The following is a 104773-nucleotide window of genomic DNA, read 5'->3' as shown; positions in this document are numbered from 1 at the left end:
AAGGGTGTGTGTTCATGTACGAACATCACACTTGATGCATTGACGCCTAGTTGGCCTCTTGCAGCGATGTTCACGCCTTCACTTCAGTTCTTATTTAGTGGCTTATTCTGTATAATTCATGTTCCTTGAGGCAGATTCACCAGAACAACAACTCCAAGAAAATGTAATATTTAAGACATATATAAAGGCACACACGTTCTGCTCCTTTCCTCCTTTCCTGCTGATTAAAAACAAAAACAAACATATAATTTAGTTTCCAAAAACTCTTAAACCATTCAACAAACATCACATGACACTCTAAACCTTTAGCTGCATCATAACCAAACAAGGGATTGTAACCTAATCATGTTTGTCTATCATGTGGGATCTTTAACCTTTGCAGCCATTTACGCACTTTATCTCTCAGGTGATACGCAGCCGTTGTGCAATGTCATGTTGGGTTTATCCAGAGCATTGATATTTGAATTGAATTCCACCCAGCTTACAATTTTATGTGAGCTTATCATTAACCTTCATGGCGAGGACAGTTTTTTATTTGTGCGCTAACATTTCCTCTTTCAGTTTTATCAGATAAATATGTGAGCTAAAGAGAAATAACTCATGTGGCGTTAATTTACTTATGATAGCAGGTTTGATTTAAGTTTCATGTAGCCTGCACTTAAGCTAAACATGCTGCACACTTTTAGTTTTTACATACCATAAAACAGACATGATATCTACAATATTATCTTGCGTTTGGGATTCACTCAGTTCTGAGGGAGGAGGACTGCTTGTTAGTTTTTCAAAGCTCATACTGATTGTGCCAGGTTTGTAAATTCATTGTCTCATTGTGACAATTCAAATGAATGACTCTACTATGCAATAACTTTATATTTCTCTATAATTTTCATATCATTTATGACCACAGCCGTCTTTTGCGCCTCTAGCGGCAGAGTGAGGTATTGCCTGTGAGCCGTGGCCACTCCTCCTCCTAGTGCAGGCTGGTCTTTCTGCACTGTGTGCCCGCCGTGTGTGTGAGTGTGTGTGCAGCAGAGCAGCAGAGAGAGGGCTGGATCATTGGGGCTGGACCTGCACCCTTTACCAAACACCCCCCCGCCACAGATTTAACAGATTCACGCAATTATCAACACGCGATTTATTTTGAAAGAGTTCCCTTTCAAGCGGTGGTGAGTGCAGTCGCTCTGCTCGTTTTCTTTGAATGAATCCTTTCACGTAGGCAGCTTTGAGGTTAACGGTTTTGATTGCAGTGCTGCGGGCCACAGTGTTTGGATTTATTATACTGCAAGCAGTGGCTTTAATAATACAGGTTACGGCTGTCAGACTCACGCTCATTGGCTCGAATCAGCTGTTACATTCAGAGCAGGATGAGTGTGATCTGAAATCTTTGAAGCAGACTGCAGGCCGGTGCGCTTGAGAACAGGCCTACTTGTACTTTTAGAGCAGGTGCTGTAAACAGTCTGAGCCATGCCAGACGGACTCTGAATGTAACAGGCCTGTGAATTCACAGAGGAGTTTGCACTGCTGTGTGTGTGTGTGCTGCGTTACTTTCCAGAGCAGAGAAGACATTTGACAAAGAAGATTTTTAGGAGGATTGTTGAGGTTGAAGTCCTGTGTTATGACCTCATCATCCCAGTACTGCATGGATCAGCTTTTCGCCGTCTATTGGGGCAAAATAGAGGTATCTCTTTTGTCTCCTCTATTTGACAGAGCAGAGGGACATTCCTGCAGACTATGAGGGGCCTCAGAGTCGGGGGGGGACCGACCCTAAACACCAACACAATCCCTCATCCAAGTTTTCCCCCTCCTGCTTTTAGGGCCTGCTCTGTTTACCAATCTGGCTTCATGAGGATTCCTTTCCAGTGGACAAAAGAGGCGTCACAGTTTTTCTAGCAGGGATTCAGAAAGGGACAACTTAAGAGTCTTGTTCTGGATATAGTAGGTTGTTTTTAACTGGAAGAAAGTGCATATAAACGAGTGGATTGCAGCTAACATGACCGCGTGAGACTCTAAGTGGTTCGAAACCACTTTATCTTTGCCAAACGATGCAAACGCATCAATAAGTGACCCTTTTCTCTCTCTTTATTTTTCTCTCATTCTCCCTCTCAGCCAGCCCATACAGACAAGGTATCCTATTTCTAACCCTTCTTTTGTTGTTCCCAGGTTTGTTGTGTTCATCGTGGTGATGATTCTCGTCTCGCATTACTCCATAATCACTTTTCTTTACATTCGTTCTGTCTGTTTTTTTTTTTTCTGCTGGGCTTGTTTTTACTTCTGTTAAAGTAATACACTACAAAAAAAAAAAAATCAAAGTAAAACTAATAGTATTTATAGTATTGTTGTGGCCTAAAATATTAATATTTGCAGGATTGTCTTTTTGCTGTACCCCGGACTGTGAAAATACTGAGGTCAGGATCCCTTCACTACTAAAAAAAAATCAAAAAATCTGTGAATTGTTTAATAATTTATTCTTTATTTAACACTGTTATCTGTTTGAGATTGGAGGAAAAATGCTGAACCCTTTATTTAGTAATTATTTTGTTGGCCTGAATGCAAATTTAAATATATTAAGTATGTAAATATGAAATGCAGTGATTTAATGCAAACTTTTAAAAAGAAATGAGCAATCAGAATAGAATAGAAAGGACTTGACCTCAGTTATTCAGTGTTTTGGCTTTGCACTACTTTCAGTCTAACTGCGTAATACAGACTCCCTGTCTTGTCAAACACGGGGTTACCAGTTAATCGTTGTTTTTTTTTTCTAAACGCACTCCCACCCCTGATTGCTGAGCTGTTAGACTCTTAGACAACGCTGTGCCACTGATTAGCGTGCCGTTATTTATAGATGGCACCGTGCATACCCACCCACCGGCTCCATATTTTTATCTTGCACCAGTATGTATCCAGCTGAAGGGATATCTGCGAGTATATACGCCAACAGGCTCCGGGCAGAAGGCATGGGCTCCAACGACCACGCTGTGCCCTTCGCCAGCCAGGACTACGAGGCCCTGAAGCAACAGTGTGTGGAGTCCGGGTGCCTGTTCGAGGACCCCTGCTTCCCCGCGGAGCCTCCATCTCTGGGCTTCAAGGAACTCGCCCCCTACTCCTCTAAAACTCGGGATGTGGAGTGGAAGAGGCCGACGGTGAGAGACGCAGAAAAGATAATGATGTGCTTGATGTTAGTAGTTACTGCACACAGCCAGAGCTAAAGATAGAAATAGATTCATGACTGTTTTGAATGCTTCTTAAGAAATATTTTACAGCTGGTATGTTGTTTTGACTGTTCCTGATGATGTCTGGAACTCATCATATAAACAAAAATATCAGTGACACAGTTCACGTCTGCAAACTCAAGACAGCTCGGGCAGAACTGGACAAGTAGAGGCAGGAAACTCCTCAGACCACTGCAGCTGTTGGCGTCTCATGGCATTTTCTGACCACTCCCCTCGCTGTGACATTTGTTTACTCATCAAAACGCATGAAGTCAACGTACGCACGCAAGAGGAGCAACTGTTTGACAGACGTGACACCTCAAAGCGGATTGTGAAATATCTCAAATTGTCTGAATTCTGAAAAGATCACGCTTCTCCACAGGAGCTGACAGATGACCCTCAGTTCATTGTGGGTGGTGCAACCAGGACAGACATCTGTCAGGGAGCGCTGGGTGAGTCCTTAATTTTAATCCTAAAAGGAAAAACAGTAGGCAAACAAACATGGACTCAGGTTCTTAACTGCTTCCTCTCTCTTGCAGGCGACTGCTGGCTCTTAGCAGCCATCGGCTCTCTCACCCTGAACGAGAGGCTTCTTCATCGGGTCGTGCCGCACGGCCAGTCCTTCCAAGACGACTACGCTGGAATCTTCCACTTTCAGGTTCTGCAAGATCGTGACCTGCTCTTTTCCCCTTCTGCGCAGTCTAAATAGACTGAGGTTCTTGATTATTGCCTCTGTGTTGCAGTTCTGGCAGTTTGGCGAGTGGGTGGACGTTGTGATTGACGACCGGTTGCCTGTCAAAGACGGGGAGGTCATGTTTGTCCATTCAGCGGAGGGCAATGAATTCTGGAGTGCACTCTTGGAGAAAGCTTACGCTAAGTATGTGCCTGTTCAGATTCTACATTATTCAGTGTTCATAGTCACTCACACTTGCTGCTGTAAGTGCTGCTGTTCATGGCCATCAATCTGAAGTGTGTGTGGTTAATGCACCATCAGGCTGAATGGCTCCTACGAGGCTCTGTCCGGAGGAAGCACCACCGAAGGGTTCGAGGACTTCACGGGGGGAGTGTCTGAGATGTATGAGCTCCGCAGCGCCCCTAGAGATCTGTACAGGATCATCGGAAAGGCCCTGGATAGAGGCTCCCTGCTGGGCTGCTCGATCGATGTGAGCGCTGAACACACCGGCACTCAGATCAATACTGCAAGATCTTCAGAGGGCTAGTTATATTAAAAGCACTTCTATTTATTTCAATTCGATTTATACTCCGATGAAGTAATCATGGTTTTACACGAATACAGATCACCGGTGCCTTCGACATGGAGGCGGTTACGTTCAAGAAGCTGGTGAAGGGCCACGCCTACTCCGTGACTGGTCTGAAGGAGGTCAGTTTCTGTGTGACTCAGTCGTCTGTCTTCAGTTATGATTATGCTGTAATACGACAGATGTGGTTTTACATTTCCTGTCAATACGCCGGTACGTAGGTGGATTATCGCGGCAGCATGGTGCGCCTAATCCGAGTACGTAACCCTTGGGGCCAGGTGGAGTGGACTGGTGCCTGGAGTGACAAGTGAGTGTGCACAGGCATAAATGTACCTAACGCTTCCTTTTTGTCTACTGTCTACTGTTTCATTACCGTATATTTTTTGTCTTGGCGTTTTTAGTTCCTCTGAATGGGACGAGATTGACCCGTCTGAACGAGAAGACTTACATCTGCAGATGGAAGACGGGGAGTTTTGGTGAGATGTCCCAGCTCATATGGGGGGACTCGTGAGCTGGAGGCCAGTCGGGTCGAGACAGAAAAAGAGAGAGGAGAGGAGGAGAAGAGAGCTTTAGGAGGAACGAGATAAACATACATCTGTCATACATACATACATCTGACTAAAGCATACATGTACACCGATCAGTCACAACATTATGTATAAATAACATTGACCATCTTGTGACAATACAATGTTCTGCTGGAAAACTTTTGGACCTGGGATTCATGTGGATGTTAGTTAAACTCTTCACTCAAAATGACCTGGCCTCCAACCTACATCCCAAACTGATCAAGTATCTGTGGGATGATCCACAGAGGCTCCTCTCCTCAACCCATAGGATCGAAAGACCCCCACTAACAACATCCTGTTGCCAGACACCACAGGACACCCTCAGAAGGCAAATGTCCATTCCCTGATGAGTCACACCTGTTTTGGAGGTGCAAGAGAGACGTACACATTATTAGGAAGGTGGTCATAATGTTATGCCTGATCGGTGTAGTCTTACTGGGTTATTAATAGTATTGCTGTGGCTAATCTAATCACGATGCAAGTACAAGTAGATGTAGCTGATGCATGTTACATAAGAGATTGAAAATTAATATAAACAAGAGCACAGAGGCATAAAACTGTTAGAGACAATAGTTCTATTACATGTGAGTTATCTGGTATGATGTATGAATATAAGAGGTATCATAGACATGTTGGAGAATTGTTCATTTAGGTAGGAGTTAATGACTGCCAGCCATGAAGACTGGGCTGGTTGATGAGACCTCAAATGAGTTCAACATGGCATATAATTACTCCTTATTTATCAATGTTTAACCCAACATGTTGTTCTTACACTTACAGGTTAAGCAACAAGATACAACATGTTGTAATCTATCTCCTCTTGACTCCATGTAATAATTACCAGAGGAGTTATATTATAGTACAACTGTAGAGGTCACTGAAACATCACTTTCAACAAAGTTGTGTTCACCTCTTCCAGGATGTCCTTCAGTGAGTTCTCAAGGCAGTTTTCCCGACTGGAGATCTGTAACTTGACTCCAGACGCTCTGAGCGACGACAGCATGAGCCACTGGAACACCATGAAGTTCTACGGCACGTGGAGGAGAGGCAGCACCGCTGGGGGCTGCAGGAACCATCCCAGTGAGTCCCAGCTTGATAGCTCACAATAAAACCAAAGCGTACAGTTTTCCCGTTAGAGCAAATCACAGCGAGGCTATGAAACGGGCTAACGCAAGTGCACCATGTGTGTGCAGACACGTTTTGGATCAACCCTCAGTACAAGATCACGTTGCTGGAGGAGGACGACGACCCGGAGGACGACGAGGTGGCGTGCAGTTTTTTAGTGGCCCTCATGCAGAAGGACCGCCGCAAGTATCGCCGCCAGGGTCAGGACATGCATACCATTGGTTTTGCTCTCTACGAGGTGAGAAAACCTGAATTTGATTTGTTTATTCAATGCAAGTATGTTTTTTTTTTAAAAAAAAAATTAACCTGAGCTAATTTATTTATTTATATATTTTCCTTTGCAGATTCCAGAAGAAGTAAGTGGAGCACCACTTTCTATCACTGTGTATTTAACCCAAAATACTTTTATTGTATGTATGGCCCATAGGTCACCCATAGAATAATAATATATAATTTATAAATCATATATATTTTACAATTCTACCAATTATGTTAGACTTTTTAAAAGCCTTTTAACTTGTTTCCAGCTAGCCCTCGTTTCTGCACATTTAGATTTTAACATTTATTGTATGAAAGTTGGCAAACTTAGCACTACTGATGTTCTTGTAAAACTAATCCATTCACTTACCTTCATTATCCAAAAAGGATATTGTGACTCTGCAAGTTTATTCCCATCCCATTTTAATGTTTTGTAAATTGGTTGGCAGCGATGTGAGGTACAAAAGTGCGCGAATGCATCTAAACCCATTTACTCTGCCTCCTTTAGTTCAAAGGCTGCCAGAATGTACATTTGAAGAAAGATTTCTTCTTGAAGCATTCATCGTGCGCTCGCTCCGAGACTTTCATTAACTTGCGGGAGGTGAGCACGCGTCTGCGTCTCCCCCCCGGAGAGTACCTCATCGTCCCCTCCACCTTCGAGCCCAGCAAAGAGGCCGACTTCGTCCTCAGGGTCTTCACTGAAAAGCAGTCAGAAACAGAGTACGTGACACGTTATTTTGATTTTAATCTTACTTTATATGTTGTGTCTTCACCAATTGTAAGTCGCAAAAAAGCAAATCTCACCTTAGGATGTCTTTGTCTGCTGCAGAGAACTGGATGATGAGGTCTCTGCTGATTTCGGAGACAATGTACGTATCTGTGACGCTGTTTTTAATCTACAGTACGCGTTGAATTAAATATCTGTTCTGATATTCACACTATTCTTGTTTTCATGCAGGAGGAAATAACTGAAGATAACATTGATGACTCCTTTAAGGCCATGTTTGCCCAGCTAGCAGGAGAGGTATGTTTGTCTTACTCATTTGTATGTTTGTTTTCACTCACTAAAATGCTAATATAATATTTTACATAATAGTGTTGGTAGTGCCATTTGCAGTGTAATGGTTTAAACAACAGATGGAATGACAGCGACCTTGTTATAGGACGAAGGCAAGTGAAAAAAAGTTCTTATTTCCAGTAGAAACTTTTAATCTCTGTCCTTTTTCAGGACATGGAGATTTCCATTCGCGAGCTGAAGACCATTCTCAATAGAGTCATCTCCCGCCGTGAGTTTTCTGTGTATTTTTAGTACAATTGAAAGCTGCTGGAAAGTTTGCATATGACTTGTACATCTCTCATTACTGTATTAGATTCCACTGCAGAGTGTTCCCTGTCTGTTCTATTCTGTTAAGTCAGAACACACTGGGTTGATTCAGCATCTGTTAATTACTTCACAGCACCAAGCAATGCTCATGTCTTTAACTGTAACTGTATCGTGGTTAGCCAGTGTTTCACATGAGTGCTTTTACTGTTTCAGACCAAGATCTGAAGACTGACGGCTTCAGTACAGAGTCATGCAGGACCATGGTCAACCTAATGGATGTATCCTCCTGTGCTCAAGAACCTTGTTAAGCCCATTGTTTAGAAAACAAAAAACATGCATTTAAGAGTGACTGTACGTAGTTTGATACCTTGACACAGTGTTTACCAGAAAGACGGCAGTGCCCGTTTAGGTCTGGTGGAGTTTCAGATCCTGTGGAACAAGATCCGAAAGTGGCTGGTGAGTAAAATCATGACAGTGCCAAAGTGACGTTACACACCTGAGACGTTCTGCATTTACGTCTCTGTCTTTGTCTCTCAGGTCATTTTCCGGCAGTTTGACCTCGATAAGTCAGGGGCCATGAGCTCGTATGAGATGCGACTTGCCGTAGAGGCAGCAGGTATGATTTTCTTAAAGTTGATATATACGCTGATCAGGCATAACATTATGACCACCTTCCTGATATTGTGTAGGCATCCAAAACAGTTGTGACTCAGCAGAGAATGAGCATGGGCCTTCTGAGGGTGTCCTGTGATGTCTGGCAACAGAATATTGTTAGTGGGTGGCTCTGTGGATCAGGCTTGTTCCAGTGCATCCCACAGATACTTGATCAATTGGGGCAGCTGCCATCAAAGAGTGTCATTGCTATGGGGTGGGGGTGCCTGGTCTGGTCTAGTAACATACACATGAATGCCAGGTTCAAAAGTTTCCCAGCAGAACATAGTATTGTTACAAGATGGTCAATGTTATTTACTTCTCCTGTCAGTGGTCTTAATGTTGTGGTGGATCAGTATATATATATATAAATTGTACTCACACTCACAAATGAGAACTACAGCCTTAAACAAAATTACTTTTATCCCTTTGTAGGTTTTAAACTGAACAACCGACTGAACCAGATTCTGGTAGCCCGGTATGCAGAGAATGAGATGATTGACTTTGACAACTTCATCTGCTGCCTGGTCAAACTTGAAGCCATGTTTAGTGAGTACACATTGCTCTGTGTGTTTATAAATTTATAATGTACGTTCACTCATCACAGTTAACGAATTGTAAAAACTTTGCTTTTAACAGGGTCTTTCCAGCAGTTCGACAGTGAGGGTTCAGGAGTGGCTGAGATGAACCTCACGGAGGTGAGTTCTGTTGTAAAACATACCTCTTTTTTGCGTTTTTGTCGCCCTTTCTTCTATTCCTCTGACTTCCTTTCTCACGTTACTAGTGGCTCTATATGACAATGTGCGGTTGAAGAGGACCATCTTTCTTGGAGGAGGGTAGAGAGTAAAGGTGTAGTGCCTGCAGACAGCTGTGAACCCAGTGCTCAGAGGACCCCTCAGCCTTAGCCACCCGCTGAACATTTTAACACATCACACCTCAACTTAAATAATACAGTAGTATCGAAGGAGCTGTATTACAGGAAACCAAAGTCCAACAAAGCCAAGTGTGTCCTGGTCATATTTTAGACACTATGCAAACCTACAGCATGAAGCAGTCACTGTGCAACATAAACACGTCATCACTGTAAGAATAGCATGAGCCTGTGCATGTTGAGAATCACTCGTTATAATGTGCGTTGCATAATGATTTCACATTAGTTTGCTGTCTGTATGAACGTCAACCGATTCATTATAATATGTAATAGTGACAATTTTACTGTTATTTTAAAATCTCACTGAAGCTGTCTGAGGGTGTTAGAAATGTTACTGCGGTGTTTTAAGTCTTTTAGTTTTCTCCTTTTTTTAAATCTGATTTTTAAACAGTGAACAGTGTTGAGTTTGTAGTTTAATTCGTGCACCTCTAGGTGGCAGTACAAACCCATTTTGATGTAGATGTCAAACTACTTGGCCATTTTGTACTGAACTTTAACCTGTTCCATAATGTATTAACATTTTTATTGAGTTTACGTGAAACAGGCGAGCTGTATTCAGTTTAATTTTTTATTATAATTATTATTTTGCACTGGGATTTTAGTTTAAGAAAGCTGCTAGTGAAGTTGCCTCACATGAATAACAAATACTGTATTTCAGTTCGCTCACATGACACTTACAGGAATCACAGAGCTGAATGCCTTATACACAATACCATGATGTTATCGACAGCTTTTTAAAAAAAATGTGCCAGTCATGTGTTTTGTGTTGTGAATGTATATTGTGCCTTCAATAAATATTCCCCTTAGGGATCAGGCTTTTTCTTTGTTCATTGTGTTCACAACAATTTAAAGTAACACTTGACTTAACACTAGATTTCTGCCTAACGACATTAGCGGATTTTCACATAGGTCCTGACAGTAGACCATGAGAACCTAATCAAATGAAACAAAAATATTATATTTGTTTTTATGTTTTCAGGAAAAATGAGCCAATATTACATATCTGTGAGTTACAAAAGTAAGTGCACCACAAGCTAATTTCAAAACCAAAACTGGGCCAGGGATAGCTTTCCATCACTGATGAATTCTGAATTATACCAGCAAATTTAATTTAATAAAAGAAAACATCAGGACATCTGTACGTGAGCTGAATCTTTAGAGAAACTGGGTCATGTAGCAAGACAGCGATCCCAAGCACACATATCATTCAACAATAGAATAGTTCAGGAACAAAATTAATGTTTTGGAAATGCACAAGTATAATATTTCAATTTAATTTGTTTGACTGGTGTCTCTTTGTCTACTTTCCCGACTCCAGGCAGATTTTTGAGTAATTTTCATGTAGAAATGTAAACTTGACCTACATTTGTCTCTTCAAACTGTGCCAGGAACTCTTATGCATTCAATGTAAAGGTTATATTTATTGTAAGCATAAAGAGGCCTCAGTGAAATGCCAAGCATGTTGACAAAAACTTGATTCCATCCCTATATACATACACTACCAGTCAGAAGTTTGGTCACACCCTCTCATTTAATGTTTTTTCTTTATTTTTTTTTAATTTACATTGAAGGCATCAAAACTATGAATGAACACATATGGAATTAGTAAACAAAAAAGTGTGAAATAACTCTACATATGATTCATATTTCCTCAAAATAGCCACTCTTTGCTTTGTTGACCACGCTGCAAACCCTTGGACTTCACTCAGTGAGCTTCATGATGTAGTCACCTGAAATAGTTTTCACTTCACAGGTGTGCCTTGTCAAGTTTTATTTATGGAATTTCTTGCCTTTTTATTGGGGTTAGGATCATCATTTGTGTTGTGCAGATGTCAGGTTGATACACAGCTGACGGCCCTATTTGACAACTGTTAGAATTCAGCTTATGTCAAGAACCAATCAGCTAAGTAAAGAGAAACGACAGCCCATCATTACTTTAAGAACTGAAGGTCAGCCAGTCTGGAAAATTGAGAAAACCATCAAGCGCTACGACGAAACTGGCTCACGTGAGGACCGCCCCAAGAAAAGAAGACCAAGAGTCACCACTGCTGCTGAGGAAGTTCATCTGAGTCACCAGCCTGAGAAATCACAAGTTAACAGCACCTCAGATTAGAGGCCAGATCAATGCCACACAGAGTTCTAGTAGCAGACCCATCTCTACATCAACTGTTTAGAGGAGACTGCGCCAATCAGGCCCTTATGGTCAAATAGCTGCTGAAATTGAAAATTGGGCCAGCAAGTGCAGAGCATCTCTGGGAACTCCTTCAAGACCTATGGAAAACCATTTGAGGTGACTACCTCATGAAGCTCATTGAGAGAATGCCAAGAGCGTGCAAAGCAGTGATCAAAGCACAGGGTGGCAACTTTGAAGAATCTAAAATATGAATCATATTTAGAGTTATTTCACACTTTTCTGTTTACTACATAATTCCATATGTGTTAATTCATAGTTTTGATGCCTTCAGTGAGAATCTACGATGTAAATAGTCATGAAAATAACTAAATGAGAAGGTGTGTCCAAACTTTTGACTGGTAGTGTATGTTAAGAAACAACAAAATAAATAAAGAGGCAATAACTGCAACGGGGTCCTTTAAAGTTTATTGAAAACAATATTAACAAGCATAACACAGATGAACGAAGTCACTAGACAAATGAACTGGCAACTGCCAAAACTTTAGAGTAATCTCCCTCCATCTTACGAAGATGTGTGGGTATAGGGACCTTAATCCTGGTTCCTGTGGGGTTCCCGTTGTCCTCTATCAGAACAACATTGTTCGAGTCAAAGCGTGGAGTCATGCGTTCTCCGGGCATTTTGTGTCCAACGATGAGAGCTTTTTTCTTCTGGCCTTTGATGGCAAGCAGCACTTTGTCGCCAACTTTTCCAACGCCATTCTTGGTGTAGACGTGGATCACTCTCGGTGGACGGTGATATGGTGTGTTTCCAAGAGTGCTGTTGTCTACTACACGCACCCTCGTCATTTTTTGAATGGCCGCCGCAGCAGCAGAGACACTGTGACAGGACAAAAAAAGAAATAAGTTATCTTCAACTTAAAGAGGAATCCTATTGGCAAACTCATTAGAAATATTCCAGATTAGAACTGTAATTAACTTCGATGTTTGGGCAAAATTTTAAATTGACATTATAACTACCAATTTGCTAATTAAGCTGAATAATAGAGACTGTAGTGTTTAGATCGGATCTGGAGCAAAATACTCAAGCTGTTCCATAGTCAGTGGTGTAATTTAAGGCAATGCAAACTGAATAATATGGTAATATGACTCAATCAGGAAATTCAATTATATAACGTTAGTGGAGAGAAAGTCCACTGTTGATGATAATCGAATTAAATGCATAATGTAAATGAAATAATTTGTCTTCGATACAATTTAATATCCAACATGAAATATTTTTACATCCTTGCCCCAAGACCAGAGCTGACATAACTCGATTTAATTCATTCTCAACCGCTTGCCTAATTACTGAAACTTCTTATATGTCAAGTCGTCAATCTATACAAATCTCTTACCTAAAAGTCCTCCTGCAGATTACGGACGACGTCTCAACGAGGAGCCCAGTGAGGGTTCTTGAAAGCTGAGGAAGAGCCATAACTGCAGCAAATATTATGTCAGCTGGAGAGAGAAATAGTACATGGTTAGCAGCTAGCAAGCTAAGTGGTTTGCTAACGATATCGCTAGCATTAGATAATATTCACATGCTGGGCAGACAAGCGCTAACCTAACAACAGAGTAGAGTTATTCTTGTTTTTCTAGTATTTTCCTCAAATAGTACCTCAAATTAAAGATAAGTCATATTAGAAAGCTGCAAAGTTTAATATATATACATATTTATCTGTCTGAAGTTACCCTTCTGTCATGCTCCATGCCAATGTCAAAAGTATGTCGTCATCTTCACGCGACTAACTACCCTTAGCCGAGCTAGCTGATAAACATAACAGGAATTATTGTATAATAAGCAAATATTCCTCACCGTATTAAGAGGATGTGTTTTATGTGATATTTAATGCTGGATGTCAATCACGTATGCTTGTACAAACTAAACTACTCAAAATAAACAGCAGTACACTGTACCGCCCTGAGTGTGTTTGTTACTTTGCTTCACGTCATAAAGACGCGCTGGAGGTAAACGTAGATCTACAAGAACATAGAAGCTACACACCCGAAGACTCTATGGAGACTCGGCAGTCATGGCGCGTAAGGATGTGTCGTCTCTATATGACGTACTTCTGCCGACGTCACGCTCTAAACCTGAGTGACTTCGCCTCCCGTTGGACTGGTTAGGTTAGCGAGAGTTGTCCAACCGGCTGACAGTTAACACAGCCGCTCAGAGTTGCGTATCTGTACTAACAGCTAGCTGGGCAGTTTGACTAACTCGATCCACCCCACTAAGTTCACTGTTGTTAACAGACAGTCGTTTGGTTTAGTTTAGCCGACAGTCATTCGATAGCCTCCACCTGTTATTTGCTACATCGAGGGGCTAAGTTAGCTAACGTTACAGTTGACTGCTAGCTCACATTAGCAACTTGTTACAGTTTCTGCCCTGCTGCGCACCATAGCAAGGTAAGTTGTTGCTTTTTTTTTTTTTTTTTTTAAGTCCGTTAATTGTGTATTTATGTGTATTTCACGCCCAAACGGTTCACGCTGTTCTCCGCGGCGGTGCCAGCTTACCGTTAGCTGCGTCGCTGCTGGTAAACTTTGTGGATGCTGTCAGAACAATAAAGGAGTAAACACGTCCCGTTAACGTTAGCGTTAGGCTAGCTGATGCAGCCACGTCGAGCTAAACTCCAATGTAAACAAGTTGCTTACTTCATTGACGGAAGTTAGTGGGATCAAACTCGTGTGTTTATAGTGAGGATTGTAGTTTTGTTTAAAAAATAAGTGCGACACTGATGATTCTCCTCATACCACAGTTCGACTGCTGCTTGGCTCTTGGGTATTTGCTTTGCTGTTATTAAGGATGATCTCATATTTATGGCCAATGGCAGAATATTTATTTGTTTTTTGTTTTTTTTGGAGATACAAATGGTGGTGGTTTTGTATCTCCTTGTAGCAAGGCTCATCGGGGTTAGCTAGTGCATGGATACAAGGAAAGATCTTAGACAATGCAGCTATAGATTAAAGTCTGCCTGTGTAGCTGAGGGCGGTATTTTGACATGCCTGTAGATAACCAGCTGAAGATAAGCAATTCGTGCCATGATAACTACCGAATGTAACTTCTTCATGGCAGTAACAGGTTAAAATGGGCTTGACTTGCAGGCATGAGCTTCAACGTGGACTGATGACTAACCACAGGTTGCCTGTGACACTTAATGCTCTAAGTGATTTCCTCTGCATAGCCTATGAAGGGATAAACACAATTTGGATGTTAGCAGTCCATTTTGTTCCTGAGCTGTACCATGGAACAGTGAAATGAATAAATAATGACTGAAAACCTTCTAGAAAAAAACAAACAAACTACTTCCTCTGATTCCGGTTTCATGCAAGCCGAAAAGCAAAGCTCGACTCCTTATTGAATTACTTAATAAATACTTTATCTGATGAAATTAAGAATGCTTTTTTGCACTGGACCACGGCGGACACCAGCGTTCACTGTTTTAGCGTGTTATATTTTTGTCAATTAGTCATTGCATCTTCAAAAAACCTGCGATAAAACAGCACGGCCAGAGCAGAATGCAAATGGATGCCTTCAAATTTAAAAACTCCCAACTAGCTCCCCAGTCTTGAATTAATAATGACACTGAAACCGATAACCTTCACCTTACGTTCATGAGACTGTCACTGCACAACCACACACTTTAGAAATCCCTAACACAGCTGAATAGATACAACTGCTTGTTGTGTTATAGATTTTATAATTCAGCACGGGCTCACTTTGCAGTAAAAGATGTGACGGTAAACCTTACTTTTAAAGAAATGTTGCTATAGCCTTTTATCCCATAGACTCAACTGCATTTGTTTGTCCAATGAATATTTTATGCTACAATCTTATCTCTATTGACACATGTACAGACAACATTCATTCAGAAGGGGAAGATATTTGATTTGAAATCAAACATTTAACTTTTCTAGTGTGTAGTTTTAATATTACGTAATGCTTTGACTCCATTATGAAACCACGCGCTGTCTGACATCATCAGAATCTGTGATAATCAAAGCTCAGGCACCGAGCCGTTGTTAATGATTTACATGCTAATACCAACAAAGCTAATGTGTACAAATCTGCATTATCAGCCAGAACCACTGTTGGGGATTGACATAATTTTGAATCAGATTGCCTGTGCTTTAATATACAAAGCGGGTTTTTATTTTTAAAAAGGTAAAACGGTATTAATACTGTCATGCGAGCGTGGTTTCTGTTGAACAATAACATGTGGATGTGTGTGTTCGCTACATACTTCAGGCCTTGTGTCTTTGGCAGTTTCCTTATGGGGCGTGCACGAAGTCTTTGTTTCTTGTTTTGACATTGCTGATAAGTTTATCACCAAGCCCTTAAAAGGCAACGATGGAAACTTGATCAGGATGACATGTATGGCAGACACATTATGTCCTGTACAGTAGATGTCCTTGTCATGTGTGTGTAGTGAATTATTTTATTTATTTCTTTTTAAATTGTGAATGAGCTTTGACGCAACACTATTTGATTTGTTTTTGTTTCCGGAGAAATACCTGAACACCTCAGCACTGTTAGAGGAAGAGGAACCTAAAAGGAAAAAAGACCAAACGTAAAAGCTACTTGACTTATCCAGCCGCATAATAAAAGTATAAAAGAGTTTAACTAAACCAGTTCAGCTTCACTTTTGGCAGCTACTGGGTGCCCCTCCTTTGTTACATTCGGTTTTATATAGTTGAGAAAGTAAGTCGGTGTTGCTTCACAGTATTCTTATTCATAGCCCACTGTTTTAAGCATTGAGCAAAGCCTTTTCAGACATGTAAATGGGACCTATTGTGCTCATTTGTAGTTCTGTATGTAAATTCAGGGACTCTGCTAGAGAAACTTTGCATGATTAACAGTTTTAAAAAAAGTCATCCTTATTTTTTTTTTGTACTGACTCTTTACGCAGTTAGTTCCTCCGCTGTGTGAAGCAGGCACAGGTTTTAGCTCATGACTCGCTTAAGGACCCTCCTTCATAAAAGACCACTTTCTTTTGACTGGTAGGCTTTGTGGAAACCTTTGCTTTTTGACCAGTAGTCACCATTTAACGTCCATAACAGTGTTGGTGTGTGGAAGACTCGGACAGAATTGGAAACTCCTAAAATGCATCTGTACATGTTCGTGCCTGAATCCGATGTGGAATATAAAAAGTGGACTGACAAGTTCATTTGCAGCAACACAAATACGGCAGGACATCTCAGTTTGATAAATATTATGCTTAATATACCTGCCTCTTTGGCGTACAATGTGAACAATTGTAACATTAATATTGTAAGGATATATATATATATGATAGAAAAGGGACGTTTTACTATGTTCGGTTTAACATAGAAGGATTAATGTCTTACATGGTGATTAAAACACATTTAAATGCTCTTTAATAGCATGAATACGTGAGCAAATCTAGAAGGTAGGCATTAGCTTGCATCAAGATGGGAGGTACACTTAATAAAAAGGTCTGCGTCTGTATTATCAGCAACTAATGAGCACGCAGGTGCATGGAATCGAATGAGGTGCTCTATTGTATTGACTTTTTTTTTTTATTTATTTCATTTGTCCTGGCAGACGCGGATGTTGTTTGTCTAGCTAAACAGATATATATATATATACATATATATATATATATATATGTTGGTCCCAGGCAATTAAGACAAATCCCATTGTTGTGCTCGAAGCAAACTCACTCTGGGCCGAGTTTCAAATGGACAAGCTTGGGGATTTTCTTTCCCACCGCCTTCATCCCCTTGATGTTTATTTGTATTTTGAGAATGTGTGCCAGACTGACGGTGCCATAGCAACCAGCATCAGGTGGAAAGGTTGCTCAGTATTTCGGTGCTGCTGACTCATGCTACATCACGCCGTGCCACTGCCGTTTAAAGTCTTTTTGAGGCGTTTATATGACAAAGAATAAGATCAACATTAGTCTTTGCCTGCAGTGTCTTGTCTGCTTACCTAGTTTAACAGAAAAAAATCGTTTTTAATGATATAATTTAAATTGGTAAAGAAAGGATTTGCGCTGTTTAAAAAGAATACCAAACATTTGGTTCATATTTTATGTTGCTTAAAGTTCATATTTACATGTAGTAATTCAGAGTTATGGTACTGGTGTGCAGATGCTTTTTATAGATCCCATCACAGTTGAGTTTAGATTAGATTAGGGGAACAGCGGATGTTGAGATGAGATTTGGAAGACAAACAGCAAACGCAAAACTCTCCTATGACGGGAAGTTTTATTTGCGACAGGATGGTTTTAGAAATAAGTGTTGCAGACAGCTTTTGACGCAAATAACTCTTTACTTTTAGGCGTTAGGCTGGAAATATTCTGCTTTGGTGTTATGGAGGTTACAGGAAGATTGGATTCCACCAAACATCAGCAAATTCTATGTAACGCAGCAGCGCACCAAGGAACTGAAACTGAAACGTCTGGCGTCTTGAGCAGGTCAATGACCCTTAAAATGCTGCTAACACAGGTTGGAGCTTTTACTGTCCCGTGATTTGAACGTGGTTCCAGTATCTGTGGACGTGACTTAAATAAAGGAAACCAGACGTATAATCGTATATTTAAAGTAACAACAGGGCGCACACTCAGACAAACGGCCAAGAACGTAGATTTAAGGCAAATATTAAGACACAAGAATTAACACACAATATCAATAAAGCTCACTATGGCTAGCCAAATGTTTGCGTGAGTGTTACGCATTATCATTCTTCATTCATGACTGTAGAAACATGCTGCATACAATTTAAAGGATGGCTGCGTCTCTGAAGAGATATGTCACGGTATTTGACCTGTTTTGCATCCCCGTGACTTCTGGAACATTTTGTGTTTTTAGGTGTTAGATGAAGCTGTTTTTGAAGTCCCTTTCAAGATGTTGGTGCTGAATGTTAAGCAGCCTCGACTGTTGCAACGGGCCTACGATGTGCAGCAGTGTTGTTGAAGGCACAGGGGGGTATGTTGTGTCCTCCTTGGGTTGAGACCGGTCCATTTGAACCCAGTGGTCTCTATCGGCTTATTGTTCAGCACTGGCTGCGTCCCTCTCCACTGATGTCACAGCATTCCAGGGAGCGGATAAATGAGTTAGTGTTAGGGCAGATGAGCAGCATTGTGGACAGCGCTGATAATAGTGGGTAGAAGGGCACAAGCATTGCAGTGCAAGTGTGAAAAAGCGCTCGCCAGAACACCTACGTGTATTCAAGCCATTTGCTCAGTGTGTGTGTAATAATCAACCCTTTTTAAATGTGATCAGCCATTTTTTTATAGGATGGAGATGTTTTAACCTCCCTCATGCTTTTTGCATCCTTTCTATTTGCAGTTAAGTCAATAGGGGCCCTTTTATGTTTTGTTTTTTTTCCAACTTCATGGCTACTGTATAAGAGGTGTCATATGATGACTACTGATGTTGACTGGATGGCTAGTGTTTTATGTAGGCTACGCTTTTGCCCCTGTCCCTCATATTTGCTATTCCTGACTAAGAGCATCCCTCTCTGGGTCAGTGAATGTTGATCTTTGTTCACGGCCCTACTGGCATAAACCGGGGGACGTACAATCTTAAGTGTTAGGAAGTTTGGAAGAAGCTTTAGAGATATAGAGAACAAAAGAGAAGATGGTATCTCTTAAAAAACCATTACAGTGCTCCTAAACTAGGATTAAGAGTCAATGAGGTGACGTCCAAGTTGGTTTTGTGGTCTAAGTTACATAAGGTATTCCCGTTAACAAATCACAAACTATCCCTGTGGTCTCTCTTGAGGGAAGTTGACAACTCATACAGTAAATATCTGGGTATTTTGCTTGGTAACTCCCCCCCACCGTTAAGCCACACGTCCCGTACATTGTAAAGGTTAAAGCTGGTACTCTATTTACAAGCTTTTTGCCGCCGCCGCCGCTTTCTTTCATCTGCGTTGGACTGTGGTGACCTTATTATACCTGTGACACAGGTTGCCATGTTTCTCAGAGGTGCATGACAAATTGTAAGGCTTTGACTCACCGCTGTGAGTCATGCACTCAGCAGGATGGCATGCGCCGGCCACCCATGGGAACTGGTGTTTGTACACGTTTGGCACAAGGCAGTTCAGTACGATACTATCAGCATTCTCAGGAATCTGATGCGCTTGCTCGAATGCTCACGTGGAAATTCAAATGCACTGAAGAAGGACTTGAAAGTTCACAACACAAATGAAAGCATCAAGGGATGATATTTATATACTATGTTCACTGCATACCTGTTTAACAGGACTGATTCCCTTAAATTCCCCTCTTGAAATGTTAAGTTCCTGTATTTTAGGTATTTTAACTTTGTTTTGTGTTCATTACACACACCTAGTCGCTCAGAGTATGTATTTTCCCTGACAGCTTTTCCTTGAATTCAGTATAAAGTTGACTAAATGAGATTAACATACGTATTGCAACCATAAAAAAGGAATAGAAAGCTTATTATGGTTTTAAAAAAAGCATGTTTCAGTTGCTGCGTACTGTATGTGGTCAAAAAACTGCAACAAAACATGTGACAAGACAGAAATGTCACATGCCAAATTCTCTTCATGTCTGCAAATACACTGGGTAAAATTCTGGGTGTCTCTGGTCTAGAAGGTGTGTATAATGCACATAAACCCAGTGGATGTTTGTCTGTAATAATAATAATCTAGCACAGTGCTGTAAAATATGTATCTCTTTCTTTACAGGTTGTCAACATGCTGCAGTGAGTGATGCACCGAGTGTTGATATTTATGATGGCCATCCTGGGGGCGCAAGGATGCCCCGACTCGGAGAGCTGCACAACACCTCCGCCCAACACAACCTCCAAGGATTACTGTTACTCGGCTAGAATTCGCAGTACAGTACTCCAGGGTTTGCCTTTTGGCGGGGTGCCTACTGTCCTTGCCCTGGACTTTATGTGCTTCTTGGTGAGTACGTCTACAGCTTATGGGTAGTTTTTTTTTGCTCATTTCAACAGCACTTTGTTATCATGAAGCCCTTACATTTTCTTCATGACTGGGGGAGAGTACTTTCAGGAATACCTTGAATCAGTTTCACAACTTTCATTGAGTACATCTGTGTATTGTAAACAAAGGGCGTAGGGGTTTTGACAGGCTCTGTTTATTTTGTTCTTCCAGGCGCTGCTGTTTGTGTTCTCCATCTTGAGAAAAGTAGCATGGGACTATGGGCGCCTCGCTCTGGTGACTGATGCTGAAAGGTAACTAGAGCACGCAGGTCTTACAGACTGGGCAGTCCGCTGCCGAGGCTTTCTGACAAACTTGTTAGGAATCATGGAAAGCAATAGCGTTATGTGATGTGCCAACTATTTATTTTTTAAAATGTGTTTTGCTGACATCATTTTTGTTTCTGTAACAAGTTCTGAATCGCTCAAATGGTTAATGTTTGCGAATCACAATTGTTTAGAGTTTGACACGAACTCCAAAGGGTTCCCAAATTAACATCCAAATATATTTTTACCATCTGAAATAATTAATGATACAGTTTTCCTAGAAATGTTCCCTCATGTATTAGTTGGCAAATTGTATAGTGCAAAAGAATTAGTGTTGCAAGAGACTCGTAACACAGTGTTTTTAAATCTTGATCGTACATATGTTGTTTGGGTAGTTGCATACTGTTGCAGGAGCGATGAGAGGGTTTTGGCAGTAGTTTTTATAGAGCAGGTTTAGCAGGCAGCAAGTCAGAAACCTGATGGATGCAAAGGCGTTGGGCACTGAATGTCTTAAAATATTCGATAGTCAACAGGAACTACAGGCTGATATCACAGCCTGCTTAAGTGGCTGTTTCTCTTTCAGAATATATTATCCACTGTGGCTGGATGGTATATAGCATAGGTATAGAGCTCAAAGGTACACACAGTTTGGTTTGTGAATAGCACTGACTAATTTAAAATCCAAGGAATATATTCTATTTAAAACTGAAGCTGTTATGGTTTTAAATTATTGATTTAACGATAATCTGATATGTAAAATACAAGACTCAGTAATGAGCTTGAAAGCGCAGCTGCTGGGGTGTTGGAACTAGCGTTATTTCAAGAGGCTTGTTTTGTAGCTTGGTTTTGAGACTTTGTCTTTCTGAATACACGGTGAGATGATAACGGGGTTGCTACCTTTCGAAATGGTGGGAAAGGTATGTCGTACTCGTGGGCACAGATAGATAGCTGGGTCTGTTTTGCAACTGATTCACTCTGCAATTTATCCGACTTTAGAAATCTGGCCAATTTCCAAATCACTGATGCCGTTTGACCTCTGTCACAGTTTCTTCATTTTGTGGGGACATCAGACTGTGCTCGTGATTACTCCTTGTTACTTTACAAACTTGCCTGTATGTCCATTTTTTTTTCGTTTTGGAAAACTATTTGTCTTTTATCTCCCAGCCCTACTGGTACATTTATTGTTCTATCTTCCAAGAACAAATGTTATTTGTATTTGACAACTGCTGACAATTCATACTGTATGTTAGCTTAAGATAAACTGGCTGGTTTAGTGTTTTTTTTTTTTTGTTTTTTGTGTCAGAAGCAGACATCACAAGGATGGTACTCCAGACAGGAAGTCAGCAGTTTTCCTTGTAATGGCAACAATGCACTCTGGCAACTTTGTCACTTGATATGTGGTTTGTTGATGATGGAATAGGCCTGAAATGGAAGTAGAAAAATGATTTGGAGCCATTATAAATTAAAATTCCTCTTGGATCCTTTTCGTACACCACTTTAAAGCCGCTGTCTGAATTTAAACCCGGTGGCCCATAGTTCCCCGTCATTATATTGTCTGATATATTGGAATAGAATGATACGGATGTCGGCACGCTGACTTAATAATGAGAGAAGTTGTGGAAGCAGCCACAGAGACGCTCGTCAGCAAGGGCTGATCGAGTCGGTGAGCGGCAGAGATCTGACACCGCTGCAGACTTCCTTGACTGTGAAGCCTCAAAAGCACAAGACGCAGTTGTCCAGTACCTACATCCTCCTACTGTGTTTGTGTGATGTTACAGCTACATTATTTTTTCAGCTGCATGTGAGCAGAGAATGGGGTTGAAGCTTGGTGGGAGGGTGGGAGGGGGTGGCAGCATGGGACAGTGTTGTAACAGACAGGAAATGTAGTTTGCTGTCTCATGACACCGTGCTGACTAGAGATCGTTGTCTTTTAAATGTCTATAACTTCTGTGAAGTGGATGGAGCCCTGCTACGACAATCAAAACAGACATACGTTTTTTTTTTTTTTGTTTTGTAACAGCTCAAGCAGCCATGACACTTATTTAACATAAATTAAATAGAAATGCATTCATATAAGTGGGTAATGTATACCAGGATGAATAGAACCTTTCTTTCATTGGTACACTTGATGTGAATTATGCTTCTCCAGAATTTCTTTGAACCAATACCCTTAATAACCAACCAGTCCATTTTATTTCAACTAGGCTGAATAGCATTGTTTTGCTTTTTTGTTTTGCATTGTTTTGCAGCAGGATGGATCAGCGGTACACTCGCCTGGATGATCGGGAATAGTATGTTATCTCTCCATATCACCGGCTCACTACTTTTTCCTTCTTTCCGTTTACCTCTCTGTAGTTAACCTGACTCATAACACTGTCCGTTCTGACCAGGCTGCCGTGGGTTTTTGAGGCTCTTCCATTCTCGATGGTTTTGTTTTTTTCCTCCTTCAGGCATCCAAGTGCCAGGCTCCTAATTATTCTCCCTCTCCTTGTCTATCTTGTACTGCTGCTGTTGGCTGTCTCTGTCCTCTCTCACCGTCCTAATCAGATCTGTGTTCTAATCTGTGTGTTGACCTCTTTATGAAGCGTGGACTTCTTCTGTGTGAGCGAAACGCATGAGCCACACAGAGGGGATGCTCACGGGGAGAGGTAATACTTCTATGATGTCTGGTTGTTCATAGACAGGCCCTAACATGGCACACCTACAGTATATCCTGTCTACTAAAGTTGAGATGAGCCATTCCTACTTCTCTAAGGAATGTGGGAGACAGCCTCAGGCTTTCTCCTTATTCCATTAGGGATCTCTTAAAGCCCTGGGTGACGTCATCCTTTTATGTAGTAATAAACATCGAATCAGTCTTGGAATTCCAGCAGAGCCAGGGTCCTCATCATATTTTACAGATATGTATAAGGTTAACTCTTATAACCTCCCAGGGGAGTGCAGTCGAATATGTACACAGTAAATAATAAGCTCCTAATGCCGGGTTATATTCAAGAGGACCTGCAGCTCTGCTGGACAAACTCCATAAATCTGCATTTCGATCATCTCTGTGTTTCCATTTTCCCTGTGAATGCTCTTTTCGGTAGAGATTTACCTCCTAATGTTTTATTGCAACCTTTCCTGACAGCGGTGGTGGTGTACCTGTTTATAATAGGCTCCTAACTCCCTAACGCTGCCTGAAATGTGGCTGTAGAGATTTTTCCCGTGGTTGACTTGTTTGTGTGTGGCCTGCAGGGGTGAATCTCTCCAGCTCATTTCAGGGCGAGTGTTTAGTGTCTGTGTGTGTCTTTACCTTTCCCATGCTGAAGGTAAACCCGCTGTCCTGAGACACAGAGAACTAACATCCTCCTATGGTATGTGGTGATGTTGGGTAGTTGTGTAATGGCATGCAAATGCTCTGTGTTCTCTTCTCACACAGTGTGGCAGAGTCACGTGAACGCTATGAGCGCCTCACCTCGGTGTCCAGCTCTGTCGACTTTGAACAGAGAGACAATGTAAGTATGCAGTTTGTTGTAGTCGGATGAAATATGATTGTCTTCAGACAATACATACTGTATGTACATGTGAAAGTCTGTACAGATTCACTTCTATGCTCTCTTGTTTTGTAGGGTTTCTGCTCCTGGCTAACTGCTATCTTCCGCATCAAGTGAGTCAACCTACTAGCACCCGGTTGCAAATAAGGACTTTTTCTAAGTTCTAAGCTCATAAAATCATGTTACATTACTCACTGCAATGTTTCAAACTCATCATTAAGTGCTAAGCTCACCTGACAACACGCTTTGCATTTCTTATAAATACTTCATATTAAAAATCAATGCCAGTGAAATGGTATTAATGTGAAACTGCAGCAGTAGGAAATGTTCAGGTTGCATCAGCAGCAACAAACACACTGGATAACGTCTGAAGTTGTCATTTTGCATTAGCTATAGGCTCATTCTCCATTGTCTTAACTCACTTCGCAGTAGTTACCTTTATTTAAATACACGTTTGAAATCGCCACTTCGAGTAGCTGACTTTACCGCTGTGTTCCTTCTGAAGGGATGAAGAGATAAGGGAGAAGTGTGGCGAGGATGCGGTGCATTACTTGTCCTTTCAACGTCACATCATTGGCCTGCTGGTGGTGGTGGGAGTGCTCTCCGTGGGCATCATCTTGCCTGTTAACTTCTCTGGAGACCTTCTAGGTGAGCTTTTCTTTACCTTTTTTTACCTTTTTTTTTGTTTTTATTAGTTGTTTTTGGTTGGGAATGGGTTCGTCACATTTCCGTGAACCAGAACGGCCAGTAACGCAAGAGCTCTGAGAAAATCATGACAGAATTTACCTGTAATGTTTAATCCAGTTTTATATTTTGCTGCAGGTTTACCGAACATGTCAAAGTATTGTTATTAATTTATGTAAGGGATACTTCCATTGTGTGTAGTTAATGGGAAATTACTTTACCAGATGATCCTATTACTGTCACAACCATGTTCCAGATTCCAAGCTGCATTGTGTTCAGTCCAGTACAGGGACAGCCTTTCATACTAGTGATTGTTCTGCTTCTTTTAATTATTTATTTATTGTTTCTACAGAAAACAATGCCTATAGTTTTGGGCGCACCACTATAGCAAATCTTAATGCAGAGTGAGTATTCATTATACAACTCCTTAATTTATTCTTTCATTTTGAAGAATTACAGTATGTTGGCTTTTTATTTTTTTCTATGCTATAACTAGATCCTTTTAAATTTTATTTCCCAAGTAATACACTACTATGGCTGCACACCACCTTCGCATTTCTCTACTTGTTACTGACGGTGTACAGCATGAGACGGCACACGTCCAAGATGCGCTACAAGGAGGATGAATTGGTGGGTGGCGTGTTTTCTAAAAATATGTCTTTTCAAATGCCTATTGCTAAGCTGGTAGCGCTGTATGTTTATGTGGGCTTGTCATTTCATTTCCATGCAGGTGAAACGCACACTATTTGTGAATGGAATCTCCAAATACGCAGAGGAGTCTGAGATAAAGCAACACTTTGAGTAAGCCTCTCATCTCTTGGCTCCGCCGTCAACGTCGCACAGTTCCTAAATTTGTCTGCTTATTAAAATGGTACACTGGCCCGTCGACGTGGCCGTAAGCCGCGCATTAACTGTATTAAGGTGTATGAGAGCCATGCCTTTTCTTGTTAAAACAGCTGGCCCGTCCTGGTCCTTACGATTGGGATCAGACAATGGCAGGCCTATATGTGTAATTGTCCTTAATAGAAACCAGATGAGCAGAATTAAGCAAGTCATGTGTCGAGCTGCTCGAAGACTGAAGAAGGGCATATTTGGCCCAAATCCTACATTTCGTCCTGTGCTGCAGGAAGGCATCTGCAGTCTAAAAATAAAAAATATGTACTCTAAATACACTTAGCTATTGTTTATGAAATTATATATGTACTTTTTTTTATAATGTTTTCCTTTCTCCTCTCCTTCTCTTCTTCGATAGGACTGCATATGACAACTGTGTTGTACTGGAAGCTCGCATCTGTTACAACGTGGCCAGACTCATGAATCTCGGCTCAGAAAGGTAACGGTGTTTTAAACGTGCCAAGTGTCTTCTCTGTTTTTGTTGTAATTTGAAGTGCACTTGGAGAGTGTCAGATTTTTTTCCATCTAACACAGTGGATGTTTTGTATACAGGAAGAAGGCAGAGCGCAACAAGAAATTCTTTCTCGACCTGCAGAACAAGGAGCATGTTGCCACCATGATCAACCCGAAGCCCTGTGGACACCTCTGCTGCTGCGTCATTAAAGGCTGCGAGCAGGTCAGAGTGACAGACCTTTAACGTTATCTCACAGCAACACTCTTCTCGTACTTGTTTTCAAGCAGATACATGTAGCTTTTCAAGGGGAAGATAAGGAATGATTGCGCTGGATTTCAAGCTGAAGCTGAAGCAGGGAAAGCATAAGCAATGTAATGCCTGTACAACACATTGATTATGATTAAACTACATATAAACATAAATGCTAGTCACATTGTTCCTCGTATTGACTGTGTCATATGGCTGTGACGCTAAAACTGCATTTATTTTTCTTTTACTGAACATTAACAATGGCAACCATTTAGTTTATATTTAATAGTAAGCCCATGTGACATGGTAAATGGTTGAATGAGGAAAACAGATTAGCGTGGCTATGGTTTATGGTACATAAATGGAGACATTTTTGCATTTTGTTTTGATGAATCCAGTTTGGTTGTGTTTTTAGAGCTTATAGTTATTGTTCTTAATTTGATTAGATTAAATTTTTATGGTATGCAGTCCCTCAAAAATGTCTCAGACTGACTAATGCTTTGTCCTACACAGGAAGAGGCAGTGAGCTACTACACCAAACTGGAGTCACAATTAAAAGAAGAGTACAGGAAGGAGCGAGACAAGGTCAATGGGAAACCTTTAGGAATGGCCTTTGTTACCTTCCAGAATGAGTCCATGACTGCCATGTACGTATAGTACCTTTGCACAGGGTAAAATCGATGAACATAACCAATTTGTGAATTGTGTTTCTCTTCAGCCACTGTAAAATATGTTATTTGATTTGTTTGGATGGATGTCTGTCCTCAGAATTTTAAAGGACTTCAATGCTTGCAAGTGTCAGGGCTGTCACTGCCGCCGTGAGCCCAAAGTGTCTCAGTTCAGCAGCAAGCTGCACACACACAACTGGACGGTCAGCTACGCTCCTGATCCACAAAATGTCTACTGGTAAGAACGCATTCGACACTTACTGAAAACTTTGGTTACGTTTTGCCAGAATAAGAATACTGCAAGCAAACTGGTTTGTTATTTGTGGTGCTCTAAATGTAACATGTAGAAATAAGTAGACTTCAGTCAACGTCGAAGAGGTTTACTCTCTCCAGACGGTATATTGGTATTTGAGCTGCAGTGTCAGTTTACTGGCCAGCTGTGTCCATAACTGCAGGTCATCGCAGATTGTATGTCTAACCGCTACATAACCTTTATCCCACAGGGAGCATCTGTCAGTGGGTGGAATCTCCTGGTGGCTCCGCTGCTTGGTTATCAACATTATCCTCTTCCTCCTCCTCTTCTTCCTCACCACCCCGGCCATCATCATCTCCACCATGGACAAGTTCAACGTTACCAAGCCAGTGGAGTACCTAAACGTGAGTGATCACACTTTTAAAGATGCGATTCTTCTTGTAGCATTTATTTGTGATCCCTTTTTTTGTGTTATTACTTGTTCTGTGGGATCTTTGCAAGAGAAACAAAAGGAGAAAGATTAAGCTTCCTAGAATAAGTCCAGGCCATCACATCACTCGAAGCATGGGAATTAACCGGTTTCTTGACGCAAGCTTGTCTCTGATCTTTTATCCAGAATCCCATTATCACCCAGTTCTTCCCCACCCTCCTTCTGTGGTCATTCTCCGCCTTACTTCCTACCATTGTCTACTACTCTGCCTTCTTCGAAGCCCACTGGACCCGGTATGGTTTACATCTTCTTCAGTCAATTGAGATATTTTCTTCATTCCCATTGGATGTTTATGTGGTTTTAGTGTCCTGCATTAGTTTATAATAATACGTGTAAATATTTAATTTGATCATACAGGTCAGGAGAGAACAGGACCACAATGCATAAATGCTACACTTTCTTGATCTTTATGGTCCTGTTGCTGCCCTCCCTGGGACTCACCAGGTATAACACAGTTTTTATTTGTACCTGGAAATACAATGAAATGTAAAGCTAAACAGCAGTCAGTCCTTTTTTTCACCCCTTAATTGTCTTTTGTTTTTTTGCAGTTTGGATGTTTTCTTCCGGTGGCTTTTTGACAAAAGATTCTTGGCAGACGCTGCAGTGAGATTTGAGTAAGTAGTGTTTACTTTTATGGATGTTTTAATACAACTCAGTAGCACTGGGAATTGGGTGGATGTTTAGATTGTAAATGTACAGCAGTTTATTTGGCACGTGACTTCATTTTACTTGTCTTTACTTGTCTTTACTTGGCTTCATACATCTTATTTGCAGCTAATCCGACTTTTGTCTTCTGTCTTCTGTTATACTGACTTTCTTTTCTTTGCTCTTCAGGTGTGTTTTCCTACCTGACAATGGAGCCTTCTTTGTCAACTACGTCATTGCATCTGCATTCATTGGTAATGCCAACGACCTGCTGAGGATCCCCGGTTTACTCATGTACATGATCCGTCTCTGCCTGGCTCGCTCTGCAGCTGAGCGCAGGAACGTCAAAAGGGTTAGTGGGACCTCTGCTTCAGTCAGTGCCAAGTATGGAAGTAGTTTATAGTCGGCGGTTTGCCAGTGTCGGGCCATCTGTCTGTGTCTGTGACCCTAATTTTTGCAGTGTGTCTTGCACCGTTGACGTGCGTCAAACCGCTGCCTGCAGTTTTTCAGCCGATTCAGTGTGACGCTCTTTGAGAGACACCAGCTTATCGAACCATTGCACAATTGAAGAGACACTGAAATGACAAAACAAAACAGCAAATTTCTCTTGTTTTACATCTTCATCAACGTAGACCAACTGCTCTAACTCCTATGATTCAGGACAGGCCGGCTTTGTATGACACTTTATAGTAGCTTCTCTGGTTTCGGACTACTGCCACTTGCTGATAAGAAGTAATTTGCTTTTGGATAGGTGCAGAATATACTGTATGTGCCAGCTGGCCTTTGGCTGTAGTCTTTGCAGTGTGTTCAAGTGCAACTTTATGGTCCACACAAGGGCAGTGGGAGGCGGAGTCACAGTCGGCTCTTGGTGCCGGTAGTTCTTTGATATCAGTTAACTGTGTCCATACCTTTAAACGTCACTTTGGGCCCCGGTAGCAGTATTTATTACATTTGTTAAGTAAACTGCCAATTACAAGAAATAATATGTTGCTTATCAGTAATGAAAAATGTTGTGTCGCTTCTCTATAGCACCAAGCCTATGAGTTCCAGTTCGGGGCTGCCTATGCCTGGATGATGTGTGTCTTCACTGTGGTTATGACCTACAGCATCACCTGCCCAATCATTGTCCCTTTTGGTGAGTTCTGCTGTTAATAACCCTGCTAGGTCACAAAGATAGAGTGCTGATTAAATGGCCGCAGGAGGAACATGCACAGGGCAGGCAGCATGCAGTGGCTCTGTTCTTCATACAGAAGCTTATCAGCAGACCTAATTGGATTAGCTTCACTGATTGTTTTGCCTCTCTTCTCTGTGCAGGGCTGATGTACATGTTGCTGAAACACTTAGCAGACAGATACAACATGTACTATGCCTACCTGCCATCCAAACTGGACAAGAAGATCCACTCTGGGGCTGTGAACCAAGTGGTGGCCGCTCCCATCCTCTGCCTTTTCTGGCTTCTTTTCTTCTCCACTGTTCGCTCGGGTAAGAAGAGGACTCCATCTACAGGCCACAAATGTCCTAACACGCAGCCGTGTGAATTTATAGTGTCTCTTTATACATTAAGCAAATATCTCCCTCCCTTTCTTTCCCACAGGATTTACAGCTGCAACATCCATGTTTACATTTGTGGTTTTGATCATCACAATCATCATTTGCCTCTCTCACGTCTGCTTTGGACATTTTAAATATCTCAGTGCGCACAACTACAAGGTACAAAGATCACCAGCCTTTTTCTGCTCTGCTGGTTTCTATTTTCCATGCCACCAGTATTTCACACCACCATTTTATTTACATATGTGTTCATTAAATATGTGCTTTTTGTTCAAGATTGACCCCCCGAAGGTTGATGTATTGCAGGATGGATCGGTGGATGGACCTCCACCGGGCCCTCCTGCTGCTGCCAAGGCAACTGTACGTATTCAGCGATTTTTATTTTGTATCACTCTGGGCCTCAGCGTCAAAATGGACACGGTCAACATTTACAAACTTTGAGAATACATCCTTATTATGACCGTTAAACATAGAAGGAACTGTGGTGAACCCTGGTCAGGAAGACTTACCATATTTACATATGCACACAAGAAAATAAAACTGTTTCTATTAAGTTGAGAAAATGTAAATAAAGGCGTAGGAAGCTACAGAAAGAGATGAAGATTGCTCTAGTTTTACTATGAGAAAATATAATCTAAGGAGGATTTATTCATATTTTTAACAGGCATCAATTTATGCAGATATTTGAGCAAAGTGGGTTAAATGTATTTATCTCAACTGTAGGACATTTTTGCAAATTTTCAGTGGCATTAAATGTGTGTTCTGTGTGTAGGCCAACAGTGATAATAGTAAATAGTCCTGGAACTCTTTAAAGCACGCTTTGGGGCTGTGGCCTCCAAGACGAGAACTTATTCTGAACTTTAACATTCTGCTTTGTTTCTTATTCTTCCCTACAGCAAATGTACATCGCTCAGATACTTCAAGATCCGAATTCAGAGGAGGCAGGTTCAGGCAGTGGCGAGGACGATGGCCAGGGGTCCTCGCAGGACGAGGATATAATCAATGTCGAAAATGGCCTGAATGAAGACTTCCAGTCTGGTGAGGACAGCCTCATTGACAATGAAGTGCGGCACTGATGCTGCCTGAAGCTTAACTTGAGGAGTGCACTGAATATGTGAATTACACAAGGAACTGAACCAACAGTTCTCCAAAGCATCTCAACCTCCATCGAGGGACTTAACACTAACTTAAAGCACACTGTCTACTAAGGATTAAATGGATTGTCGCAAAACGGACTCTTGCATTAACTTCATTGGGTCTCACCAAACTACATCTTCTGTATAAATGCAGAGGGAGTCTACACTGACGATGCGAGGGCAGCAACATCCCTCATCCCGACATAGCTGAGGCACATCCCAAATTATTGCACATGGACCAATGAAAGAGGACACTAATGCGCATATGAAGAATTGTAAGCCTTGTCTCGTGAAGGGATTGCTTTTCTGTCTGTATTTCCTTAACATTATTGCACTTGAACAAGAGGACCCGTAAGCTCAAGTTTCACTAAGGTACTGCAGTGTGGCATGCAAATTCAAAGGGTGGAGGGATTTTCCCATAATCCTTTGCCAGTGTCTCTAATTGTCTGCACTAGATGCTTCCCCCCCCTGAATAAGCAGCTTATGAGAGAGATGAGCAAGAGGGTAGTTTCTATGCCAACGGATAGCCTAGTCTGTGCAGGTGTGCAGATGTGACGATCTCTAATTGTTCTTCCAAATCCATAGAAGCCTTTAAAAATAAAAAATAAAAAAAGGAAAATTTTTGCTACTAACACTCCTGGAAGCTTTGACACTACACACCTACAATCCTCTGGATTTGTAAAATAGCATTTTTTTTTTTTTTTTTTTTTTGGACATGGTATTTATTTGTAGGCATTTAATTTGAAATGCTATCCAGCTTGAAATACCCCTAAACTGTGGAAGAAGATAATTAATATCTTGGCACACTACATTTAAAATGATTTCATTAAAGTTCAGTCTCTGAGCCTGTGTTGGGACTGCTGTTGGACTGCTGCTACTGATGCTGCCCCCAGAAGGGGAAAATCTTTGCACAGCTGCTTGCAGGAGGCCTGTGGAAATTGTGTGCGTGGTTCAGAGGAAGGAAAGATAGGCCTTTATTTTTATTTTTTTGTTTTTTTTTAGGTGTCCCTGGGTCAAATAACACCCACTGTGACTGGTTCTTTATCTGTTGTTTTCATTTGTATCTTTTTGTTAATATGTTTACGTCTTTATGTAGAGATTTTGAAATTAGCGTTGAGTTTAGGTCGCTGCGGTAAAGTTTCACGGATGCCGTCTCTCTGTCAGGCCCTCTTTAGAGTATGGTAGACATCATGCAGGTATATTGAGCATTGTTACAGTTTCGCATATCTCGGGTACGGCTGCACAAGAGGGTTTACCAGTTACAGTGGATGAGGTCTGGCTCTATTTTTTTTTTTCATACTCATCTTCAGCAGTAAAAGAAAATGCATCCATTACGCCGCTTCTAGTGTTGCTATGAAGTAGTCAAGTTCAAGCCCACAGTTGTACATTCCAGGTGTAGATCCAGCTTTGCAAGGCCTCCACCGTAACAACACTCGCATACTAAAAACACGCAGATTTAAATGTTCCTAGCATATCCCTGACCCGCCTCAGCCATACGACAAATATATGTACTTAAAATAACACTAAAGTAAAAGTGAAATGCAGTGATCTTACTCAGGATTTATCTTGCAAAGTACCACTACTGTCATTATTCAACCATAACATGATGAAACGTATTATCTGGCTGCTTAGAGAACCATTGTGGGAAATGTGCACTAATCCTCCTTTCACTTATATGACTGACAGGGAAGGGCACGCTCCCCATGGGTGTGATGACGACAATGGTGAACCTAAACTGTCTCCGTTGGTATATTAGCAACACTTATGGGTATATTATCATGGTACTAACAAGAGAATTGTTTGACACCATTGAGTCTGGGGCTCTTCTAGTCATGATAAGGTGATTTTATTTTTTTATACCTCTTCATTTTTATACCTCTGAGACGTCTTGAAATCTCTGAATGTGTCCTGTCCAAATAACATACACTGTCCAACCGTGAGGGAGATGCTTAAAGTCTCTGCTTGTCTAACTCCATTTTTTTTAAGCTCTGAATGTAGATTAATTCCTGACCTTTAGGTAAAGCGAAAATGGCCTAAGTTGTAGAGTGACTGCTGTATCTAAACAAGCACGGTTCAGTTGCTAACCAGACATTGAATGGTTTTATACTGTAAAAAAAAACAACAACTTACTGATGTCCCGTCTAATGTCACGGCATTTCATTTGAGTATAGATTTGTCAGTCTGATGGCTGCAATGATTTCTAGTCGTCTTTTTGCTAATTCCATGTGTCCGTGATGATTTGTTTTATTCTAGATTATCTTTATAAGATCTGTATAAACAGCCAGACTCACTGGAAATAAATGGATTGTTTTTGTAAACAGCCAAGCTCTAATAGAAGTTCTCAGCTTGTTCCTACCATGTATTCCGAATGGGTAGTAAACTGTCTCTGCGCCTCAAAACTGTGCACAACTAGAATGTGTTTTTGTGTGCTTTGCCTATTTTTTTTCTTATTTTTTTTTTTAGGTTTAGCTTTTTTCTAGATAAGGAGAGTAACTTTAGCAGACCTTTTTTTTTTTTTTTTTGCGAAGGGCTGTGTGTACAGCAGGTATATAGTGTGTATATCTGTACTTCCCTCAAGCTCTTTCAACAATAAATACGTATTTAATCAAGCTGGTTGACTGTAAGAGTTTCTGTTTAACAGTAATGCAATATACACCGATCAGCCACAATATTAAAACCACTGAAAGGAAACCTTTGGACCTGGCATTCATGTGGATGTGACATGTACCACCCACCTTGACCAGACCTTCACTCCCACCCCATAGCAATGACACTCCTTGATGGCAGCAGACATCCCCAGCAGGATGCAGCCTGACACAGAGACAAAAACGGTTTAGGAACAACTCAAAAAATAAGAACAGCACAAGGTGTTGACTTGGCCTCCAAATACCCGAGATCCCAAACTGATCAAGTATCTGTGGGGATGCACTGGAACAAGCCTGATCCACAGAGGCCCTTCTCCTCAACCTATAGGACCCAAAGGCCCCCACTGACAATATTCTTTTGCTAAACAACCTCAGAAGGTCCATGTCCATTCTCTGATGAGTCACAACTGTTTTGGAGGCACAAGGGAGACCTACACAATATTAGGAAGGTGGTCATAATGTTACGCCTGATCTGTGTATGTAGTAAATAGGAATCAACGCATTTTTTGTACCACTGTCCAATATAGCCTTCAATCTAGTATGACCAGTAGCTTTGGCTGGGCAATGTTAATATTTATTAGATGTCGCTGTGGACATTATAGAGTCGGAATGCTGATTTAATACTTATTCTAAACCCACACTCATAAATAATTCCTAACACTATATAAAATATATACAAATATATAGGCTACAGTATAAAGCAGCCCATCCCTGCAGACAAGGGACGTGCTGGAATTGTTCCCTGAAGTGCGCTGCAGTGTTCCCAAAGGTAATTCAGGAACGTTCCAAAACTGTTTGCAGGGATAGTTTACTATATAGATGGTATGCAAAAATAGAAAAAGACTATAATTCATTATTTTGCTGCAACAGCATCATTTACTATGCTCAGTAGCATAGGATGGCTAGTGCTAGCAGTGCTACCACAGTAGATGTATAACAGGCATTTCTGAGTCTGTATGTTGACATAACTAATACTTGTGCCATATTGACACAGTGTTGTAGTATTTGCATTTATAGTGTAATTGTGGTCACAGTGAGCATTGACAGAGTGACAACACTAACAACAGAGAGCAAGTAATGTTCCAGGTTAACCGTTAGCCAGGTTAGCAAACTGGTGCTGCAGGTATTGAAACGCTAAGATGCATGACACTCTGCTACTTAGTTGGAGTAATGTGTATGGATTGGTGTGACACTTTAGACCCTCCCTATACTTCAACAAATGAGGGTATGTTGTTGGAATGTTGCGCAAATGTTCCCTAAAGTCTGCTGCAATGTTCAGGGAACATTCCCTGGAACTTTCCTGAAGGAGACCGTTTCCTGGGCTAGCCTTCTATGTTAGCGATACTCCAAACAAACAGTGTTTTTAACATATCAATAAATAAATAATGTCGGATATGTTTTAATCTGCTACTCTAAATGAACATTACTAAGCTGTGAGCAGCTGCTCTTTGATGATTTTGTGCACAGCACTGTGAAGGAATGTGTCTAAGCCCACTGACCATATTTAGTCTGGCTGGAATATACTTTTTTTTTACCTACATTTATTTATTTTTAACTGTGAACGCGCTTCATAGTCAAAAAATTGTCATCCCTCATTACTGTGTATATATATTTTTTTCAAGGCCTGAAGAGGTATAGCAGTTTGCTAGTTTTTTAAACAACTTGTGCAGGAAAAATTTAAATTTTAGTTGTATGGCCACGTGAAATATTTTAATTAGAAATTGCATTTTTTTTATATACACATGTATTTAAGCTGGTGTGTAGTTTACTCATTTTGGACGTTGTCAGGGGCGGAGGGTGCAGTTCCCGGTGTCTGCCACTAGGTGCTGCTCGGGAGGGAAGTTCTGCTGCGGTGCAAAGGAGGAGGGAGACCGAGGTGCGACGTGGAAAGGCAGAGTGCCACTCGTGTCTCTTTTATAATAAACAAATGACACACAGCCGCACAATGAGCACAGCCTATCCGCTTTCAGAAGGAACTAACGCGGAGATGCAGCACATCGGCAAACTGGAAATCCACTTGTGTTAGGAGGAAGAAGTCGCAGTCGCCATGGAGGGGGGGTTGACTATTACTTTTATATCTGTGGCGATGTTTGTAGGTTCCTTTTTACTTGGATTCTTCCCACTGTTGTTCAGACTCTCACAGGTAAGTCTTTTTAAACTTAATTTTCCCAAAGACTTTACAGATCCTTTCAGTCAGTAGTGTTTATCTTTATGTGCACACGGAGATAATGTGCGCCTTAGCAGCGTTACTGTCTTGGAATTTGGTCTGGATATACGCTGCCTTGCGCGGGGGAGAATCCCACTCATCAGCTGATATCACATGTTCGTCCGCAGAAAAGCCTGCAGTTTGTCTCCATCCTGGGGGCCGGTCTGCTGTGTGGGACAGCACTTGCCATCACCATCCCTGAGGGGGTGGGCTTACTGGAAGAGTCGTGGAGAGGTGAGCACAGTTCAGACCCTCGCAACGAGGAGGAGAATGACCAGAGAGTCGTGACCTTCCAGACCTCTTTCACTGGTCGCCTTGACAACACATCAGATGCAGTCCACCTAAGTAGCACCTGAGTGTTTGTGTTTGTGCCCCTCTCCACATGATTAATGAGGCTCATGCTGATGAAAAGCAGGCTGAATGATGTAAATATATGCTGCCTGGCCTTTTGTGTGGACTTGATCAAAAGCTCTCCCTGTGCTTCATCTCCCCCTCTCCAGCGTCCTCCTCCTCCTCTGATGTGCCACCTGGGGTGAATGCCAGCAAAAAAAACTCCACAGAGACGGGCAACCCACCCAGGTTCTTCATTGGCGTGGCATTGACGTTCGGCTTCACCTTCATGTTTATCGTCGACCAGATCGGGAGTTACTTTTCCACGAGGGGCAAGTTTCCAGAACTCTCACACCAGCTCCAGCTCTAGTTTTTATTTAGATGTCTTTCCATTAATCACCTCGCCATGTGCAACGTCTCATTTCAGACCGAACGAGTCGCTCGTACAACAGCGTCCACATCACCGCCACGTTGGGCCTGGTTATTCACGCGGCAGGTACACGCCACGCCACGCTGACACATCTGCACATTACTGTAGGCTTGTGTTTGCTTGAGTTACACATAGAAAAGAGTCGGAGGTGTTCCTGCCCTCATGTGACTCAGCATGTGATATTTTTCCCCTTGCTTGAGCCCTTCATGTTTCAAAAGGCTTTATTTGCGTGGGTGTATCACAGCTTTTTGCCCACTGAATTAATATGTTTAAGACTAATCGCCTAAACATTTGCACACAGAAGAAGCACGTTGTTGTGATGGTTAATGAGACTTTTGACTGCACACAGCTGATGGATTTGCCCTGGGTGCTGCCGTGGCCACGGGTCAAGTGACGGTACAAGTCGTCGTGTTTCTCGCTGTGATTTTGCACAAGGTAAGAAAACCTTTCAGTGAAATCTCAAACAACTCGTAATGGAGCGGATAGTAACCTCTCTCTTTTCTCCTGTAGGCGCCTGCAGCTTTTGGTTTGGTCTCCTTTCTGATGCACTCGGGCCTCGAAAAGAAGCACATTCAGGGACATTTGCTGGCCTTCTCAGCTGCAGCACCTATAGTTGCTATCACCACTTACTTCATATTACACGCAGTAAGAAAGCTACCTTGTATCCGTCTAAAAGGAGTTACACTATATATCCTCCTAATTATATAGAGTCCTGTATTATTTGACTTGATGTGCGTCTTGTCCACAGTCTGGCGGTTCATCTCAGAACCAGCTCAGTGCCACGGGAGTCGGAATGCTCTTCTCAGGTGGGACGTTCCTCTATGTGGCCACGGTTCACGTTCTCCCTGAGATCAGCAGCAACAGGTCAGGTCATAACCCCGCCGACCTGGAGCAGTACACTGGACCCGAGGGGCACCAGCACGGACACCTGGGGCTCCTGGAGAGCCTCACTCTCATCCTCGGCGTGGGGTTTCCAATGCTTTTGGCTCTCGGGCTGCACGACGACTAAAAAGGAAACGTCTGGGCAGTTAGTTAAATTTAGTGCAAAGATTATGGAGCCGGAAAAATCCTGAGCACTTGTCTGATGCTACGCTACACTGGGTTGTATGACACTTAGAAGCTTAGAAGAAAAAAATGTGCCTTGGAAGAGCATTTTGTTTTTTCTTAGAGTGATCTGATTTCAGTGAAACTCGTCTGTTTAGTACAACTATTGTTTGTGTATGAGAAGAGCTTTCCAGTAGGTATAAAGAATCACGTAGCTAATGTATCGTCCTCAGGAGCTTTCAGTCCAAGAAACTGAAAAGGGTGTCATTAGCTTTCAAGGCCCTTTGTGTTCAAGGTGAAAACTGGATAGAGTTACAGGAACAACCAAAAAATAAAAAATAAAAAAAACTCTCTTTCCTAGATAATGAGAGATCTAGATTGTACACTTTACATAGTTGTGTTTGTTTAGTCAGAAGTCCAAAAGCAGGCTCAGATTTCTGTTTGCTCTTGTGCCATACTGGAAATTACCAAGAGACGGGAAGTGAAACACGTGTTATATATTTTTTGAAGGTGAGACGTTTTATCAGTGTAGCCGACAAAGAATTATTGAACTTTGCCAGTTCATTAGGCACGCTAGTTAAAACAAATATAACAGTCCAGCACTAAATATTTGCTTCATGAAGGTTAAGATATTCAGCACTTGTTTAAAATATATATATATATAGAGAGAGAGAGAGAACGAGCTGTCTATTCAACTCTGCTTTCATTTTGGAGGCTATTGTTTGTAGTACTGTTCTTTGTATTGTTTTGTACCGACACATGTTTCTATTATTTTGACAACCCTGTTTTAGTCAGTGGGCTAGGCTAAAAACAGGAACCCTTCAGTGTTTAATACAATACAGCTTAACAGCACCAACAGCACAGATGTAACATGAACTGAACATTATAACAGTCACTGAGGGAGAGTTAGTGCAGGACTGTTATATTAGAATGTATCAGTCTTCACAGGTGTACCTAATAAACTGGCCAGTACGTGTACAGTAAGAACAAATCCAGCTCATGTTTCAAGTGCCAGACAGTAGGTACTGTACATCATCATGTGGTCCTCATTATTCTGGTCAACGATAGATCACTGGTTTTATACCTGTGACACTTAATGAACTAAGGTTATGTGATGTTGAATGACTTCCCGCCGTTTCTCCTTCAGTCCCTTCTTTTTGAAAATATAAAATACATTAAATAAAAACATGTCTTAATCTTTTACTTTTTTTCTCCACATGACCACAGCATTAAACCGTCTGATGCTGATTCATTTTTAGTGGTCCGAGTGTTGCGTATCTCCTGCCTTTTATCAGCTACTCATAAGATCTGGACATCGTGGTGCCAAGGAGACCACTTCCAGTGTGTTAATTACAGATATGGAAAGCAAAGACTCATTTCACTCTTAAAGTAAGATTTATTAATTCGTTTGTGGGAAGGCAAGAAAATACACTAAACACGATCTGAATCACATAACGAACTGTTACAAGTAAATTCAACACATTACAAGGGTCTTGAAATATGGCTCTGTTTTAGTTTCACATCTCATTTACTTTGGCCTGGTCATATGTTAAAAGATAATGACTAGTCAGGTGACAAGAAAAAAAAAAACAGCACGTTGGTCAGCTAAACATTAACCAGTATTGTGGCCTGTTATGCCGATACAGCTCATTCAGAGTCTTGCAGTTTGGCCTCTCACTGGAACTTCCTGCTAGCGGCTGTGATGTCAGCGTTCAAGCATCTGATGGTTTTTAACCCCACGCTCTCTGGTCTGCTGCCTTCACCTGCACCGCACAGCTTTCTGCAGGCTTAAAACTCCACTTTCAGGGTCTAACATCTAACTCAAAGCGTGCAGTTCTGCATTGTGTAGTCTTGGATCAAGCAGTTCAAGTGGACTAATGCGATGCCTGTGCTCAAACAAACAAACAAACTGTAAATTTTGGTTATACCACACAGCAGCGGTTGCTGGCTCAGAGGTCAGCACTCCTCAAGAGTTCAGAAATAAAGATGTATTACCAGGATGTGAGTTCTTGAACGCTGTTTACAACATGCATCCTGACGGAGGACAGAAAAGGGAAGCATATTTTGTAGGGTCACAATCCAAAAAAAGCTTTGTTTTACTATGGTACTACGCAAAACATAGGGCACATTCACATTGAATCTATGCCATTATAACAAATGAGACTGACCGTATAAGTCATTAAACTCTTTGTCACCTCACATCTTGACTAATTGAATAGTTCTGACTTATATGATCCCAACATTAAACGTGGGCTTCTCCTTTTAGCTGCAAACATTCACATACTTTTATGGACAGTGCAGATAGTAGGAGTGTTTTTCTATACTGCTTTAAGAGCCTTAGCAGCTCTTGAGTGTGTCAGTAAAGCCTGAATTGTATTTAACACAGTGGGAGGAGGTGAGAATGTTGAGAGTCTTTCAGAAGGCAGAACTGGGGTTAATCATTTCTCTCATAGTTTCATGCGGCCTATGGAGGCAGTCAGCTGAGCCTCCAGAGCCATCTGATCAAAGGTTCGGTTGTGTGTCTGCTGCCTCACTCGCTCCCTCATGTGAAAGGAGGCCCTTGCCAGCCTCTGTGCCTCCTCTTGTATCTGCTCTCGCTGCCTCCGCAGCCTCTCTCTCTTCCACTCCTTCATGGAGGTGGAGCTCTCCCTGACCCTCCTCATGGCCTCCTCTTCTTTCTGTATCTTCTCCCTGAGCCTCTGGTGACAGATCTGCCTGTGTTGGTTGTGCTGCTGTGTCTGCTGAGCCCTGCTCCTGTGCTGGGCTGAGGCGTGCAGGGCGGCCCTTTCCATGCGACGCTGGCTCAGCTGGACCAGGATCTGTTTGTGTGTGAGCCACTGGGTGCTTTGCTGTTTGGCCCTCTGCTGCGCTCTTTGAATCTGCTCCTCCTCCAGGGCCGCCCGCTCCTGCAGCTCCCTCAGCCGTGCCTCAACGCCCTGGGCCCGTTTCTCACAGGAGTGATGCAACTTCTTTTCAAGTGTGCTCCTCATCTGTTTCTCCTCTTCCTCCACCTGTTGTTCCACCTGATGTTTCAGAAGGACGTGTCGTAGCAGCTCCCTGCGGTTTTCCTCCTGCAGCCTCTTCCGCTCCCTCTTCTCCTGCAACACTTTGCTCCTCCAGGCCTTCTCCTCCCTCTCCACTGCTACCCGTCTCTCCTTCTCTCGCCCCCATTTATCCGCCTCCTCTTTCTCTCTCAGCAGCTTCTCTTGGTAGTGTTTGCGCTCCTCTGCCTCTTTCTGTGCACGCTCTATCTTTTCTCGGCGTTGTACCTCAACCTCCTCTTTCAACCTCCTCCAGCGGTCTTCTTGCAGCAACACCTCCTGCTCGAGCTGCTCTGCTTTCTCTTTCTCCTGACACTCCCTCAGCCTCCTGCGGGCCTCCAGCTCCTTGTGCCAGCGTTTCAAACTCTGCTTTAGCTTCCTCCGTCTCTGCTTTTCTGCTTCAGCTTGCCGGGCCTCCTGTCGCCTGAGGTTCTCCTGTCTTTTTTGTTCCTCCTGCTGGCAGAGGTTGAGGCGATCCTGCTCCTCCTGATGCTTCACAAGCATGAGGGCAGCTATCTTGCAGTCTCTCTCTGACACAGTGACACACAACTCCTTGTTAATGTTCTTGGTTAGCCTCTGCAGTTCCATCTCAGTAGCTGGGGAGTGTCTGAGGTCACCCAGATTGAAGCTGCACACTGTGCTCCTGTCTGGGTCTCTTTTACCACCAGCAAGAGAGTTGGAGGACTTGCTAACAGATTTCCTTTTAAAACATAGATCTGCATAGGGGACGGGCCCTGTTGTCAGGCTGTGATCCTTCATTCTGGCGTCTGGCAACACTTCCAAGCCTGAGGCTTTATTAGTACTACCTGACCGCCTGTCCCCTGCCGCCTGGATAATCCTCTCTCGCTCCTCTCGGCACATTTGCAAAAGCTTCATTCTTTCCTTTTCATACGAGTCGTGCATGACCCTCATCGCCTCGAAAGGCACAACATCCTGTTCAGCGATCAACTCGTTTAGCGATTTGATTAAAAGTTGGACCGGTTTTATTCCGAGACGAGCGCAGGACTCCAGTGAGCGGGGGCTGGTTAAAACATGCCGACTCCTCTCTGCTCCAGGCGACTCATAGTTGTCCAGGTCCAAACAGAGCACCGGGGAACTTGACTTTCGCTCCCCCATGATGATAAAAAAATAAAAAAAATTAAATTACCTGGATGCTATGTGCAGGTGCACAGAAGAGCGTCTTGCACATTCTTCCGGCTCTCCAGCTTGGGCAGGTCAGGAGGGGATTAGCTGCGTCCTTCCAGGCAATCGACGATTAATTGCATTTCTACTTCAGCTGCCTGTAAGACCCGATAGACAGAAGAAAAAAATAAATTAATAAATAAAATAATAATAATAGTGAAATGTGGCATTGCTATTGCACTGCTAAAGACAAAATACACTGACAGCCTCATTTTAAACTTTCCTCGGGGAAAGACCAATGTCAGTCCTCAATTTAGCTCATAAAAAAAACGTTTTGGTTGAAATAAATAAATCGTAATAAGAAGAAGAAAAAGAAAACAAACCTATTTTTTCCAGACATGCGCAGTTGTGAAGAGCTAATTGAAAATAAGGTAAACAGCTGTTCTGGTCAGACGCCTCCTGTCACCATGACAACACCACAGCCAGTTTAAAAACACAGTGCAGCCTTCACAGGTGGGACACTTTTATTTGGGCGTCCTCTACCGGCGAGTCACTCAAATGTGTATAATAATGCGTATTTTGTAATACATAATGAGTTTTCATAATAGCATATGAATATAAATAGTATATAAATACAAATAGAATAGCCCCGCAGGCTAAAACGCCGTAATGGGGGCAAAAGGGAAAAAAGGTGAGTGAAGAGATTTGTTCCAGGCCCTTAGCCTGTTATGAAAGAGGTGATATATGGCCAACTCAAACAAGAATTTCTTATCTTGAAGTACTGGCCCACGCTGTACTGGGTAAATACTTACAGAGATAATTATTTATTCCTGACAGTTTACTGGAGTTGCACTCCACAGCACTAGGAGGCGCTAATGGCTTCTACAACGGACGCTTAAATCAAAAGAAGAACTTTTTTCAAACTTCGTAACGCTGCGTTTTGTGTCTTTACCTCGCAGGTTTGTGGAATTAATATATATATATAAAAGAATATATATATATATCTTGATATAGTAATGTGTTTCCCTTTTAATTTGATGCTCGCTTTGGCAGAAGAGTCAAATGTTGTTTACAGTTCAGCTATGCTAAGTTGCTAACATAGCCGCCCTTACAAGCTAACGCCGGCTAATGCTAGCCCAGACCACAACAGATGAATTAAACTGCTCAGAAATTCAACGTTTTAGTTTAGCCTGCTCGGTCGGAGTTTGTTTTTTTGTTTTTTTTTAGTTTGAATGGTTAATATTTGTGTTTACGTGTCCGTTGTTTTGTTGAGATCCAGTTTAAGTGAACGTAGAAGGCGAGCATCAAGTAGCAACCGTTTCCAATAGCAACGTTAGCTATCCCGAGTTTATTTACATACAGTAAAACATATAATAGCTGTTTATATTCACTAAAACAGACACAAATACAAATCCAGCGTCGGCCAGTTTTGCATCAACTCATTTCCTTCTTCACAGCTCATACACTTGGTGAATCAAGATGAAGAGAGGCAGAGGTGTCGGTGACGAGGAAGCTCCCCGGCAGAATGGCAACGCTGGCCGAAGGAGAGACAGGCATCAAAACGATGGGGACGAAGCCGGGGGTGATGTGGGCCCAGCGGACCTACAAGACGACGACAACGACCCGGGGCTCAGGAGAGAAATCCGGAGCAAGTACAGAGACCTCATCAGCTCAGTACAACGTGAGTTGTTGCAGACAGACAGACAGACAGACAGGAGGATGTGGCAGCTGAAGAAGCAGCAGCACTTGCTGTTGTTTATTTCCATGCAGATCTTTGACGTGCATGCTCCTTGTGTGTTTGTTTTTCAGAGAATAGGGAAGACATGCTGAGTCTCAACAACAACAAACTGACAGAAGTTTTAGAGGAAGCAAACAAACTTTTTAAAGATGGTAAGTCTGGCACAACCGCAGGATTTCCTGAATTTACGCTGGCGGTAAAAGTGAAAATATGTAAATATGTAATATGGTCTCTGAGGACATTTTCAGTCCCTCAGATCACGGGTAATCTATAAACAGTTCCGAAATAATGCTATTGGAACGAGTAGAGAGTGTCTTCAAGAAAAATCACCAAGTCCTGCCTTCGTTTTAGATTTTTCAAACATTTTCAATATTCAATCATCCTATGCCCGCCTTGTTTAACCTCATTTCTCTAGTTTCATCTAACTGTCAAAAGACATCTAAATTGCACAGTTAATTACTCACTATTGTTGTATTCTTCTTTATCAGTTCGGCAGGCGAGAGAAGCAGCGCTGGACGCCCAGCTCCTTGTTGTGGCGACAGACCTGGGAAAAGAGAAAGCCAGCCAGATGTTTTCTGAAGGGACCGCCTTCGATCACACTGTTTTTACAGAGCATCTTGTGAGTATTTTTAATAGTGTATTATGTCCGTGTGTATGCAGTGGCGAATATTTCTTTATTTCATTTTAAATGTTACCTAAAACACCATCAGATTTTGGCGCAAGTCCAAAAAGTAGAAAGATAGAACCCAGTTAAACACCTACAGACAGATTGTTGTACAGATACTAAATAAGTCTAGTAGCTGTTGATCAGTCCTTGACTTTGGTACTTTCTACTATGGGATGTTGATGGTTTTCCTCACATGGCTTGCTTGTTTCAGGTCCTTCCACAATGTTTCTGTTGGATTTATGTCATTACATGGGTCATTTCAAAGCAGAAATTACTTGTGTGCTTAGCGATGTTATTTTGTTGCTCAACTCACTCTATCCTGAGACACTGGTTTGAATCGTGTGTAGATGCTACCTCTAATCACCCATTTAATGTTTGTATGGAGATGATGACTCACTTAATCCTTGTATACAGACAATTTTTAAAACCTTTGCTTTCAATGCAGTGGTCATGTTGGGTTTCCCCTTCTCTTACAGTTGTCCTTCATGGGCCTTAACCGGCTAGAAGACGGGGAGGATGAGCAGCACAATGGAGGCACCGTTGACGGTTACCTGCCCCACGATGCCTGGCACAGACTCGCCAGGAGAGCAGAGTTCTGCTTCAAAACGGCACCTTCTTTCCACTACATGTGAGTGAAGTCTTCTGTGTGCCAGCGGTGACTTAAATGCCGTCGCTTTTTCTTCCCCGTTCACATGAGGGGAAACATATTTGAACTCCTGAAACAGTGCCTACAGATTAAGGTGATCTACTCAAACAAATGACACGTTTAATTGACATTTGGCAGTGATTTACATGATTTAAATAAAAATAGATCTGTCACGTGGAATATTTAAGTATACCCTGACTGGTGGACTCACAGTCTTATTTAACATCTACAGCAGATGTGTTTGATGTCATCATACCAAAAAAGACCTTCAGAAAAATAGGTTATGGATGTCTGAGTCTTGGAAGAAAGATCTGAATAAATAGCTCCACAGTTTGGAAAGTCATCCATGTAATTCAGTCCAAGAGCAGAGCATTTGTTAGAAAAAGAAGTCTCCAAAAACACTAAATCTGCAGGCAACTCCTGAAACCTTGCATGCATCTACAGCCAGAAAGAGCTTGTACAAATTTGACTTGCATGTGATAAAAAAAACTCCTGCTGTTTAAGAAAAGAGCAAAACTACAGTTTACCAGTGAATATAAAGGCAGAGACCAGGTAATTTGGAACAAAACAAAATCAAATATGGCGCTGAAAGATGACATGATGCTCTCTCTCTCTCTGTAAACAAGATGATCATCCTATGCACACTAATAAATCCACCAAGGAATGACGCACATAGAAGAAACAGAGGGTTATGGAGTTACCCAGTCAAAGCTCAGATTTAAATACCACTGAAATGTTGTGGGGAGATTTGAAACAAGCAGCACAGACATTTAAATATCTTGCATGGAAGAGTGGTCAAAAATTTCAACAAGCTAATGTCAAGGACGGGAAGACAATAGATTCTGAAGCCGCCGTTTTATATTTATTGATATATCTTTGTTGAATGAGTGACTACATTTCTCTCCAGAGTTGTTGAAGTACGACAACTTTCCAAAGGAGATCATGTGTTTATTTGCCCACATCTTTTACTTACAGGTGTTCATTTGTACTGTTGTGTTTATTATTGTAATTGGATTACTTACAATCCCCCAAAGTATCTTATGTCTCATGAGTTTTCCGTTCTTTGGATTTTTTTTGCTTTAGGATGGGGTCTTTTCATGCAGAGCCACCTCCTCCAAAGCAAAGGATAGAACGGCAAAGGAAGGCACCGAGCAAGGAAGCCAAAAGGATAATGCCTACTCAGGTTATACTCCAGTTATCTAATTGCATGTGTTTGTGACTTTGCAGGCAATTACAAGTAGGGCAAGCATCTAAAACACCCCTGTTGTTTTACTTTACTTTTAGTACTTGTATCTGAGTGTGTATTTTATGAAACAAACTTTTAGTTATTTAAAATACAGAGAATACTGGTTTATTTCCACAGTCAGAGAGACAGTTTAAATATGTTTTGTGTTCAGTGGATTTTGATGTCCCACATACTCACTGGATCATGTCAATGTTATTCATCAGCTGAAGAAAATGGAAGAGTCTCATCAAGAGGCAACAGAGAAAGAGGTGGAAAGGATCCTTGGGTGTCTGAAAAGTTATTACCAAGATGATCGTAAGTTTAAAGTCGACCATGCACACATTTCATCATCGTTGTCTAAATTATCAGCTGCTCATGTGCGTCTGTCTCCGCCACAGCAACATCGCCGATCTCGTATTATGAGTTTGTCATTGACCCCGACTCGTTTTCGCGGACGGTGGAGAACATTTTCCACACGTCTTTTCTGATCAGGGTGAGGGGCCATTGCTGTTGTTCGTTTTATTTTATTATTTTCAAGTTGAGCTTGTGTGCCCTCTGGTGACTGTAAGCAGGCGTGACAACGTTGTTTGTGTTACAGGACGGTTTGGCGCGGATGTATCTGGATGATGACAGATTGCCTTGTATAGGTAAGAAGATGCAGCGGTTTACTCTTTTCTTTTATTCTCTCTGGAGCTTGACAAAGAATGATTATTTTACTGGCGTCGTGTGTTTCTGTGCCTCAGCGCCTGTAGAAGAAGGGGAGGTGGAAGCTGGAGGCACATGCAGTCGTAAACAGTGCATCGTCTCCATCAGCCCAAAGACGTGGAAGGTTTGGACATTTTGGTCTGAAAGTAGAGGAATGAATCTATCAAAAATACCAGAGCTGCTATAAACAACCTTTGTTTCTGTGATCATGATTTTATATTTTATTTCTTTCCCAGGAGCTCATAGATGTCTTTGAGATCAAAGAAAGAATGATCCCCTCTCTACACACTGAATGATGGACCGACGCTGTCTTGATGTCTGTAAAACTGTTCAGTGAAATTTTTTTTAGCGTTTTCTATAAAGTTTGCCAGTTTTGATTTATTGATTGTTCTCATTGCAAATATTGAATTTTATTCTGTAAAAAGTCTCAATATGCCATATTTCTGATACGGACCTTTGATATATTAAATATTTAAAAGTTATCTGAACTGCATGCGTGTGCATTTTATGTCTATGAAAATAAGCACTACAGTAGGTAGCTCTGAAATATCACATGAAATGTTCCAAATGGTGTCAAATTACAATAACTACTTTTAATTATTTTCATATTCTCTCTAACTAAAAACAAACGGGTTACTTTAACTTCTTTATGCCTGATGACAGATCAGATCTTCTTCTTGGGCATGGATGATGCCAATCTTGTGCTAATCTGAAGAGAGACACTTCGCACAGTTACTTTCATCAGCTGTTTTCTCAAAGGCTTTTGTTGCTCTAAGCTGAACTTTAAATTTCTCGGAAGGTATTCTGCAGCACGGCGTAGTCATCGCTTTCTTCTCCTTCAGTAAACCCTTATGTAATGGCTGCAGTTATTTGGGATACTTGTCTGGTTGGAAAATGTCTGTTGATCTTTTTGAGTCTAGGAATCATGTTTTTATCCAAAACCTGAAAACAAATTCACATTGATGATGGCGTCTATTAATGCTATGTTAGACAGAATGGGTGTCGCTGCCTATTTACAGTATTGTATATGGTCATCCTGACCAGATCCACGGCAAACAGGCTTTTTATGCAATTTCATCAGACCAAAGAATGTGTTGCCAGTATTAACCAGGCTTCATGCAGGTTTCTGAGAAATGTATTCATTTTAAGTTACTTCCCTTGAAATGTCCTCTGCACTGTCGTATACACGGTGACTCAAACACAATTTTAGTAAAATTTGCTCAGGGCAGAGTTAGTAGGGCCTAAATCATCGCTCGTTGTTTGACCCAGACCTCTTAAGCCACAGTAATACACAGTTAGTGATCGGTCACAGTTAGAGAATGCTTCATTTTTTGGCGTTGACAAACTACAAAGGCTGCAATTTAAACCACAATGTTGAGGGCCGTTGTGAATTAGCTTGTGGGCAGCACAGTGGTGAGGTGGTTAGCACTGATGCCTCACAGCAAGAAGATCCCTGGTTCGAATACATGGGCCAACTGGGCCTTTCTGTGTGGAGTTTGCATGTTCTCCCTGTGTCTGTGTGGTGTTATGTGTGTATTCAGAAGCTCTGGAGCTTTAATCCAGCTCCTGCATACAGTGCGTCACTTATTCTTTCTAGGTTTCTCTGAAGTGCGGGAAATTAGTCATCAGTTTAATCATTTGTGCTTTTAATTGATGGTACTGTACATTGGGTACAAATATGTAATTGCCATCGCTCTCCTTGCTGTAGTTTTTCCTTTTGCTCTGTTTGAGATGAATGATATATGAATAACTATGATCAGATTATGCGGCTGAACACACTGGTATCGCCTGTGCGTCTTCATCATAGTGCTGTACCACCATCATCCTCACCGTCTCCCGGGTCCTTTAAAGGGACAGGCACGCTTTACGCTGCCTCCCATCTCTTCCCCCTCTTCCTCTCTGAGCATTTCTTCCCTCCAAAGCAGAGCCTCACTCTGCAGTGATGTAAAGCTAAGCAGCACAGAGGCTGGAAGCAGTTGCTCCCCTTTTTTCCCCCCCTCACTCGTGTGATTGGCTTGGATTCCTTATGTAATGTAGGTTTTTGTATCACTTGAAAATACATGTCAGAGGACGCACCATGGGGAAAGCAGTGCAGAGCAGTTATTAGTCACTCAGGCACACACTCATACGGACACAGAGGCGTGCACACATACACACACTCCCACTCTGTAGCTTCATGCAGAGATTTGCCTGCTCTGGCAATGCTGAGTCTGACTGATAACGATGCAGTTCTGCAGAAAGGTGCTCTGCCAGCCGTGTAGTGCCAGGGTCACTTCACCAGAGGAGGACATGGAATACAAGATGGGGAGCTGCATCGGAATCTCACACAGCCAGGTAAACAGAGGGGAGATGGCATGCTGAACAGAGAGGATGTCTGAGGCGCAGCGTCAACGCCTGATTCACCGAGCAGGGGAGAGTGCTCCAAGAGGAGGAGAAGGAGTAGGTTTTTACTGCTCAGCGGCTGCTCAGTCTTTTATTCAGGGAAAGGCAGGGAGAGAGAAGGTGTTTCTCACGTTGGAGGAGGGGCGAATTCAGCAGTGAAGAGGAGCAGTGGAGACGGAGAGCAGGCGGTGAGGAAGGGAGGAGTATAAAAGTGAGAGATGCTGAATTGAATTGGAGGAAAACTGGACAAATCCCAAAGAGAATAGATTGTGTGTGCGTGTGTGTGTGTGCAGTAGATTCGTTTAGTCGAAAAGACGAAAGGCAAGCGAGACAGGAGAAGCCTGCGAGGCGGTATCAGATTTGATCTGCGTGTTATGAGTGTGCTGTGGTGTCAGGGCTGATCAGATCACTGTTATTTATAGGTGTGATTATAAGTCAGCTGTCTCCTCGGGCTGAGCGCTCAACTGGAAATGGTCTTCAAAGATGGCAGACAATAAAGGATCCAAAACACAACACTCAGATGTCAGAATCTGTAACTCTGGCTGCTGAAGACACAATTTGTTGTGTGTTGTCCTCTAGAGTAGAAGATGGGGAGAGGGACAGAAGCAGCACTATGCTGAATATGCGACGATGAATAAATGTAAAGGTTGCAGCAACGCTACAGGTGGTTAGGTGAACGCTGTAACGTGACCTGTCAGAAGGGGAGCTGTGAGGTCGCACACCTCCCGTCCTCCCGTCCGTCCCGCGTGCTCGTTTGTTTACAGTCCACCCGCCTGCCCAATAAGCAGGCATGGCCTCCCCCGGCTCCATTTCGGTCTCCTCCCCTCCCTCGCTCACTCCCCTTGATCCCGTCCCCACCTCTGTCCCAGTCCTGCGTCCAGGGCAAAAAATAGCAACAGAGAAACCGGGGGCTCCTCAGAAGACGGGACAAAAAACACTGGCCCTCAGTCCGACAGTAAACACAGATCGGAAGCTGAGGCCAGACACTGTGTGCTGGGAAAACTCTTTTATTTGCGCCGGTGAGTAGTTTGTTGTGGGTGGGTTGCAGCTGTGGTACAGATTTATATTTGTTTACAGAAATCCTTCAGATGGTTTCAGAATATGTGAAAATGGTGGCTCTTAAATTCTTCTTTTGCTTTTCCTTCACCTCGATTGGCCAGCTTTGTGAACACGATTTTAATCACAGCCTCAAAGCTTGTAGAATTATCTGTATATTACCCAAGAAAGACTGCGTTAACTTTTATTAAATCATATTAGAAATCCAACAATCGGCTCGATTTGTTTTCCCGCTTGCGTTTCCGTGTCGCTGCAGGGGTCAGATACAGGTCAGGAAACCGTAAACTCATCCTGTAGGCGTCCGAGCGAGGACATATGGTGCTCATCCAGAACCCGAGCGCTTCAAAGAGTGATGGACAGGCCGTGACGAAGTGAGAAGAAACCTGGCAGCCGCCTAATCATATGATTTCCCCTCTGTGCCTTCCGTGCTGCCAAAAAAAACCTGAAACACTGACGCCCGTTGAAGTGCACACGAGTCGGTGTGGGGGCTGAAATTACACCCCGTTCACGCAAATAGCAAGCAAGCGTGGCAGATGAGCTGCACGTAAGTGACAATTAACGTGCGGGAAGATATACATTTTCCCGTGGGATAATTATAGGAAATATGCAGGATAAAATAAGTATTTATTGTCAAAAATTGAAAAATAGCAAAAAAAACAACAACACTAGAATATAAAGCCTCTACACTGGCTTTGGAAATTAACTGTGACTGACATCTTGTGAATAAGACCGGAATAAAGTCTAACAGCAGTGAACGAGGGGGCTGATATCTATTTATAAAGTCTTGCCTATTCAGGTCAGTGCTTTCTGACTAAACACTGAGCTACCATACAGTCCCTGCAGTCATACGAGGCATGCACAAACAACCTTTCGGTGGCACGTGTTTATGACTCAGCTGCAGCACATCCAACAAAGAAATGTTCTTGTTAGAGAAGGTCGCGCAGAGAATATATATTTAATATATTCATGTATCTTTCGTTTGCATTTTTCTACGTCCGTATAGTCCTAACTTAAAATATCGTATACTGGATCAGACACGCTCCTGAAAACTTTGAATAGCTGCTGGGGGTCGAGAGACGCCACGATCTGTTATTTACCACGTGAGGATTATCTTACAGGCTTGTCCAGTTTCAGTCACTGTGTCAGTATGCTTCAGTCACATCAAACGCACAAGTGACAGACTCCATATTCTTCCTCTTGGAGTCAGTGCTGTTCAATTGTAATAATTAGGATCTGATTTTAGTTCCCTACTCTGCATCAGGAGATGAATTTGACATATGGAATAATATTTAATAATTACACGACAGTCAGGATTTTAGGTCTGCATAAGCAGAGGCAAAGCTTTGCACTTTGGTTGTGGAGGTAGGCATGCATCAGAGGTCGCTAATCTCTAAAACAACACACACACTTACAATTCTCTCTCACCCCGTGCAAGTACAACCTCATACCAAAGACCTCTAATCCCGTGGAGCATGAGTCCGAGACTATAGAGGGACAGAGCAGACCCCTCCGTTCACTCTGTCTCTCTTCTGTCAAGCACCACTGCAGTAGTCCTGCGCTTACGGCCTTTCTGCTGCCGGTGTCTTTCAGCCAGCTGATGTGACAGGCTGCTGGTCTGGGCGGTTGTGGCCCTGCAGCTGGCCGAGCCATGGGAAACGAGAACAGCACCACTGAGGCGTTGGTAAGGGCAAAGCTCGCTGACACTGAATGGCTGGGAACGCTACTTGCCACCCTCCCCCTGCGCTTTTATGCCTCTTTCAAGGACTAACAAAACTAACACTTGGATGCATGATTACTAACTGGTGGCTGCAGTAATACACATGGGATGTCTGCGGAGGAGGAGACTTTGCTTAAGCGAGGCTTGTCTAATGAGCTTTCAGATAAGATAACACGACTTGTTCTGTTTTTCCCAGCTGTAAATCAGATAAATGTGCAACACGATAGACGTGTAATGCTGCGATTTATATTTGCTGCAACATATCATGACTCCTCCAGGCTTGTTGTCCCGCTGCTTATGAAATCCATCACTCCTATGGTTGCAGTTTACATGTAGACGTATTTTGCAATGTTGTGACTGTCTAGTTATGTAGAAAAACAGTCATTTCCACATGTGACTGGGGAACCTCAACAGTGGAATTCAGGATTATCCTAATAGGATTAACATAAACATGTGTCTCATGAGCTATAGGCTTAAACCAAGCACACTAAACTCCATTTCTGCATTGCAGTGATGACATTTATATATATATATATATATATATATATGTGTGTGTGTACTGGTCATGTGCACGGCTTCTTCATACTGTGCAGTTAAGTGTTTTCATTGAAAATCTCTTGTTGAATTATTTCATTCCCCATTACAGCCAGAAGAGGGCGCTCCAGAAAATATTGTTCTGTTTCCACCTCAGGAAAAAGAAAATGACTCCTTACAGGTACAAGTCTTGTTTGTGCACAGTGTTGCCTGTGCACATCTTAGATATTATCTGCTTTATATGAGCTGTTGGGTGAGATATTATATGAGTCCTTTTACAGTAATTACGAAACCGATGTTTTTATTGCTTATAGACCTGCCCATAAAGTGTTTAAAGTACTTAGCTGTGCAACATTCTTCATTACAAATTTTAAAGCTGCACCTGACTTTTAAAGCTGCCTTTCCTTTTGTTACCATAGTTAAATGTGGACAACTTGTGATTAAAACATTCCTCATTCCTGTAAATCAAAGTTCCCCCAGAAATATTGAGTTTACTGATGCGCATAGAGTGAAGCTATGTGAAAATGTGCGGTGATGGAAGTGGTGAGGATGTTGCACCTTAGCGTCTCTGAGGGGTCACAGCTGAACGAGGAGGGAGCTTTCATAAAGCATCGCCGCCTCTCTCTGTGTGTATGTGTAACCCCGTGTAACCGAAGCTTCTTGGTCTGCAACCTGATCCTCTCCCAGGGGGTCACTGCAGGCCCGACCCTTGGCCTAATTCCCAGCATTCACCTGCAGAGGCACTGTCAGTCAGTGCATGCAGCATGAAGACACAGCAGCAAGAGAAGAAGGTGGGAGGGGGGCAAAACAGAGCTGGATAGGGAAGAAAGGAGTGGATAGAAAGAGAGCTGAGTGGAGGGAGTTTACAGTACAGGGGGAGGAGAATGCTCGGCACTTCTCTGTGGGCCAGCCCAGTCAAGTCAGTCAGTCAGTCAGTCTCAGCACCAAGCGGCACTCTGTTTGTCAGTGCATGACAGTGTAGTGTTTCTGGAGCGCACACGCACACTGCAAGAAACACAGGAAGCTCATGGAAATTTAACAGGGGAGCGGCAGCAGCTGATTAGAGGACATCAGGACTGTGGAGTGGAGGAGGAGGAGGAGGAGGAGGTTAGCTGAGTCAGTACAGGAGAAGGGAGGGAGCGTCAGCAGCATGTGTTGCAGCATGTTTGTGTCGTCGTCTGCCCCTATCAAAACACAGAGCCCTGCAGAGGCAGCCTGCTCAGTGGGCATGGTACAAGGGTAGCAGAGGAGCTGCACTGCACTGTAGAGTCACCTTCAGGCAGCACGGTGGAGCACGCCGCTGGGTAAGTGCAACACAGACTTTAAATGGGATGAAACTTGTAATCAGAGGAGATAGGTGTAGTGTGTTTTTTTTCTACTCGGGACAGCGGATCTGCTTCTCGTCTGTGTGACTGGGAGAGGGCCTGGTTAAGCTTTAGCTCTCTCCTGTTTACAGCAGTCATGTGTTAGGTATTAAAGTTCTGTCAGCACATGGGCACTGACACACTGAATTAACAGTAAGTGTGACTTGCTGGCTGTCGGACAAGCAGCAGTCTCCAGGCAACCTCTGCTTGCTTTCTGTTGTGTTGCTGCGGGTTAATTAATAACAGGCAGTGCTCTGTGCGTGGGGGTCAGGCCAACTGAAACGACGGGTGAGATTTTCCGCCTCACTGAGCTTCCACACGGTCGCACGATGACCCCTGTTAATGGCCATTTAAAGAGCCAATAAGATGCTGAACGAGGGCTGTAGTAAACGTGGACGTGCTCTGCCAACTGGTGCTCTTCCCTTGGAGTTTATATCAATGGAGTGGTTGAGTGTCATCATACCTTCACAGTTTCCACTCTGACATTTGCTGGTCTTGGTAACAAAGGTTAGAGATTTCAGACAGGAAACAGGAAACCCAAGACACGTCAACATCACGTATGTATAACCGTGGCTTCATAAGTTAAAGTGTGGACAAAAGTTCAGTATTGAGATCACAGGCTTTCAGAGTTACACCCATGCATGCTGCACTTCTTTTTCTGGGTTCAGTTTATTTTTCTCTGCGGTTCTCTAACGTTTTATGTTCGCAACATAGCGTGAGTAATCTAAATTAGGGCATTTAAAAATAGCCTAATGTGGCACGACGCCATTCTTGTGAAATGCGTTTGAAAAAGGCCCGTTACGCTCAAGACTTTAACGCTTTATGTTTGTGCAAATAAGAGAGAAAGGAGATTGTCCATCTGGGCTGAATGTGACGCACAAAGGAGGGTCTTTGTAGTGGTGACACAGGTGAGGCCAGTGACTCAGACTCCTGTATCATGGAAACTAGGGCAAGAGGTGGTCTTTTGTAGTCTTGGAAGGGTAAAACATTTTAATTTTATCATTATATGCTAGATTAATGTAGCAGTGAATACCAGGTAAAACTAAATGTGCAGAAGGTGTTTTTTAAGAATTGAGTTCCCCCTCATGTTCTCCTTGTCATCATAGTCACCTCTGCTTGTGTGCAGGCACGCTGTCTACTACTGGTCCATAAATAATGAATGAAGTTCTTCAATTCTGAATCTCAGCACATCCTCAGAGGACACCGCGGTATAACGTAATCTCGCTACAGTATACTCACACAACAAATCAAGAATTGTATTCCGGACGCGCGAAACGTTTGCATGAATAATTTGCATGCGTCCGTGCAAGTGCACGTTTGACTGCACCTGCACACCTCGGTTTATATGTCAGCGGGTGGAATAAACGAACACGTTCCGTCAACTGAGCAGTCCATGCGGGAGAAACTGCTGAAGTGTCGTGGTGCGTGGCCTGTGGTTGGATCGGATTGAAAAAAAGAGGGAGGAAGACAGATGAGAAGATTGTTGTTCAGGGAAGCGATTGGCTGACATCGAGAGACGCCTTAATTGTTTTCTGAGGATGAACCACATGTGTTATGACGCCAATCGTCATCCAGCAAAACTGGTTTTTCATTTTGTCTGTTTACACTTATTTGTATTTGACACCCTGAGAAGAAAAAAAACACAAAACACCGTACATTAATGATTTTACACTACACTTAGCATGTATACAAAGTCGGAGAGACTACACCCATGTCGTGAACAGTGCAAGAAAACATTAGGAGGTGACAAGAGAATTAGACTTCCTTTGCACATAATACATTTTTCAATTAAAGGCCCAACCTAGATTTCGAAATTTAAAACATTTCAGGACAACTTAGTCCTGCTAAAAATGTGGTCACACCTGTAGTCATAGCATCCGCTAGTCATTGCTAAACTTGTTTTGCATTGTTTGTTTCTTTGCTTTTTGCTGGCTGTTACTTTAATGGTTGGTATACGGGCTACACCTTAATAGATGCAAGGAGATTTATTTGTCGACAGGACGTTAAGGGAAATGGATGGAAGGATGAAAGGGTTGAAGGGAAGAGAGGTGAGGAATGCATAGATGGATCATGGTATGTAGATGTAGAGGAAGCAACGGAGTGAGACTTAAGGCTGTTACATGCGCTGCAAGAAGCGAGAAATTTGTTCTTGCTCCTAGGGAGAACAAAATGAGGTCACTTTGTTCTCGCGGGTCTTGTTTGGGAATTTGGGAGTTCTCTCAGCTTGTTCTTGACACATCGACCGGGCAGAGCTTTTTTCTTGTGTGGTTACTGTTCTATGATTGGTCAGAAAATGGAAGTGAGCACGGTTGATGCTGAAATGCTAGCGGCTAGCAGCTAGCTAGCTCCGGAATGCTAATCTCTCCTTGGTATAGATAGACAGACTGAGTGTGGGTGTGTATACTGAGTGAACACTGGGATCCGACGGACACGGTCTTCAACAAAAGTGCCTCTCGTCATCCCACAATGACGTATGCTGCAGTGGGAGGGCCCCGTGAGGACTTTCCCAGAGTTCAGCACTAGAGTATAAATTACCTGGCCAAAACGAACTTTTTTTATTGTTCTCGCAGCCGTGGGAAGGAGAACAAATTTCTTGCTTCTTGCAGAGTAAGTAACAAGCTTTCGGAAGCGTCTCAGAAAGCTTTCTTGTCCTCCTGGTTCCTGTAATGAAAGATGGAAGAGGAAGAAAAGAAAAGAGAGGGATGGGGACGGTGTTCCTGAACTTAACTTATAATAACTTTTCAAGTGTCTAGTGTTGGAGATTAGCTTTGGTTACACACATGCGTTCTGCTTTTTGTGTTCTGAATGCTTTGATCATTTTTAAAAAAAATCAAGCTGAGAGGCAAAGATCTCTTTCTGAGGGTGGGACTGGGGATGGGGACGAGGGCACTGTGGCCTTTACCTTATACAAATAACAATTTGCTTAATAGTTTAACACATGGGTGGAGCTGTTTGTTTGTGTGATGGCTTTGAGCATTAATCTGTGGGTGTTGCTGTGTTTACCTGCAGCTTGCTCACTCTTGTTTAAATACACGCTGGAGTACACAGGCAAACAGACAGCTACTGACCGTGCCTCACTGCCCCACAGACTGGAGCCCGCTCTGAGACCCAGAGAGACGACACAACGCTGCTGACGGAAGTGTCCACCGGCCTGTCTCAGCCCCTGCTCCCGGACGTCCCGGTCATCACCGGAGTGGAGGAGAGCGTAGGTGCAGCAGCAGAAACAGACCAGGAGGACAAGGAGGAGCTGGAGTTTCCTCACGACCTGCTGCCCAGTTTAGATTTCGGCAGCGAGTTCAACATCTGGGAGTCCTCGTTCGGGTGAGTTGAGGGGACACACACACACACATGCGGTTGCGTTTCCATCCCATTACACTGACTACTTGCCTAAGTTGAAAACCAAAAAACGTAATAATTTACATTAATGTGACCTTAGAAGGGAGTTGAATTCCCACTTTGTGATATTGTGCAACTGATTTCTCCACAGAGAGTGTATTTTTCTTTCACCACAGACATTTTTGTGTTGGTTAAGACTCATTTTTTCACAATCTGCCAATTTAAATGTAATCTCTCTACGTCAACAACTCTGATTTATTATTCTTAATCTGATGGTGACGGTCAGCTGTTATAGAAGGAATCCAAAGTCTAGTTTTCCTCTGAAAACATGTAGAAAATATGTGAACAACGGGACTTCACTTTAGGCTGAGAAATGTCAGTTGTTTGCTTTGCTGATAAAAGTACAGTGTGTGTGTCTCTTTGCATTAGATGCATATATTAATAAAATCATATATTACCACAGAAATATTAGGTGGAAGATTCAGGCTTAGTAAAATGTCACATTATGACGCACTGGATATGGATATTTTCTTCATTTATGACCGTGAGTTCATTCCGTCAAGGTGAAAGCTAATTTGATATTGATTTGCTCGACGTGTGAATGTGTGTTTGCGTTTCTTTGTGTGCGTGCCTGGGTCTGTGTTGGCAGAACTCAGACTAGCTCAGGTGAGGGGAAATGTGAGCAGGTGAACCCCCTGCTGGCGGGCCTGCAGCATCACATGGAAGTCAGTCGGCCACTGGTGGTTCTAGACACAAGGTACCACGTAGACTCAGCATGATGGGGGGGAGGGGGGCAGTGGTGGTCGATGCGGAGTAAAATCAGGGAGCATGGAGTGTAACAAGAAGAAGACAGGATGATGTAACGCTCTTAACTTGTGCGTGGAGTGTGATGGATACGACTGCTGTGGTGTTGCCCGTCGGAGCAGGCCTGGTTTTGACGTGTGGTGATTTGCTTTCTCGTCCGTGGATGAATTATCTGTTGTGCCTCAAGTGTCGCCTGGCAGCCTGCTTTGCCTTTGTCTGGGCTCTGGAGTTAATTGCACTAATTTGTGTTCTGAAGGCTTCATACTCACTGCGGCGGTGTAATTATTTTTGTTTGACGTGAAACTATAAATTAAAATAAGTACTGTGCAAACGTTCACTTTCACAGTAGTCAAAGTGCTGGACAAATAAAAAAAAAAAAAAGGTAAAGCTCCAGCCTTTTAAAGCTGCAGAGTAACAGGACTAGACACAAAACAGTCAGTTCCACTTCAGGTAACAGTAGCTAGAGGCAGGCAACGGCTTGTTGCATAACAAGCTAAACAAAACTTGTCAGCTGTGAAAGGTTTAGTCTGTTTTTCTTTTTCGGTTTATGCGGGCGGAGGCTGTGTTTACAAGGAATTTGCAAAACATTTGTTAACTTTTCACTTTATTTGTGCACGAATTTTTTGGAAAAATGGATTATGACATATGACGTTTTTTAGGGCACGATACCAGAGGATGTTATGAGAATGACTGTAGGTTATTGGATACAAATAGAGCGGATGGATCTTTATAACTAGATAATGATGGTGGATCTATACACTCAGACGGACTGAAGCTCAAGATGATATCACAGCATCTTCCTGTAAAGCCAGGTAATGGCTAAGAAGTGACTCAGCATATATACAGCTGAATGACCAAGTGCAAGCCAGACTGCTCAGTCCTGTTAGTTCTGCGCTTTAAGGAGTGTTTTTTCAGGGTGGGGTCACATTTGGTTTCACGGGAGCATCTGCATTTGTTTTGTTTTGATTACTAAATATAATATGATCTACACTGATCAGCCATAACATTATGACAGGACAAGTTAATAACACTGACTATCTTGTGACAATACAATGTTCTGCTGGGAAACTTTTGGACCAGGCATCCGTGTGCATGTTTCTTAGACATGTAGCACCAACCTAGACCAGACCAGCCACCCCCACCCCATAGCAATGACACTCCTTGATGTCAGCAGCCATCCCCAGCAGGATGCAGCCTGACAAAGGCACACACACAAAAACACCTTAGGAACAACTAAAAAACATGAAAAACAGCACAAGGTGTTGACCTGGCCTCCAAATTGACTAGATCCCAAACTGATCAAGTATCTGTGGGATGATCCACAGAGGTCCCTCCCCTCAACCCACTGGACCCAAAGGCCCCCACTGACAACAATCTGTTGCCAGACACCACAGGACACCCTCAGAAGGCTCATGTCCATTCTCTGATGAGTCACAACTGTTTTGGAGGCCTACACAATATTAGGAAGGTGGTCATAATGTTATGCCTGATTGGTGTATGTAGCATTTGGTCATAATAGTCACTATGCTTGACAAAAAACTGTTTTGTAAGATAAGCAATTATTGAGAGATATGAAAGCAATTGTTCATAATTTCAATATATCAAAGCAAATTTAAATCTTTGAATTAAACTACTGTTGGACAGTCACGCCAAATATAATGAAACCTTATCATATTTTAAGGCTTAAAAGGTTAGCAAAAAATGGGGAAATGTGCACAAATGCTGCTTAGTGTAATGCCCACATAAACAGTGTGTGTGTGTGTTTTGGTGTGCACGAACAGATTTGCACAAACAGCTGATAATTCTTCTGAGGGAGCCTGTGTGTGGTTGTGCCTTTGTACATTTTTGAGTGCTGTGCCTGTGCATGGGCTTCCACTCTGCCAACGGCAGCGCTCTGTGGCATCGTGGAATGAGCAGCTGTCCGCCTGCCGAGTCCTAACTCTGTCACCCCACCCTTGCCCCAGGCCTCATGGCTGCGACCCAGTTATCACAGATGTCCAGCCATCACCTCGGCCTGCTGCCACACCTTACACGGGCGGCCGACCCCTGACCCCTTCCTCGTCCGTTGTCTTAGACTGGGAGCTCCAAGAAGCCTTCAAGGAATGTGAAGAGCAAATGGCATCCCTGGGCATGCTCACTCCCACAGAGCGCCGCAGCCCGACTGTGCCTGAGACAGTTAACGATGTAGGGAAGATGACTGGAGAAGGGACGGTTAATAAGTCTAGTGAGTCATCGTCGCTGCCTCCAATCACGGTCCAGCCGGGGCATAGCAACGGGGGCCATGGAAACGAGAGTACACATGGAAACTGTGAGGCAGCAAACAGTCAGCACGATACAGTTGTGTTTAGTTTCAGGAATTACATACTGGGCACTGAGGATAGCGCAGGGACAGAAGAGACAGACGGGGAGACAAAAGTAACTCAGAGTCTGGATGAATGTGGAGAGATTGAGCCAAAGAAAGAAACCGAGACAGATGAACCGAAGGAAACGCCCCCGTGCATACGATTAGAAATAGGAACAGATTCATTTAAAGAACATGCTGTGTTCAATGAACAGAAAAAGGATCCAAGTGAAGGACATTTTGATCCAGCTACTGAGGAGAGTAATACAGTGGATAGGAAAAAATCCTTGGTGGCAATAACAGAGACTGCAAACACAACAAAGGAAAACCAAAGTGATGAGATAAACATTTGTACAGTTGAAACTAATACCGATAATTCAGTTATAGATTCATCAGAGTGTAGCGCTCAGTTAACGGGTAAAGGTACGTTATTAGAGCTGAGGGCAGAGGCACAGACCCTAACGGACGATCACACGGGGGAGAATAAGTCAGGAGCTGCAAAACAGACGGGTTCTGCAAGCGACAAACCAACTGAGCAGAACAAAGAGGCAAAGAAAAAGAAACACAGGAAAAAGAAAAAGACGGAGAAGAGCGCCGCAAAGACAGTTGCACAGTCTGAAAATGAAGAGCAGGCTGCGTCGCTCTTAAATACAGGAAATCACACAGATCCTCTAGCGAATGTTGAATCAGTGTCAGAAGAACAGGATGTGATTTGCGGGGAACAGCTTGATAATAGCATTGATTACGAGCAGCAGCTGAGTCCAGAGGGAAAACCCATCTCCAGCCCCCCACTATCATCCCCTCACAGCAGGCCGGATCATCTTACTGCCTCAGCCTCTTCACCTGTGTCCAACGAGACTCTTTCACAGAGGCCTCATCAGTCACATAACCAGGATGCACCAAGTTCCATGGATCGCATGGGGCCACAAGTAACCGGAGGTGAAACTGACAACCAAAAGACACCCACGACATTCGTCCAAACTGCTGCTATCGACCCAGCTGCTCCCAGTGATCAGATATCAGATGCACAAACAGAGGAGGCTGTAGTTACCACAGGAGCAAAAATACTCACGCAGGAGGATCAGAGCCCACTCTCTGACAGCACAACTTGTGTGGGAGAGAGTAGCGTGGAAAGTGCCCTTGAACAGGCTTTAATGGTGGTTGCTGCGTTGCCACTGACAACACCCACACTGCCAGAAGTGATAGAAAGCAAGAGAGAGGGAGAAAGCGTGAGGCGTGATTCACTGGAGAGGGAGGCTAGTGGAGCGATTGCAGAGAGTGAGAAAGGAGTAGGAGAAAAAGAATTCATAGGAATAGAAAAGTGCCTCTGCGCTGCCGATGGAGAGGGAGACAAACTCCTGGGCAGCTCTCCTCAGCTCCCGTTAATCGGTTCACAGGGAAAATGCTCACTTGCATTCTCAGCCAAAGAGGGACAGGCTGCCTGTGAGAAAAGCTGCAGCAGCAAAATGCCACACAACTCGGCAGAGACTGAAATTAAGGGACCGACGGAGACGACGGTGCGCATTTCAGACACGGAGATCTCGCCAGCCGAGGAGGGAGAAGCAGAGAAGGAGCCACTCCGGTCGGAGGCATATATCAATACTTCTCCCCTTGGGCTACTCACTGGTCCTGATTGTCAGGATCACAGAGCTGCTGGATCGGAGAAAGCAGGAGAGGGAGGAGGAGGAGGAGGAGGAGAGGAGGTGGGAGAGAAAGGAGGGCTGGCTAGAGTGCACAGTTCATTCAGCCAGCCACAAAGCTCTGCTACTGGGGTGTCATCAGACAAGACTGAAACGTGTCCGCCCACTGATGTTGCCGAGTCACAGCTGAAGTCACAGAGTGAGCCGACGGCAACCGTCACTGAGAGCATCTGCGCCGAACAGGACCGTCTCCTTCACCCCTGCCAGGAGCAGAGTAGCGCTGCACCTCTCCCTACTCCAACTGCACAGAGCTCCAGCAGCGCGAATGGAGGAATAAGGGCTGATCTCAAACTAAACTTGATTTCAGAGCAAGCGTCGTCTCTGGGACGCACTCGTGAGGAGTCATCCGTCACGGAAACAAACTACAGCCAAGTGTTCCTGCCTTCAATCTCACCTCAGCCTTTGACTACTTCACAGCAAATCCCAGTAAAGCAACAAGCAAGCAACAATCAACAAGTTCAACCCGGTAGCACAACAGAAGTAAGGAGCGCCGACAGTGCAGCTGAGTTCCAAGTCGAAGCTCATATCCAGAGCAACAGCGGCAGCCCTGCTATGTCTGGAGTGGGTGTGTATTTATGTGACAGCGCTAGAGGTAACAACAGAGTTCACTTTGCAGACAATGTGAAGGGAAAGGGCAGCTCTTCTGTGGATGTCAGGAACATGCCAGGGACGGCTTTAGACTGCGCCTCTTTGCCGCCGCTGACTGTTCACGAGAACCTGCGGTATCCCGTTGTTGAGGCTAGCTACACCTTTCCAGACTTTCTCAGCTTGAAGAAGCCAGAAGTCCTCACTAAGGATGATGCAGCAATACGGAGCTCGGCTGACTCTCCAAAGCCACAGGCCGGTGTACAGTTGGATAAAGGGGATATGGGGAATAAAGACACCAAGGAGAGCTCTGCTGTAGATCACTCAGGTCATGACAACTTGGAGACAAACACTGTAGATGTACAGCCGGTGACTGAGGCCAGCTCAAAACAACTTCCATGTCCTGTTGAGAACAATCAGACTGGTAATAAAGCGTCTTTTGACCTTTTACAAACACCAGGAAGTGTCATTTCTGATACTGAGCATCTAAAAGTTGAAGAGGCGACAGCAAAGGTGACAGAGCAAGAAGAGACGGAAACAGGTGCTGTATATGAGCGTTTACCTAAGGATAAGGATATTAATATGTTAACCACTGAATCTAAAGACGAAGTTAAGAGTGAACAGCCTCGTGAGTCACCTTTAATAAGTGATAGTTCAGTCAATCTGGAAGAAAAAGAAGGGACCCAGCGTGATCTCTCGTCTAGTTTTGTGCTTCCGGTTGACGATGTTTCCTGTCAGCCTTTAACTGATGTCAAATCAAAACTTGAATCTGTGACCTTGACCTGTGCAACCCACTCTGCTCCCAGTCATCCGCCTCCCACCCAGTTAGATGAGACACCTCCTAGTGGACTAGTCAGCACAGATCCCAGTGACCAGCTTGAGTCAACAATTGACTCTACTGATCTGACAAAGAAAGAATCATTGACTTCAGACGTGACAGCCACTGACCAATCAAGTTCTGCCAGTAATCCTGCTTTTGTGCTGCAGCCTCCTGGCCCGATGTTGAGTCATTTGGAGTTCATTAATGACAGTGATGTATCCCTTCCTGAGCAGACAGATAACAACAGTACCGACGGTGACAGCACCAACGTCTCCGGAGAGGTGGAAGGCAGGGATTTGGCACGAGTGTGTTTAGCAAAGGATCTGGAACGCAGCGATGTTAAAGCAAATGAGATTTGTCCAAACGTGGAGGAAAGAAATGATGTTAAGGAGTCTCTAGCTGGGAATTCTGTTACCAATAATCTTGTAACTCCCTTTTCACAAGTGGAAAATCTGCCCCCTGGTGCAGATGATGTTCAGGCAAAGGGTGAATCTGATAATGCAATTTCTCTAACTCATGCTGAGCCAGACTCTATTGGCATTAAACCTGTTATTTGTGAAGCATCCATTAGGGATGACCTCATAAATGCCAGCTGCCCACTCAGCTCTGACTTGCCCACCGATGAGGCTTATAGTAAAATTACACAAGAAAATGTGAAAGAAAAACACAAAGTGGGCGACGAGACCTCGGTGCTGCTTGACGAGAAAAAGGAACAAGCTGGTGAGGAAACAATGGATAATCAAAAGGAAGCAGCAGAGAGCAGCACGCTGCACACAGGAAAGACAGGCACAACACCACAAGAGAGTAATGGAACAGATAAAGAAGCTGTGAAGGAAATTGGAGCCCTGCAGCCACCACTTAAACATAAAGTACAAAAGACTGAGTCGCCATTAAGGGAAACGTCTTCCTTATCTACCAGCACACCTGCATCTGAAGACGTGCTGCGTGCTGACTCAAGCACTGAACCTCAGACTGTTTATGACCAGAATTTGCACCAAACTCTGGCAGCGACACTGGAATGCAGCTCTGACTCTGCACCAGATTCGAGCGTAGCTCCTGGCCAATCGCAGTCCGCACCCGAACCCGACTGTTTTGCTCAGCAACAGGAGCAACGGCAGCAGCAGCCGCCACAGCGTCTGGGGTCCAGACATCCCACAGAGGAATTGTCAGGTGGCTGTCTGGAGGGGGGAGAAAAGACAGACAGTGAGACCCAAGCACTGGTTCAGGGAGTGGAAGGGGCGGCAGAGGAAGGAGATGTGTCTGTTGGGAGTTTGAGTCAGGCGGGAAGCAAAGAGGAGCCGATGGGTGACGACAAAATTGGTAGTGAAGGAGTGATGGGTGCAGATAAAAGTGAGGGAGCTTTACCAGGGGTTGATGGGGTGCCATCTCACCTTGATTTAAATGAGACGGGTATGATGGCTGAGAGAAATGCCTCAGGTGACATAGAGATAGTAACAGCTTGCTCTCATGTAGGTGAGACAACACAGGAGATAGACGTAAAGGAAAGCCCCGGGTTAGGGGGAGGTAGGGGTGCAGATTTAACGCCTGACGACGAGTTTGTGAGTGATCTGGATGGTAAAGGTCAGCAAAAAAGTCACATATCATCTGCCTGTCAAGACCAATATGGTGAACCTGGCACGTCAAAGAACATTGCTGTATCTGTTCAGTCTGCTTCACAGCAGCATGAGAGCTCTCCTCCCCAAGTCTCAGCTTCATCAAAGCCCAGCGCAGATAGCCAGGACACTGATACACCCGTAATGCCAAGTGCAGAGCAGGCTGAAGAAATTCATACAAAGGTATTCAGCGCTCTGCCAGATCCTACTGGGCAACCAGGAAGTGGGGAAAAGGCTTTCAGCGCTGCCACGGCCGCGAAAAGCAGCAGCAGCATTAGTGAAAGTGGGGAGTGTGAAATTCAGGATACAGTGTGCGTGCCTCTTGAGCAACAGAGCTCCAATGAAACTTTAGCCACACAAAGAAGCCCAGTGGTACAAGCGCCCATAAAAGGCTCTGACGTTGAGGTGAACACAAAAGAAGATAAAGCAGCGTTGGACGGAGAGAAAGTTAGCAGCCGGGGAGGGGAACAAAGTGAGATTAAAGTAAGGGACAGTGAAGGAATAGAAAAGCAGGGGGCTGTAAATTTAACCGGGAATGCTAAAGAAGACAGTGGCTCGGGGTCAGTCAAAGCTGCAGGCCTCATTCAAAGCGAGGCGTCGAGCAGCTCGGAGACGTCTGTTTGTCCCTCTGAGGGGAGCGTTGTTGGTAACAAGGCAGCAGAAATAGACAACTATCAAACTGATTTAAAGTCTGATTTATTGTCAAAGTGCCAGGAAGACTTTTCATCAACCTCCACTGTGGCCCCAATACCGGATGATCAGGTGTTACTTTCAGAGCCCCGGCATGATATTGTGACAACCCCCATTGTTGCTGCTTCTCAGCATGAAGCAAAATCCCCCGAAAAAGCTCCTGCCTGCAGTCCTCCTGTTGAACAAGTGTCCGTGAACATAGAGGCTGCTGATGTGTCAGAGTGTCCCGCTCCTGGACTAACAGCCCAGGAACCAGATACAAGCTGGATAAGGGCGCTAAAAGAAGCCGCGTCCCACTCTCAGAGTGAACAAGTGAACACAGTGGAGACCTCAAGGTAAACAACAAGAGCATGTGTGCGTTTGAAATTTTTTACACGAGCGAAATATCTTAAGGGTGATTAAAAAAGATGTAAAACGTCAGAGGAGGTCATTATGGCGACGGCTTAATGCGTACACAGAGTAGCACGTTAGCAAGCACGTTAGCACGCTGTCACACATGATCTGCTCAAGTTCGTGACAAAGATAAAGGATAGAGAGGAAGGAAGAAGAGAGAAAAGGATTATGAATCGGCCTCAGACAGATATCTTAGCATTCTGGTAACGCCATGTTCATTTGGAGTGTTATTTCGAGGAGCAGTGTGACAATGAATATGAATGAGGAGGTAAACACAGAGCTGCACTTTGTATCAACCGGAGCTCGGGTCAGATGACTGCGTCTGCTGAACTCTGGTGGATGTAATGCAGCCCTTTATATTCAAAGGGGTGACATCAGCTGTGACATCGTGCCTGGTCTCCAGGGCAAGAATGAGACGCTTTCTCCCACAAAACACACTGCAGCACAACACAACAACAACACAAGCATACCTACAGTACTTCTGCACACACACACATACGCGCATATACTCCCGTCTTGTAGTGACGCATGCCCCGGTAAACACACACATTTGTGATTTGTCAGTCATTCCTTGAGCATGTGCTGTAAACTAACCAACAAATCCACCAACCCCCCTCTTCTTATTGTTTTTTTTCCAGACCCCTCCCATCTCTGGAGTCTCCACAGCTAGAGTTTCTCACTCCCACTGAGGAGTGTGCTCCTCCGAGACAAGAGGAGATCCCACCAGAGGTTCAAGCAGCTGAGGAGACAACAGAAATCCCATCTTTAAATCTTCTGAAGAAGCCAGTAGACCTTCCTGTGCCTTTGAAAAAGGCAGCAGATCTCCCAGAACCAACACGACAAGCAGCAGAGCTTTACAAACCAGAACAAAGCACAAAAGTAAAGCTCCCAGAAGAAGAGATAAAAGACGAGCTTTCAGGGGCAAAAAAGAAAGAAGAAGAGCCTCCAGAAGAGTTTAGGAAGCCAGTAAGTTCTACAGAAGCATCAGAGGAGCAGGCTGAGGTCTTAGAACCAACGAAAAGGACAGAAGAGATCCCAGAACCAACCGAACCAAATGAGATTGAATCCATAGAACCAACAAAGGATGAAGAACCAGAAGCAGAGCCCCCGCAACCAGAGAAGGAGCTGGTCAGTGAGCTGCCAGAGGAGCTAGTGGAAAAACCAGCAGAGATCCCACCTGTGGAGCCATTTCAAGTCCCAGCTGAGAAAACTGCAGCGACAGAAACAGTTGAGAATCCTACTGCAGAGCTACAGGAGAGTTGGTGAGTCATCTTTGTAAAAACAAGTCATTTAAAATGTTATTTTCACGGGGAAGATAATCATTTCCATTTATTGTCCTGATACTTGTTGTATGGTGTAAATGACCAGTTTGAGTAAACCATAAAGTTTCTCTAGAAGGCAGCTACCAACTTTTACAGCTCATATATGAGGTCTGCACTTAGGAAATCGTGTCCTTGTAATCCCTAACTGACTGAAATCTAAGTTTTTTTTGTGGTTAAGTGACTTTCCAACAGGAAACCACATCAGAATGATTTGCAATCCACGCTTTAGACCTGATCCCTTCTCTAAAATATATCACAACATTTCCTTTTCAGTGACGCATCAGAGACAATTTTCACTGCAGCAAACGTTATTTTGGAAAATCTCAGGGGGGACATGTGGTTTACAGCTCACACACACACACACACACACTGTCCTGCCCTGTCCGTCACACATTTAAAATGGATTTCCATGCGCTTGGAGAGAGTTCCCCTCGGTGGCTTTGTTTGGCTTTCAGACACTTGGAGGTCGTCTGGCGGGTTGTTTCTGTCTGCAGCGGTTTAACGGTGTCTGATTGGACGAATGAGCCGGGGTCCCGCGGATTTGTAGTGGTTGATGTAATGGCAGTGAACCCTTTATGTTGTTAAAATTTCTGGCTGAGTTAAATACACATAATAAACTTGCGTGTCGTCTGGTTCCACCTCCAGGCGGGTATTTATGTTAGTATTTCAAGAGCTCTTGCTCGACTAACTTCTCATATATTTCGTTCTTTTACTGACGAAAACATGCACACTGAAGCATTTAATCTCCTATTATTTCCATTCCTTTCCTTATCCCTGATATCTCCCATATTTGTCACTCTCTCCTGCCGCATGCCGAGGAGCCATCCCACATGCCAGAGCAGCACTTGCTGCCTGTCAGTCTCAACACTTGTCCCGTCACTGCTGTTGGAGACATGCAGCTTGGTTCAGAGTAGGAAAGAGGAACAACAACAGTGGTGTTTCCACCTGGTTTCCGTGAAATGATATAGTAACCCTTCCATACATGTGGCAGAGGCAGGAATGGGACGGCCGAAGATATCTGTGTGTACATGTGTTTTTTTTTTTGCCTCCGCCCCTAGAGGCTGTCCTAGCTGTCAGTCCTGCTCAGTCTGTGCGGCTTTGTGAACTGAAGCTTGTAGTGGGAGGAATTTGGGCAGGCACTCAGCCCCTCTGAAGTCATTTGCGCAGACCAGACAGAGTGGAACAAAAGCCAGGGTTCAGGGAAACACTTGAGCATGTGCTGTGGTGTGAGTGTGCATGACAGAGTCGGCCGGAGCCGCAGTCAGAGGAGAGAAGGACCGGGACTGTTTCGGAGTACAGTAAACTCTCAGAAGATTCAGACGTTGATTGTAGTTCCCTCTGAAGTCGCGTGATGGATTCATCCACTGGCTGAAGTCTGGGTGAGTTGTCAGAAAGTAGCAGCCCTGTTTTTTCTCAGCATGTGTGCGTCTACAGTAAATGTTTGTGTGCAGTAAGTCCTTCCAGGTGCTCGCAGCAGATGGTCCGTAGGTAACTCGCGCTAATTACGCCCTGCCTCTGCTGACCTCACCAGATGGGTGGAGGGACGTAGAAAGACGGAAGGACAGGAGCCTTTTCCTGAACAAAGTTGCGAAATAAACGGTGTTCCTCCTTCCATTGAAAAAAAATGATACAGGTTGGAGCATGTTGTGCTTCCTTCTCTGGAGCTAATGATTGTGAATTTTCCAAAACATCCAGTATGACTGGCAGACTTTTAAAAATTAACACGGGTTAATAAATGATTTTGGCGCTTCCACGAAACTTAAAGGCCCACTTGCTGTCTTGCTGTATTATATATGACTTTAAATAATATTCTAACAGCTATTTTTTTAATCAAACATTTTTTCATTTCACCTCTCAAACTTCAGAGCAGCTGTGACTATTTAGCGTCTTACGCTATAAGGATATTCCCCATCCATGTTTCTTAAATAAATATGGAGTAGGATGTGCTATAGCCCACACTGTACTGTAAATAGACCTGTTGCCATGGCGATAGTAGGTTCGTTTGCCTTTTTTTCTCCGGCACGAGTGAAGAGGCTGACGTCATCTATTCTAGCACGCTTCTCGATAATAGTTTAATCGGTGCCAAAGCAATGGCAGAAGAGAACTGGTTAATTTATAAAGTATGCTTTTATAGTATTTACAGGGTTTCTGTTGTGTGTGTGTGTGAAGACAGTGAGCTAGCGGGTTTGGCTGCGGGACAAAAATGGTCCTCCCATCATTGCAGCACTTTCCTTCAGCTGGTTTTATTTACAGCTCTGGACTGGCATTAAACCTCGCTGCCTGGACGTTTGAGTCCAGCTGTTTCCCGTAGATTACATAAAATTTGTACGTGTGTGTGGCGTGAATACGGCGCAGTAAAAAAAACGGAGGTTTGATGTTACTATACTTACGACCTACTACCAAATCTTGCCTTGACCTGCCTGTGAGGTGTCCTTGAGTAATGCCTTGCACACAGCTGAATTACTAATAGTACAAAACTGTGTAAGACAGCATCCAGGTGTTAATGCCTGCAGTAAAGGAAAACTGAAATGAATGGCTGTGTGATGTGTTGCCGTAATTACATTCTCATCGTGTCCAGAAGCAGCACCGAGCTGAAAATGCCTCCATATAAAAGGTAGCGGATCAGTTTATACCGTACACTTCACCGGTGTCCTGGAGCGTAATCTTATTTCCCAACAATCGCGTCGCCTCCCTCAGCTTGATTACTTTTTTGCTTCGAAACTGTCATTTCCCCTTTATGGAGGCAGGAGCCAGTCTTATAACAGTTTGCTGAAAGTATATTGTGACTGGGTTGTTTCTATTTCCAGGCTGCATGTGCCAAGTTGGCCTCAGATGCTGACACATGTATAGCGTTGGCCTGCTGGTGTAAGTTTCTGACCAAATAAAAATTCCTGTACGGCGCTGCATGCGCCCGCCCCGCATCAATTAGAAAGAATTCAGCGCTTTTTGTAATGGAATGATGGGAACCACACCAGAGTTGAGATGTAAACCGTAGCTCGCTGCGCCCTTAAGAACAGCACACACGCCCTCATTAAACGTTATTAAGTTCTGACTTTACTGGGTAGAGATGGAGAATAACAGGGCTCTGTTTCAGAAGCTCTGAAAGGAGCTGGAAAGGAGCTCAGCAGACGGTTTACTTGAACGCTGTACACGTCCTTTAGTAGATGGAGGTATTGTGAAGCTCTATTTTGTGGAAGAGCCTACTGGGATATTTTTAGAGTTAAAACAGGAGGCATGCCCCAAGTGGGGAACAGCTGCATGGGCGTCCATCGCATTGCCTGTCAGATTAGAGAGCCTACCACTCCTGATAAGACGGGCCTGGATCAAGTCCAAATCCACTCCACCAGGTGGCCACTGATGACAGAGACTCTCCTCGAAGAGGCCACTTCTCTACAGACGGCAAGTAGAGCAAGCATGGACTGTCGTGCCACGGGACGGTTGAGAGGAGTTGAGAAAGCGTTCTTAGGATGGTTGGAGTGAGCTTTTTATTTTTCAAGTCACTTCTAGGTTTAGATGACTGCGCAGAGCAGAGCGCTCTGTCCGCTTTGAGGTAAGTTCGGGCGTCGTCTGTGCCGAAACGTGACGGAAAATGAAGTGCGAGCGCTCCAAAAATGTCACATTGATGTTATTTACGTGATGTTTTGTGCTACCTCCCCTGCAGGCCCTCCCTCGCTGAGCAGGCCGAGAGGGATCTCCCCGCCCCTGTCTCCCCCTCACCTCCCATCTCCGAGCACCACCTTCTGTCTGCCCACCCAGAGTTCCCAACTCTCACTGCAACACCCCAGGAAAGTCACACCCTTGAAGCTCCACCAACCCCGCCTGCATCCCCCTGCCTTCCTCCCCCAGCCCCTGCCTCCCCTCCTGCACCTTCTGATTGTGAGGACCATCACCCTGCCTCTGCACCCTGCCCTGTCCCTTTAAGGTATGAACATGTCACCGTTTCTCTGTCTTCTATATACAGCACTCGCATTTAGCTCTTTTCGAATGTGACATGTGACTTCCTTTAGACATCACGGTAGATTTGACCAGCGCTGACACTAGTCTCTTTAGCCTGCTTCACGAAAAGTAGCTATACCCTTATCCCTACAAATCAGGTCAAATTACAGCATTAAACTGACGCCTGGCACACTGAACTACCTTTAAGATCCTGATTCTCACAGCTACTCAAAATACTCTTACCCATTCTGTGTCCTTATTTTTACTGAAAGGAATGGGTTGTGTGGGAAGATTGATACCGTTCACACATCTACTCTGTAAATACGAACGCACTCGAGGACGACACATTACCATCTGCAGAAATAGTTCTTGTTATTATAGCTCATTGCTGCTGCTTGGGCTCTTTCTAAAATGCGGTAATAAATTATTGCTTGCTTATGTCAACACAATGCAACAGCAGAAACAATAACAAAGTTAATGTTTGGATCTGATTTTGCTCCCTTTTTTTTTTTTTTTCGCGCTTTTTTGGAAGAGACATCCTGGGAAAGCGTAAATCTGAGCTGAAGTGAGCTCGTTCTCTTCCCGATTTTTTCTGTGTGAAAAACGCTTTGGTGTCAGAATGTTTTATAGAGGCTTGTGAAAAATGGTTCACATTTTTTAGGGTGGGGGGAGTACGAGGCAAGAGAACTTCTTTCACTTCAGTGAACAGACCCAGGTCCTTACACTAGTCTCCTAAAGGGACGGGGGGCAGTGGTGAAACCCACGCGACACAAATACAGGAAATGAATCTTAAGTGCGCCGTCTTGTTTCTCTCCTAAATGTCTCTGCCTCAGCCTGTAGACTCGAAACAGGTGTAGCTCTCCAAAGATTACAAGCCCACGCCTGCGTTTGCTGGATGGTTTCTTTGCTGGTCACGCTAATTTCCTGCAGTGTTTTGCTTGCTGAGAACTTGCCTGTTCTCAGCCAAGAAACAGTTTTTACATGTTGTTTTTGATTCGATTTAAACAATCAAATTATAATGCTTTAAAGGGGAGCTACTGTTTTTTACAACCTGGACCTTATTTCTGGCATAAAATACGGCCGTTTACTCACCCATATAACTTTTGTGTCATTTGTAGTCAGCCGGGAGATATTTAGATCTGCGTATATCCATATAATGGGAGTGACTGGGGCACTGAGACGCAGCCTCTAAATAACGCATTATCTGCCGTGAAACTTGTTCATTTCACCAATATTTGGTTATTATGCGCTAGTGCTATTCCCCATTGAGTCCAGAGTTACCTGTTATCATCATCCGGAGTCTGTAGATTGACCTACAGACCCAGGATGATGTCTTCTGACCTGGATGATGTCATCTCTGAGCGTCGCATGCACCCGCGACGGTCGGCTTGTTTACCTGTAATTTGCTACTGCTTATTTTTTGCAACATGGCTGATTTTTCCGATTTTTAAGTTTGTGGATGAACCATACAGACTCAATGGGGAATAGCACTAGCGTACGATAACAAAATATTGGTGAAATGAACGGGAATGTGTTATTTGGAGGCTGCGTTTTGGTGCCCCAGTCACTCCCACTAAATGGATATACTCAGATCTAAATATATCGCGAACTACTACAAGTGACACAGAAGTTATATGGGTGAGTAAATGATTGTATTTTATTCCAGAAATAAGGTCCAGGTCGTAAAAAACAGTAGTTCCCCTTTAAATCGCGGTGATTGTAGGTGGACTTTAATACCTTTGTTCAAGAGCCAAGCTGTTTCTTCCTGCTTCCTTATGTTAAGCTTAACAGACAGTGACTCATGCTTCTTCCTGATGAAATCAACTCATCTGACACTGAGCAAGAAGGCAAAGAAGTGTATTTCCTCCATGTCAAACAATCCCTAGTAGAAACTGTGACACAGAACTCTTGACAGTCCTGAGATCCACATTTAGAAAGATTACACATTTGATCGTTGCTATTTTCAAAGGGAAATCCTGAGCAAATTTTGTCTGCTAAGTCAACAACTGATCTTATTACCCCACTCACTAAATTACAGTATGGCATCGCTATGCACGCCTACCACATGAATTCAAAGGAAGCAGGATTTGCTAATGTGAACTTAGTGGTCATGGAAACTCGAATGCCTACTGTATAATTGTGGCTTGTTACCGGTGGATATAGAAAAAGCACAGGGGCCAAATGTATACATGGATATTTTAAACACACCAGAACCCCTCAGTGCATCACGGCCGATTCCTCGTTCAGCACCGGAGTGATCACTCAGAGCTGCAGCTTCAAGACTTTAATTTTCAAGCTGATTGCATTTGAGCGATGATCGTTTTTTTCTCACTACGAGCACAGTTTCCCCGTCGGTAGCTCTAAACATTCCTCGGCTGCTCTTCTTGGCTTTGCCATTTATTTCACAGACTTTATTTTATTAGGAGGAATGACTCAGCCACTTTCAAAGTGCAGCCTCATTTACAACCAGCAGAGGGTGTTTTCCTTTAGCAGAGTCCAGTCTTCATGTTGTGCTAAAAGCCAGTGTCTGCACTCTGCTGTCTGAGTGCTGCAGTCACCTGGTGGTGCATCCAAGACTGAACACAGGGAGACGCCAGCTCTCAGTTGAAGAGGGGGCTGAAATGTATTTTGTTTGTGGGCCTAAACGTTTATTTGCTCGCGGCTGATGTGAGCTGTATCATTTAGCTTTATAGGCACAACCCGTCTTAGAATTTTGAGATGCCAGGCTAGCGTAGTGCGTTGTTAGATTATTTATGATATCTGAGAGGCCTGTGAGATGTCGCTGGAGACTTTGTGGAGTACTAACACAGGAGCGTGGATTGGATAGTCTGACAGGATGCAACAGATTGTCCTTTTTGCCTGCAGACACACACCATCTGTGCCAATGTGTCTAGGTATAAACTACACTTATTCTAACAGTCCCTGCAGCGACTGAACAACCCTATCAGAGCTGCAAGACATTTATTATCATTCTCGAAGACACGCCAGCTGGACAAATGCAGCTTTAAACCCTTCTCTTCCGGCTGGAAACCGTCTTCTTTCATGATGAGATAATGAAAATGGGGCGTTTTCCTGAATGATTCATTAAGCTGGATGAGTAATATTTAAATCATCCTCACACCTTTCTCGTTTTTTTCTGCTATTAAGACAAAGTGAGGGATGTCCGGCTGTTTTTTTCTTTTTTCTTTTTTTTAAATTTCCCTTAAATCAATCAGCTCCATTCATTCATTCATCTTCTGTAACCGCTTGTTCCTGTTAAGGGCCGTGGGGTCTGTTGGAGCCTATCCCAGCTGTCATCAGGCGAGAGGCGGTGTACACCCTGGACAGGTCGCCAGTCCATCGCAGGGCTCCAGTCAGCTCCTCCCACGCTATTAGAATAATTTGGCAATAATTTGAGATTATAATAACAGCTTTTGAGATTATAGTAATAGCTTTTTCTCCATCTGTGTGAGACTGCAGAAAAAGCCAGATATAAAGCACTGCATTTTAGAGGTTGGAGGTTTTAAACAGCTGTGGTTCCTCACCCTTATCTTGTGCGACCACAACACATGTCTGCCATTAAAGTAATGGCTTGATGGATATCTAAACCTTCTTTTTCTTCTTTCTAAGGTTCCCCGATAAATCCCCTGCTTTTGTCATTTACTTTTGTGACACCCAGACAGGTAATGCCACCGAATCCCTACATATGCTGTAGGAAGATAAACTGTCTGTGCTCGGAAGTCCATCCCACAAGCGACGTGTTCGTGACAGCGTTTCAGCTTTTCATGGCAAGTGAAACACAAAACTCCAGGCTCTAACCCTGCCTGGCCTGCGGTTCTTTAGAAAAAGGATAACATCAGCGATCGATATCATCGCTCACATCGCTCTGTCAGAAGACTCCTCTGTTTTGTTTGACAGCATGCCAAAACGAATTTGAGCATTTGAGCCGTTTTCTACACGCCGGCAACGATCTATCTGTCCTCCAAATTTGGAGTTAGTGTCCCACTTTGTCATAAGTGTGTCATCAGTGATGTATATTTGCTATTTATATGAAAAGAGACGCACTTCCAGTTAAATGTCTGCAGATAAACAGTCTGTTATTAGATGATGCAGACATTGGAAACTCTCCATATTTGTACTTAATGCTTTCATGAATCACAGTGTATTTTTTATTTGTTATCATCCACTGAGTCAGCGCTTGTAATTCACAGAGGAAAGGCCAAAATTAAGGCCTTTGACGCCACGAGTAAAGTGCAAACTTTAAAAAGTCAGCTTTATTTGCCATTTATGGTACATAGATGGCAAACCCATCTGAGTGGACACAGTTGGACCAGTGGGGAGCCGTGCAAGGTGTCTGTGGAGCAGCCTCGGACAAACTGGTGATCGAACCAGCCACAATCACCTCTTACCACCAGGTCACAGCTCCCAATTTGAATTTACAATCAGTGCATACAGTTTTATTTGCTTTTAATGACAGGTTGCAAACATCTCGTGTTTGAAAAATGAATCTGCTCTCTCATCGATTTATATTTAATTTCAACTGATCTGTTTTGGATTTTTAATGCAACTAAAACTGAGCGGTACAAAGATGTTATTTTAGTTTGTCTCTGTGTCTTTAACTAATAAAACTATATTTTAACTCATTCCTCCTAAAACACAAATTGTCCCGCACCAGCGTAGTCTGCTTAGCAACAGCCTTTAAAACCCTCGAGCAGACTAGACGTGTGTGGATCGCAATGACCCTGATTCTTTCTGGATGCCTTTATAAATCTTTCAGAAAAAAACTGCCACAACCACATCTCCCAGTGCCTGAGTTTGTTAAATTATTTATTTTCTGCAGTTGAAGTTGAACTACGAGGCCAGACTCTTAAAGCGGCAACAAAAAAGAGGATGTTTACGTCCGTCGTTCCCTTGAATATAGGCTTGTATTTCACACATTTGTTCATGCTTTCTGCTCCAGATACATCTTTGTAACTTGTATCTGGAATGGCGGTCGCAATCAATACTTTTTGCTTTAGCAGGGGTCTGTGTTGGGAGTTGTGAGTGGGGCCAGGGTCTGTGTTGGGAGCTGTGAGTGGGGCCAGTGATTTTACACGTCCCCCTCGGGCCGTGAAACATCGACCACCGGGCTCATATAGGATTGCATCAATAAATTCAGTGAGCATCAGTTAATGGACTTCATGTTTATATGCAAACGCTCCCCTTTTAAAATGCGCGTTTGGACACGAACGCCTGCTTTTGTGTTACGTGTTGCGCCCCAGAACTGGAGATTTCTCATTCGGTGTTTCTCACGCTCGCAGGCAAAAGGACGACACCTGAAACCTCAATACGGCCACTCTCTCCGGGTCCTGCAGGCTCAGGCTATTGTAGTGAGCCCTCAATTCCTCACCCTTTCCCATGAGTGCACAATAGATTTATTCATCTCGCATTTCCACTGCCTGTCTTTCCCACTGCGCCTTGACAGTCAGTGGGAAACTTCGGTTTGTGCTCATATTTCCGTCCCACGGGACACATTTTTGGGGACTGTCATACAGAGATGGACAACACATGATGCAGTTTAATGTTTGGTGAGAGTGTCAGTAAATTAGATCATCAGCCCAGTCTGCTGCCCAGGGATTCACCACAGAGGCAGTGTTGTAACAAATTTTGATGATCATATTTCAGGAAGCACATGTCTTTGTCTCTTTAGGAAATAATCTTGTTTTCCTACACATTTTACATTTAAAAAAAATGCTACGTCAGATACTGGTGGAAAGGCTTGAAGAGCAGAGAGTATAATAGGGTCAGAGTTGAATAACACACACATGCAGTTTCTCAGAGCCCATTGTTTACGTCTGGGTTCCCTCTGGTTGGCTGAGCCGAGTGTTGGAAGCTTCCATTGTGTGAAAAGGAGGCACAAAAAAAAAGACACTTTTTGCTTTGCAATGCACTGGGTGAGAAAAAAGGGGGATCCCGGCAGGAGGAAGACAAATTCGTGAGGTACGCTTCACTGTGGGTGGGAGGAAGGAGGGGACATAGTGATGGAGAAAGCGCCTGCTAAACACAGAGGTTTGGGGGTCTCTCTATTGTTTGGCTCTCCTGCACAGTCGCAGGAGCAGACAAGGGGAAAAAAACGCCGCTTGTCTTTTTAAAGGCACAGGAGTCTGCTGTCAGGGGAGAGAGTGGATGAAAGAGGGGGGAGGAGGAGGCAGCGAGAGCAGGAGCACAGCTCAGCGATATCAGCAGCCAAACAGAGAGCAGGCACCTCAGATGCTCATGCAAGAAAGCAAGAAAGCAGGATTATTATTTTGCCCTTTTTGTTTTGGATTATTCTCTCCTTTACGTTCTGCTCTTGGACATTTCATCCCCCCCCCGGTGTTGCATCATTTTTCCACCAAATGAGAGGCAGGAAGATTCCACATCAACAGAGGCGCAGAGAGTCAGGGATGCTGGGCATGAAGTGAGGAGCCCTTAATCATCCACCGCTTTGCTCCTGATGCGAGCAGAACTCGCTCATCCTCTGCACTGCAGCACAGAAGCTCAGCCAACGCTCGCCTCCTCCGACACAGGCTCTCAGGCTCTGGATCAGCATCGCAGCCGAGAAGGAGAAGGGGGTTCCGGGTCTAGCAGGTGGATGTGGAGGGTGGCTGGGGATCAGGAGCAGCCAGGGGGGGCAGGGGTGGCAGATCTAGCTGAGGATGGGAGCCAACGAGTCCATGGAGCAAGGACAGACCCGCTGTCCCTCTCAGGAACACATGTGAGTTTGAGTTAATCTGCATCCGTGCTCGGTGAGAGCAAAATGAAGAGAGATGTAATTAATTCAAAAGCTGGAGTACTGCCGTGTGATGGTTTTTATTTATTCATGGCTTTGCATTGGTCTTCCATGCATCATAATTGCTCAGTATGGGTGCTGGCTGATTTTATTAATCACCTGTGAGTGACTCCATTGGTGCTTCAACCATTTATGTCACATTTGTGTTGTTTATGTTGAGAGATGAAGGCTGAAGAAAATCCCCACGAGCCTTTGTTTTGTTTCCTTTCTCTCTCATTGTTTTCGAGGTATTTTAGCGTTCTCTTCTTCTTTTTGTTTTGTTGTTGTGCCATCAGATGTATGTCACACACTATAACACGGCAACGCAACCAACCAAGCGTGCGTACAGTGTCCCTTTTGTGATGTAAATATGGATGAGAAAATCAGAGCACGTGCACAGGCACATGTGCCTCGGTGTGCTCGGGCTACAGCATGTACAGTATGGGCGAAACACGATAGTTCTTCCAGGGGAGCCTATGGAAACCAGGATACAGTAGAGCAGGAGCCGCTGGGAGGCCGGTGAGGTGATGTTTTGTCCTGTGGGAAGGAGGACGCGACTGCCGCTCTGTGGAGCAGGAGCTGGTGACCGTGCCGAAATAGAGCACACTGCGCGGGGATGGATGGATGATGAGAGAGTTAGAGAGGGAGAAGAGACGGAGCAAAGAGTGCTCCACTTTGCTTTGTTTTATTTATATCTCAGACGCGCCACTGCACAGGGGAAGGAGGACCTGGGGAGGAACGGAGAGAGAGAGAGAGAGGGGGATACGGGAAAATGAACTTGTGTGTACGTGCTGCGTGTAATGAATGATTTATGGCATAATATAGTCATTTGTCATCTCAAAGCTCTTCAAAAGTTTAGATCTAAGAGGACTGAATACTTAGAAGATGTTTGCGAGTGTCTGCCTTTTACGCAAGACTGTTGAGTTTAGCAGCTGTTGCAGGTGCTCTAAACCAAAACACAAGAAAGTGTTTCCTGGTACAAGAATTAACACGCCAAACAACCGCATGGTGGGAGTTTTTAGAAATCTAAAATGAGAGTCCAAGATGTGTTGTTTTCTTCCTTGCCAGCATTAGTCTGAAAGAACCTAACATCTAAAAATCTCAAAGCCAAAACAGGGAGATATTTTAACCCCTTCCCCCCGCCCATGTATTTCTACGCTGCCGCTCTCACCGTGTCTTGTTGTCTCTTAATGTGCCATCTGCTTTCCATGAGTGACTCAGATTAGGCTAGGAAAGGTATTACTCTTAGAGATTATCTTAGTCTGACACTCTTTTGTCTTAACCGGCCTCTTTGTTTTGAGATGGAGTGCACCCCGCGGGCAAAAGGAAGCCAGACTCCAGAGGAGAGGTCTTTAACAGAGGACATCTGCTCTTTGCGGGGAAAAAAAAAGAAAAGAATATGTTTGCAACAGGTTCTGTTTATGTGACCTGCAGAGGGTGCAGAGGGATTATCTATAAGATTTAATTTCCTGATGTTGACAAATCACTTGCAGAAGACATATGGCGTATTCTGCGTGCACGTGTCAGACTGTAAAGCCTCTACATGTTGCCGCCTGCTGTGTAGAGGCTCCAGTTATATGAAAATGGGTTGTTGTAGTTTTTCACGTGGTGTGCAGCGACTATGATGTAATACTTTATTTCCAGCGGCTCATTCATCAGAGGGTTTGAAGCACAGGAGCTCCCTCTGTTGGTCTCTGTGTTTCTTCCTCAAGGGATTGGCAACACAAAGCGTATTTTTTACTATCATACACTTTTCCTCTTTAGGTCCATAAAACACAACATTTAACCTTATCATGCAGTTAAAATATATGTGTGATGGCACGGTTTATTCATTCATCATTGTTCGCGACAGACGTGTGTTTATGCAAATCATGCAACCGATTTATAGTGTGCTGAAGTGCCGCTTTATGCTGACTGTGCTGGTGTTTTTCCCTGCTGGTCTGAGAGACAGGAAGTAAATCTGACAAAAACAAATGGGTGAAACTGAAAAAATAGGGAGGAGCATGAAGGTAAGCGACAGAATATAAGGTGTAGAAAAGGTGGAACGAAGGTGGTCGGTGTCCAGACAGAGAATTTTTAGACAGACCATGACAGTCGAGAGAGGATGGAGGGTGGCTGCTGATCACACAGCTGCTTGGAGACCAGCATCCCTCTCTTCTTCTTTCTTTTTCCATCACGTTTAAACTAATCACAGATACCTTTTAATTTCAGTCTGCCCAAATTTAGCTAATTTCTTGTCTACATGCCGGTGTATCCAATGTCCCCATGGCCGTTGTATAGAGTCTGCTGTTCAGACAGACTGAGGTGGGTTTGGCTGGAAGCACAGACACGTCTGGCTGTCTGAAACGCACTGTCTCCCTGCCTCACTCTGCAGAGTTTCTGTCTCCAGGCAGTAATCTCAGCCTGTGAGAGGCTGCTGGTAACTGCTGCTCTCTTTGTTTCTATCTACCGCCTCCATCCATCCTTTTTTGCCACTAAAAGCTACTGTAGATGCGATTGCATTACTGCAGAAGAGATTCCCAGACGATGTTTATTCACCTAATATTTGATTCATAACCACATTTCATTACAGCTCTTCCTTCAGCGCCTGGTTCAGGGTTTATTAGATTTCACTTGTTTAAATGCGAGTAAAGGTGATCTATAATAGTCAGTCTTGCAGCGATAGCAGTTGTGAAATGTCTTTTCTTTTGCTTTTCGTTCAAACCAATTCACTGGCCGTGAGCAAAATGGTGCTGATGCAGCAACTGCCTGCCTCGTGTATCTACAGTGTGCCTTGATTTTCCTTCTGTATCCTATAAAACACTTCTCTGAACCGTGCTGGATAGTCAAGTTGTGTTGTGTGTGTGTGTGTGTGTGTGTGTGTGTGTATCCAGCCACCTTGTTGTCCCCCCCCCCCCCAATCCTCTCTACTGGAACATATGGCGGGAACAACCTCCAGTTGCCATAGAAACGCAGTGTTTGCAGTGGCATGAAAAATGTTCTCTGCAAGGACATAAACAGAGCAGTGAAATGAATCCCCAATTACCTTATTTCTCCCTTTTTGTCTTGTTTCCATTCATTCTCAAAGGAGACAGCTAAATATCTCTTCATAGCCGAGTACAGTTTTATTTCCACATATCCAACTTGGTTTATGCTCGTTTGATCTTTGCGTATTACTCTCTGTCGGATCCCTGCCGTCTGAGGTGTCTGTGCCGCTGCCTGTCTGACCATATGACAATATGATCCTGGTTCCCAGCGATTGATGCAGATGGATTTCTAGGCAGACCAGTCTTGTCCTGCTGGGACACACCGGGCCCGCACGGAGATTAGGGCTCTGGCTCCCGTCTCGGGCCATGTGCTGTCTCATCTGGCATCGCGAATGCTGTAGCTCGATTAATAAGTATTGAGCAGGTACCACTTATCATTTTACACACTGTCGGGGCTTTAACATGCTGTCTAGTGCAGCATGAGGAATTGTTTAGATTTGTCAGCGGCGCACGTTGCGGCGCAAGTAAAATGTGCCAATCTTGCGACCCTGGAGATGCTGACAATGATGGCAAATTACATTTATAGCTTTCTCTATGCACACAGCTGTGAATGTTGTTTTGTTTCTTGCAAAGTTTAAGACCCCCTTCATCTGTAATGGCACTGGCTTTTATTTAATCCAAGTCTTTGACATAGGACCCTGACAAAATGCCGACTAGCAATGCCTTGAAGCAAATCTCCATGGAGATTAGGTTTCCCAAAGTGTGCCTTTTCCCTGAGAGAAGCAATGTTGAATTTTGTCATAATTCAGACAGAGATTGACACTATAAATAGAATAGTAAACATGAGAGATGCAGTGGTGTTTAAAATAATGAGAGGAGAATTGGAAGTGCTTTGGCTGCTGGCCAGTATAGACCCTTTCTTTGTGAATTCACTTGTAGGAGAAAGAAAGGTACATGCAGGGAGGGAGAGAGGGAGAGAAAATAGAGTATCGCAGGAGGTGGGCTTCGGCAGGCGGTCTCATTTAGATTTAGAGACATCATTTCCTACTGGGGAGGAGTGGAGACGGACTGATACTGCCACAGATGACAAAGAGGAGCAACGCAAAAGGACTGCAGAAACAAAGAGATCTGGGTATTTGATCATAGAGAAAAGGGAGAGAAGAAAGAAAAGGAAAGGTTGGATCCGGAGGTCTGAGCTCATCCTATTAGGTGGAAGCTGTGGTCGCCTACCTGAGAGTCAGGCAGCAGCGTTGTGGTGAGGAGAGGTGCAGCCCACCGGCAGCCATGGCAGTGAGTGCGTGGCAGGCTCTGTCTCCACTGCAGTGGGCTCGCTGGGGCTGGGACACGCTGCTGGGTGGGGCGGGAGATGCCGACAGCCCAGACTCAGATCCGGCTCTGGGGCTCCTCCGGCGCCTCTCCTGGAGCTCGCGTCATGACAGCATGATCGGGGCTGCCAGGGAACCGGTCAGACAGAGGTGAGACAGGACGGGGAGGCTGGGAGACACATACCGTCAGATTAATGCATCGATCGACAGAGCGTGGAGCTGGGTTTCCAGGATGTCTGCAAAGCTTTGTGTTAAATGTGTAAGATAATGAGAGAGGTCTATACGTTTAGAATGATAGTGTATTGATTTTATTTGCAGCCTATTGTCATACTGTTGTTTCTCTCATCCCCCCCCACCCCCACCATGTCTGCTTTACGACTGTGATATCTTTAGGTCTCTAGGTAGTCTGGTGTGTGTATGTGTGTTGGTGATGGGGTTATACTGTGTCTCAAGCGTGTCGTTATCTGTCACCTCTCTGCAGATTCAGCGTTTTCATTTAAAGACATTGAAGTCCACTATAAATGAAAACACGTAGCAGCCTGGGGCTAATTTGTTTTAAGCAATACACATTTCAGGGAATAGAAAATTGCTGCTTCTCCTATGTGATGAACTGCTTGTTCTTTGCAAAATGCTGCTCTAAGAATCAGTATTATAAGAGGTTTATGTTTTAGATTTCCCTTTACTTTAATTTTTCCTTTTGTCTTTTGTTATAGGAGCTCGGACTCCGATGGAGCTTTTGAGACCCCTGAATCTACGACTCCAGTGAAGGCTGTTTCTCCAGCTGAACCCCAGAGAGATCAACTTCAAGACAAAGGTACAGGAGGAGGATTATTCTACAGTGTGTGGTTAACCCTTATTATACAGGTTCAGGCTCTGTTACACTGGTCTACGTACTTTTATTGAAAGTATTATTACACCACCTAGTGGATTAAGGCTGTACTTCACCTCTAGGAGTCCATTCGGTCTTTCATGACTCCAGCTGAGAGATCTTTGAATTATTTATAGCACATTCATCTCTGGGACTGGATGTGTCAAACAAACGCCTTTTTCATGTCTTCGTCTTTTGCAGTCGCAGACACCTTGGCCGGTGTTCCTGCCTCTGAGTTGACTACAGCCGATCCGCCCTGCCTTTCCTCGTCCAATGCTTTCGATGAGGACAAGCCCATTGCTGCCAGCGGTGCATATAATATCGAAGTTTTCGCTACAGAGGGAACAAGTCAGACTCTGACCCGTTCTCTCAGCCTCCAAGGAGGAGAGCTTGATAGTTCTAGTCTACTGGATGGATCACTGTCGGGGGGTTACCGTCCACATTCAGAATCCTTCAGCGTAGGCACCGAGAGTGCCCCGGGGACACTCCGCAGGCCCAAGAAAGTCCGCCCTGGATCTTTAAAGAAGAAGCCTCTCCTCAGACAGAACTCCAACCCGGAGAGTCCCAGGCCAGCCTCATCCAGCAGCACGCCGGAAACCAAGAAACGGGCAAAGCCTCTAACTGCCAGCCCTCTCCCAGCTCAGGAGGAGACAGAAGGAGGCTCTGCGACGCCGAGCCCTGGAGGAACTCTCCGAAAAACCAGGAAAAGCCGTGTGGAGACCCCTCCTCCTCTGCCCGAGGAGACCAGTCAGACCAGTCAAGAGGAGCGCTGTGTCGTTCCGGCCTTACCCTTGTGCCAGGAGGAGGTCCCTCTCCCTGATAGTCTAACGGGCAAAGACGAATCCCCAATCCCTGCTAGTGCGTCCTATCAATGGGATCCAGAGAACTTTGAGAACATCGACCCTTTCAAAACTGGAGGAAGTAAAATTGCCAATTCCCCTGATCTTGGTCGTAAAGGTCCCGTGTGTGGCACCGTTCCCACCCCTCCAGAGAGTCCTCCTGTTCCTGCTGTGCAACCCTGTCTCCCCCGCCCCACTGCTCCCCCCGAAGAGCCAGTCGCCAACCCTGAAGAGCAGCCCATTGTAACCAAGCGCCAGCCAGTAAGACTGGAGTTTGACTACTCCGAGGAGGGCTCTGAGGCGTCACATCAAGCCTCTCCTCCGCTCAAGAAACTGGGAAAGAAGCCCAGCGGCAAGATGCCTCTGAGGAAACCAAAGCTGGGGCTGAAGAAGGCAGCTCCGCCACCGACGGAGCCGCTAGACAACAACCCTCCAGCAACACACAATGGCAATGAGGATGACATCCCCGTTCCTAAAGCAGCTTACAACTTTGAACCTGACAAATGGGACGATCCAAACTTCAATCCATTTAACCCGAAGAAAGGTATCGCCAACTCTCCAAAACTATCCCGGCCATCTTATGACTTTGACCCCAATAACTTTGACGACTCCATAGACCCTTTCAAATCCTCCAACAATATAAGTAACTCCCCGCCGAAGGCATCGGCGTCCTTTGAGCAGTCGTCCAATGACTACGATAATGAAAATGACAATGACAACATCGGGGAACTGGGGGACCAAAACCAGAACAAACCGGCCAAGAAGAAGAAAACTCCTATCAAATCGTAAGTTTGCGTAGTTTTACCAGAGGATAGTGAAGCGTGCGCACTCCCTTTCGGAACATGTGTAGGAATATTTAGCTTTAGTCTGTGTTTGTATGTGGTTCATGAGTCTGTTGTGCCAGTGTCCTCTGTCTGTCTCTCTGTCACCTGTGTCTGTGTATTCTCATATGTCACAGGAAGTCCAGGGGTGTGTCTTCTCTATGTTGTCTGTTGTAAGTACAGGGACAAGAGTTCACCCTTTCTGACCCTTGATTCCACGAGCCTCTCCTTTTATAGCAGCATGTCGTCCCTCCTCCTATTAACAGAAACATCGCAATCCCTTGTACACACATCCATTAAAACTTTTTTTTTTTAATCCTGCTCTTTTTAACTGGAGAATACCAGTTTACATGCCCAGCTCTGTGCCAGCAGTAGGTATAATTCATAAGTAACTGCTGAAATGAATATAAAATACATTTTAAAAAGCTCTTTAACCTCACCAATAGAAGTCAGTTGAACAATGAGGTGACTTATGAATGAATGTTTGTGTTTGACAGGTAGTTTAGCACACCAAAACAAAAAAATACGGTAACAAATCAGATTAGATATTAAATGCATCCTTCTCTTTTTTTTTTAACTGAAGCTGACAACAAACTATCTTTCTTCCTCTTTGTCCATCCATTGTTTAACAGGAGGTGTGACTGCTCCCTCTTGTGTTCATCGTTGGCCATTGCCATTACATTATACACTGATCAGCCACAACATTAAAACCGCTGACAGGAGAAGTAAATAACATTGACCATCCTGTGACAATACATTGTTCTGCTGGGAAACTTTTGGACCTGGCATTCATTTGTGTGGATGTTACTTAGAAAATGTACCACCAACCTAGACCAGACCAGGCACCCCCACCCCATAGCAATGACACTACTTGATGGCAGCAGCCATCCCCAGCAGGATGCAGCCTGACACAGGCACACACACAAACCCTGACCTAACAGCATAATTTGTTGACCTGGCCTCCAAATTCACTAGATCCCAAACTGATCAAGTATCTGTGGGATGCACTGGAACAAGCCTCATCCACAGACGCCCCCCAACCCACAGGAGCCAAAGGCCCCGACTAACAATATTCTGTTGCCAGACACCACAGGACGCCCTCAGAAGGCCCATGTCCATTCTCTGATGAGTCATAACTGTTTTGGAGGCACAAGCGAAACTTACATAATGTCATAATGTTGTGTCTGATCGGTGTATGGCCTAACAATTATTGTGTTCTTATAAAGTTAAGTATTGCTCAGTGCCAGTTTATATTAATTACCAATTAATTTAGTCATCATTTATTTTCATCTGCATGCAGAAATGCTCCAGACTGAGTGAAGCATTAACTCAGATCAGTATTTTGCATTAAATTCAGCGGCTTAAAAGGGATGATTTAATCAGAAGGTGCTGCACTTTTCTTACAATTCAATACAATCAGTTTAAAAACACCTGTATTACGTGTTCTTCAGAAGGAAGTCTGGGAAGATTGAAATAAATAAAAGTGGGACCTGTCAACTAACAGTTTAATCTGCATCAACATCCCAACCACTCAACTACATTATCAAATACGTTCCTGTCTCAGATCTGTAGTAAAAGTAAAGTATTCGTAACTCAATATTAATCCGTCATTACTCTTCAGTGTGCCGTTACTAACTATAGATTCAGCCCTCGTCACAAACATTTCACTGTTCTGTTCATTTCCGCCACGTACAGTAAGTAGCACTGTTGCACATATAGCTCTATGCAAACTGTGTTACCATTTCATGCAAAAAAAGCAGATGCACACTAGTAGTTAGACAGGAAATGTTAGCTCTAATGAAGAGCTGAGTGGCTTGGGTGACTCTGGATGTTGACGAGTTTTCTTTTCTTTCACAGTAATACTTTCAGAGTGAAGAGGTCGCCAAAGAAATCTCCGCTGTCTGACATATCCCAGGTGCGTACGCTCCACATTTGTGCGCCGTCACTCGGCTCCATCAGTCTCCTGCACATGTGATTCCGCCTCTCTCGTCGGATTTTGTCTCACCTCTCTCTGCTCTGTGTTGCAGGACCCTGCGGATGAGTTTCACTCGCAGGAAGACCACGCCACAGACGAGGAGAAGCTGGCCTCCTCCACCAGTCATAAGTGGGCAGCCCTCCACGACATGGACTCAGATTTGAACTCTGACCAGCAAGACTTCCCTCAGCCGTGTGACCTTACTTCATTTGTCAACGAGAACAGTCTTCCTCAGGAGACTCCAGGTGAGGCATAACTGTTCGACCCCTTTGCAGCCGCCTGGGTCCCAAAAACTGCTCATACACATTTAGAGCATACCACAGAGAGCAATCAGACACTTTATTCATACAGCCGTGTCATTGATTCATTTTTTGTGGCAGTGAAAAAAAAAAAACCTGTTGGCCCAGTTCTCTACTACCCTCTGACCTCCAGAGGAGCAACCTCTTCCCAGAGGCTGTCTGGCTCAACCCATCTGGGTCAGAGATGAAACAGAGAACAGACAGCCCTGCCTCAGCCTCTGATCCCGCAACACTCGCTCATATGTCTCTCCATATTGTGTTTTGTATTTAAATGGTTTGTTTTTCCTCTTTCTCTCCCAGTGCAAGACTATGAAATTGAGTACATGGAGAAGATTGGCTCCGCTTCACCGGTGAGTATTTGATGCTCTTCAGCGAACTTGCCTGACTTTGTTATTTTATGGTGAATGATATTTTGTACAAATAACGTTCGAATTGAGAAGGTTTTTATCTTTATTTTTGTCTTGCGTGTTTTGTAGCCACTGTCTGCGAAGAAGCCGTCTTTGTACTTAAAGTTGGACTCGGTATCTGACAGCTTAACCAAAAATACATCCGCACATGGATCTGAACCCAGCTCCCCCTGCACAGGGTAAGACACACTTTACTTGCTACACTCTCATGCTTTCTATATATTTTGTTGTATGTGCTGTATTACATGAATAATTGCATGAATGGATTTAGTTATGCAACGTCCAACCCCCTTTTTTTTTTTGCCTTATGCTAAAAGTAAACGCAGCTGCTTCAGCAATGTTTTCACTAACGCTCTCATCCATCATATACGCTACGTTACGTGCCATTGCTTTCTTTCTCCCATTCTGTGCAGGAGCTTCGAGGAGATGGAGGCCCAGATAACAGCCGGCATGAAGACACCGGTGCTGAGCTCCCGGCCTGGTCCCGAGGGCTCTGCCGGGGACAAGGGCAAGAAGAGAGAGATCGAGGCGCTCAGCCGAACACAGAGCACAGAGAGGGAAGAGCAGGTGAGCCTTCATGAAAATTTGAACTCAGTCTGTAGTTATCACATATGTTGTAAAACAAATAAATAATAAAAAGTATGTGTGTAGTCACCGTCATGTAAGAAAAATCAGTCATTTTTTATTTTGGTACATTTACACCATGTTAAGTCACAAGGGGGAGACAGAGTACCACACTGCAGGTGGTTTATCACAGGCTCTGACTCCAACATCAGTCTGAGCGGATCTCATTATAGCCTTGTCACTGATAAGAAATAGCCGGTCCACCACATTAGGTTCCCAGCTTGAATTCAGTGAATCAGCTCCCAGTGCTGCCACTCAAACACTCAGCGCTTGCTTTGCCATGCTGTCCCCTGCCTCCCCCCCCTGCCCTCTGCCTACTCCTCCCGGTGCCCTTGTAGCCCCCTAGCCAGGGCCCTGTGGAGGCCCCTGCTCCAGCCATGGCCATGCCCCTGTTAGACAGGCTGTCTGAGTGTGATGACCCCCTGCAGTACCTGGAGCCTGACCTGGCTGAGACCAACCCCACCGCATTCGCCCAAAAACTACAGGTGTGTTGACAGACCACACGTGACCCTACTTGATAAACCTTGCAGGTTTTGGTTCTGGTAGTCCATTTGTGTGTATTTCTGTACAAACATTATTCCCATTGTGTCACCTTATTACATCCTGCCTTTTCATTATCCCATTTCTTCCTCCTCTTCCCTGAGTTGCTGTTTTTAGCTTGCTGCGTGCAGTAGATTATTGGTGCGTAAAATGTAGACAGCAGGGAGGTGTGTGCGCTCTACTCAAATCTCTATATGTTTTCCCCTTTGCTCTCTCATCCTTGGGCGGCAACCCTCCTCCCTTACCCATGAAATTCGGCCCCCATGTGTGCGGCCAAGGAGGAGCTGGTTCTTGCTGCCCTGAGGATAGAGGCTCTGCAGGTAGCCAAAAACATCTCTCAGTGCCCTTCCCTCTCCACTGTAACCCCCCAGGTACTGCGCTGAGTCAGCCTGCACCTGCTGTACGCCAGTGTGTGTGTGTGTGTGTGTGTGTGTAGGGGTGAGTGTGTGGGAGTTTGAGAAAAGATGCATCTTGAATGAGTGATTAGGGAGAAGCAGGTGTGCGTGACTGTAGTGTGGTGCATGAGTGTGCCTCGGCCTGCCGATCCTTCCCCTCACACACACCGTTTTGTGTGTGACTGTGAACCCATGGCCGTATCAACATGGTGGCTGTACATCCATGGTCCTGCCACCTCCTGCGTCCCCACATATGAAATCTCTAACATGGCTTATTGTGTCCAGCTCCCACCCCGACTAGCAGCGAGCTCCTCCAGGTTGAATCCTCTGGACCAGAGTGCCTTTCTTAGCTCCTTGCCTTCGTTATGCATGTTGGGCAACATGCATGTTGCCTGTCCATGAGAGGCTTACATCAGCATGAATGTGACTGGGAATGTCTCACACAAGATGTATTATCAGCAGCTGAGGAGTACGTAAGGCTCCTAAATGTAATTGTTGATGTTTTTGCTACCATTGCCCCCCCCGCCCAAATCCCAGTCACATTCTTGTTTTGTGATTTGGTCCTTTTCCCCAGACTAACAGCACTAACAAACACTTCCATCAGGTAGGTGTCAGTGTTCATCGAGGCAGGAGTTTAGGTTGAACCTGGGAATATTCAGTTCGCGGTTACTCTGCTAAGACTCGTAGCAGGGCAGGCGTGTCCCGGTCCTCTTCCCTTCCCATGTCTCATGCTACTGTCCCGCACGTTTTACAGTCTCGACTCAAGAAAGCCAGCACCCGTCGGTGGAATATCAACGGTTCACCCGTATTGAAAGTAAGAGTAACCCCTGAGATTTGTCCTCGTCTTAATCCACCTTAGTGCAGTCTAAATATTTGGTCACTTTTTCAGTTTTAACAGCCTTGAAAATGACAATGACCTTAAAGTGCTGACTTTTAGCTTTAAACACGGCACTTTAATACGTAGTAGTCTTTGGACGGGCTGAAAATATCTACACTGTTGACCCCATTTGGATGTACTGTAAATGTCGTTCAATTAAAGCTGAGGTTCAGCATTTTACCTTCCTAATTCTGGACTACAGTGCCACAATCATTGTCCAAATACTTACAGACTGCAATAGTTAGCTCCAGTAGACCCCAGAAGTCCAAGATCCAGAGAGTCAAATACAATTTTTAAGGTTTCCCTGTACTTGCAGCGGTGTATCTAGCATCTCTCTTGTAGTTTTTCCTGTGTTTCACATAGCGATTGTCTTGTAGTTTCAGCTTGTGTCTTCAGTTTTCCCCCATTCGCTCACAAACCTACTGTGTACTCCTTATAGAGTTTTCTTGTGAGAAATTATATTTACAATCAGCATTACTTCTATTCTTTGAGGTTTAATAAATATGAAGAATGCACTTCTTTCCTCGTAAAAAACACTTCATTGTTCTTCTTAAAAGTTTGAATTGTGCATTCAGACTAGGGTTAGTAGGGTTGATGCATAAGACAACGTAGTAACAGCTGCAGAAAGACTGTTCTATAGCACATCTACAGGTTAAAGACTGCAGGGCACTGGGAGTCATAAGAGGTTTCGATTTGTTTTCTTGAAATTTCTTAAAAGATCCGTCGCTACCTCAACTTGACCGGCCTTTACATCCAGCTGAATAATGGAATTAGAGCTCCAGCCAGCCTCTTTTCCGCGTATTATTAGATCTCCGTGTCTTTGTCCCCCGTGAGCCCCCACCATTTCATCAAATCCCCCCTCGTAATCCAGCTCTACCAAGGATGACTAAATCCCTCTCGGAGCAGAGTTTAAGGGGACCAAAAGTGGTGCTAGAGCGAGGATTGCTTTTGCATTTTGATATGATGTTTTTGCGTGAGAGCATCTCACATCACGGTCTTTGTAACAGAACAAAGGTTGGGTAAACGTTACAGTGAACAGTGTGATTCTAGCCACATCGGGTAAGACGTCCTCACTGTGTTGTAACATTCTTTGACACGACACTAACATTTATTTCCCTTGCTGCCCAGTCCGCTCCCCTATCCTCCCTCTCCTGTTTATGATCAGCTGCTGCCCTCCTTCCCCTGTCTTTCTTGCCTGGACCCAATCACATTCAAGCTACTGCAATGAGCAGGTGACCATGGCCGCTCAGCTGGGGCCGGCATCAGCGAATAACATGGCTAATACTGCGGCAATGAAGACTGTTTCATCCAATCATGTGGCGGCTGACCACCAAGTCTTCGGGAACATCACCAGCTTGCCTCATTTACATATTGGTTTTGCTGTGTGGTACATTTTGATATAGTTTGATGCTGCCTTGCGGTTTGGTTCAGGATTCCCGTAGAGAGAATGTGTGTGTGAGCCCGAAGGTGTGTCCCATCTGGGAGCTGTTTTTGCATCCGGTCATGTTTCCATTCATTTCCCTCCTCTCCTTTGCTTCCTGGAAGCAGCACAGAGACGTGTCGTCTTCAGCAGAAAGTGCTGTGTCCATGAACTCGCTCTACGCCAGGAACACCGCCCCCAGCTACATTGAAGGGGAGAGTCCCCACCTGCCCAGGGAACTGGACCACTCGCTGGGGATTGCACGAGAGGAGGTGCCTCCATCATGTTTTTTTTCCATTCTTTTAGTCACAAATGTTAATTAAGTTCGGACACTGTGTTTACCAAAGCTTTATTCGTCCTCCTCAGATTGTGACAAAGGAGAAAGAAGTGCTAGAGTGGCAGAGGAAGTACGAAGGCAGTCGACAGGAGGTGGTGGAGATGAGGTAAGAAGAGACACCTTGGGTTGTTATCACTTATACCCACCAGCATCCGTCAGTGTTGCTGTTACATGGCAGCGTGTCATGATGCCTGGAGCTTTCAGACTCCACCCATTCTCACCATTTAACCAGTCAATGGGTTTATCTCACTTAAACTGTCAAACAAAGCTAAGGTTAACTGCAGAGCGGAGAGCCAGTTAAAGACGTCGATCTGAGTCTTAGCCCCACTGCAAGTGTTGGAAAACAGAGGAATAGATGAGGGCTGATTTGATATGTTTAAGTTTACAGTTAGATAAATTAAATAATTACAACTTGATTGCATTTGAATTATATAAAACTCTGACAACAGCGCAGAACTGTCATTAACTATACTCGTCTACAGATGATCAAACTTTGTTCCACAAATGACTCCTAACCATGGAGACAGAGATATTCAGTCCTTATTCTTTGTCAGCAGGGGGTGGGTACGAGTCCAGCTGGTCGCTGCTCAGTTAACGTGGATAAGACAAGAGCTTACTCCATTTGACTGATTGGTCGGACTGGATAAGGAGTGGCTAAGAAGCTAAGGGTTAGCCATAGCTAATCAATCCTCTTACATCTGCCAACCTGCTCGTACTAACACATCGTCGTCCTGTGGGGCTTTTAGAGACCACAAGACTGAGGACGATGTAGAAAAAAGAAAACACTCAGCGTTCTGGGCACTTAGATCATATTCATAATTAATCATTCTCAAAAGTTGTAGGCTTGATAAATCTTGTTTGTTTGTCGGTACTCTTCCCATATATCCAAATATAGCGGTTACCCATTCGACTCGGACTCCGACGGTCCAAGTTGTGACCAAAATTAGAAACAGTTGGCAGCGTTTCCAGATCCGCAGCTTTTTCACTGATATTTTTAGTTTTTAATTAAGCCTTCTAAGTACAAACAGGCAAACTGATGCTAACCTCTTTTTCCACTGGCTGAGACAAGTAAATAAACGGCATACAATCACTTTAGAAACGTGTACACCTAAAAGCAGTTTGGGGACATACACTACACCTAAAATTACTTGTAACACGTTGCAATCTCCTCTCATCCACAGGAGAATTGTTGCCGAGTATGAGAAGACAATTGCCCAGATGATCGGTGAGTTCAACGTTGAATGTAATTTCTCAGTTTCTTACAAGACCCAAGCTTCGATTTCACGTTAATATTATTTAAAAGCAAAAAAGTTTTGTTCCTCAATCTCTGTCTCTACCTTTTGCACATGTTTATTTGCAACTTTAAAAAAAAAAAAAAAAAAGAATAATCTGCAAAGCATTTGTGACCCCTTATCCATTGCCACTGATATGAGACAGTATTTTTATCCTCAGCAAGCACGAGGTGTTAATGCTGCACATGACAAATAAACCTGAATCTGATCTGAATCCTGATGTCAATGGAAGGGGAGCTACTCACCTTTGCCAGATCGTGTCCAGCTTCTCTGGCCTCATTAAATCTCACCGCAAGCTCACTTTCTTGCATTATTCCTGCTCTCACCTACATTGTCTTTGCCACCTCTGGACATTCCTGAAGATTTGATTTCTTTTTTTTTTTTTTCCTGCTGCGGTCTAAATTTCATTTCTTACCCTCATTAAGGCACTGTCACGAAAAGGAACAATCTGTCTCTGCTCGTGTCTAACACTCGGCTCTCTCACGTGTCTTGCCCTCCCAGCTTGACTTAACACGGTCCCTTCTTTTCTGTTCTGCTTCCCATCTTTGCCCACTTACTGTTTGATAACCCTGACAGGCATGCCAGGTGAGTAACGAGGAACCGTCCTTCACTTGTTTGTGTCGGCCCACGCCCCTCCATCCCGTACGTCAAGAGAGGGGAGCGCATGTGCTCACTTTCTTCATCTCATCCAGTGGCATTCGTTTCGTTGCATTCCATCCTGTTGGCTGGGACATTTTTTATTTTTAGTTTAATTGTTAACGGGTACTATTCGGAGTATATTTTGACTTTTGGCAAACCCTTTATTTAATCCCACAGTTTCTCATTTTAATACTATATGAATTCGATCAGTTCATATACGCTGGAGGCCATGTGAAAATTTGGCCACAACCTAAGATGGTTGCAAAAGTCATTCATACAGCTTTAGAGAGGAAAGCGGGTTGCTCATCTAAGCTCGTGACAGGAAAGGAAAAGGGGAAGGGGGAGGGGGCCGGCGTGCTGGGGGATACTTTGTCATTTCATCATGAAGGTTATAAAGATCTCTCAAAGCAAACCAGCTACCAGTTCTGTCTCTATACAAGTCTCTTTTTGATGTTTTCCATTGTCCGGTGTTTTTGTTTGCATGCTAAACTGGTTTAAAAGCAACACTCATACAGTAGAGAGTATAGTAAATCATACTAATCCACAAATCCATCTTGATATATTGTCAAAAACTGTTTTGTGTGTCGATCTTTAAACACGTTTCCAGTAAGGCAGACTCTTCAGTGGATGGATTAACAATCTTTTGTGTCTTTGTGTGTGTGTGTGTCAACCAGAGGATGACCAGAAGGAGAAATCTCTCTCCCACCACACCATCCAGCAGCTGATCCTGGAGAAGGACCAGGCCTTGGCCGACCTCAACTCTGTGGAAAAGTCCCTGGCCGACCTTTTCCGTCGGTATGAGAAGATGAAAGATGTGCTGGAGGGTTTCCGCAAGGTAACACGCAAATTATTCAACACTAATGAGTTTTTTTTTTTTTCTTTCTCTCTTTTTTAAATTTTGATTATTTTTTTCCAGCGTGACTGGCCTTGTAAGTCATCTCAAATTTAGCTGAACACCCTCACGGCAAGTAATTAAAATATTTCTCGTTCCGCTCAGAATGAAGAGGTGTTGAAGAAATGCGCTCAGGAGTATCTGTCCAGGGTCCGCAAGGAGGAACAGAGATATCAAGCTCTGAAGATTCACGCGGAGGAGAAATTAGACAGGTGAGTCCGTGCACATTCTCATTCTGTCACGTTTATTCTGCTGTGACTGCGTTACTTACCCCAAAGGGAGGACACCACAATGCACTGAGTACACAATAACTCAAAGCCCAGCGGAAATTTGTTTGGATATAGGCCAATGTAATTAAGTGTTTCTATAGATTAGTTATATTCCATCTGTAGGAAATTTCTAAAGATTAATCCTCGCTTTGCTGAATCGAGGTTTTGCATTCATACGAGTTTGTAGGCTTATAGGGGATATGCAGAGGTGACTTGATTCTTATTGAATCCCTCGCGTGTTATCAGGGCCAACGCTGAGATAGCTCAGGTGCGGGCCAAGGCCAAGCAGGAGCAAGCCGCCCACCAGGCCAGTCTGAGGAAGGAGCAGATGAAGGTGGACTCTCTGGAGCGCACTCTGGAGCAAAAGGTCAGCGGTGGGATGTGAAAAGATCCGGAAATCAATACATTATCTCTGCACAGCCCGAGTGTGTGAACGTCAATTTTTATTTCGCAGAACAAAGAGATCGAGGAGCTGACGAAGATCTGCGACGAACTGATCGCCAAGATGGGGAAAAGTTAGCAGCCGCACTACGACGACGACGAGGGCGAGAAGGAAGCGGGTGACGCTTCCCGAGAACTGATGAGACGCCTAAAGCCCAAAGTGGTCTTTTATTTCCTACTGACTTTGTGTATACAGGATCCACAGGAATGGCTTCCTCTTAATTAATCTGTACATTTTTGATGTGTATCAGTGTATCGTACTGTATCAGGGGTCTGGTTTAAAGTTTTAGCAAATCTATCATATCACTTATGAGTGCGTTTGTGGGTGTGTGCGAGAGAGAGCGTATGATAATGAGAAAGTGCAAGCATTGTTTGTGGGTTAAATGATCTATTATGATGTTGCCATGACAGCCACAGAGGGAGAAGACTGTTTTACCCACTCCTGTAATCGTCTCCTCTTAGTACAAGAGAAAGATAGATTTTGGAAAAAAAAAAAGAAGAAGAAGAGTTGCTTAGATTTATTCATGAAATGTTAATAAACCACTTACTAAGAGAACACACGCAATCACACTAGCTACTTGCATGTGAGAGGCAAAGAATGAAAAATAAATAAATCTTGTAATGTTTAATGTTTGTATATACTGCAGTAAAGTGCGAAAAAGACTCATCTGCATTTTTGATAGTCACGCCGTCATCCACAGCCCGCCGCCCCTCATGTAACCTTGTAGATATTTGTCATACTTGTCATAGCTTTTTTTCGATAAAATGGTGGAACTTTATTTTTTGGGATTTTATTTTGATATAAAGCAAACTAATCGTGACTGTATTCAGTTGTGACCCGGAGTAATTTAATTTTTGGATGGATATGTTTCTGGTCCTGCGATGGTCGTACGTCACACTGAGGAATAACTTCTCTGCACAGCTACTGTACAGCATCTGCTTACAAAGTGCAATAAAAGATGGCAATACAGCATCCTGGGCTTATCTGGTTTTAACTGTAGTTTAGGTGCATATTGTTTGGAAATTTTGTGAAGGTGAGTTGGCATGAATTTGACAATATCCTGTTGTCCTCAATATCCTCATTATCCGTTTCCAGGCGGTATTTGAGGCAATGAGATTCTCAAGGACAGGTGCGCTTCCTTGTGTGTGAGGTTTAGAGCTACAAATATATTCACAGTGAGAGAAGCAACTAAGAATATTAGGTAGAAAATAAACAAATCAACCAAGACTTGAAATGATCTTCTGTCATTAAAGTTGGCAGCAGTATGGAGACTTATTTCCAGAACAAGTCCCGTATCTTACATTAAAAAACAATCTTTAGTAATCTTTGATAAACAAAAGAGAAAGAAAAAAAAAACCATTAGGAACTAGAGCTCTAGATGATTGCAGTGTTTAATAGAGTTTTTGACAAATGCAACAATATTGGGCCTTGGCAGCAGCTACAGATGTAGTATAATAATGTATATTTAGAAAAGCACTGTGTGTCATTGAGACAGATGGCAGCCTACTTGAAATGATTTACTGCGCGTTATAGAACTGTAATATACAATCTCTGATTCAGCTGCTAGTTCATCTTTGCGAAATGTGTACCTGAAGCAGCAGCAGCAGCGTTTATATCAAGCTGTCCCCAGTGGAACAATAGTAAATACACTGTTAATGTATTTATGTCACACAGACAAAGATACATCACAGGACAACATTGTTCCTGAGCCAAATGAACCTGGTGCTGATGTAACAGTCATTTTCATAACACAGAGAAAATATTACTTAGACCACCTACCTAGACTAGACCCGGCACCCCCACCCTATAGCATCACCAGCAGGATACAGCCTGACACAGGTACACACAGAAAAATGCTTTAGGAACAACTCAAAAAAAACATGAAGAACAGCACGAGGTGTTGACCTGGCCTCCAAATTCACTAGATCCCAAACTGATCAAGTATCTGTGGGATGATCCACAGAGGCCCCTCCCCTCAACCCATAGGACCCAAAGGCCCCCCACTAATAACATTCAGTTGGCAGACACCACAGGACACTCTCAGAAGGCCCATGTCCATTCTCTGATGAATCACAACTGTTTTGGAGGCACAAGGAAGACCTAGACAATAAAGGTCATAATGTTGTGGCTGATCAGGGTATGGCCTACCAATTATAGTTACATTTATGACCATTAATTGGGTGGATGAATCAAAATTTCAGTTTTTATTAGTCAGACTGCCCGCTGTGACTAGAATGACAGCTGCTAAATTTGCTCAGACTAGTGCTACAGTAAGTATATTAGAGTTAGTATATGAAATAAAGAATATTGGAGTCATTATTAGACTATGCAATTACTGTATTTTAAAGTCAAACATAAATATATAGTGTGGAAGGTGTCAACTGAGACAACGGACATTGCATTAGAATATACAAATGAAAGTGGCACTTCTGTTGGGAAACTAGAGCAGCTCCATTTAATTCAATTTCCAAGCAACGGCATAACACTGGAGGAAAGTGTCGCACCACTTATCTACAGAAGAAGCACCTATTGGCGGTGACCACAGAGCTTTGGGCCTGAGTGGAGGGCCTGGTAATCTCCCAGTCAGTGCAGGGACGCTACATTAGCTCCTCTGATAGCCCGGATTAAGCTCAGGGGGTTTTAGGAGCAAACAACCTGCTTTTCAGTGTGCGATCGGGACGGACGAGGACAACCAGCGCCATGAGAGCTGTTCAGTTTTGTCTGCTGCTCCTGCTTTCCCTGGTCCTGCTGTCAACCAACAGTAAGAACTTTATTTTTTATTTTTTTCTATACCTCTTGATCCTTTTCCCTTATTAGATCACTTCTCATGTAATGTGAACTTTTCTGGAGTCTCTCCTCAGCTACAATTCTTCATTGCCTTTGACTTTCCTTTGTTATTCCTCCATTTTTGTGCCCCTCCTGAGAGGTTAGGTACCCGCTGAATGGATAACTATTATCCAAAGTGGCTCCATGTTGTGACACAATGTTGCACAGTTATTTTTATTTCTCAGCAAATGCCCAGTGTCTTTTAAAACTCCATTAAGGCAATTAGACATTAGAACAACCCCTCATTTATGCCATGTTTGCTGTTTGTTTAATTTTTTTCTGCTCGTTCTCATGAGTTTTGCTTCCCGTAGTCAGTCCACCAACAGTAACTAGCGGGCAATCCCGGCAGCTAATCTCTTAATAGGCCTGGAGGCTAATGCTTATTGCATGTGTGTCGTTGGGGATAGATTGGGGTCAACTACAAACAGCAGGGGGCATTTGTGCACCATGTCAACAAGTTGTAGTTGTATTGTCAGATTTGCGATTGTAGTCTGATTGATGTGATATGCTTCATTTACTTGTCTGTCTTATTAAGTTGCTGGTCTACACTTCCAGGGCAACAAGTGTGTCTGAGGAACTTTTTTTTATATATATATCCTCTTCTTATCGAAATTGAATGATGACAGACACATCCGGGGCTGGAGGAGATTATTTTCCAAGGCCGACACGGGAGACGCGCTGCCGCGAAGAATGTTTGAAGCTCGCGGTGACTCCAGCTCTGATCCTCTTAGGAAGCAGCATTAAAGGCTGTTTGTGCAGGGCCGGTGCAGAATTTAGGAGAGGGATGGAGGGTTTCAAAAGGAAGCATTTAAGGAATATTTCAAAAAGGTCAGTTAGTTCTCAAACAACTGCTCCTTCCTCGGGAGAGCTTTAGAGAGACATTTAAGTGTTTTATCTGCTGCAGTGGGCTCCCGAGGCATTAGCGGAAGTTTCTGAAGATGTGTTTTTAAATATTAGGGCCCGGATGTAACTCTTTAGTTGATTTGGGGAGGTCTGTGTGAATTAAGTGATTAATTAGTGCTCTCTCTCTCTCGACTCTGGCTTCACTGTGCCGACGGAACAGCGGCACACAATCCTGCATGTGCATGCTCATCAAACCCACACGCGCAATTTTAATAAAGGATGAAAATACCCAGAGTTGAGGCCCTTGTAGACACTCGCTCACTCACCCATCTGCTCGTGCTCCACGGCCGGTACTCATTTCCTGCGGGCTGTACAGGTTCTGGGCCAGGCCCTTGTAGATATTGCATGAGCTTAACTAATAATGGCACTGAGATTATGAGAAAAAGAGACCGGGTTAGCTTGAGCACACCACACTGCAGACTTTGACATGGCAGCTTAAGTAAGAATATTGTCTGAATATGGATTTATAAAGCACATTATCCAGATATTTGTTGGAAAAATCATATATTACCATTATAAACAGTTCCCATCAACTCAAACAATAGCATCGGGACAGTCTATAGCTCTGGTATTTGAGAAAAGTAGTATTGTATTTCCCTTGTAATATACTCCAGTAGCAAGTCTGTAGCAAGCATCCTTTTCAATCTTTGATTCTACATATCTTTAAACTACATACAACCAGGATGTGTTTGTGAATTTTCTCAGTCAGCCAGCTCATGTGCATATCTAAAACAGAGCTAAAACAAAGGCAGCTGGACATTTCACCGTCAACCAAGTGGCTTCTTCACTTCCTAATGATTGTGGGGAGTTTAGGTTTTTATTTGAAACATATATGAGTGAGCTGGCGCCAATAAAAAGAGGTCAGTCATATTCACCTGGGTTGCTACTTCTTTTCACGGTTAAGGGTGGAACAACCCATTTCTGGTCGTCAGTGGCTCAGTGGGGGAGATGCAGTCAAAATACAGTACAACTGTTCTATTTCACTAATCTCAAGTGCCTTTGTGTTTCATTTAGGTGAGGGCTTGCAGTGTTACACCTGCATGGGCTCCAACAATGACGACTGCAACCGGCAAGGCTCCAAATCTTGTCCCAACTACTCTGATGCCTGCGCCATAGTGGTGGGCCATGACAGTGAGTCCAACACTGACAGTGTAGTAGCCTTTTCTTTTTACCGGTTTACTTGTTTTTGTTCTACCAACAATACAATAAGCTATTTATATTTGTGCGTGTGTGTTTAATAGAGAACAGGCTGCTGTCTCGAGACACATCTCAGTCAGTAGGGGGTTGAGGCTTTTAAGGGAATGAAGAGCTTTGCTACTCCTACTCAATGAATATCCTTAATTAGGACACCATGTGTTCATGGCACAGAGACAGATTTACAAAGCCAATAGTTCATTTTGTAGTTTAGCTCTAGCTTAGAGATTTCTATTTAACTGATTTCACTAATGATTCAGACTAAATTCATAAAGTTGGCGTGTTTTTCTCCACTTTCAGGATGCCTAGAGGGAGTAATTTACTCAGTTACTGTGCTTAAACCCCCAAGCAAGAGCTGTTTTTGGGCCACCAATTCTCAGCAGCAACAAAAAAAAAAAAAGAAGAAAAAGCAAGACCTGGCTGGCCAGGACAATTTGTTTTTGCAACACATTTATATCAGTTGGTCCATGTAGCGGCTGACAAATCAGAGTAACTGACTTCTGTGTCTGCCTGTCTGTTAGGTGGCGTGATGAAGTCATGCTCCTACAAGTCTTTCTGCAGCCAGGCCAACAGCCAGGGCTACAGAGCGCCAGGTGTCAGAGTTCACTGCTGCTACAGTGATGACTGCAACGTAACAAGCTTCGCCTCCAGGCTTCCTCCTCTCAGCTATTTGCTGCTGTTGGTTCCGTTATTGTTCCATTGCTTTTTCAAGTAGACGCACGGCTCAGCTCGATTGTGCTGACAACGATCCATCATCCGACACAAATGCCAACTACTTTGCCAAATGCCTCTTTTCACACTATATTACTTACTCTCATGCTCGTATTTACTACCATTCCACTTCACTTTTGTTTGTCTAAACACAATCCCAGACATCAGGGAGATGCTGCACATAGTAGAGCTTGAGGGTCTAGATGAGGCTGTGAAGATTATATGCACCATGTTGGATTGAATCCATTAAGAAGTACTGAAGTAGATGCGTCTTTCAATGGATTTCACTAAGCCAATAAGTGGAGGATCCTGAGGGAAGTGCTGAAATAACAAACAGAGATAATTTTTTATTTTCTTCCTGTGTTAAAGAAGAACAGATTCAGTTGGAATTCAGCAGCTTCCTCGTCCGGGTTTGATGCTCACCACACAATATGTGAATCTTATGGGAACTAGACTATTTCTTTGTGGTTGCACTTATCATTTTCCAAAATATGTCTTGCCTGTTATCCGTTGAAGTGTTTCAAGATAACTGGTGTTGCAGCAGATGTCACTTTGGCTAAATATGGCACTCCGAATCGTCTGAGCTGGTGTGTTCTTACATCATTAGTCTTCTGCCTGTCAATCACATAACTGAGTTGTTGAGATATTTTGAAAGGCAACGAGAATAAACTTCTCTTACATTCTAAATCCATATAAGCCTTTTACATGTACGGGTGAGTTACGGTGATGAGGTTAATCCACTGTGTTTGAAGTAATTTAAAGAGTACACCTCATTAGAAGATGGGTCATAGTATGCATAAATAATATCTGGGTGACTGAACTCTGTTTATGGTGCAATTTCTTTTCAGTAATTTCCTGTTGTGATGTACATTAAACTGCAACTACACATTTCATCCAAAAACCGAGACTAAAATGTAGATAACTGGACTTGTTGGTTTCCTTGAAGACGTCTTGCCACTCATTTCACCTCCTGAACCAAAGAAGTAAGTTGGATGAGTTGTGAAACGTCTTCAAGAAAACCCAACAAGTCCCCTTGCCTTTGTTTTTGCCTTTTTTTGGGGATATACTATGACTTGGATGACAGAGGACCTTGACAGCATGCATTTTAGTTTAGTCATTAATTTGAATGTAAGAAATTGCATTATACTGTGTTAGAATAAGTCCTAGCCTGTTTTACACTACGCTGCAAACTCATTCTTTTACTTGTTTTATGTACATTTTTCGTATTTTTTTAATTAAAATGTAAATTAATCTTAAAAAACAAAGACACATTCTGAATTGTATATACTATACTGAATGCAACTACTGTATATTCTTCTATTGAACACAGCTGGAGCAAATGCTGGATGTACAGACGAAATCATCATAAACCTGTGTAAAAACAGCCAATATAAAAGTCCTTTCTGACTGAGTCAGTGTCTTTAAAAGTGGCAAACATCACTAACCAAATTTCTTTTGCAGAGAAAGAAAGCAGGATGTCGGTTTAATTTTAAATAACTTGATATGTATGCTCTTTGCTCTCAGCAATGATAAAACGAATCCTCGATGCCACAGTACGTGTTAGTCACACTCCATTATAACTAATTATTCTGACTTAAGATGATTAAGATTTTCAAAATCTGCAAAGGTCATATTGGCAGTTTTCAGATGGTGTTTATAATTGGTGGAAATTTTTATTTGCTTAATTTCTCCCTTTTTTATTTTCCAATAGAACACTGTAATAATAAAAATGTAATGTAAACAACTAATCAAAGCAGGGAAGTGAACAGATTATAATACTTTTTTAAAAAGGATATGTACTTATGTGATATAACTCAAGGTACAGTATCAATAAAAGAAGGGTGACTTCCAGCGTTACAGAGCAAAAACAGTTCTTAATGTTAGGCAGGTGACTGATAAACAATGTGACATGTTTTATTTGAACATGAAATGAATGGCCTGTTCGAATAATAAAAAAAATCCAATATCCTGCCAAGTTATCTAAATTTGCTCCGTGTATTATGTGCATATGAACAGGTGAGGCATTGATATACCATAGACATGATCTGTTGCAATGGAATGTGTATTCAACCAGTCCTATAGAACCAACAGCACAGATGGAAACAACATCTGTTCGCAGGTTGATCCGTGTTAATATATTGTGAGAGAAAAGATAATATTGACATCTGTTGTGTTAATGAGATTCCGTGCTTACAGCACATCTCATCTAAACATACTAGCTAAGTATGAAACTGCCAGTATAGACTTTCCCCTTTTGTGTTAGTAAATGTGATGACGTTATTAGCTGTGGGCGGGGCTTAGTTGGAGGCAAAACAATCAACAGGAAGACGTTAGCTAACTCAGATTAGCAGTTTGTGTCAGGTTGTTTTTAACAGTGGTGGAAGAAAACACAGTTTAAAAAAAAAAAAATATCTTCAGTCACTCACTATCCAGAACAGCGACTATTACGTCAAAATGTTGACAAAAAAATTAAAATGTCATCCGGGCCATGCTGGCCGACCTGTATGCAGTAACACAAGGGATGGACGATCTGAGAGGATTGGCTGTTTGTGTAACGGCCGGTACATTTACACGTACTTGACAGAGCGTGTTCACTAAAAACAAACTGAGGGCATATAAGTACTTAAAATGACTACAAGTATGTCCTGAATGATCACGAACAAGACTTAACAGAGGACTATGTGTTGTGCGAGCTGAAGTTCTGCCTAGCTAGCGGCAAGGCCAGACAACAAACACGCCATCAGGCTTGGATTATTGAGAACCGAACCAACGGCTACGTCCGGACAGCTAACTGTCACTAGCATGTCTGAGTAAGTAACCTACACATCTCCTGTCAACCATAAAGTTAACTGTGTTATATATATGGTTATTTGCTAATGGTGGCTATTACACAGGCTAATGGCTAAGAGGCGAAGTAGCAAAATATTGTTAGCTGGAGCTTCAGAGTATCAGCGTATTGTATTATTACTAACTGTAGCTAACTAAACGCAGACATACTAGTTATTTTATCCAGTGCGCTAATTTGTGATTAGATTAGAGTAACCAAACCTACACACACAAGAATTTTTAATGTCAGTCCAGTGCTTTAGTTTTATTGCGTTTAACCACAGGTTTCTTCGATCTTTTTGACTCGGTCAGGAGTGGGAGCTGGTTTACAATAAAATTTAAGTTTGGAGCTTCATATACATTCACGCATTATAACTGTTCATACATCTATTCAAACGCATCTATCGAAATGTCTAACAAACTCGGCATAAACTTAATCTGTATACTACATAAAACGTAGTTTGCATAGCCATTTGCATACTGTTCATACTCTGTAAATATCCTGTAAAGTTTACAGAGGACGTTTACAGTGTAAACGTCCTGTCAACACTGTATTCGCTGTATGTAACACACACACTGCATATTATGCAACTGTGCACGTACTGTAGGATATAGCGCCATTTAACTCTGGTACTTTCTCTTCCGCACATACCTTTGTTTTCTGTAAG

The 104773-nt window shown here is 43.5% G+C and overlaps 8 protein-coding genes across 12 annotated transcripts; 6 read left to right on the top strand and 2 right to left on the bottom strand.

Moving 5' to 3' along the window:
* The first annotated feature begins 1061 nt into the window (after nucleotides 1–1061).
* On the top strand, nucleotides 1062–10144 carry LOC311500832 (calpain-1 catalytic subunit-like). The gene is made up of 22 exons (XM_084562440.1): nucleotides 1062–1166; nucleotides 2894–3140; nucleotides 3592–3661; nucleotides 3749–3867; nucleotides 3953–4086; nucleotides 4204–4372; nucleotides 4507–4590; nucleotides 4690–4775; nucleotides 4870–4944; nucleotides 5957–6117; nucleotides 6231–6400; nucleotides 6507–6518; nucleotides 6929–7140; nucleotides 7250–7289; nucleotides 7379–7444; nucleotides 7649–7706; nucleotides 7958–8022; nucleotides 8132–8200; nucleotides 8282–8360; nucleotides 8831–8944; nucleotides 9035–9093; nucleotides 9180–10144. The coding sequence occupies exons 2-22, from the start codon at nucleotides 2895–2897 to the stop codon at nucleotides 9204–9206; spliced, it is 2115 nt and encodes a 704-aa protein (XP_084418566.1). The 5' UTR covers nucleotides 1062–1166; nucleotide 2894; the 3' UTR covers nucleotides 9207–10144.
* Nucleotides 10145–11883: 1739 nt separating this feature from the next.
* On the bottom strand, nucleotides 11884–13383 carry LOC311500753 (large ribosomal subunit protein uL14m-like). 3 transcript variants are annotated; one of them, XM_084562339.1, is made up of 3 exons: nucleotides 13192–13278; nucleotides 12855–12957; nucleotides 11884–12337 (listed from the first exon to the last, which is right to left on the bottom strand). In XM_084562339.1, the coding sequence occupies exons 2-3, from the start codon at nucleotides 12932–12934 to the stop codon at nucleotides 11971–11973; spliced, it is 447 nt and encodes a 148-aa protein (XP_084418465.1). In that variant the 5' UTR covers nucleotides 12935–12957; nucleotides 13192–13278; the 3' UTR covers nucleotides 11884–11970. The 3 variants fall into 3 exon arrangements, with proteins under 3 accessions (XP_084418465.1, XP_084418466.1, XP_084418464.1); XM_084562340.1 differs by lacking the exon at nucleotides 13192–13278 and adding an exon at nucleotides 13064–13163; XM_084562338.1 differs by lacking the exon at nucleotides 13192–13278 and adding an exon at nucleotides 13316–13383 and having other exon boundaries at nucleotides 11885–12337.
* A 280-nt stretch (nucleotides 13384–13663) lies between these two features.
* LOC311500752 (CSC1-like protein 2) lies at nucleotides 13664–33986 on the top strand. 3 transcript variants are annotated; one of them, XM_084562335.1, is made up of 24 exons: nucleotides 13664–13905; nucleotides 20177–20398; nucleotides 20609–20688; nucleotides 22950–22991; nucleotides 24119–24194; nucleotides 24309–24346; nucleotides 24739–24881; nucleotides 25270–25321; nucleotides 25439–25547; nucleotides 25648–25718; nucleotides 26170–26250; nucleotides 26364–26487; nucleotides 27028–27161; nucleotides 27283–27420; nucleotides 27686–27839; nucleotides 28052–28158; nucleotides 28283–28369; nucleotides 28474–28539; nucleotides 28760–28922; nucleotides 29600–29705; nucleotides 29885–30052; nucleotides 30165–30280; nucleotides 30398–30481; nucleotides 31018–33986. In XM_084562335.1, the coding sequence occupies exons 2-24, from the start codon at nucleotides 20201–20203 to the stop codon at nucleotides 31195–31197; spliced, it is 2517 nt and encodes an 838-aa protein (XP_084418461.1). In that variant the 5' UTR covers nucleotides 13664–13905; nucleotides 20177–20200; the 3' UTR covers nucleotides 31198–33986. The 3 variants fall into 3 exon arrangements, with proteins under 3 accessions (XP_084418461.1, XP_084418463.1, XP_084418462.1); XM_084562337.1 differs by lacking the exon at nucleotides 22950–22991; XM_084562336.1 differs by lacking the exon at nucleotides 13664–13905 and having other exon boundaries at nucleotides 20135–20398.
* A 1862-nt stretch (nucleotides 33987–35848) lies between these two features.
* Nucleotides 35849–39215, top strand: LOC311500858 (zinc transporter ZIP9-like). Its single transcript, XM_084562484.1, has 7 exons — nucleotides 35849–36045; nucleotides 36237–36342; nucleotides 36609–36770; nucleotides 36866–36934; nucleotides 37218–37303; nucleotides 37379–37513; nucleotides 37617–39215. The coding sequence occupies exons 1-7, from the start codon at nucleotides 35950–35952 to the stop codon at nucleotides 37875–37877; spliced, it is 915 nt and encodes a 304-aa protein (XP_084418610.1). The 5' UTR covers nucleotides 35849–35949; the 3' UTR covers nucleotides 37878–39215.
* Nucleotides 39216–39299: 84 nt separating this feature from the next.
* On the bottom strand, nucleotides 39300–42069 carry LOC311500797 (coiled-coil domain-containing protein 185-like; the record flags this gene model as incomplete). The annotated part of the gene is made up of 1 exon (XM_084562390.1): nucleotides 39300–42069. The coding sequence occupies one exon, from the start codon at nucleotides 42067–42069 to the stop codon at nucleotides 40360–40362; it is 1710 nt and encodes a 569-aa protein (XP_084418516.1). The 3' UTR covers nucleotides 39300–40359.
* A 908-nt stretch (nucleotides 42070–42977) lies between these two features.
* nsmce4a (NSE4 homolog A, SMC5-SMC6 complex component) lies at nucleotides 42978–47598 on the top strand. The gene is made up of 11 exons (XM_084562133.1): nucleotides 42978–43034; nucleotides 43533–43756; nucleotides 43885–43965; nucleotides 44302–44432; nucleotides 44957–45108; nucleotides 46210–46309; nucleotides 46576–46666; nucleotides 46750–46844; nucleotides 46950–46998; nucleotides 47095–47180; nucleotides 47293–47598. The coding sequence occupies exons 2-11, from the start codon at nucleotides 43555–43557 to the stop codon at nucleotides 47350–47352; spliced, it is 1047 nt and encodes a 348-aa protein (XP_084418259.1). The 5' UTR covers nucleotides 42978–43034; nucleotides 43533–43554; the 3' UTR covers nucleotides 47353–47598.
* A 1681-nt stretch (nucleotides 47599–49279) lies between these two features.
* On the top strand, nucleotides 49280–96617 carry tacc2 (transforming, acidic coiled-coil containing protein 2; the record flags this gene model as incomplete). Its single annotated transcript, XM_084561189.1, has 21 exons — nucleotides 49280–49390; nucleotides 50751–50763; nucleotides 53907–54049; nucleotides 57198–57430; nucleotides 67030–67653; nucleotides 71375–71635; nucleotides 83423–83523; nucleotides 83779–85201; nucleotides 87095–87152; nucleotides 87265–87457; nucleotides 87812–87861; nucleotides 87988–88097; nucleotides 88332–88485; nucleotides 88881–89027; nucleotides 91903–92046; nucleotides 92141–92217; nucleotides 93293–93336; nucleotides 94717–94877; nucleotides 95040–95146; nucleotides 95450–95570; nucleotides 95658–96617. The coding sequence occupies 21 exons, from the start codon at nucleotides 49280–49282 to the stop codon at nucleotides 95721–95723; spliced, it is 4341 nt and encodes a 1446-aa protein (XP_084417315.1). The 3' UTR covers nucleotides 95724–96617.
* A 1728-nt stretch (nucleotides 96618–98345) lies between these two features.
* ly6pge (lymphocyte antigen 6 family member pge) lies at nucleotides 98346–101499 on the top strand (the record flags this gene model as incomplete). Its single annotated transcript, XM_084561414.1, has 3 exons — nucleotides 98346–98406; nucleotides 100389–100505; nucleotides 101090–101499. The coding sequence occupies 3 exons, from the start codon at nucleotides 98346–98348 to the stop codon at nucleotides 101281–101283; spliced, it is 372 nt and encodes a 123-aa protein (XP_084417540.1). The 3' UTR covers nucleotides 101284–101499.
* Between the last annotated feature and the right edge of the window lie 3274 nt (nucleotides 101500–104773).

Source organism: Chelon labrosus (assembly GCF_963514085.1).
Source record: "Chelon labrosus genome assembly, chromosome: 15".
NCBI classification, from domain to species: Eukaryota; Metazoa; Chordata; class Actinopteri; order Mugiliformes; family Mugilidae; genus Chelon; species Chelon labrosus.
Note: the sequence above shows the minus strand (reverse complement) of the source record. Positions and strands in the feature narration are given on the sequence as shown.

What these genes read in the sequence shown, in the direction of transcription:
- LOC311500832 (XM_084562440.1), top strand. Translation starts at nt 2,895, where the DNA reads ATGTATCCAGCTGAAGGGATATCTGCGAGTATATACGCCAACAGGCTC. An exon ending in TGGAGTGGAAGAGGCCGACG is followed by an intron (nt 3,141 to 3,591) that starts GTGAGAGACGCA and finishes GCTTCTCCACAG; the next exon opens with GAGCTGACAGATGACCCTCA. An exon ending in CTGAGATGAACCTCACGGAG is followed by an intron (nt 9,094 to 9,179) that starts GTGAGTTCTGTT and finishes TCACGTTACTAG; the next exon opens with TGGCTCTATATGACAATGTG.
- LOC311500753 (XM_084562338.1), bottom strand. Translation starts at nt 12,934, where the DNA reads ATGGCTCTTCCTCAGCTTTCAAGAACCCTCACTGGGCTCCTCGTTGAG. An exon ending in ATCTGCAGGAGGACTTTTAG is followed by an intron (nt 12,338 to 12,854) that starts GTAAGAGATTTG and finishes GTCCTGTCACAG; the next exon opens with TGTCTCTGCTGCTGCGGCGG.
- LOC311500752 (XM_084562335.1), top strand. Translation starts at nt 20,201, where the DNA reads ATGCACCGAGTGTTGATATTTATGATGGCCATCCTGGGGGCGCAAGGA. An exon ending in CGCCTGGATGATCGGGAATA is followed by an intron (nt 22,992 to 24,118) that starts GTATGTTATCTC and finishes CTTCTCACACAG; the next exon opens with TGTGGCAGAGTCACGTGAAC. An exon ending in AGCCAGTGGAGTACCTAAAC is followed by an intron (nt 27,840 to 28,051) that starts GTGAGTGATCAC and finishes TCTTTTATCCAG; the next exon opens with AATCCCATTATCACCCAGTT.
- LOC311500858 (XM_084562484.1), top strand. Translation starts at nt 35,950, where the DNA reads ATGGAGGGGGGGTTGACTATTACTTTTATATCTGTGGCGATGTTTGTA. An exon ending in TCGCTGTGATTTTGCACAAG is followed by an intron (nt 37,304 to 37,378) that starts GTAAGAAAACCT and finishes TTTCTCCTGTAG; the next exon opens with GCGCCTGCAGCTTTTGGTTT. An exon ending in CTTACTTCATATTACACGCA is followed by an intron (nt 37,514 to 37,616) that starts GTAAGAAAGCTA and finishes TCTTGTCCACAG; the next exon opens with TCTGGCGGTTCATCTCAGAA.
- nsmce4a (XM_084562133.1), top strand. Translation starts at nt 43,555, where the DNA reads ATGAAGAGAGGCAGAGGTGTCGGTGACGAGGAAGCTCCCCGGCAGAAT. An exon ending in AAACAAACTTTTTAAAGATG is followed by an intron (nt 43,966 to 44,301) that starts GTAAGTCTGGCA and finishes CTTCTTTATCAG; the next exon opens with TTCGGCAGGCGAGAGAAGCA. An exon ending in AAAGGATAATGCCTACTCAG is followed by an intron (nt 46,310 to 46,575) that starts GTTATACTCCAG and finishes GTTATTCATCAG; the next exon opens with CTGAAGAAAATGGAAGAGTC.